General features: G+C 40.9%; 1 long non-coding RNA gene across 1 annotated transcript; it reads left to right on the top strand.

Annotated features, from left to right (window-relative positions):
• Positions 1 to 35905: 35905 nt before the first annotated feature.
• Positions 35906 to 116668, top strand: LOC114816559. The gene is made up of 3 exons (XR_003764355.2): positions 35906 to 35977; positions 72600 to 72829; positions 115962 to 116668. It is a non-coding gene; the product is annotated as an uncharacterized LOC114816559 (long non-coding RNA).
• Positions 116669 to 144179: the final 27511 nt, after the last annotated feature.

Here is a 144179-nt window from a genome sequence, read left to right as displayed (position 1 = left end):
TTCCATTTCACCATGGAGAAGCTTCCCTTCATCCTTGACTTGTGGCACATTTTCTCCAAAAGGCCTTCCTTGACTAAGTCCTCCTTTCCTCTTTTCCCACTCCCATCTGTGTAGCCCTTACTTGCTTCCTTTATTCACCCCAACACTCCCAGCCCCACAGCACCTATGTACATATTTGTAATTTATTATATTAATGTCTGTCTCTCCCTCTAGACTGTAAGCCTTTTGTGTGCAGGGAATATGTCTCTTTATTGTTTTATGGTACTCTCCCAAGCACTTAGTACAATGCTCTGCACACAGAAATTACTCAATAAATACAATTGAATGAATGAATGAATTACACAGTCACTACTCCTCCTCACCATCACTGAAACCTGACTACATGGTCTTCCCTACTGCTCTCTACAGAGGGGGGTCTCATCTTCTCCCACTCCCCTAAACTCACTGGGGGAGGAGGAGGTGTTGGCTTCCTCCTCATGATCCAATGTCACTTTCACACAATTCCATCTCCCCCATCTCTTTCTATCCCTTTCTCTGAAGCCCATATCATCTGCCTCTACCACCCACCCCAGATTTTAGTAATGGTCATCTATCCCAGGTCCCACCTCAGGTCTCATCTCCAACTTTTTTTAAGCACTTTGATCCCTCTCTCACATTCCTTCTCTCTTCCTCCATGCCTACACTGATCCTTATCTTGTCTTATGCTGTTGAGCTGTTACCAACCCATAGCAACTCCATGGACACATCTCTCCAGAATGCCCCATCTCCATCTGCAATCATTCTGGTAGTGTATTCATAAGGCTTTCTTGGTAAAAAATAAAAAAGTGTTTTACCATTGCCTTCTTCTGTGCAATAAAATTGAGTCTCCACACTCAGCTCTCTCCCATGCCTCTACTGCCCAGGTCAGATGAGTTTTGACTTGTAACAGATTGCCTTCCATTCACTAGTCACTGCCCAAACTAGGAATGAAATGGGTATGCCTCTGCTTGACTCTCCGTTCCTTAACCCAGACTAATAGAGTACTGAAAACTCTCCAGGTGTGATCCTTAGAGGGGACATTGATTACTGGGGACTTCAATATACACATAGATGTTCCTGATGATCCTTTTACTGCCCGCATTCTATCACTCCTCAACTCTTCTGATTTTCTGCTCTATCGCAGCTCACCCTTTTAACAACTTGGACACACACTCAATCTCATCATCTCTGGCCACTGTGTAATCTCTACCCTCACCAATTTTGAAATCCCTCAACTTGACCACATCCTTCTCATCTGCCTTCTCTCCCACACACCTCCTCTCCACAAATCTGTGCTGTTCTCCAACAGAGACCTCCACTCTTTTGACTCCATCTAATTTTCTCAGCTCATCATGCCTCATTTAGCCTCCATACTCAAACTACTTTCCCTTGATGATTAAACCGATCCTCTCAACACCACCCTCTCTAATAATAATAATAATAATAATGTTGGTATTTGCTAAGCGCTTACTATGTGCCGAGCACTGTTCTAAGCGCTGGGGTAGACATAGGGGAATCAGGTTGTCCCACGTGGGGCTCACAGTCTTAATCCCCATTTTACAGATGAGGGAACTGAGGCACAGAGAAGTTAAGTGACTTGCCCACAGTCACACAGCCAACAAGTGGCAGAGCTGGGATTCGAACTCATGAGCCCTGACTCCAAAGCCCGTGCTCTTTCCACTGAGCCACGCTGCTTCACGCTGCTCTACTGAGCTCAACTCACTAACTCCTCCATCCCTTTGTCAATCTTGAACCACTGAACCACTAACTCACAGCCCTGGATCACCTCTGCAGTCTGCCTCCTTCGCTCTTGTGCACAAGCCTTAAAGCATTGCTATAAGAAATCTAGATATCAGGCCAACTTCATCCACTTTAATTTTATCCTTGTGTGTTTTATCTCTACTCGCTCCTCTGCCTGGCAAAACTATTTCTCCATCCTTACTGATACCAATGTTTATTGTCCTCGCCAGTTCCTCCAAATGTTTAACTCCCTCCTCAAATCCCCTGTCCCACCACCTCCTCCTAATGATGCGACCACCTACTTTATTCAGAAATTAACACTATCAGGATTGATCTCCCTAAAATCTCCCCTGCCTCTCCCTAGTCCCTTCCTGCTCCTGCCCCTCCTTCAACTCTCCCGTCTTTCTCAGCAGTATCTCTAGAGGAGATCTCCTGCATTTTCTCAAAATCCACTCCCTCCACCTGCACATCCAACACCATTCCCTCACACCTTATCAAGAGACTTGCTCCCTCCCTTCTTCTCTCCCTAACAGCCATCTTCAACTCTTCGCTCACCAATGGCTTCTTCCCCACTGCTTTCAAACATGGTCATGTGTCACCTATTCTAAAAAAATCCTCTCTTGATCCCATGCCTCCCTCCAGTTATCTCCCCAACTCCCTCCTACTATTCCTCTCCAAACTCCTTGAGCGAATTGTCTTCATTTGCTGTCTCAAGTTCCTCGCCTCCTATTCTCTCTTTGACCCTTTCCAATCTGGCTTTCATACCCGTCACTCCACAGAAACCGTACTCTCAAAGATCATCACCGACCTTCTTCTTGACAAATCCGAGGGCCTCAACACCATCCTAATCCTCCTTGACATTTTAGGTGGTTTTGACACTGTCAACCATGTACATCTCCTGGAAATATCATCCAATCTCGGCTTCACCGACCCTGTCTTATTCTGGTTGTCCTTCTATCTCTCTGGCCACTCGTTCTCAGACTCTTTTGTGGGGTCATCCTCTGCTTCCCACCCCCTAACTTTGGGTGTCCCTCAAGGTTCAGTTATGGGTCCACTGCTGTTCTCCATCTACACCACTCCCTTGGAGAACTCATTTGCTCACTTGGCTGCAACTACCACATCTAGGAGGTTGATTCAATGATACAAAAACCCACATCTCCAGCCCTCATCTCTCTTTCTCTCTACTGTCACACATCTCCTCCTGCCTTCAAGGTATCTCCATTTGGATGTCCTCCCATCACCTCAAGCTTAATATATCTAAAACAGAACTTCTTACCTTGGCACCCAAACTCTGCCCTCCCCTGACTTTCCCATCACTGTATATGATCCCACCATCATTCCTCTCACAAACCTGTAAACTTGACGTTATTTGTGACTCCTCTTTCTAATTCAACCCACATATTCAGTCAATCACAATATCCTGTCAGTTCCACCTTCACAACATCCACCAAAATCCACCCTTTCCTCTCCATTCAAACTGCTACCACATTAATACTATCACTTATCCTATCCAACCTCAATTACTGTTTCAGCCTCTTTGCTAACCTCCCAGCGTTCTCTCTCCCCACTGAAGCCCACACTTCACTCTTTTGCCCAGATAATTTTTCTTCAAAGAAGTTCAGGACACATTTTGCCACTCCTCAAGAACCTCCAGTGGTTACCCATCCACCTCCACATTAAACAAAAATCCTCACCATTAGTTTAAAGCACCAAATCACTTTGCTCCCTCCTACCTCACCTCGCTTCTCTCGTACTACAACCCAGCACAAATGCTTCCTTCCTCTAATACTAACCTTCTCACTATATCTTGATCTTGTATATCTAGCCACGAACCCCTTGCCCACCTCCTTCTTCTGGCCTGGAATGTGCTCCCACCTCAAATCTGACAGACAATTACCCTCCCTCTATTCAGAGCCTTCTTGGAGGCATGTTTTCTCCAATTGGACTTCCTTGAATAAACCCACTTTTCCTCTTCTCCCACTCCTTTCTGCGTCACCCTGACTTGCTCCTTTTATTCATCCCCCCTCCAGGCCACAATACTTATGTACATATTAGTATTTATTTATATATTCATATTATCTGCTCCACTATAAACTGTAAGTTCATTGTGGGCACAGAATGTGTCTATTTATTGCTATGTTGTACTCTCCCAAGTGCTTAGTATGGTGCTCTCCACATAGTAAGTACTTATTAAATATAATTGAATGAATGAATGAAATACAACAGGATTAATAGGTATATTCCTTGCCCACAAGGAGCTTACCGTCTAGATGGGGAGACAGACACTAAAATAGATTATGGAATTGCAAATAAGAGGGGCTGAGGGAGGAGTGTCTATCAAATGCCTTAAGTATGTAGATCCAGGTGCATAGGTAATACAGCAGGGAGTGGGAATAGGGGACATGAGTGCTTAGTTGAGGAATGCCTCTTGGGCATACTGGCCTGTTGTAGATGAAGAGGAAGAGAGTTCCAAGCCAGAAGGAGGATGTGGGTGAGGGGTAGGCATGAAATAGATGAGATGAAAGTACAGTGAGTTGATTGGTTTAAGAGGAGATTGTGTGGTGTGCATTGTAGTAGGAAATTATCTAGGTAAGATAGAAGTGGGGAGCTGATTGAGTGCTTTAAGTCAATTTAAGGAGTTTCTGTTTGTTGTGGAGGTGGATGGGCAAACACTGGAGGTTCTTGAAGAGTAGGGAGATATAGACTGGATGATTTTGTAGAAAAATGATCATTGCAGCAGTGAAGTAAGGACTGGAATGGTAAGAGGAGATAGGAAGTTCGGCAAGGAGTACTCATAGCAAGATATGATAAATTTTGGATCAGTGTAGTAGCAGTTTGGATGGGGTCAGAAGTACAGGTGAAGGAGTTAGATTTTGAGAGGAGGCGAAATATCTCCTCTTTTGATACTTGTAGGAAAAGTATTGAATATACTTGAAGAGGGGCCAGAAAAGGGAGGGACTGGAGGGATTTTGGAGATATCATATCAAATGGTTTCCATTTCATCGATAAAGTATGTGGCCCTGTCATCTGGGACAAGTAATAATAATAATAATGTTGGTATTTGTTAAGCGCTTACTATGTGCAGAGCACTGTCCTAAGCACTGGGGTAGACACAGGGGAATCAGGTTGTCCCACGTGGGGCTCACAGTCTTCATCCCCATTTTACAGATGAGGTAACTGAGGCACAGAGAAGTGAAGTGACTTGCCCAAAGTCACACAGCAGACAAGTGGCAGAGCTGGGATTTGAACTCATGACCTATGACTCCAAAGCCCATGCTCTTTCCACTGAGCCATGCTGCTTCTTGTAGATAAGTACTACGGGATTGGGGAGGAGTGGGTTTGAGGAGGAAATAATAAGTCTGAAACATCTGGGATGATTAAGAATCATGAAAGTCAATAAAGATGGAGAAGTCATTTTTCTGGGTGGAGGAAAGAACAGATCTGAAGCAGGTAAAAATGAATTTGAGATCAATGTGCTTGGCATGGTATCTGGATTTCCACCAGCAGTACTCCACCTCTCATGCACAGGAGTGGCAGCAGCATATTGTTAAGGTCATCTGGGGTTGTGGGTTAGTAGTACAAGAGCAGTGGAGGGACAGGCGAGTGAGGGAGTTGAGTTTAGAGGGGAAGAAATTGGTTTTGAGAACAATGATTTGTGCATTAAGAGAAGGTAGTTTAAACATGGAAATCAATGGGACATGATAACTTTAGAAAATTGGAGGGGGTTCCAAGACCAAAGGCTTCTGTGGTAGAACAGGACAGGTTTGCAGGGAGTGGGTGGGAAAGATGTCAGGTGAGGAGGTCGTGCTTAGATAAAGGAATTTCAAATTGGCAAGAGTAGTGATTGTGCAGTGACTGGAGGTGATGTGCTCAAGCGTGTTTCCAGGTTCATGAGTGGGTGAAGTGGAGTGAAGCAGAAAATCAATAACGTTGAGACATGAGAGAAAATGGTCAGCAAAAGTGTTGTTGGAAACATCCACATGGATATTGAAGTTCCCAAGATTTCACCAACACAGTTCAAATGTGGATTCTGCAAAATGGGGATCCTATACCTGTTCTTCCTCTTAAACTGTGAGCCTCATGTGGGACCTGATTATCTTGAATCTATTACAGTGCTAAATATAGTGCTAGACCCGTAATAAGAACTTAGTCAATGCTACAATTATCATTATTATTAGTTGAATGCTTTTCTTTCCTAATGCAATGAATTTTGATACTTAGGAACAGCAAACCCTTTCTTAAACTGGTGTCAACTTCTGTCGATAAGCAGAATAATTTCTGCAATCACTGGAGCTGGGTAAACATTAATTATACTTTGTATTCACTAAAGATATGTTTTCTTTAGTATCAATAATTCCAACACGGGCAAGGAGATAAATAGATTAATTTGTACAGACTATGCTGAGCCACACATTTTTTTTTCTAATTTACATCTGAAAGTTTGAGAAAATAGCAAATATCCAAGATTTTGATCCAGACATTTTTCACTAGTAATAGACAACTATGGGCTCTGTTTTCAGTATCTCTCAAAGAGATTTCTGAATCCGATCTTCCCCCAATGTGGTGGATAGACTCTAGCAGCACTCTGATACAGATGGTCAAGATTTGAATATGCAGAAATGTGGCAGGCAGCAGAATTAGTAGGGATGATCCCTACCCACAAGGAACTTACAGTCTAGAGGGTGAGGCAGATATTAAAATAAATTATGGATACATACATAAGTCCTGTGGCAGTGAGGATAGGGTAAATAGTACACAAGTGCTGTGGAGGTAAGAATGGGAAAATAAAAAGTGCTTAAAGGATATAGCTCCAAGTGCATAGACAATACAGAAGGAAGAGGGAATAGGGGAGAAGAGTGCTGAATTGGGGAAAGCCTCTAGCTGAAGATGTGATTTTAATAAGGCTTCAAATGTGGGGAGAATGGTGTTCTTTTGTATATGAAGGGTGAGGAATTTCTAGGCCAGAGGGAGTACCTAGATAAGGGGTGGGTAGCAGGAGAGACAAGATCTAGATACAAGGAATAGGTTGGTTTTAGAGGACCAAACCATTTAGGCTGGGTTATTGTAGGAAACCAGTAAGTAAGATAAAAGAGGATTAGCTGATTTAGTGATGTAAGTAAGGAGTTTCTGCTTGATGAAGAGGTGGATGGGAAACAATTATTTTTGAGGAGACAGATAAAAACTAGATGTACTTTTAGAAAAATGATCTGGGCATCAGGATGAAGTAAGAACTGGAATGGAAAGACACAGGAGGGAGGGAGGTTATGGAGGAGGCAGATGCAGTAGTCAAGGCAGGATATGATAAATGCTTGAAGTAGTGTAGTAGCAGTTTGGATGGAGAGGAAAGGGTGGATTTTAGCTATGCTGGAAAGGTAGAATTGACAGGATTTTGTTACAGATTGAATATGTGTGTTGAATGAGAGAGATAATTTGTGGATAATGCCAAGGTTGTGGGCTTGTAATAATAATAATGTTGGTATTTGTTAAGTGCTTACTATGTGCCAAGCACTGTTCTAAGCGCTGGGGTAGACACAGGGGAATCAGGTTGTCCCACGTGGGGCTTACAGTCTTAATCCCCATTTTATAGATGAGGTAACTGAGGCACCGAGAAGTTAAGTGACTTGCCCAAAGTCACACAGCTGACAAGTGGCTGAGCCAGGATTCGAACCCATGACCTATGACTCCAAAGCCCGTGCTCTTTCCACTGAGCCACGCTGCTTGTGAGACAGGGAGGATAGTAATGTTGTCTACAGTGATGGGAAAGATACAATGAAAACCATTTTAGAATGGGAAGATGAGTTCTGTTCTGAACATGTAAGCAGGACATCCAGGTAGAGATGTCCTGAAGGCAGGAGGAAATGTCAATCTCAGAGAATCAAACAGTAGTATTTATTGAGCTCTTACTAGGTGCAGAGTACTGTACTAAGCACTTGGGAGAGTACAATACAGCAGAATTGATAGACACATTCCCTGCCCAAAATGAACTTATCATCTAGATGGGGATAGAGGTCAGGAGTGGTAAGGTAGATTTTGGAATCATTGTCCTAGAGGTGGTAGTAGAAATCATGGAAGTAGATGTGTTTGCCAAGGTGTAGACGAAGAATAGACCCAGAGCTGAAGACTTGTGGGTCTCCCACGGGAGGTGGTAGGTGGAAGAAAGAAACTGAAAGAGACTGAGAAGGAATGGCCAAAGACACAGGAGGAGAACAGTATCAGGAGGAGATAGAGAGGACAGAATCAGTGAAACCAAGCCCAGATAATGTTTCCAGGAGAACGGTGCAGGCCACAGTGACAAAGGTTGCTGAGAGGTGGAGGAAGATTAGAATGGAGTAGAGGCTGTTGGATTTTTTGAGAAGGTCACTGGTGATTTCATAGAGGATAATTTTCTTGGGATGGATTGGAAGAGGCCAAGAAGAGATTTGAAAGGTAGGAAGCAGAGGAGTGAGTGCAGACAACTGAGTCAAGGCATTTAGAAAGGAATGGTAGCATGGAGATAGTACGATAACTGGAGCAGGATGTGGGGTCATGAGTGTGTTTGTTTAGGATAGGGGATTTGTAAATGTGTAAATAACACCTACTTTTGTAGTGTGGGGTCTCACATCTAATCTGTGGGCTACACCAAGGAATATGGACTTATAAAATCCCTGTTATGTTTTATCAGTTTCTTCATCTGTAAAATGAGGATTCAATACCTCTTCTTTCTAATACTTAGAATGTGAGCCCCATGTTGGTCAAGGACTGTGTCTGATTTGATTTTCTTGCATTTACCCCAGCACTCACTACAGTGCTTAGCACATAGTAAGCACTTAACAAATGCCATTATCATTATTATTATTACCACTATTAATTTTGATGATACTACACCTGAAACTTTCACTCCAATGTATGCAAGCTTTGTTAATGCTTATAGAATCATAGTTGAGTGGTCTATAAGCCTATAAAGACTAGCAGATATAAGGAAAAGCACAGAATGAGAGAAGGAGGCCCATGTCATAATGAGGTAGGAAATGGAAGCTGAAGAGACATGCAGAACTTTGGAAAGTACCCAACATCCTCTAGATAGATAATTCAAAGACAAAGCAAAAGACGATATAAATTCTTGGTCAACCTCTGTTTGTTTTAAAAAAAAAACCCAAAACAGCAAAAAACAAGTACCAATATATTACCATTTGTTGAATTTTGAAATAGCATTTCATGTTTTTAACAAGGTCTTTCTTAAAGTATTTGAAATCAGGATCATCGAGTGATATATTCAGTTTTAAAGTCTAAAACTGTTTTTTCTCCTAGATCTTTGACAGTGAATGCAAGAGTTACAAAAAATAGCTGTTTTTTATACTGCAGCTAAAGCTACAGCTTTCATTTATCACCTGAATTCTGCCTGAAAATGGTAATCATTTCTCTAATAAAGCCATTTCACTGCTACTTCCTGAATTACTGCAACACCTTTAGATCATAGTAATGTAGTACTAGTATCTGATCTGCCACAAAACCATAAACTAGCCACAGAGTTTTCCCTACCACTGTGATGACATTTTGTTTTTATTCTGTTGTGGCAGAAATTGAAAAGTTCAAACGATCTAAACTGGATTCTGACTCTATTTCTGTTGAAAATTACTGATGATGGTTGCTCAAAAATAGTTATCTAAAGGCTATGATGAAAAATGATCAATATTAAGTGATTAAAACCACTTCTTGAGTAAGTGAAGGCTAGGTAAGTCAGCCATATTCATTTAGTGCTTATGTCCAGAGTACTGTACTAAACCCTAGAGAGAGTACAATATAATAGAGTTGGTAGATGTATTCCCTGTCCATAATAAGCTTACAGTTTACAGGCAATCTACATTTGTACAAATGAGTCGTGCATTTTGAGACATCCACCAAATGCTAACATTTCTACCAACTCTTGTATTGTGATCAGTTTATCGTATTTATTAAGCATTTACTGTGAAGAGCTCTATACTAAGAGCTTGGGAGAGAACAATGAAACAATATAACAGACACATTCCCTGCCTAGAATGAATTTACAGTCTAGAGGGGGAGACAGACATTAATAGAAATAAATGAATTACAAATATGTACGTAAGTGCTGTGGTGCTGGGCATGGAGAATGAATAAAGGGAGCAAGTCAGGGTGACGCAGAAGGGAGTTGAAGGAAAAGAGGGCTTAGGCAGGGTTGGCCTCTTTGAGGAGATATGCCTTCAATAAGGCTTTGAAGAGGGGGAGAATAATTGTCTGTTGGATATGAAGAGGGAGGGTGTTCCAAGCCAGAGGCAGGACTTGGGAGAGAGATCAATGGTGAAATAGATGATATAGAGGTACAGTGAGACAGTGAGAAGATTAGCCTTAGAGGAACAAAGTGTATGGACTGGGTTGAAGTAGCACAGTAGCATGGTGAAGTAGAAGGGGCAAGGGGATTGAGTGTGTTAAAGCCAATGGTAAGGAGTTTTTGGTTGATGTGGAGATGGATGGGCAACCATTGGAGGCTCTTGAGGGGTGCAGAAATATGGCCTGAATATTTTTCTAGAAAAATGATCCAGGAAGCAGAGCAATGTATGGATTGTAGTGGGGAGAGATAGGAGACTGGGAGGTCAGCAAGAAGGCTGACACAGTAATCAAGGTGGATAAGGATAAGTGTTTGGATTAACATGGTAGTAGTTTAGATGGAGAGGAAAGGGAAGATTTAGTGCCACTGTGAAGGTTGCCCTGAAAGGATTTAGTGATGAATTGATACGTGGGTTGAATGTGAGAGAGGAGTAAAGGATAACGGTAAGATTATGGACTTGTGAGAAAGGTATGATGGTGGTGATGTCTACAGTGATAGGAAAGTGGAGGGAAGAACAGGCTTTGTATCGTATTGTATTTTAATATCTTATGTGCTTAATACAGTGCTCTGCTTAAAGTAAGTGCTCAATAAATATCACTAATGGTTAAATAAGGCAAGTTTGGGAAAATAAATCATCAGGTGGTATACATTTACAAGATCACTTTGGAGATTCATTCTAAGACTGAAAAAGTGGCTATTATGTATTTCAAATTATATCAGGTGAGATTGAAAGCTGCTGAATGTCCTTATTTCAGGATTATGCTACTGAAAGTTACAGTATTAAACAAGAAGCTAAAAAATCTTCCTCAAATGATCTCTTTTACCTGGTTCGTAGAGTTTGATGTCAAGCCAACATCAAGCTAGAGAGCTACAAAGTAGTGGTGCTGCTTACTTTATGAATGTTAGACTGAGACCTACTATTGATTAACAATTCATCCCTGCACCATCTCATCTGCCCCATATATGCACTATTCTTAATATCAAATGACAGGACAGATCTCTAATAGTGGGATCCTGGAGTTCTGCCAAGACTCAGGGCATTGAAGTTCTGCTCATTGAAATCAGCTTTGCTGGACTGGTCAAGTGAAAAGAATGGATGACAATAGGACCCCAAAGCAATAATTGCTGGATGGGCTGAAGCAGTATATTCATAAAGGAGGACTTCAGAAATTCTACAACACAAAGGAACACTAATTGGAGGAATGAAACAGAGCTATGGGAAACTGTGAAGCAACAGCAGCACACTGGGCTGGCATGCAACCTCACAGAGGGAATAGTTTAATTTGACCAAATGTTTGTGTAGGGGACAGGGCTTGGAGCTGCATCTATCCATGATGGCTATAGCTGCTGCAACTTAATGACAAATTTTGGATCAGGTTGGAAAGCTTTACCGATCATTCACTGATTTCTGCAACAATACACCCTCAGGAGCTCATATTGCAAGAATATTATCTTTGAATAACAGTAAAAATATGTTGCGTAGAGGCACAGTAACCTTCATCATTGGGCATTTAAATTATTCTTACTGGGTGTGCACTATATTTGTTCATTCATTCAATTTCATTGTATTTAATCATTCATCAGTCATTGATTCAATCATATTTATTGAGAACTTACTGTGTGCAAAGCTCAAGGAGCGTGGCTTAGTGGAAAGAGCACAGGCTTGGGAATCAGGAAGTCGTGGGTTCTATTCTTGGATCTGACTCTTGTCAGCTGTGTGACTTTGGGCAAGTCACTTAACTTTTCTGGGGCTCAGTTACTCATTTGTAAAATGGAGACTAAGACTATGAGCCCCATATGGGACAACCTGATTTTTCTGTATCCACCTCAGCGCTTAGTACAGTGCTTTGCACATAGTAAGTGCTTAACAAATAACATAATAATAATAATTATTATTACTAGGTGTTTGGAAGAGTATTTATTGAGTCTTACTATGTGCAGAGCACTGTACTAAGCATTTGGGAGAGTACAATATAACAATAAGCAGACACGATCCCTGCCCATAATAAGCTTACAGTCTAGAGGAGGTGACAGACATTAATATAAATAAATTACAGATATGTAAATAAGTGCTGTGCGGTTGGAATGGGGGATGAATAAAGAGAGCAAGTCAGGGTGAAGCAGAAGCAAGTGGGAGAAGAAGAAAGGATGGCTTAGTCAGGGAGGTCTCTTGGAGGAGATGTGCCTTCAATAAGGTTTTAAAGAGAGTGAGAGTATGGATCAATCTTTCACTCAAAGGAAAATTCACTTCATGTTTGAAGTGATGATGCTCTCTGCTCTTCAGTTCATTTTGTTCCATTTAGAAATCATCATTCCAAGTACCTTTTCCTCCATCAATGAGTAGGGCTGCTATGTATGGAAGCCTTTGATTAGTGAATTGTCAACAACAACAATAACAACAGTGATGGTGTTTGATAAGCGCTTACTATGTGCCAAGCACTGTTCTAAGGGCTGGGGTAGATACAAAGTAATCAGGTGGGGATCACAGTCTTAATCCCCATTTTCCAGATGAGGTAACTCTGAGACACAGAGAAGTGAAGTGACTTACCCAAGGTCACACAGCAGACAAGTGGCAGAGTCGGGATTAGAACCCACAACCTCTGACTCCCAAGCCCGTGCTCTTACCACTAAGTCATGCTGCTTCTTGTCAGACACAGACTCCCAGGCACCCAGAAGGTGCTTGAATGGGAGAAGAGAGCTGGTACCTGTGCCTGGCAGGAAAACTGATTTAAACTGAAAAAGCTATCTTTCCTATCCACTTCTTCCTTTACATCAGGTTTTATACATCTTTTTATAGTGGGTGCTTATAGGCAGCTGGTCAGAGTGTTTAGCAATCCAGAGGGTGATTTTTTGGGCTCCTTAGATAGAAAGTGGACAATCGGTCAACAATATTGCTGAAACTGCATCTACAACTTTCAGAAATATCGTTACTTTTAAGTTATTGATTAATAAAGCTATTTTGGCCCATAGAAACTGTAAATTATGGCCATGCATAGTTAATGGTGTGCGTGAAGGTAAAGCATCAATCTTTCCTGAGTGCTTACTGTGTACAGATCACTGAACTAAGTTTTTGGGAGAGTACTATAGTTACATTATCCTTGCCTTCAAGGAGACTATAATCTAGAGGTGGGGAAACAGAATCTAAAATTAATTGCATAATAATATATAGTTCCTTTCTCTGGTCAATAGCTGGTGTGACACTGCCTTGGTGGCTCCCCTAGTGCCCAGATGATTGGGTAGGGGAAGGGGAAGAGAGCACTTCGCTCCCTGAATGCCTGGTAGTTCTCTCTCTTTCCATCCCTCCCTGGGATCACACATCTCCTCCTGCCTTAAGGACCCCTCTACTTGCATATTCCTCCAACACTTCAAACTTTATATGTCCAAAAAGGAACTCCTTATCTTCACACCCAAATCCTGTCCTCCCCTGGTTTTCCTATCACTGGAGACAACACCACTATCCTCCCTGTCTCCATGTCCAAAACCTTTGCATTATCCTTGACTCATCTCCCTCATTTAACCAATAGTATTTTTGAGCATTTACTATGTGCAGAGCACTGTATTAAATGTTGGGAGAATACCATATAGCTGGTAGACATGATCCCTTTCCACAAGGAGCTCACCTCATCTTCCACTTACATTCATTCATTCAATAATATTTATTGAGCATTTACTGTGCGCAGAGCACTGTACTAAGCACTTGGAACGTACAATTCAGCAATAAAGAGAGACAATCACTGCCCACAATGAGTTTACAGTCTAAAAGGGTAGAGACAGACATCAAAATAAGTAAACAATCTGTCACCAAACCTGTCAGTTCTACCTTTACAACTTGCAAAAATCCAACTTTTATTCTTCATTCAAATTGCTACTATACTGATCCAAACACTTGTCATATTCCACCTTGATAACTGTACCTGCCTCCTCACTGACCTCCCTGCCTCCTCTCTCTCCCAACTACAATCCTTCCATTGGCAACATGGATCATTTCCTCTCCACTTCTCAAAACCTCCATTGGTTGCTCATCCACTCCCGCATCTAACAGAAACCCCTTGCAATTGATTTCAAAGCATTCAGTCAGCTCCCCCATCACACCCTGGTCTTACCTTACCTTGCTGATTTCATGCATTCATTCATTCATTCATTCATTCATTCAGTAGTATTCATTGGGTGCTTACTTTGTGTAGAGCACTGTACTAAGTGCTTGGAAGGGTACAGTATAACATTAAATAGGCACATTCCTGACCACAATGAACTTACAGTCTAAAGGACTGTTGTTTCCTACTACACCACAACCCACCCTACACACTTCACTCCTCTAACACCAACCTACTCAGTTTACCTCCATCTCATCTATTTCACTGCAGACCTCTTGCCTACTTTTTCTCTCAGGCCTGGAATTATCTACTCTTTCATACAGAAAAAATGAGCATTTTTCCCACCTTCAAAGCCTTTATAAAATTATTTTTTCTCATATCAAGAGCCCTTCCCTGAATAAGCCCTCAGCTCCCCTATTCCATCTCTCCTTTTCGTCACATACATTTGGATCTGTACCTTTAAGCACTTGATATTCACCCCACCCTCAGCCTCACAGCCCTTATGTAATTACTTTTAATGTCGGTCTCCCCATCTTGACTGTAAGCTCTCTGTGGACAGGGAACGTGTATTAATTGCAATGAACTCTCCCAAATGCTGTGCACACAGTAAATGTTTTATCAGTACTATTGATTGATGGATTGACTATTGATTATTGAAGCTGAATTGGGTTGGCCAGGGCCAGGTTGACTCAAAGGCTCATGAATTCCAGGGCCTCAGGATGGTGGGGGACAGGAGTTGGGGGGAGGCAGTGGTGATTTGGACACCACGCAGGGCAGCCCACAGTTGTGTAAGAGGCTGCCATGCAGCTCCAATCAGTAGCTGTTCTCAAAAGTGATCAAATGGAACCTGATTTCTCCCAATTTCCCCTCCTGCAAAAGAACCTGCTTTGTCCCTGCAGCTCTGGTAGGCTCAACATGCAGGAGGTACATGGAAGCGGTAGCTCCCAGATTGGAGTAGGCACAGTCTCCTCTGCCACACTGCAGCCAAAGGCCGTGGCATGTGGGAGCTGTGGGTGGAATGCAATCAACCCAGATCAGGAGAACCTGCCCCAGCTTCAGTAAGCTTGGTAATGGAGAGAGTCCCCAGAACTGCAGGGTGAGACACAAAGGTGGAACATCTCCCTTAACCTGTCCTTTTATCTTCTTCCCCTGCTTCAAAAACCCTAGGTGTGAGGGAGATGACCCTATCAGCTGCAACTCCTGGGTTTTAGCCTACTAATTGTTTCCACTGCAGCTGTTAATGGGAACAAAACTCTAGGGAGTCCTGAGTATTCTAAGCTTCCAGGGGAGGGAGGAAGAGAAGGGAGAATGTGACCACGACCATGACTATGTATGGCCTAGTGGAAAGATCAGGGGCCTGAAAGTTAGGAGACCTGGGTTTACTGCTCTGGAACCTTAAGTCACTTAAGCTCTCTGTGCCATTTCTTCATAGATAAAATTGGGAATAAGATTTTTTTGCTTTATTTTGTTCCTTTTTTATGGCATTTGTTAAATGCTTACTATGTGCCAGGCACTGTACTAAGCATTGGAGTAGATACATGGTTGTCAGGCTGGACACAGTCCCTGTCCTTCATGGGGCTCACAGTCTTAATCCCCATTTTACCAATGAGGTAACTGAAACATACAAGTTAAGTGACTTGCCTAGGGTCACACAGCAAACAAGTGGCAGAGCTGGGATTAGAACCCAGGTCCTTCTAACTACTAGTCCCATGCTCTATCCACTAGGCCATGTTGCTTCTCTTCTTGTTCTCCCTCCCCTTAGTGTGTGATCTCCATGTGGGACAGGGACTTTGTCCAAACTGATTATCGTGTCTCTACCCCAGTGCTTGATCGAGTTCTTGGGAAATAGTAAGTGCTTAACAGTTATTATTATTATTATTGTTATTATTATCATCATCATTATATCCCCTATTAGGGTAGCATCTGGAGAGTTTCCAGTACTCTACCAGTCTCGACTACAGGAGGGAGAGTCAAGGAGAGGCATATCCATTCCATTCCCTATCCATTCCTCTAGACTGTAAACTCATTGAGGGCAGGGCTTATCTCTATTTCTGAATTGCACTTACCAAGTTCTTCGTACATACAATGCTTTGCATACAGTAAGCACTCAATAAATACAATTGTATGAATGAATTCCTATCTTGGGCAGTGGCTAATGAGTGGAAGGCAATCTGCTATAAGTCAAAACTCACCTATGCTGGGCAGCAGAGTCATGGGAGTCGAGGGCAAAGACTCAAGTTTACTGCATGAAAGGAGACAATGGTAAACTTCTGTATGAAGAAACTATGGATACACTACCAAAACGATTGCAGGTGGAGGTGGGGTGTTCTTGGAGAGATGTGTCCATGGTGTCGCTATAGGTTAGAGATGACTAGATGGCATAACACAAGAAAAATCATTACAAACAAGTGATCAGACCCTGTTGGGCTGGAAGAGTGGTAGAGGGAGCCAGCTGGGGATGGAAGATGTTGGGTAGGTTCTAATCAGTTAAGTAGGAGAGACAGCTCCAATATTATCTTCCTCAGTGTGGTGTGATAATAGCACTCATCACATTTTGGGTGGCAGGGGTGGGATCCTGCAAAGTCCAGTAGTTCAAGTCCACTCAGGGATTATCACTACTCTAGATGTGGCTCCCAAACACTCCTTCAGGTTGTCCCTGGCAACAGGCCAAAAGTTCAGGGAGATGAGAAGTTTTCACTTGGGAGGTGGAATTGGAGGAGAGTGAGTTTCATGCAGTCTGGTTTGAGGAGGCTTTGGGTTGGGGCAAGAGCTGAGCAAGGGTGGCAGCCCTTTCACCTAGTGGTCATGTGATGGGGTGTTCAGGGCTCCCTCAGCATCAATCCTTTGAGCCCCTGCATCCCCTCCTTTAACCTTTCCTTACTTTTTTGTTTTGTTTTTATGGTATTGTTTAGCGCTTACTATGTGTCAAGCACCATTCTAAGTGATGGGCAGATACAAGTTATTCAGTTCAGTCCCAATCCCTGAACCTCAAGGGGCTCACAATTTAAGTAGGAGGGAGAACAAGTATTTCATCCCCATTTTACACTTGAGGAAACTGAAGCACATAAAAGTTAAGTGACTTGCCCAAGATCACACAGCAGACACATTGTGGAACAGGATTAGATTTTTAGGTTCATTGTCTACAAGGTTCATGTTCTTTCTACTAGGCTATGCTGCTTCCGGTCCTTACTTGGGCAAAGAAGTATAAAAATATTGCTCAAATCTGTCTTGAATTGGCTCTGCATGCATGGATATGACCAAAACGTCTTCCTATTTGCATTTTCAGTGCACTACCATTCCAAAATATCTATGAAAAGTCCTTGTGGCATAATGTCCCATATTAGATTTAAGGAAAATACATATACACATTTTTGCTCTTAAAAAATTATGTGTGTGGCTTAGTGGAAAGAATGCGGGTTTGGGAAACAGAGGATGTGAGTTATAATCTGGAAGAGTGTTAGGGGTAGCCAGCTTGTCTGCTGTGTGACCTTGAGCAAATCACTTAACTTCTCTGTGCCTCGGTTACCTCATCTGTAAAATGGGGATTAAAAGTGTGAGCCCCTGTGGGACAACCTGATTACCCTGTATCTACTCCAGCACTTAGAACAGTGCTTGGTACATTGTAAGTGCTTAACAAATGCCATCATCATTATTATTATTATTAAGAAAATTGCTTAACTACAGAGTCCAGAACTGGGAAGAAACAAGAAGTGCTATCAGTGTGCATTTTTAAAGCATCTCTATAAATAGTTCTAACATCGTCATTTGTTCTTCTCGATGTATTTTAATCCTTTAATCTTACCTCTTTTATCTTCCTTCCAGCACATACTATTGCTCTCACTATAACCTTTTCTGTGTTCTTCATTGATTTGCATTTCATTTCTACTGCCTAATGTTCCTTTTTTTTTATTTTGTCTTCAACATTTGATTTTTTCCCCCTCTTTGATCTGTCTTGTTTTCCACTGTATATGTTTTCAGCAAGTTGTTCTAGTGGCCTTCAAACTGCTGTTTAATTTTCCATCTCCCTTCTTAATTATTTTGTGCTATACCATCTCCTGTATGAGCCCTTTAAATACAGCCCTGTATTAGGCCTTCAAATTAAAGTCGATTTTGAGTCTTGAAAAAATGGAAGGACCAAACTTATCAATGCTTTTTCTTGAAACTTGAAAATTTGAGGTTAAGGCCAAAGTGCAACCTTTATAGTATATTGTTGTTCTATATAAAGTGTTTCCTGAGCATCTTAATCAAATTCCTGAATCTTGTTAAAGGAAAGATATATAGCTTTGTTGCAGTAAATAGTTTTCTTCTTTCTGACTGTTAAACCCTGCTCTATATTTCAAAAACCTCAGTTGCCTCAAGCTTTAGGGTAGAAGAATCTATAATACTTTGAAAATCTTTGACAATTTTCTACATACAGTACACTTCAAACCGATATCCATAACTGCCACATTCATAAAATCTAAATCTATGGCTATTTGTCATAAAGAATGTCTTTTGAAAATGGCTTTTCTCCAGACTATTTCTGAACCAGATATAAAATGGAAATATTTGCAATGTTTTGGTCCTGAATGAACATAAATATCATTATCTATCAATTTGAAAATTATTATCCCATAAATTCATATATTCCTTCAATGAATGAATGTGAATTTCACAACTGTCAAAATAAGCTCATTGTAATTAAATGAGATGTCTTAAGCAAACGATGTTTTGTTTGATTGTCTAAATCTTTACATAATAGCTTCAATAAAACAAATTTAGAAGTTTATAATAATCGTAATAATCACAATAACACCTTCATTTTTGAAGAGCAAATTTATTCCCCAGATACCCTAACATTGCTTATCTCACTGAGGTTGGTAGAAAAGCAGGTAGTGTCTCCATTTTGGAGATGTGAAAATTGAGGTACAGAGATTTCATCAGTATATTCCAATACACCCTAATTTTCTATCATCAGGAGCATGTGTCAGAAGTCAGTATTTATTGAGCACTTACTGTGTTCAGAGTACTGTACTAAGCACCTGGGGTGCTACAATACAACAGTCGGTAGACGTATTCTGTAGAAAAATGACCAGGAATCTAGAGCCAGAAGGGCCTGAAGCTAATATGATAGGGGGAAACAACTAGGGAAGGGGAGAGGAGAAAGGAATAAAGGGGTGAAGGAGGAGAAAAAAAAGAGGATGGGGAAAAGAGAGTGGCAACAGGAGAGGAAGGGAGAAGGTAGTCACTATGTTTTACAGACCAGAATGAATCATCTCACTGGGATTACTATCTCTGGGGCAGTGTTGACAGAAGTAGTCAGTCTGGAGAGCCCTGTTATGTCTTAATCTATCTGCCCATTGCAAATGATGGAGTCAGTCAGTCAGTTGTTTTTACTGAGTAATTACTGTGCTTCTGCACTGTACTAAGCACTTGGGAGCATACAATATAACACACATTCTTTGCCCACAGTGAGCTTATAGTCTTGAGGAGGAGACAGGCATTAATATAAATAAATTACAGGTATGTACACAAGTACTGTGGGGCTAGAAGGAGGGATGAACCTAGGGAGCAAGTCAGGATGATGCAAAATAGAGTTGAAGAGAAGGAAAAGAGGGCTTAGTTAGGAAAGACCTCTTGGAGGAATTGTGCTTTCAATAAGGCTTTGAAGTGGGGGAGAGTAATTGTCTGTCTGATATGAGGAGGGAAGGCATTCCATTTAGATGCAGGACATGGGTGACAGGTCAGGGGTTAGAGAGATGAGATTGAGGTACTGTGAGATGGTTAATATTTATAATAATTATGGTACTTAAGAGCTTAAATGCGTGCCAAGCACTGTTCTAAGCACTGAGGTAGATACAACTTAATCAGGTTGGACACAGTCACTATCCTACAGTGTGCTCACATTCTTCATCCCCATTTTTTATAGATGCAGGAACTGAGGCACGAGAAGTTAAGTGACTGGCCCAAGGTCACAAAGCAGACAAGTGGTGGAGCTGGGTTTAGAACCGTTGAACTACTCTAAGTCCCAGGCCTGTGCTCGGTCCACTATACCATGCTGTTTAGCATTAGAGGAGCCGAGTGTGCATCCAGAGCTACTACAGTGGATCTCAAGCTTGGATCGTGCTGAAGCCCAGATGTTTGTTCGTTTACTGCTCAGTGAGAAAGGAACAAGATGAGACTGGGGGGAAGGCAGGATGGCTTATTAGATAGAGCACAGGCCTGGAGTCAGAAGGACCTGGGATCTGGCTCCACCACTTGTCTGCTCTATGACCCTAGGTAAGTCACTTAACTTCTCTGTGCCTCAGTTACCTCATCTGTAAAATGAGGATTAAGACTGTGAGATCCATACGGGACATGGACTGTGTCCACCTGATTAGCTTGTACCTACTTCAGTGCTTAGTACAGTGTGTGACACAGAGTAAGCACTTAATAAATAACTTTTATTTTTATAAAAAAGGACAGCTTTTACTAATTCCCACTGGCCTCAAGTGTTGCACTGAGCTAAATACAGCTTTTGCTTGCCCTAGTAACTCTAGAAATCAAACCTATGGCCTCCTCCCTAGAGTACTATCCTGTAAGGCAATGATTCCCTCTAGACTGTAACCACCTTATAGACAAGGAACATGTCTAACAAATCTGTTATACTTTATAGTGCTCTGCACACAGTAAGTGGTTAATAAACAAAATTGAGTGATTGATTGACTGATTCTCCCTTTACTCCTAATCAGGAGATACTTTTAAAGAAGATTCTGGGTCATTTGTTCTCTGTGTCCTCCCCACCTTTAATCTGGCTTGCTGGTCACTTTTCTGATGTTGGGCTGGGGCCAATTGCTTGTATGAGGAGATTGCACATGTATACCAGGACTATGCACATGCATGCACATTCACACACCAGGGTTGAGGGAGATATGGGATAGCCATGATCACTGGGCAAAATAAAATGCATTTAACATTAGTCATTGTTGATTAATGGTAATACAAAGAGCATTTTCATAGGCACTTGTAAAATTACAAAAACATGATCTAGACATTGTGCTGGTTCACAGAGAGTCATAAGGGAAAGACAACTTTAAACTGAGAGACCAGTATTTTTTTAAAAAGTCTAAGGATTATTCTACACAGCTTTGACTACTGCATCTGCCTCCTTTCTGACCATCCTGCCTCACTTTTCTCTCAACTCCAGTACCAACTTCACTCTGCTGCCAAGATCATTTTCCTAAAAGCATTCAGCCCACATCTCCTCACTCCTTAAGAACTTCCAGTGGTTGCTCATCCACCTCCGCATCAAACAGAAACTCCTTACCATCGGCTTTAAAGCACTCAAATGGCCTGCCCCCTACTAACTTGCCCCAAAGTCAAGTGACCCAACAGACAACTGGCAGAGCCAAAATTAGACCCCAGGTCCTTTTGACTCCCAGGCCTCTGTTATATACATTAATAAACAATAATGATGATGGCCTTCGTTAAGGTTTAGTATGTGCAAAGAACTGCTCACAGATCTACAACAGCCCAGCTTGTTTACTCTGCTCAGCTCTCAATTATCTTTCCACTAATCCTTTTCTATGTCCTCCCTCTGGCCTGGAACTCCCTCAGTTAATCAGTCAATCAGCTGTATTTTTTGAGTGCTTACTGTGTGCAGAGCACTGTATAATATAGGAGTTGACAGACGCATTCACTGCCCACAACGAGTTTACGGTATAGAAAACAAGCTCCCCATCCATATATGCCAGATCACCACTCTCTCTACCTTCAAAACCTTATTCAGGTCACATATCCTCCAAGAGACCTTCCCCAGTTAAGGCCTCTTTTCCTCTGCTCCCTCTCTCTTTTGCATCATCTATGCATTTGGATCTATTCACTTTGGGTACTTATTATTCACCCTACCCTCAGGCCCACAGCACTTATGTACACATCTGTAATTTTTGTGTTTATATCAATGTCTGTTTCCCTCTCTACACTATAGCCTTATTGTGGGCAAGGAATGTGTCTACCAATTTTTCTTTAAGGTATTTAAGTTCTTACTATGTGCCATGTACTGTACTAAGTGCTGGGGTAGATATAAGTTAATCAGGTTAGACACAGTCCCTACCCCACATAAGGCTAATGATCTTAATCCTCATTTTACAGATTAGATAACTGAGGCATAGAGAAGTACAGTGCCTTGCCCCAAAGTCAAGTCACCCAACAGACAACTGGCAGAGCCGAAATTAGACCCCAGGTCCTTTTGACTCCCAGGCTTCTGTTATATACACTAATAAATAATAATGATGATGGCATTCATTAAGGTTTACTATGTGCAAAGAACTGTTCTAAGTGCTGGGGAGGATACAAGGTGATCAGGTTGTCCCACATGGGGCTCACAGTCTTAATCCACATTTTCCAGATGAGCTAACTGAGGCACAGAGAAGTGAAGTGACCTGCCCAAAGTCACACAGCTGACAAGTGGTGGAGTCAGGATTTGAACCCGTGACCTTTGACTCTCCAGCCCATGCTTTTTTCACTGAGCCAGGCCATGCTGCTTCTTGTGGTACTATACTTTCCCAAGCATTTAATCCAGTGATCTGCACACAATAAGCATTCAGTAAATACCAGTGATTGATCACTATCGATGGATCCTATGATAGCAGTTGATACAGCTAGGCTGAACTCTGAAGTGCCAGTCCCATCCAGGAAAACTGAGAACATCCAATTTTTTATTTTTCATTTTAGCTATGAAAAAGTGTATTGTACAAAAAGACTAGAAATGGCTAAACAAATCTAAACATATACTTGGAAACAGAGTCATTGTAAAAATAAAGGATGCAAATATGGTATTTATTAGTCCTGCTGCTTTACACATTGTGCCCATTTGTATTCTAATTTGACTTTTACCTTTTCACAAAGTGCATTTGTACTGAAAGATAAGATTTCCAAGGCCTCATGCTGTTGAATCTCTTCTATACTCTACTCATGTCTTATCTGAGTAACAGCCTTTTATATGCTGTGGGCATTCCTTGAAAACTGAAGGTATCAATATTTATGTTTTGAACTTATTTTAATGTAACTACCTTTCAAATGAAGTGGCTGGAAAACACAAAAAAATCTGTAATATGGAAAGAAAGGCAATATTAATTCAATCATATTCTAAACATATTTGTAGTCCCTCCAAGACTGCAAGGTCTTTAAGGGCAGGGATTCCATCTACCAACTCTGTTCTACTGAAGTTACTTTCCCAAGCTCTAAGTTCAGTGTTACGCACAAAGCAAATGCTCCATATATACCTTTGATTGATTTAATCCTATTTTATAAAACTTCAGCTTGATGTGTAACTAAAATCATTACCCTATTTATTTTGTTAATGAAATGTACATCGCCTTGATTCTATTTAGTTGCCATTGTTTTTACGAGATGTTCTTCCCCTTGACTCTATTTATTGCCATTGTTCTTGTCTGTCTGTCTCCCCCGATTAGACTGTAAGCCCGTCAAATGGCAGGGACTATCTCTATCTGTTGCTGACTTGTTCATTCCAACCGCTTAGTACAGTGCTCTGCAAATAGTAAGCGCTCAATAAATACTATTGAATGAATGACCTAATAGCATTAGATGCTTCAAGTATCCATGTCACAGCTAATTTTCCATATTACTCAGCACCATCGTGGCAATGTGAATGATGCCATAGAACTTCCATAATGATTAATTAGAGTTAGTAGTTGGCACTGGTTAGCAGTTCCCTGTATCACTGCAGCTTTGGCATCTCACTACCAGTTGAGCATCTTTTACTAATGTGGGGTTGTCCATCCTGTTGCAGGATTCTGAAGGTCTCAGTGTTATTTTTAAAAGCCATGAGAAATTTATAATGCAGGTGATGCATTTCTTTGGTGCAAATATAATTTCCTCTGAATCACTTCCAACAAGCTAATCTTGCTTTACCCAGAGTACTGTTGTCCACAGCAGACAGTGCTTATTTGCTGTTCACTTTGATTCTTAAATCTGGAGTCCCTTTATCCAACATGGCTGTTGTGGCATTGTCTCAGCCTGCTTTGCATATTACTTTGTCTTCCGGGAACTTGAGGTGGTTTAGATAATGCTTTTCTGTACACTTGCTCATTAATAGATAGAGTTTAGAGGGTAAGAGAGAATGGTCAGTTAGAGCACTCAATCTTACATAGACCTGTGTTGATTTATACATCTTTAACCTCTGGGTAGGCGAAAATGATATAGTCTTTTAGATGCCATTCTTAGATAGTGATTACACTCATGACAGCATTCTATTATTAGGAATCAGGAAGAGAATGTTGGTGAATACGAGTTAATATTTGGTCCATTTGTAAAATCATTGCTATATGACTATAGGAATAATAACCTTGGTTTTGTTAAGCCCTGTACTAAGTGCTGGAGTAGATACACTACAATCAGAATAGACAAAATCCATATCCCACATGGGGCTCAGTCTAAGAGGTAGGGACAACATGTTTCTAATTCCTATTTTACAGTTTTTTGGGTTTTTTTATGGTATCATGAAGTGCTTATACTTTGGGTCAACCACTGTTCTAAACTCTGGGCTAGGTCAAAGTTAATCAGATTGGATGCAGTAACTATCCCACATGGAGCTTATAGTCTAAGTAGGAGGGGTAACAGGTAAAACCCCCATTTTGCAGTTGAAGAAACCAAGGCACAGAGAAGTTATTTGCCCAAGGTCAGCCAAGTGGTGGAACTGGGATTAGCCGGGTTTCCTGATTTCTAGTGCTCTTTTCACTAGGTCACATTAACAGATATACATGTAGGTAATGGAATCTTTCATGATGATCACAGTGTCAGATTTTGAAGATAACATGCTGAGGCTTTATACATATTAATAGAATTTGTTTTTTTCTTTTTCAGTGCTACTTGTTACTGTTGGGACAACCTGCATTAAGGATGACAGTAAAGCACTTCTGCTCTAGAGGCATGCATAGAATTGTTGGTTGGTTGCCGTGTTCTAGAACCTAGAATGGTTGTAAATCTAACACAAGTGGCATTGCTCTGAAGAGGGGAGTGCCCTCCAGAAGATGTTTTTACCAAGCACAAGTCTCCAAAAGCAGTCTTTCAGCAGGAAGCCTAGACCACGGCCATCAGTGCCATGATGTTTATTCAATACCTGGCCAGTTCATAAACAACAGGTATTCATTCAAGTCAATAGTATTTATTGAGTGCTTACTATGTGCAGAGCACTGTTCTAAGCGCTTGGAATGAACAAGTCGGCAACAGATAGAGACAGTCCCTGCTGTTTGACAGGCTTACAGTCTACTATCGTTCTTTGGGGAACCTTCATCAAGGTTACCCTCGTCAAGTTGTCATCAGAATCCATAATGAAATGGTTATTTTCTTTCTATCGATTACTTTTATTTTATTATCGCACCTCACTAGGTGTGGGCCTCTGACCTTATTTTGAATATGGTGAGGCAGGTAATTTTTAAGGAACATTTTCTAGTCCCTTCCCTGTTTAGGGTTAACAATACTTTCCAAATATTCATTCATTCATTCAATAGTATTTATTGAGCGCTTACTATGTGCAGACCACTGTACTAAGCGCTTGGGATGAACAAGTCGGCAACAGATAGAGACAGTCCCTGCCGTTTGACGGGCTTACAGTCTAATCGGGGGAGATGGACAGACAAGAACAATGGCAATAAATAGAGTCAAGGGGAAGAACATCTCGTAAAAACAATGGCAACTAAATAGAATCAAGGCGATGTACAATTCATTAACAAAATAAATAGGGTAATGAAAATATATACAGTTGAGCGGACGAGAACAGTGCTGTGGGGATGGGGAGGGAGAGGTGGAGGAGCAGAGGGAAAAGGGGAAAAGAGGGTTTAGCTGCGGAGAGGTAAAGGGGGGGTGGCAGAGGGAGTAGAGGGAGAAGAGGAGCTCAGTCTGGGAAGGCCTCTTGGAGGAGGTGAGTTTTAAGTAGGGTTTTGAAGAGGGAAAGAGAATCAGTTTGGCGGAGGTGAGGAGGGAGGGCGTTCCAGGACCGCGGGAGGACGTGACCCAGGGGTCGACGGCGGGATAGGCGAGACCGAGGGACGGTGAGGAGGTGGGCGGCAGAGGAGCGGAGCGTGCGGGGTGGGCGGTAGAAAGAGAGAAGGGAGGAGAGATAGGAAGGGTCAAGGTGATGGAGAGCCTTGAAGCCTAGAGTGAGGAGTTTTTGTTTGGAGCAGAGGTTGATAGGCAACCACTGGAGTTGTTTAAGAAGGGGAGTGACATGCCCAGATAGTTTCTGCAGGAAGATGAGCCGGGCAGCGGAGTGAAGAATAGACTGGAGCGGGGCGAGAGAGGAGGAAGGGAGGTCAGAGAGAAGGCTGACACAGTAGTCTAGCCGGGATATAGCGAGAGCCTGTAACAATAAGGTAGCCGTTTGGGTGGAGAGGAAAGGGAGGATCTTGGCGATATTGTAGAGGTGAAACCGGCAGGTCTTGGTAACGGATAGGATGTGTGGGGTGAACGAGAGAGACAAGTCAAGGATGACACCGAGATTGCGGGCCTGAGAGACGGGAAGGATGGTCGTGCCATCCACGGTGATAGAGAAGTCTGTGAGAGGACCGGGTTTGGGAGGGAAGATGAGGAGCTTAGTCTTGCTCATGTTGAGTTTTAGGTGGCGGGCCGACATCCAGGTGGAGACGTCCTGGAGGCAGGAGGAGATGAGAGCCTGAAGGGAGGGGGAGAGGACAGGGGCGGAGATGTAGATCTGCGTGTCACCTGCGTAGAGATGGTAGTCAAAGCCATGAGAGTGAATGAGTTCACCGAGGGAGTGAGCGTAAATGGAGAACAGAAGAGGGCCAAGAACTGACCCTTGAGGAACTCCAACAGTTAAAGGATGGGAGGGGGAGGAGGCTCCAGCGAAGGAGACCGAGAATGACCAGCCAGAGAGGTAAGAGGAGAACCAGGAGAGGACAGAGTCCGTGAAGCCAAGGTGTATGGAGGAGGAGGGGATGGTCGACAGTGTCAAAGGCAGCAGAGAGGTCAAGGAGGATCAGAATGGAGTAGGAGCCATTGGATTTGGCAAAAAGGAGGTCATGGGTGACCTTAGAGAGAGCAGTCTCGGTAGAGTGGAGGGGACGGAAGCCAGATTGGAGGGGGTCTAGGAGAGAATGGGAGTTAAGGAATTCTAAGCATCGATTGTAGACAACTCGTTCTAGGATTTTGGAAAGGAAGGGTAGTAGGGAGATAGGGCGATAACTGGAGGGGGACGTGGGGTCAAGAGCGGGTTTTTTTAGGATGGGGAAGACGTGGGCATGTTTGAAGGCAGAGGGGAAGGAGCCATTGGAGATTGAGTGGTTAAAAATAGAAGTTAAGGAAGGTAGGAGGGCAGGGGCGATGGTTTTAATAAGGTGAGAGGGAATGGGGTCCGAGGCTGCTCAGTTACCCAAGGTGGAACCAAATGCCACTACTCCCTAATCAGCAATTGGGGAATCAATATCCCATGTTTACTGCTTATAAAGGACTTCTAATTAGTGTTATGTAATGGTATCCCATCTTTATTTGGATATGTCCTTGATCTGTTTCACAATGAGAAACAGAGTGGCCTAATGAGTAGAACATGAGCCTGAGAGTTAGAAGGATTTGGATTCCAATCCCAGCTTCACCATTTTTCTGCTTGGTGACCTTAGACAAATCATTTAACTTCTCTGTGCCTCAGTTACCTCATCTGTAAAATGGGAATTAAGATTATGAGCCCTATGTGGGGCAGGGACTGTGTCCAACCTGATTAACTTGTATGTATCCCAGTGCTTAGTACAGTGGCTGGCATATGGCAAGCACTTACCAAATATGATTTTAAAAAAAAAGTAGTGGTGGTGGTTTGTCCTGAGTCAACACACCAACTCTTATGACTAGATATTAGGTATTTGAGGGGCTGATAGGATTCACGATGCAGAATTTGGCAGGGCAACAAGATATCTCTGAGCACTCTCTGCAGCAGCAAATGCTGCTCTGCTATTGTTCTGTTTTAAAGAAACAGTGCGGTCTAGAAGAACGAGTATTGGCCTGGAAGTCAGAGGACCTGAGCTCTAATCCCAGCTAATCCCACTTGTCTCTTGTGTGACTTTGAACAAGTCACTTAACTTCTCTATGTCTCTGTTTCCTTATCTGTATAATGAGGATTAAATGCCTATTCTTCCTCCCTTCTAGCCTGGAATCACCAAGAAGATGAAGTTTGTGCCTTATTTGGTTATACTCGATCTACTCTACTTAGCACAGTGCTTGGCACATATTAAGCACTTAACAAATACTATGATTGTTATTAGAAAACAAATGTTGATTATACATGACACTCATTTAGACCATTAAAATTTGGGGGACCTTTTCTGTTTGCCAGAGCAATGTAACTATATGGACTGTTGATGGTATGTGTATATCAGGGGACATAAACTGGGATAGGGGCATGGGAAAATAGTAGATTTTCAAATTAAGAAAAGATCATAGAGAATGGAGAGAGAAAATGGTGGCAAGACCAAATGTATACCAGAAAATCAAAGATTCTGTACACCTCTGTTCCTTTCTTTAAAATTAACTCCCTCTCCATCCATTCTCTGACCCATTTGGTATCAGAAGTTGACGGGAAGATACAGCACCTCCTAAACAAACAAGGCATTTATGTTTGGGAAACACTTTCAAGATCTCAAGTCAGCTTTTACCATGGTAAAAAACACAGAAATCACCTTACAGTTCAAAATACCAAATAAATGCCTCCTCAGAATCAAGCTTCAGATTCTTTGATAAAATTCACACTTCATTTTTATCTACTGTTTTCTGTGGGAGTTGTGAATCATGCTTTGTATTTATATAGCACTTTATTTTTCACACACACTTTCACATTAACTATCTCATTTTATCCTGACAGCATCCCTGTGAGGTAGGAAGAGGCAGGTATTATTGTTCCCATTTTACATCCCCTATAAACTGTGGCACAGGAGATTAAGTAATTTGTCCAAGAGCTAGGCACTGGAAGAGGTAGAACTAGAATCCAGGATCATTTACACCCAACCCCATGATTTTTCCAGTATATTTTTTTTGGTAAATCCTAACTGGAAACAATGAAGGTATCATTTTTCAATGCAAAATATGCTGATGATTTCATAAATGCCACAAGTTATTGTGCTTATCAGTGAAAAAATAAAAAACTAAAAAATTAAAAACTAGTGAAAAGATAGTGAAAAAATCTTCTGATTTTTGAAAGATATTTGAATTATTTTATGTCTCTTATTGAGTTTACCGTACATCTATGCAATTGGATATTAGTCTTTAATACTCTTCCAGTTATTCTGAAAAATAGATACAAATGGAAAGTGGTTATGTTTCAAACCCCTAAAATATTAACATTTCAGCAGGCTTCCAAGATTTCCAGAGTTTCTGCTGAGAATGCCTCATAATGGAAATTTACTTTCCATTATTATTTTACTAGATTATATTGTTAAAAGTAAAGTCAGTGCATTAGAGAAGATATATGCTGTAAACACACTGTAAGGAAAAATTCAACCATTAAGAGTCCTATTTGCTATGAGATTTAATTTTCTGCCAAATTCCCTTTTATTTGTATATTCAAACTCATCCTGCAAATGTATGTAGAAGCTAAAACAGTCTAGGGAAACTGAAATGTCACCCCTTCATTCTTCTATTATTTCTCATTACGTATTCTCCATAATGTCTACTTTGGCAGGGTGATGGACAAGATAGCCTAAGAATCTATTTTCCAATTCTAATATCTATTATTCTATCCCCCAAATCTCTCCCTATTTTAAAATTTCTCCAATATCCATGTAAAACAGGGAAGCTAAAAAGCATTTCAACTTTAATAATTTTTTTATTGCTTTTGTCCATTTAAACTAGAAATACAAAAACATTTCTGGGCATAGGCAAAGTTAACCTAAATAAGTTACCTTCTGGTTTGTGAAAGATGTTATTTCAAATACGGTCAATTCTTAATTTTTCAGGGTAATGGGTGTAATTCAATTGAATTACTCCAGAGAAAATTCACAGGCTATGACAAAGTAGCATTTTATTTTTGCTGTAATAGCATTTATCCGTAATTTTAATTAGACTATTTAAGATCTATATCTGCGAGTGTAAATATCAAAAAGTTTGTTAAGCCTCAGGTTTGTTTTCTTTTTATTTAAAAGTAAATTCATACTAAATCCCCTACAGCAGTACAGGTTGGGGTGATCCCCAGACTGGGGAACATAAGGTCATGCATCAGATATGTTTGGCCAGGGGAAGTGGCACCATTAGCAAGACCATTCCCAGGACAGTTGGTGGGGGGACTGGGCCAGTGGGAACTAGGTCAGCATCAGATTGCGTTATATGACTGGAAGGAGGAGTCAGTTTCATGTTGGATTTTACTTCAACCCCTTCACTTTGGGACTGGCAGAATTGACACGATGCCCAAACAACTTTTTAAACCTACCAAATGTCTCTTATACAAATCACACCCCATCACAGATTCAACTCAACAAATACAACAGTTATTACTATTTTGCACATGAGAAACAGTGTGACTCAGTGGAAAGAGCCCGGGCTCCAGGGTCAGCGGTCATGGGTTTAAATCCTGGCTCAGCCACTTGTCAGCTGTGTGACTTTGGGCAAGTCACTTAAATTCTCTGTGCCTCAGTTACCTTATCTGTAAAATGGGGATTAAGACTGTGACTGTGAGACCTGATCACCTTGTATCCTCCCCAGCACTTAGAACAGTGCTTTGCACATAGTAAGCGCTAAACAAATGCCATTATTGTCATTATATATATATATATATCCATACATCCATGAAAATTACAGGTATGGTACTTTCACAAACTTTTAGTCAGTCTTTTTGTTTTTCATCTGAAATTCCAGGTTTTAACCAAGACCATATTAACCAGGTCAGTGGTCCAGAGCAGACATATTTTGTGGGAAGGGGGGCCCTAAATAAGGTATGACATCATTATGTCACTTATGTCACACTACTTATGATGATATTGGAGCTGACTCTCTCCTTTAACTGCTTAGAACTCAAATAGAAACCTCCCCCATCCCCATTGTAGCTCCTCTGCACCACTTTCCCAGCCAGGCAGCTTCAGCTCAGTGCATTCTTCCCAACAACAATCAATCCTCCCCATCAGTCAGCTAAATGAATGAGGCTTTTAGCTATTGATAATGGGGCTATTAGCCTTTTGGTCATAAAGCATATTCATTCTCTGGTCTCAGCTAGGGTTTTTTTTTTCCTATTCCTATTCCTACTTTCTTCTGTGTAGAGTGGATGACAAATGTGTTTGCATAAAATCATTGATTCTGTGGTTATTATAGTAGAATCTAGAACCTGCTAAGGCATGAGTCTAACTTTGATCCCATTTCTAAAGTTACAAGTGGCTATTTTTCTAGAACTCAAACTCTTTTTAAGAGATTTCCCAGCACCACTGGACTTTATACAAAGTCTTGTCTAATGGGACTTGCCTCTTTTTGAATTTCAAAATGAAGAAGGTTATGATGTTTTGATATGCATTAAAGACTTCTGGATGTTTATCTGAACCAAATGATGGCTTCTGAGACCTGCCAATTATATCAGAAAACTTAACCCTTTTTGAGACTAAAATAATGCATTTTTTTCTTTTCTAAAAATAAGATATTTCTTTGTAAATAGATTTGTTGGGGGTCAAGGGATCAGTGAGATCCTGCATTTGCCATTTCATAGACAGAAAGGACTAAATATAATTCCCTCTAGAACATGATTACTTTTACTCCCTAATTGGGAATAATAATAATGATGGTATTTGTTAAGTGCTTATTCATTCATTCATTCAATAGTATTTATTGAGCGCTTACTATGTGCAGAGCACTGTACTAAGCGCTTGGGATGAACAAGTCGGCAACAGATAGAGACAGTCCCTGCCGTTTGACGGGCTTACAGTCTAATCGGGGGAGGCGGACAGACAAGAACAATGGCACTAAACAGCGTCAAGGGGAAGAACATCTCATAAAAACAATGGCAACTAAATAGAATCAAGGCGATGTACAATTCATTAACAAAATAAATAGGGTAACGAAAATATATACAGTTGAGTGGATGGGTACAGTGCTGTGGGGATGGGAAGGGAGAGGTGGAGGAGCAGAGGGAAAAGGGGAAAATGAGGCTTTAGCTGCGGAGAGGTAAAGGGGGGATGGCAGAGGGAGTAGAGGGGGAAGAGGAGCTCAGTCTGGGAAGGCCTCTTGGAGGAGGTGATTTTTAAGTAAGGTTTTGAAGAGGGAAAGAGAATCAGTTTGGCGGAGGTGAGGAGGGAGGGCGTTCCAGGACCGCGGGAGGACATGACCCAGGGGTCGACGGCGGGATAGGCGAGACCGAGGGACGGCGAGGAGGTGGGCGGCAGAGGAGCGGAGCGTGCGGGGTGGGCGGTAGAAAGAGAGAAGGGAGGAGAGGTAGGAAGGGGCAAGGTGATGGAGAGCCTTGAAGCCTAGAGTGAGGAGTTTTTGTTTGGAGCGGAGGTCGATAGGCAACCACTGGAGTTGTTTAAGAAGGGGAGTGACATGCCCAGATCGTTTCTGCAGGAAGATGAGCCGGGCAGCGGAGTGAAGAATAGACCGGAGCGGGGCGAGAGAGGAGGAAGGGAGGTCAGAGCGCCCTCCTTACTATGCTTACTATGTGCCAAGCACTGTGCTGGAGTAGATACAAGGTAATCAGGTTGTCCCTCGTGGGGATCACAGTGGGGCTCAGAGTGGCTTAGTGGAAAGATCCTGGGCTTGGTCATGGGTTCAAATCCCAGCTCAGACACATATCAGCTGTGTGACTCTGGGCAAGTCACTTAACTTCTCTGTGCCTCAGTTACCTCATCTGTAAAATGGGGATGAAGACTGTGAGCCCCACATGGGACAACCTGTTTACCATGTATTCTCTCCAGTGCTTAGAACAGTGCTTTGCACATAGTAAGCGCTTAACAAATGCCATCATTATTAATCCCCATTTTACAGATGAGGTAACTGAGGCACAGAGAAGTTAAGCGACTTGCCCAAAGTCACACAGCTGACAAGTGGTGGAGCAGGGATTAGAACCCATGACCTCTGACCGCCAAGCCCGGGCTCTTTCCACTATGTTCATATGTTATATTAAGGTTGCACCCAGTTTGCCAAATGGATCCTTCAGTACAAACAAAAGAGGAAAACTAGAGAATATACCAGAAGAAGTTATCAATAGGGTTGCTTATATCAATTCAGAAATTTAGAGAAAATAAGGTTACTTAGTTCTCTGTTGGAAAACCAGTCAAAACCATCAAATAAAATCATCTAAGGTAGAAGCATTATCATTTAAAAATGCTTTAAATGACTTAGGTTTTCCTCACTAACTCTTGACAAGTTTAACTATACTTTTGAAGTATTTAGTTTTTTCATTTTAATTTGTTGACTTAAAAAAAGCACTAGACTCTTAATCTCATTTTATTCATATAAAGAAAGATGTTGAAACAAACATTTCACTTTGATATAAAGATGAATGACTGTATGAATCAGTCAATAGCATTTGATGGGCTAATGTGTATAACACACTATACTATGTCTGGATGTTACTATTCTGAAGATGGGTTCAAAATGCTGCATGAAAACATATTGTGACATCACAGAATTTTCTCCAGGGCTATCTAAATTTACTCATGTCCTAGGGAACTAAGACACTGAAAGAGTTAGGGAAAGAAAACTACATAGGCAAGGAATTGGAGATGGGTTGGGGGAAAATAAAGGCATAAAGGAGAGAGGGGAGAAGCAATGGAAGTGCTAGGGCTGCGGATAGGGAAGAGGTGAGAAATTGGTGTGACAGGAAGGTAGAAAGGTCAGAAGGTGGTAAAAAAAAAAGCGGTGGAGGCAATAAGAGAAGCACAGACAGATAGATCCCTCTTAAATGACGGGTATGTGCAGAGAATATTGGGTCCAAACAGACCCACGCCCTGCTTAGACGATTTCTGCACTCACTTATATTTGTTTTTGTAGATATTTTCACTTGTTTACTCAGCTGTTTCATCCTGAAGAGTTTGTATTCCTTGGTTTTGTACAATTGATCATGCCCCAGGTTTCAATATCTGTGTATGTATGTATGTATGTACATGTGTATATAATCCCCATTTTACAGATGAGGTAACTGAGACAAAGATAAGTTAAGTGACTTGTCCAAGGTCACACAGCAGACATGTGGCAGAGCCAGGATTAGAATCCTCATCTTCTGACTCCCAGGCTCATACTCTTTCCATTAAGCCACACTTATTAGAGGTGAACCTTGCCCACAAATCACTTATAGTCTGTAGAGTGATTTGTGAAATCACAGTACAGTGTTATTTATAAAAACAGTCATAAAAATAAGTTTCATATTATAGTACTTCAGCTTTCTATATAATTCTTTTGGTAAATGAAGGTATTTTCCATTGCTTAAAGATTAGCTAGTGTAGTGATGTGATTGCAGATATTCAATTAAACGACTGCACTGACCAAGAAATAACTTGTCTATTTTTGTTTATATTTTGTTTGCTTAAGGCCTGTTGTTTTAAGCAAGGCAATTCTGGAAGGATATTTTATCCTTCCAGAGACCTTGGCTAGAAAAGTCAAGAAAAACAATTTTATCCACAGCACAGTCAGTTGCTGCAGACAGATACATTTTCCAACAAAAGAAACATTCATTTCCAAAAACTGCATATAAATATTTTATACGGTTACCTAATTTCCTTAAAGTTTAAATTGATTATAAAATGTTTAGGTGCTTTTTCTGCATCTGAAACCTGCAGAACTGCTTAGTCAAATCATGTCTAAACCTTTGTCCATCACCTAATCTAGATGCACAGTGCACCAGTGCCCCCTACAGCAAGAACTACCCACCTTCTATTTTTAGTCTTTCCCCTTGATGGTTATTTCATTAGCTCTCTAAGGGCAGAAACTGTTAGGAAATTATAGTTAGAGAAGGACAATCATAGTGCCTACTTTTGTTTAGGGTCTCTTTCTAAAAGGACCAAATCCATCATTTTGGATAGAGAAGGTCTAAACAGCATAAAAAAATTATTTTGTAGGAAATATTTTTATTTTCACTGATTTTTTTTATTTTGTTTTCATTGAGATTTAGGAAAACATATGGTTGGCCTTAGAGTCATAAAGAAGGTAAAATGGGCCCCACATTTGGCTCATGAAATTTATTTTAAAGAGGCATAAACATTTTAATCACAGTGGTGAAAAATAAAACCATTAATTCACAATGCATACAAAGACAGAAACTATAAATGTCATTTTTTCATGTTGCAAACTATTGAAAAAACATATTAGAATTATATCTTTCATTTTGTACATTTTAAGCTCATTAAGTGTATTAATTCATATGTCTATGAGGAAAATGCTAAATGCCTAGAATTGACTGCCATGCCCAAGATGTCCACAAAATAGTGACAAATAAATTGCTGATCTCTTGATTCTCAATGTGCTGGTGAACAAAAAAAAACCTCTCTCCAGTACACTTAAGAAAGCAAAGATTGATGCAATTGTCAGAGTTTATTTGGAGGGAAAAAATGAGTGAGCTGTCTCAATTCTTTGTTTCACCGTGGCTATAAATATCTGAGCTGGAATCCCATTTTCTCTGTTGAAAGTAGAGGATCCTCCCCACCATAACACCCATTTTCTGTCCCCTACTTTAGTTCCTGGAAAGACAAGAGTTAAAACTTTGTCGCTGTTTCTCAAAGCCTCTCAGCTGTGGGAGGTAAAGCTGAACAGTATTTCCCAGCTGTCCCTTTTAAGGCTAATTGCCCTTGGGTACACACCTCTCTCAAAGACAGAAATATCCATGCTGGGCAAAGGTTGGGAGAGGCTATTGAAATAGGTATGTAGGAATTCTTCCCTTTTTCTTCAAATAACTTCTAGGTGGGTTTTTTTTACAGATTGAGCTGCAGCTACTTCTTTTAAGAAGGTTGGTTCCTTTATTTGTTTGGGCCCCAGGCAGATGTAAGCTTTCATTTGTGTTTCAGTGCAATTTCTCTGTTTTGGGACTCAATCACATGTTCTTCAGACCTTCCTTCTTCAATACAACTGGCAGTCTTGGTAACAGGGACCATCCTAGGTAATTTAAGTGGGTTAATTTTCAGTATGCTTTATGCAAGTCATGATTGATGGAAAATATCAATTAATGGATATTGAGAGAAGCAGTGTGGCTTAGTGGAAAAAGCACAGGATTGGGAGTCAGAGGTTGTGGGTTCTAATCCTGGTTCCACCCCTTGATAGCTCTGTGACTTTGGCCAAGTCACTTACCTTCTCTGTGCCTCAGTTATCTTATCTGTAAAATGGGCATTAAGATTGTGAGCCCCACATGGGACAACCCAATTACCTTGTATTTACCCCAGCACTTAGAACAGTGCTTGGCACATAGTAAGTGCTTAACAAATACCAGCATTATCATTATTATTGCTATTGCTTTTATATGTACTTCTTCCTTGACTGTTCAATATAAAAACAGACTCATATTGAACAGAAAACTTAGATTTGAATTTAAGAATGAGAGAATATTAAAGTTTCTCAGCCTTGGGCAAGTAGAGCTTTCAAAAGTGTCAAAAACACAACATAAAGGTTGGTGGGCTAGTCTATAAAAAAATCAGATTCCCAAATGGGCAACACCTTCCCTAGGTAAGCAGATTTGGGTACATAAACAGTTTGGTGCAAATTTATTTTTTTACTTCATTGAGGGACTAAAACCTTTCAGAGAGTAACAAAATTCAGTTTTTTCCTTAGGAAAAATGGGATAGGGGACACACTGTATTGCTTTATAATTATTAAATGCTTAATATTGTGGTATAAAGTATAAAATTCCAGGTCTGTGGACAGTAATCAAATTACAAATGCAATAATAGAATAGTTCATACATTTTTGAATGTGGGAAAGTGAGGAGGTGCAACTAATTCTGTATTGAGTATCAATAAATATTTGATTTTGTGTGTGTATATGCAAAGTAGTTTGTATATTCATGTATTCTTTTGACTGACATGTTTTATTTGGAACAAGCCGTCTAAACTGTAAATTGTGTTGTAATTTTTTAAAAAATTCAGAAATCTGTGATTATAGACCACAAATATGCAGTGGTGTCTAGCTGATTTCATTTCTCTGCCTTAGTGCTAAATGCATTCCTTGTGCTGTCAGAAATATACAAGGTCTGTGTTTGTTATATTTTTATGGCATTTTAAATCAAATATTCCTTCATTGCATATTATACTCAGCACCAGCAGTTTAAGGAAATCCCTAAATACAACTATTATACTCTTCCAAGCACTTACTATAGTGCTTAGCACACAGTAAGTGTTGAATAAATATGATTAATAATTAATGAACTGAGCAATAATGTAGTACCCATTTAAAATTTAGTACTCTAAGTGGGGAAAACTAGGTGAATTTTTCTCTCTACCTGCCCATTCCTTTACAAGGCCATTATGAAGAGGTATAAATTATGAAATCCTCTGAGATACTAGTCAATTTTTAAGTGGAACTCAAGATGGAAAGGTTTTTTGAAATATAAAGGCATCATAAAGAGATGTGAGGATTGAGTAACCAGAAAAATCTACTTACATCTGTTCCCTCACTGGATTTTCCAGTTCATTGTTATTTAACCCTTACTATGCAATTAGAACCAGTCCAAGTTGAGACAGTTGTGGTGGGCCCCATTTCATCGACAAGGATGGACACCATAAAAGTCCTATTGGACCTTGGGTAACATCCAAAATCAAATATTCCAGGTGGATTTACTGATTTGGTACTCTATCTGGGGCAGAATTACCAGGTTCCAGACATTTGTTCTGGAATAATTTCCAGAACTTTATATGTTACCCCTGCTGTGGACATTGTGATCCAGGAGTATCTCCTTGCCTGTCTTCCCTGTCTTTTTGTCTTCCCCCACCACCCAACTCCTTGCCACAGGAGATGCTCTTTCCATATTTTGGTCTCAACCCAAAGGTTTTTCAAAGCTCTGGCCCCAGTGTATTATCCAGTTACTACAGAAAAGTCAGTTCCCTCTTCCCATCCTGGTCCCACTTTATCAGTCCTCCCTGAATTTTCTGTGTTGAACTGAGCTGTTTGGTAAAGATTTTTGGTTCTTTAACCTTACCAATTGCTACAGAAGCCACTGCTCCACTGCTTCTGGTGTGCTGGTGTGCAGTATGGCTTCTTTACCACAACTGGGCAAAGATGTCCAAAACTAAACTCCTTATCTTCCCACCAAAACCCTGGCTTCCCCTTGTTCTGGTCATCACTGAAGATAACACCATTACCTTCCCTACCTCACAACCCATAATTTTGGCCTTGTGCTCAACTCACATCTCTCATTTCACCTACATACTTAATCTGTCGTGAAATCTTGTCGGTTTTTCCTTCACAACATTGCTAAAATCCACCCTTTCCTCTCCATCCAAACTGTTACCATGTTGATCCAAGCACTTATCCTACCCCACCTTGACTACTGCATCTGACTCCTCGCTGACAAGCTGGCCTTCTATCTTTTCCTCACTCCAATCCATACTACACTTTGCTAAATGAATCATTTGTCAACAAAAACCTTCAGTTCATGTATCCCCATTCCTCAAGAACCTCCAAGGGCTGCCCATCCACAGTTGCATCAAAAAGGAACTCCTTACCATTGGCTTCATAGCACTCAATCATTTCCCCCCATCTAATCTCACCTCACTAAATCTCCTACTACAGCGCAGCCTCCACACTCTGTTCATCTAGCTCCAGTTTATTCACTGTGCCCAAACTCTTCTATCCCATCCCTGACTCTTTTCCTATGTCATCCCCCTATCCCGGAACTCCTTCCTATTCCATATACACCAGACCACTACTCTCCCCACCTTCAAAGAAATCAAAGATCTCATCTCCTCCAAAAGACCTCCAACTAAGCTCTGTTTTCTGGGCTCTTTCTCCTTTGTGCGTCATTATCTGAGGATGTTAAAGTTCTCCCGACCCCCCAACCCCACAGCACTTCTGTACACATATTTAAATCGTGTAGTATTATTTAATCATATGAATGTCTGTCTTGCCCTGTAGATTGTTGGCTTGTTATAGTTAGGGAATATGTCTGATAAGTCTGTTATATTGTACTTCCCCAAGCACTTAGTGCAGGGTGCTAAACAGAGTAAGGGTTCAGTAAAAATGATTGATTGCTAACTGGGACTACAAGGGCAGAGACAGTAAGAGATGAAAATAGATATCCCTTATAGGCTTCAAGCTCCTTGGGGGCAGAGATCATATCTACTACTGTATTTTATTCTCCCACTTAGTACAGTGCTCTACACACAGTAAGCACTTAATAAATATAATTGTGGGGAGGAGTAACAGTAGCACAATCCATCATGGTCTCCATCCCCACAGTCCTGCTCTAAGTGGGATTCCCAGAGAATGGAAAGCAGGGTCAAGGAGGGAGCAAGGTAACGGCAGCTGGCAATGACAGTTGTATTTACTTGATCTGGCCACACTTGCAGGTGACTTTCAAGAGGTCTTGTGGCTCTTGTGGTTCCCATCTCAGCTCTAGCAAGTCCCTAGGCTGCTCCACATGACCTACCCAAGTTGACTATGTTTGCCTTTGCTGCAGGGCAGTGATACAGTTCCACTTTGGAATGATTGGTCAGGAAAGTGTGCTTAATCCAGCCATACTTGTGAGTGCTTCTTGACTGGTGCATTTGGGAGGCAACATTTTGGGGTGTTTAGAGACCCTCCCTTAGTTCAAGCCCCAAAAGAATACACATTAATCTGGCCTTGCCTGGTGTTCACTGCTCACAGGTAGTGATCCCATGAAAATATTAGATCTTCCCAACTCCAATCCAGTCCTTGTGGATGGCCTGGGAAATGGTAATCAAACATTGCTCATCCACCCACCTATTTCTATTTCTTGATCCTGTATCAGATAGAAAAGAGGCAACGTGGTAGTGAATGTGATAAGTTATCCTCAGCAGGTTCTAGAAGACTAGGGAATCTAGAAGTCAAAGTATAGTGTGGTCTGGAACATATAGATGACAACCTGAATAAAAAACCCATGCAGGGTTAACTCTATTACAATTTGTTCTTGAACCCATTTCAGTACTATTTTCCCTGGGAACTTGGTGACTGAAAGAGCTAAAGAAAAGGTATTCAATCTTGAAGTCCAGATTAATTGCTTAACTGAGTGGCTTCCTTGAATTTGTGTTAATGATCATAGTTACCTACCTATGAGGCTGTGAGCATTTTTTGATATTAAGCTTGTTTCCTTGAACCATGCCCATGTTGATGTTAAGGCAACCCTACCTTCCAGATTAATGTTTCATATCAAACTGAAATATAACAGAGTAAACACCTTGAAGGCAGAGATCATGTAATAAAAAATAATGATTCATTCAATAGTATTTATTGAGTCCTTACTATGTGCAGAGCACTGTACTAAGCACTTGGAATGTACAAGTTGGCAACAAATAGAGACAGTCCCTGCCCTTTGACGGACTTATGGTCTAATCAGGGAAGACAGGCAGACAAGAACAATGGCAATAAATAGTCAGTAGGAAGAACATCTCATAAAAACAATGGCAAATAAATAGAATCAAGGTAATGTACATCTCATTAAACAAAATAAACAAAATAAATAGAGTGATGAAGATATATACAGTTGAGTGGATGAGTGCAGTGCTGAGGGGGTGGGACGGGAAAGGAGGGAGAAGAGGGTTTAGCTGCGGAGAGGTGAAGGGGTGGGGTAGAGGGAGCAGAGGGGAAAAAGGGGGGAGCTCAGTCTGGGAAGGCTTCTTGGAGGAGTTGAGCTTTAAGTAGGGATTTGAAGAGGAGAAGATAATTAGATTATCGGAGGTGAGGAGGGAGGGCATTCCAGGACCGCGGGAGGAAGTGGCCAGGGGTTGATGGTGGGATAGGCAAGACCGAGGGATGGTGAGGAGGTGGGCGGCAGAGGAGCGGAGCATGTTGGGTGGGCAGTAGAAAGAGAGAAGAGAGGAGAGGTAGGAAGGGGCAAGGTGATGGAGAGCCTTGAAGCCTAGAGTGAGGAGTTTTTGTTTTGAGCAAAAGTTGATAGGCAACCACTGGAGTTGTTTAAGAAGGGGAGTGACATGCCCAGATCGTTCCTGCAGAAAGATGAGCCAGGCAGCGGAGTGAAGAATAGACTGCAGTGGGGCGAGAGAGGAGGAAGGGAGATCAGAGAGAAGGCTGACACAGTAGTCTAGTCGGGATATAACGAGAGCCTATAGCAGTAAGGTAGCCATTTGGGTGAAGAGGAAAGGGCGGATCTTGGCGATATTGTAAAGGTGAGACCAGCAGGTCTTGGTAACGGATCGGATGTGTGGAGTGAAGGAGAGAGACGAGTCAAAGATGACATCGAGGTTGCGAGCCTGAGAGACGGGAAGGATGGTTATACCACCCACAGTGATAGGGAAGTCTGGGAGAGGACCGGGCTTGTGAGGGAAGATAAGGAGTTCAGTTTTGCTCATGTTGAGTTTTAGGTGACAGGCAGACATCCAGGTGGAGACGTCCTGGAGGCAGGAGGAGATGCGAGCCTGAAGGGAGGGGGAGAGGACAGGGGCAGAGATGTAGATCTGCTTGTCATCTGTGTAGAGATGGTAGTCAAAGCCGTGAGAGCGAATGAGTTCACCAAGGGAGTGAGTGTAAATGGAGAACAGAAGAGGGCCAAGAACTGACCCTTGAGGAACTCCAGCAGGTAAAGGATGGGAGGAGGAGGAGGTGCCTGCGAAAGAGACCGAGAATGACAGGCCAGAGAGATAAGAGGAGAACCAGGAGAGGACAGAGTCCATGAAGCCAAGGTAAGATAAGGTGAGGAGGAGGAGGGGATGGTCGATAGTATCAGAGGCAGCTGAGAGGTCAAGGAGGATTAGAATGGAGTAGGAGCCATTGGCTTTGGCAAGAAGGAGGTCATGGGTGACCTTAGAGAGAGCAGTCTCGGTAGAGTGGAGGGGACGGAAGCCAGATTGGAGGGGGTCCAGGAGAGAATGGGAGTTAAGGAATTCTAAGCAGCGAGTGTAGATGACTCGTTCTAGGATTTTGGAAAGGAAGGGTAGTAGGGAGATAGGGCGATAACTGGAGGGGGAAGTGGGTCGAGAGAGGGTTTTTTTAGGATGGGGGAGACATGGGCATGTTTGAAGGCAGAGGGGAAGGAGCCATTGGAGATTGAGTGGTTAAAGATAGAAGTTAAGGAAGGGAGGAGGGCAGGGACAATGGTTTTTATAAGGTGAGTGGGAATGGGGTCCAAGGTGCAGGTGGAGGGGGTGGTACTTGCGAGGAGGGAGGAGATCTCCTCTGAGGATACTGCAGAGAGGATGGGAAAGTAGGGGAGAGGATTGGGAGTGGGGGGGAGGGGTGACTTTGGGGAGCTCAGACTTAATTGTGTTGATTTTTGTGATGAAGTAGGTGGCCAGATCATTCGGGGTGAGAGATAGGGGAGGGGGAGGAACAGGAGGCCTAAGGAGAGATTTGAAAGTCCAGAACAATTGGCGGGGGTGACGGGCATGGGTGTCAATGAGGGAGGAGAAGACGTTTTGCCTGGCGGAGGAGAGGGCAGAGTTAAGGCAGGAAAGGATAAATTTTCAATGTATGAGGTCGGCTTGGTGCTTGGACTTTTGCCAGCAGCGCTCGGCAGCTCTAGCATAGGAGCATAGGAGACGGACAGAGGAGGTGATCCAGGGCTGTGGGTTAGTGGAGCGAGAGCGGCGGAGGGAAAGGGGGGCGAGAGAGTTGGGATGAGTAGAGAGGGTGGAGTTGATAGCGGAGACCTGATCATCAAGAGTGGGAAGTAAGGATGGGGGGGCAGGGTCGGGAGAGATGCTATTATCAGTGTCTGTCCTAAGAACAGTGTAGATACAAGATATTTAGGTTCTATGCTATAGTTAGGAGAGAGAGCAGATATTAAATCCCCATTTTGTAGATAAGGGAACTGAGGCCCAGAGAAGTTAAGTGACATCCAAGATCATACAGCAGGAAAGTAGCAGAGCTGGGACTAGACTCCTAAATCAGGATTCTTTCCACTAGGTCACTCTGCTTCTCTAAATAAATAGCACTGATGGATGCCACAATGGTTCTAATGGCATTATTCATGGTGGGAGCAGTGAAGGCTTTTAGAAAAATAGCTCTCTAATTCTGTGGTGTACTTAGCTCTCTTGCATATGACTGGAGCAAGAAGACATTTTGCCTCCCTGGAAAACACAGCCCTTTGTGATTTTCTTACACCAACCTTGGAGAAATGGTGTTGATATATCAGTGTCCTTGAGAGTCTTATCATGGGTGAACATGTGACCTTTCATATTAATAAAGACAAATCAATCAGTGGTATTTGAGTGCTTATTGTATGCAATCCATCATTCAAATTTATTGAGCACTTACTGTGTGCAGAACACTGTACTAAGTGCTTGAGAGTACGATGTAATGTGAGCTCATAGATTAACATAAATAATGGCTATGTACATAAGTACTGAGGAATTGAATAAAAAGTACAAATACTATGCAGAAGGGAGTGGGAGAAGAGGAAATGAGGGCTTAGGGAAGACTTCTTGGAGGAGATTTGCTTTTAGTAAGGCTTTGAAGGTGGGGAGAGAGCTAAGTGCTTGGGATACTGCAACAGAGTTGGTATACATGTCCCTGGCCCACAACAAGTTTGCATCTATAGGGAAATTGAAGTAATGATAAATCTGCTGTTTAGAAGCTCCTGCCCCCCATCAATAATATTCAGAGCATCTCAGATTAGTCTCAGAAATCATTAAGAATTGGCACCTCAGGTAATGATTTCAAAAGTTTAAAAAGAAATACCCGCTCTTGACCCCACTTCCCCCTCCAGTTATCGTCCTATCTCCCTACTACCCTTCCTTTCCAAAATCTTAGAACGAGTCGTCTACAATCGATGCCTAGAATTCCTTAACTCCCATTCTCTCCTAGACCCCCTCCAATCTGGCTTCCGTCCCCTCCACTCTACCGAGACTGCTCTCTCTAAGGTCACCCATGACCTCCTTCTTGCCAAATCCAATGGCTCCTACTCCATTCTGATCCTCCTTGACCTCTCTGCTGCCTTTGACACTGTCGACCATCCCCTCCTCCTCCGTACCTTATCTCACCTTGGCTTCACGGACTCTGTCCTCTCCTGGTTCTCCTCTTACCTCTCTGGCCGATCATTCTCGGTCTCCTACGCTGGAGCCTCCTCCCCCTCCCATCCTTTAACTGTTGGAGTTCCTCAAGGGTCAGTTCTTGGCCCTCTTCTGTTCTCCATTTACACTCACTCCCTTGGTGAACTCATTCGCTCTCACGGCTTTGACTACCATCTCTACGCAGATGACACGCAGATCTACATCTCCGCCCCTGTCCTCTCCCCCTCCCTTCAGGCTCGCATCTCCTCCTGCCTCCGGGACGTCTCCACCTGGATGTCTGCCCGCCACCTAAAACTCAACATGAGCAAGACTGAGCTCCTCATCTTCCCTCCCAAGCCCGGTCCGCTCCCAGACTTCTCCATCACCGTGGATGGCACGACCATCCTTCCCGTCCCGCAGGCCCGCAATCTCGGTGTCATCCTTGACTCGTCCCTCTCGTTCACCCCACACATCCTATCCGTTACCAAGACCTGCCGGTTTCACCTCTACAATATCGCCAAGATCCGCCCTTTCCTCTCCACCCAAACGGCTACCTTACTATTACGGGCTCTCGTTATATCCCGGCTAGACTACTGTGTCAGCCTTCTCTCTGACCTCCCTTCCTCCTCTCTCGCCCCGCTCCGGTCTATTCTTCACTCCGCTGCCCGGCTCATCTTCCTGCAGAAACGATCTGGGCATGTCACTCCCCTTCTTAAACAACTCCAGTGGTTGCCTATCGACCTCCGCTCCAAACAAAAACTCCTCACTCTAGGCTTCAAGGCTCTCCATCACCTTGCCCCTTCCTACCTCTCCTCCCTTCTCTCTTTCTACCGCCCACCCCGCACGCTCCGCTCCTCTGCCGCCCACCTCCTCGCCGTCCCTCGGTCTCGTCTATCCCGCCGTCGACCCCTGGGTCACGTCCTCCCGCGGTCCTGGAACGCCCTCCCTCCTCACCTCCGCCAAACTGATTCTCTTTCCCTCTTCAAAACCTTACTTAAAAATCACCTCCTCCAAGAGGCCTTCCCAGACTGAGCTCCTCTTCCCCCTCTACTCCCTCTGCCATCCCCCCTTTACCTCTCCGCAGCTAAAGCCTCATTTTCCCCTTTTCCCTCTGCTCCTCCACCTCTCCCTTCCCATCCCCACAGCACCGTACTCGTCCGCTCAACTGTATATATTTTCGTTACCCTATTTATTTTGTTAATGAATTGTACATCGCCTTGATCCTATTTAGTTGCCATTGTTTTTACGAGATGTTCTTCCCCTTGACGCTGTTTAGTGCCATTGTTCTTGTCTGTCCGTCTCCCCCGATTAGACTGTAAGCCCGTCAAACGGCAGGGACTGTCTCTATCTGTTGCCGACTTGTTCATCCCAAGCGCTTAGTACAGTGCTCTGCACATAGTAAGCGCTCAATAAATACTATTGAATGAATGAAATAGCTATTCCCAAAAGCGTTATGACTGAGATTCTTCTGTGATCCTTGCTCTGGGCCATGAAGAGCCTGAAATCTTGCGGTTCCTTTAGTGATTATCCTTGTCCTTTACATTTTTGTTTACCTTTCCTTATGCATCTCTTACCAACCACTTCTGCTCCTCACTCTTAGATTTTGAGCACCTTGGAGGTATCTATAGCTAATCTATGAATTTCTTTCCCAGTCTCTAATATATTGCATTGCACATAATAAGTACTTTATTTTACTACTATTAAAAGATTTGCTATCTTCATTTTAGAAGGGTCTTTTTGAATCATTTCAAATGACAATCCATTGAGAGCCTAAAAGAGAGTCAGACCTCAAAGCTCTGAGTTGCTACAATCTAAGCTCACTGTGGGCATGGAACTTTTCTTGAACTTCTTTGGTACTTCTCAGGAGCTTAGTATAGGGCATTACATTCACCGGGTGCTCATTAAATGTCATTACTCCTTCTTGTACCCTTAGAATCGTAAAACATTGGATTTGTGATGAATTGTTTGTCCTGGTTTCTATCAAACTGATAGTGCTTGGTTAATAATATAGGAATCCTATATCAAGCCGGTGTTCTAATAGCATTGGGTGTAGTATTCACTGACATAATTTAGGTTGTAGAAATTAGTTTTTTCCACAGATTGAGATACAGTATCTGATTTTCAAGGATAGTTCCAGTGATGAAATATATACTCCTTTATGGCAGGGATTATGTTTGATACTTTTATTATATCATTCCAGGAGGTACACAATGGATTTGTGGTTTGCTAATCTATGATTCCCAAGAAAGGCTTCTTGCGAAACTTTATGTAGATTCTTCAAATTAAAGCATTGGTTTACAAACCACCCCACCCTCTCCTTTGGTTTCTCCAGGCAGAATCTGATTGGTGAGCAAATAGGCCCTTTGATACCCTTATACACTGTACATGATTGTACCTGAATGTACATTGTACATTCTGATTTTGAATGCAGAAGAGTAGGTATAGAGAACATTCAGCACTTATTATAACTTGCTTCTCAGAATAAGATGCACTCCATTTCCCAGGTCTCCTGACTACCAGTCCCCTCCAGCTCTGTCTGTAACAAAAACAAAAAAATCTGGGAAAAAGTATATCATAATTTTCAGAAAGCAATGAGGATGAAATTTCTGGTGTCTGAGCTAAAACTTACTTGCTGAAGTTTGGCGTACAAGGAAAGGGACTGAGAGGGTTTCAATATCAGTCTTCTAGAATCATTCATCAGTGGTATCAATGATATTCATTGAGTGCTTACCGTTTGCAGAGTACTGTACTAAGAGCTTGGGAAAGTACAGTACAATAGAGTTGATACACATTTTATGGGCAGGGAATGTATTTACTCTGCACTGTATTCTCCTAAGAACTCAGTACAGTGCTCTGCATACAGTGAGCACTCAATAAATATAACTGATTTTGAAGTCTGATGATATACACAGTAAGTGGGAGGGAAAGCAGAAAATACTGCCCAAAGATTGGACCTGGCATCTTTTCTCCTGTTTGCCTGTGATACCTGTGAAAAACCTTCAGTTTTCTTCCTCGCTGAGAGGCAGGAGGAAGGGACCAGGGGGAGAAGAGCAGACTGGAACCTAGGCATACAGCTCCAGAAAAATTGAGGATAAAATGCCTAATCTCTGGGGAAGTGGTCCTGCAGCAGAGGGGAATCTCACCCTACTTCCTCACCCAGCCTGCCCTGTCTTCATTACACTGCCAAAATCAAGCCCTAGTAGACTTGAGAGGGAATAACTGCCTTGTAAAGTTACCTCTATCTATCTGGGCAATTTGCCAAACAGAAGATCTTTGTCCATACAGTCGGATTAGCTTCATGGTACGTAGAATAGATGAACTGAAGAGAATATGTTAATATTCTTTATTGTTACAATTATACAAATTGTGTCCTGCCTTTGCTTCTGCATAGACCCAATTTAAAAGAAAAAAAACAAACACTCTTCAAACCAACTCAAGTGCCTTGAATATGAAATCCTACAACCAATATTACCTAATGCCTTGGGTGAAACAAGATTGCATTATTTGGGATGCAGCCTTTATACATATATTGCTGAGGTTATGCTTCCTGCGGGTATCCTGTCAAACAGTGGTAGGAAAATGTGTGTGTTAAATGGTTATGACAAAAAAGAGCTGCTAAAAGTGCTACTGTAGCAATAATTTCATCACTGTGGAACAGCAAACCCTTTATCCCTGCTGCTAAATAAACATGGGCTCACTCCAAGGAGAAACTGGCAGGCAGCCACACCTGCTACTCTCCCAGGGGACCCATGCTTTTCCCAGCTTTCATCAGTAACCCCGAGTTAGTGGAGCCAAAGGAGGTCTGAATATCACTGGCAGCTTTTTTCTGGGGAAAGACGTTTTGCTTTGTTTTTGAAGATAACTGCAATGAATTAAGGTATGCTGCTTTTCAGCCAGGCATCTTCTACCTGAAATGTTTTAGTCCATTCCTTTCTTGCCCTGAATTAAGCCCTGGATATATATTGTAAAATCTTTCCTTCAGGCTGTGGGTAATGTTGTATGTTGTTGTTCGTCATGCATCATTCCATCGCAGGAGAGACTGGTAAACAGAATACTCCAGGAGTTATTTCTTATTCCACTAATGTTATAGGATCCTTCAGGATTAAAAGTGCTATGCAAATATTTTATTGGACTTCCTCCTAAACTGTCCAACTGCTTTTGACTGAAATTGGCATTTAGATCTTAAATCAACCACTGTTCAGAAACAATCTCAAGTACTGGAATAATGGAACTGTAAACTCACTGAACTGAGAACAGTTCCACTCTAAGGAATATAATTTTTGTAACACTTCTGCTGACTTGTAAAACATCTAGACAGTTTTCAGCACCCAAGTTCTCCATTGTTTTTCTTTGCATCGGTGGCCTTTCACAAACCCACTTTGGTCATGGCTGCTTATATGCTAGCCAGATGGATGCAAACACTGAGCAACAATGTTTTAATTAAAGCTCCCAATCATTGATGAATTAATTGTGTCTTTATTTGTGTACGTATGTCATGCTTTCAATGTTACATTTAAAAATGCAATTAGGAATTTAGCATTGAATAAAGAGTAGATAATACGGCTTAGTTTTCTACTCTTCCTTGGTTAATTATTTCCTGAGAGGAAATATTTCTTTCTGTTATGCCTATATTGGTTTATCCATTAAATACTATAAAAAGCATTGCTATGATATGGGGACCACAATTTTATACACTTGAAATTTGGAAGTAAGCCATATCACTTCGGCAAAATTCATTTTTCCTCAGACATTTTTTTTTTTTGTCTTTGGATTTTTGGACTTTGGAAATTGATTCTAATCTGAGTTGTAACGTGTGTGTCACTGCCTATCCTGAAAAAGCCATTCTCTTGTTTACAACCACAAGTCCTCACTGAAATCTAAATATGTCATTCCAAAGTGTATAGCCCTTCTCTCAGGGGCTAAAACACATTTTAGGTGAGGGAGATTTCTTGTGATTAGACTTGTACAGAACTTGAAATATCAGACGGCAAAAAATATAGAAGGGATGAAGTGGATTAGAATAGTTTAGATAGATGGATAAGAATTTTTAGAATAGTAATTAGAATTGTATTGCCAGGCCTGTAAACTCTTTGTGGACAGGGACTGTGTCTGTTGTATTGTTGTGTTGTACTCTTCCAAGCACTTAGTACAGTGTTATACACACAGTAAGCACTGAGTAAATGCAACTGATTGAGTATATTGTTGCCCCTGCTAATCTTTCCAGAGCTGTTTCTTGTTTGTGGGTCTCTGTGACTTTCCTAACAGAGATGATGAAAGAACACTTTTCAGGTTTGCAGAGCTGCTATCTTTAGATTTGACAGTTTGGAAAAGAGGTTTTGGAGACTAAGAGCATAGGAGTATGTGTGCTGACAGAATATGGCAACCTGAGGTCCTTTTAAATGAGAAGAAGCCTAAGCGAAAAGAGCATGGGCCTTAAAGACAGAGGACCTGGTTCTAATCCTGACTCCATCATCTGCTTGCCCTGTGATCTTGAGCAAGTCACAACTTCTCTGGGCCTCAGTTTACTCACCTGTAAAATGGAGATTAAATGCCTCCTGTTTAGATCATGAACTATGTGTGGGACTGTGTCCAACCTCATCATCTTGCATCTTCGCCAGGGGTTTAGTACAGAGTTTGACATGAAGTAAGTGCTTAGCAAATACCACAGTTGTTGTTGTTCTTTTTCTAAGTGGAAATAACCCACTAAAATTATCTTTCACTTCTCCCCTCAGTGCTTGAACATACTGAGGATTTTTGTCCAGGCTGGCTCAATCCAGCACTTCTGAGCACTTCCCATTGTCAATTTCCAAATCTGCTCTAGATGTCCTATATTTCTGGAGTCTTCTGGATTGTGAATGATAATGTGAGGCTGAGATGACCTCATTAGGCTGATAAGGACCAAAGCATATGCTCATAAGTGCTTAGTACAGTGCTCTGCACATAGTGCTCAATAAATACTACTGAATGATTAAGTATGCTCATTAACTAGGAGAGAGAACAGACATTGATCTTCATTTACAGATGAGGAAATTGAAGTACATATAAATTAAGAATTTGCCTAAAATCACCCAGCAGACAACTGGCAGAGCTGGGATTAGAACCCAGGTATTCAGATTCTCAGGCCTGTGCTCTTTTCACTAGGCCTTGTTGCTTCTCCACTGCAATAATGTAATACTTTACAGTACATGGATGGATTGGATCTTGCATCCTTTCTACACCCTCAGCCATGAACTAACCCTTACCTGATGTGTACCTTCAAAGATGATGTACTACACTGACCAAATAGACATTCTCAACAACAACCTCTCTCCTGAACTCAACTCACTTGCTCACTTATCCCTTGATTGCTTTTGTATCATGAACCCACAGCCCTGGATCACCGAAACGGTCCACTTCCTGTGCTCTTGTGTTTGAGCCACAGTACGCTGCTGATGGAAATCTAAATATCAGGCTGACTTTGTCTACTTCAAGTTTATCCTTGCTTGCTTTAAATCTGCCCTCTCCTCTGCCCAGAAAAACTATTTCTCTTCCCTTATTGACACCCACGGCCATTACCCTCATTAACTGTTCCAGGCATTTAACTCCCTCCTCAGGTCCCCTGTCCCCCCCGATTTCCCCATCCTTTACCCCCAGTGACCTGTCCATCTATTTTATTAAGAAAATCAACACCATCAGGTGTGAGCTCCCTAAAATTGCCTCTCCCTCCTCAGTCCTTCCCCGCCCCCTCTTCAACTTTCCCATCCTTTACAGCAGGATCCCCAGAGGAGATCTGCCTCCTCTCAAATGCCACTCCCCACATGTGCTTCCGACCCCCATTCCTTCTCACCTTATAAAAACTCTCATCCCCTCCCTACTTCCCTCCCTAACAGCCATCTTCAACTGTTCACTCTGCAATGGCTTCTTTCCCTCTGCCTTCAAACATGCCCATGTCTCCACAGCTTGACTCCACAGCTCCCTCGAGCTATCGCCCCATCTCCCTCCTATCCTTCCTCTCCAACCTCCTTGAACAAGTTGTCTACACCCGCTATCTCAAATTCCTCTCCTCCTCTCCTCCAATTCTCTCCTTGATCCCCTCCAATCTGGCTTCCATCCCCTTCACTCCACTGAAACCACCCCTTCAAAGGTCACCAGAGATCCCCTTCTTGCCAAATACAATGGCTTCTACTCCATCCTAATCCTCCTCAACCTCTCAGCTGCCTTTGACACTGTGGGCCACCTCCTTTTCCTGGAAACATTATCCAATCTTGGTTTCACTGACTCTGTCCTCTCCTGGTTTTCCTCTTTTCTCTTTTGCCATTAATTCTCAGTCTCCTTCTCGAGCTGCTCCTCTGCCTCCCATCCCCTAACTGTGGGGGTTCCTCAAGCTTCAATTTTTGGCCCCCTTCTATCTTCCATCTATGATCATTCCCTTGGAGCACTCATTTGCTCCCAGAGCTTCAACTACCATCTCTATTCAGATGATATCCAAATCTACATCTCCTCCTCTGATCTCTTTCCCTCTCTCTAGGCTCACGTCTCCTCCTGCCTTCAAGACATCGCTACCTGGATGTCCTCCCATCACCTCAAACTTATCATGTTCAAAACTGAGCTCCTTATCTTCCCACCCAAACCCTGTCCTGATCCAGACTTTTCTGTCACTGTTGATGGCACCACCATCCTTCCCGTCTCACAAGCCTGTAACCTTGGTGTTATCCTTGACTCCTTTCCCTCATTCAAGCCACATATCCAATTGGTCACCAAATCCTGTCGGTTCCTCACCAAATCCTGTCAGTTCCACTCTCACAACATCACTAAAATCTGCCCTTTCCTCTTCATCCAAAGGGCTGCCACGTTAATACAACCACTCATCCTATCCCGCCTAGATTACTGCATCAGCCTCCTTGTTGGCCTCCCAAACTCCTGCCTCTCTCCATTACAGTCCATATTTCACCCCACTGCCCGGATCATCTTTCCACAGAAACATTCAGGGCATGTCACTCCCTCCTCTGCAAAACTGCTTACCACTGGCTTTAAAGAACTCCATTATGTTGCTCCTTCCTCACCTCACTTCTCTCTTCTACAAACCAGCCTGCATACTTCTCTCTTCTGGTGCTAACTTTCTCACTGTACCTTTATCTCACCTGTCCCACAACCAACCCCTGGCCCATGTCCTTCCTCTGGTCTGGAACAACCCCCACCCCCTCCTTAAATCTGCCATACAATTACTCTCCTCGTTTTAAAAGCCTTATTGAAAGCACATCTCCTCTAAGAGGCCTCCCCAGACTAAGCCCCGCTTTCCTCATCTCCTACTCCCTTCTACATCACCCTGATGGCTCCCTTTGCTCTTCCCCCCTCTCCCAGCCCCACTGCAATTTTAATATTTGCAATTTTATTTATTTGTATTGATGCCTTGCAAATAACTTCAGAAAGCAGAGAGTGCATTCATTTGAATTGGCCATACCTTATCATGCCAATGTTATTTCTAATGACTCCTCTTGTTCTTCATTCTTATAGGAGAACACAACCACTTTCTAATGCTAAAATACCCTCAGTTTGTCCTACAAACAGCTGAACATGAACAACCAAAAAGTGTTATAAAAAGGGAAAATGAATGTATTTACTCTAGGTCACTAACTAGGTTTGACTAGATGTTTTACTATGCACCTGTTGTATATAGAATACAGACACTAGCCTATCAGGCCAGTGGCAAAATAGATTACTCATCTGACTATACATCAGAAAAGGTTGACTCCTGGCTATTGGGTTCTTTTCCTCTAGACTATGAGCTCACTGTGGCTGGGATTGTCACTTTATTTTTTTGTACTTTGCCAAGTGCTTAATACAGTGCTCTGCACACAGTAAGCACCTAATAAACATGATCGAATGAATGACTCAATCTACATTTTAGATGGCATTTTGGATCTTCTGCTAAGCTCCAGAGCATCCAAGTTTTATTACCTTTCAGGAGCCTGGATAGTAATAATCACAAAACATCAGTGTTCGCATTGTTCATTGTGATCTTTGCAGATTTGGTTCCCCTTGAAGTCAAATCTCACTGGTGTAGGCTAATATCTCCCAAATCCAGACCCTGGATCTTATCCTTTCTAAACAGGAAAATTAAATTATCACTCCACTCTGCTTTTTTATTTGTTTTAATTCAGTTAAAAAGGAGTAAGGTTTAATGGCTGAAATTTAACATTTAGTCTTTGCCTTTATTTGACCTATTCCTGCAACTTGTATTTGACTAACCTGACACTTGGCTATGGATACCAGGGGTTCAAATCAATAAATTCTGGGTGTGTAGGTTACTACTATCCCATGTCAGTTTGCCTAGATTAAACATTGCTATTTCCAACAATTCTTGAAATACTGGATTGAACTGGCCCCAGTGCATTATGACATGGTGGTTCACTTTCTTCCAACTCTCCTCTTCCAGAACACTTCCCTGACCCTCTTATTACTATCATTCTCTTCCTGGGTTAAATGCTCCTGCAATGGCCTGGATTTGGGCTTCTTTGTAATTGTATTCTCTCAAGTGCTTAGTGAAGTGTTCTGCATATTGATTGAAATGCAGATTCCACATCACATCTCTGGGTTTTCACCAGTTAGCTGACACAGCTCTAGGAATTTCAGCAGTTAGAAGTGAGACCTATTGTCTGTTAAGCTTTGCACCCACAAAATTCCCTTGCTAACACTTCACCATGAGTAGTATAATTTTAAAACCTGTATCTAAAACCCTATGAATAAACATCCTTTCTAAGGTTAGGGTAGAGATGTTGTGGAGGGACTTGTACTTTGAATCCTATTTCTTCTCTATTATTTGGCAGTCTGGTTGTCAAGCTGAGAGCAGCCAAGTCTATAAGGGCCCCTGGGACTGAGGTGGTTTTGCATGATGTTTTATTTAAGGGACTCTTCATATATCCATCACCTTGACCCCATCAAAGCTAGAGGAAAATGGCCTATGGGCTTGCAGGTGTTTACTACCAATTGCCTCCAAGACTGTTTTTTGAAGGAAATTCCTATGTGGTTTCTCGCCTGCTGTCAAGGTATACCTAAATGGAAAATAACTGCACACACCTGGAAAGGGCACACAAAGTGAAAAGGAAGAATGTTCCACTTGCAAAGAGAAATGGAAAAATAATAATAGAGGAAGAGTGAGTTTAAAATGTATCTCTAAATGTGTTTTTCCAATACCTTTGTTAACTTCAGAATCTAGTAGCTGCATCAAAAGTAAAAATGCATTCAGAAGATGCTTTTTAAATCTCCCAAACCCTTATACCAAAGCTATCCATTTAGACTACAGACCTGTTTTCCCAAAAGGAGGTCTCTTTTATACCAAATCAGCATCCTTACTTTAAAGTGGTTGTGTTGGAAATTAGAAAACCAGAATTTGAAATGGATTATCTGCCATCCCCATTTTATTTCTCCATTTCATAAATGTGATCTAGCTGATAATCAAGATTGTCATTCATTAATGGTGCTGCTTTGCATCCTCAACAATGATGTCCTAGAGTATGCAGAGCAAAACCAGACCTACCTTATCCCCCATTTTAACTGTTTCAATGAATTCAATTTTGTTTCTCTTGCCTCCATCCTCATATTGTAAGCTTCTCAAGAAGAGAACAGAGTTCTCTGGTTTTTGTGTATCTCCATGGCACTAAGTCAATCAATCAGTGGTATTTATTGAGTGCTTACTTTATTCAGGGTACTGTACCAACAAGGGCTTGGGAGAAAACAAGGCAACAGAGTCGGTAGGCAGATTGCCTGCCCATAATAAGCTTGCAATCTAGAGGAAAAAAACCCCAACAGCCAAGAGTCAACCTTTTCTGATCTGTAGTCAGACAAATAATCCATTGTGCCACTGGCCTGATAGGCTAGCCCTTACATTCTATACACAACAGGGGCATAGTAAAGGAATGTCTAGTCAAACCTAGTTAGTGCCTCAGAGTAAACGCATTCATTTTCCTTTTCTATAACCCTTTTTGGTTGTTCATGCTCACTTGTTTGTATTTAAGCATTAGAAAGTGGTTGTGCTCTCTTACAAGAATGGAGAACCAAAAGAATCAGTAGAAATAGCATTGGCATGATAGGGTGTGGACAATGGAAATGAATGCATTTGGAGGCTTTCTGAATTTATTTGCAAGGCTGGTTTAATACTTGATAATACTAATAACTATGGTACTCATTAAGCTAAGCTACAATTTTGGTACTAATGAGAAGCAGCATGGCTTAGTGGAAAGAGCATGGACTTGGGAGTCAGAGGTCATGTGTTCTAATCTCAGATCTGCCACTTGTTGTATGAACTTGGGCAAGTTACTTAACTTCTCTGTGCCTCAGTTACCTCATCTGTAAAATGGGGATGAAGACTGTGAGACCCATTGGAACAACCTGATCACCTTGTATCTACCCCAGTGCTTAGAACAGTGCTTGGCACATAGTAAGCACTAACAAATACCAACATTATTATTATTATTAAGCCCTTCGTATGTGTCAAGCACAAATTAATCAGGTTGAACACAGGCCCTGGCCTATAGATGAGGTTCACACTTTTAATCCCCATTTTACAGATAAGGTAACTGAGGCCTAAAGAAGTGAAATGTTTTGCCCAAGATCATACAGCAGACCTTTGGCAGAGCTAGGATAAGAACCCAGGTCCTTCTGACTCCCAGGACCATGCTGTATTCACTAAGCCAAGCTACTCCTTAATCTTCCATCTTCTGCCTCTACTGGAAGAAAAATTTATACTTCTAATTAACTGTTCATCCCAAATTAACTAAGGAAATAAACCAAATTGATAGTGAAAAATTAAAGTTGTAAGGAACTATTTTCCAGTCTTTTTCTTATCAGTAAGAAATTATTGAGTTCATGTTAAAGTGGGTTTTTTTCAGAAGTGAAATGGAATTTTGGATTTCTAAGCAAGGGGAAAAAACCAAACAGGAAAACTCTCCCTCTCTTGGAAAGTATTTTTCTCACATATATCTAGTTCTAAGAACAAGCACTATTGTGAAAGAAAGGACAAGAGCGAAAAACACATACAAGCTACTGCTCAGTTAGTGACACATTGTAATCAATGCATCTTCACTGAAAATAAATGGGACTTGGCATGTAGACAAAGGCTTTGGTCCAAACAGTTTAAAAAAAATGGTTTGACTGGAAGTCAGAAGCTACTCTTGTATACTGAGCCAATTACTCTTGAGTGCTATGCAAAAATTCCTATCTGAATCCAATTCTTTGTACCTGGCATTTCTCTGAAATATGATTTTAATATGGTTAAAGATTATGAAAATGTTCTAGGCTGTTGGCAGGACTATTAAACAAATCTTCCTTTGCTGCCATAAACTAGATCACTGTAAAGAATATTTTAAAGGCACATCTTTTCTTGTGTGAAATGTTCAGTATACAAAATATATTTCCCTGTCCTAAGGATACTGCAGTTAAAACAAATTACCCTGCTTCTTATAGACAGCCAAAAAGAGATGTTCATACTAGATGAGTAGCATTGCATTAGAAATATAACATTGCTTAGTAGGCATATTCTGGGAAGGAACCGTGCTATAGATTGGCTTGATCCACCGGCTGTTGGATAAACATCAGAAGTCCCATCCCATTGCAAAGATATCCCTTGAAAGGTAACAGCAAATGTCTCTTGAATAAAATCCTATTTTATTAAAAAAACAAAAAACCTTGTACGTTAGGTAAAAATTAATGATTCACAGACTTTACTGAAGTGTATAGTTATGTCAAAATATATTCCTAGGGAAGAAACAGAAATGTTGTCACAGAGGTGAAATGTTGTGAGCTCGAATTTCAAATCTCTAATGAATTACCATTCTAAGAACTGAGTTTAGCATACCTATCCCTGGTTTAATTTTCTGTGTGTATTCATTGCCAAAATTATGAAACACATCTAATCTAGTTCTTCTGAGAAACAGGAAGCATGGTGCTTTGCTGCTGTAGGCTGCTGAATTTTGAGAAGTTAATCTATGATTCCATCTAGACTTTGAAATTTTATTGACTTTTTGGTGCTATACTTCAGTGGAATTTGTTTTTATATCACCTTAGGTCTTATATTTTAAATTCAGATATTCAGTTATTAATTCCTGTTTCTTCTGATGCCAACCCACATTAGTCAACTATTTACCACCCTTTTCATCTCTGAATAAATTTACTGTTGCTTTCAGTCCTTGAGCTTAAGATCAGCCCCTCTGTATAACCTACAGTGTTTACCTTTATATTTTTCAATATTACTCTTTCTTTCATTCCTATGTAGCACAACTATATTTTTCACTAATAACTATGGCACATGCAAATACCTCCGAACTTTGGCAAATTTTACTTACTGTAAAACAAGGGCATTGGTTGCATCAATAAATCAAAGATATTTATTCAGTGCTTTCCGTGTGCAGAGCCCTTTATTAAGCTCCTGTATTAATAGAGTTGGTAGAGATGATCCTTGCCCTCAAGAAGCTTATAGTCTAATGGAGGAGTCAGATATTAAAATAGAAATGGAAATGGGAAAATATTTGGATATGTACCTCAGTGCTATGAGCTGGTGGTGAGATAAACACAGAAGGGAGGGTAAATATAGTGGAGAAATGGAAGATAGTCAAGGATGGTTTTTTGGAGGTGATATTATTTTAGTACAACTTTGAAGATGGGGAATGTGGTAGTCTGTCAGAGTTTCAAGCCAGAGATGATGCCTTGGGAAAGAGAAAACTCATGTGAAATTAAGTTTTTCTCTGATTTGAACATGACTTTACAAAAGTGTGCAAGTATAGCTGATAAAACCCAATATATAAACAGAAATCCTTTCCACAATTCCACAAGTTGAAAACTATGCTTGCATCCATTTTCTTTGTATTTCTACTCAGTATCTAGCACAGTGTCCTCCATACCATACACTCCTGTATTAAATAGTAAGCAGATTTCGTTAAATTGTAAGTAAGCAACATGTCTTTTAATTTTATGATTGCCTTCCAAGGGCTTAGTACAGTACTCTGAATTTTGTTGATCCTCAAAACCATTATTGTTGAAGTAAGCAATCCCATCACATGCATTTTCAAGATGATCCCACTTAGCTTTTTAGTACTAAGTTAAAAAAAAAATCCAGTCTCAGCAACATAGCAAAAAGGGGTTTTGTTCCAATATTAAATACAGATCAGCGTGGATTAGGATAGACAAAGCAGGCTCAATCTCATCACCAAAAATTGGAAGAGGTAGCTATTTATAGTCCATGGTGGGCATGGTGTTCCTTCACACCACTATCATCCAAGTATGACTCCAGTTTTCATAACTGAAGACAGGGTTGTGGCTGAAATTGACAGGGGAAGGATGTGGCTTTATTTAGGAAAACATGGTAGATTAATGCAAAATGGAGGCTGAAAACAAGATGGAGTAAGGTTGGTTAATAGTTGGTTTCTGCAGCACGTTACCTTTGGTTTCTGGTGCCCATTATATTTCTCCTATTCCAGATCATGAACTTTCCTAAGTCCTTGATCTGAAATTCTCACCCCATTTCTAATACTGGTATTCAAGGCTGATCAATCTCTGCTACTGTCTTGTAATTGTCCAATGCTATGCCACATCATTTGAGGTTTTGTTTCATTCATCCATTCAGTCGTATCTATTGAGAGCTTACTGTGTGCAAAGCAATGTACTAAGCGCTTGGGAGAGTACAATATAACAATGAACAGACATATTCTCTGCCCACAGCAACCTTACAGTCTTTGTGTTTATCAAGTGTTTCTTCTGTCCACCTCTTTCATTACCATATTTCAGCTCACCAGGGAACAGTGTGGAAAATCTGCTGAGATCCAGTCTCCTACATCCAGCCCAGCAAAGAGATGATGTGATGAGCATTTGGGGGATCATGGTGGACTAACTACATTTCAGACCTCAATGTTAATGATCTTTCCTATTCAGTTGATCCTTTGCCACTCCATCTTTCAACAGGGTTATGAAAACAAGATCACCCAAGGACTTCCAAGCTCGAAGTACAGGGGTCTACAGTCTCATTGATCATGCTAATCTTCAGTCTCAGAATCACTCACTTGATGCCGAATAATAATAATGTGGTAGTTGTTAATCATTTATTGTGTGCTGAACACTGCCTTAAGTGCTGGGAAAGGTGCAAGATGGAAAAGGTCCCAAGTGAGAAAGGATCCAACCTGTCACAGTCTAAGGGCTGGGGGATGACAGGTATTTAGTCCCCTATTTTACAGCTGAGGAACTGGTGCACAGAGCAGTTAAGTGACTTGCCCAGTGTCACACAGCAGGTAAGTTGCAGACCTGCAGTTAGAACCCACATGTCCTGAGTCCCAGGTCTGTGTTCTTTCCATTAGGCCGTGCTGTTTCCCAATGGTAGATAGAAAAAATAAATGCTAGATGGATCATTGACTGGTGTGCAGTCAAATAAATCTTGATGTTCAAAAGCCTGGCCACCAGAAATTCAGCAAACCAGGAAGCGACTCACTGTTGGTCACCTTAGACAAATTGAATATCATAATTTTCCAGGAAATGAAATCGACCTAACTGTGAAACATATGGATGCATTAAGTGGCAATGTGGAAGTTGACTGGAGTGAGCTTTAGTTGCAGCGGAGATGTCACAAAGTTTAGACTTACTGAATATAAATTTCAGGACTGATTTGATAATGATCCAACTGCTAAAAATATATCACCTATGCAATACTCAAAGAAGGGAAATAGGGAAAATATGAAGCCCAAGAAAAATCTGCTGGTACAAAACAACATTCAGGAATGAAAATCAACTGCCAGACTTGTAAATGAAGATTGCATAGCTGTCATTCAACAGATTTCCTCAACTTCCACTTCAGAATAAATTGTCCATTCTATGCAAAGGCCCCAAGGTCATCAGACATATGTCAAATAATGAACCACTTGTTCTTAATACCATCTCCACAGAAATCTTTGGAAACAGTATTCAGTCAGTGTTATTAATTCAGTGCTAATTGTGTACAAAGCACTTGGAAGATTGAAATACAATAGAATAGGAAAACATAGTTCTTGCCCACAAGGAGCATAGAGTGTGACATTTATACCAGAGATATTTCCAGATGCCAACACTGGCATCTGCATAGAAGTAGCCAGGCCGAGCTAAAATAGTCATCGGGGCAGGTATCTTTTTACTATAGCTGGCTAAGATTGTAGTGATGGGGCAATTTAGTAAAACTATTGAAAAAGTACAGCCAGAAAGCAAGGGCAATTTTTGAGTTTACAGCCACATTTTTTTGTAAATGCAAGAAGTAAAAATGGGAGGTATCACAAAACATGGCTTAGTGGAAAGAGCACAGGTTTGGAAGCCAGAGCTCATGGGTTCTAATCCTGGCCCTGCCACTTGTCAGCTGTGTAACTTTGGACAAGTCACTTAACTTCTCTATGCCTCAATTATCTCATCTGTAAAATTGGAGACTGTGAGCCCTACATGGGACACCCTTATTACCTTATATCTACCCCAGCACTTAGAACAGTGCTTGGCACATAATAAGTGCTTAACAAATACCATCATCATCAAATTATTATTATTCATCTGATGAAGGCATTCAAATTGGCTCCTTGGAATAGTTGTGGCAACTCCTATAAATCTGGCAGTCCAGATTTATAATATCATGCAGTCATTTCACAATGGTATCTTCGACAGTGTTGGCTTTGGGAAGCCCATCAGAAGCATTTACCATTGGCAGTAGGACTAAGATTGCATTCTTGTTCTGCAGTTATTCATCTTATAATATGTAACAATGTATTCAGAAGCAATGATGGGAGGCTTTCATGTTCAATATTGTGCCAATGGGGCCATCTTCAATTTGCAGCCACTTCAGATAACCCCCTTTATAAGTATTTTTACTAGTGAGTCATTGATTCTTTCTATTGTATTTATCAAGAGCTCACTGTGTGTGAAGCACGTACTAAGCACTTGGGAGAGTTGTACAATATATGGTAATGATGAGCATTAGGTCATCTCCTAGGTGTTTAATCTGTTGTGGATTTGTTTTTCATGGCTAGCAGCACACATCAGTCTTACCAACAAGAGTGAGAAAATAGTACTCACTAATTCCTGAAATTAGTTGTTGCTCCTTCCCAGTCCTCTGGCTGCATGTTTGTTACCTCAGCAATGTAATAATCCAAGCTTTTTTTTTTTTTTACTTTAATGAGGCAATTAGACAAACAGATACCATGCCACAAAAGCCTATGGTCAATTCACATGGCTATAGAATTAACGGAGAAGCACCAGAGAAGCAGCATGCCTTAGTGGAAAGAGCATGGGCTTGGATGTCATAGGATGTGGGTTCTAATCCCGGCCTCCACCACTTGTCTTCTGTGTGACCTTGGGCAAGTCACTTAATTTCTCTGTGCCTCAGTTGCCTCATCTGTGAAATGGGGATTAAGACTGAGCCCCACGTGGGACAACCTGATTACCTTATATCTACCCTAGTGCTTAGAATAGTGCTTGGCAAATAGTAAGGGCTTAACAAATACCATTATTATTATTATTATTATTGTTGGAAAGAGCAGAGGTAACAAAGACTGGGGCCCTGGGTTCTAATCCTGGCTCTGCTACTTGTCTGTTTTGTGACTTTGGGCAAGACGCTTAACATCTCTCTGCCTCAGTTTTCTCATCTGTAAAATGTTGATACCTGTCACCCCTCCTACTTTAGACTGTGAGACCCGTATGGGACAGAAACTGTTTCATTCCCCTCTCTGTATTTTCTCTCAGCACTTAGTACAGTGCTTTCCACATAATAAGTGCTTAATAAATACTATTCCTATACTACTGTCACTTGAATCTACCCCCAGTGCTTTGTACAGTGGTTTGTACATAATATATACTTAACAAATACAAAGAACATTAATAATTACAATAATTATTATGAACACTGGGTTAAACTATTGACTATGAAGCACTGGCATCAAATCCAGTATGTACATATATGTTTAAGAGGTATTTTGTTAAGGCTTAGTATAAGCCAGGCCCAATACTAAGTACCAGGGAAGATTAAAGGTAATCATGTTGGGCACAGTCCATGTCCCATATGGAGCTCACAGTATTAGTCCCCATTTTACAGATGAGATAACTGAGGCACAGAGAAATTGAGCTACTTGCTCAAGGTCACAAAGCATACAAATAAAGCCAGTATTAGAACTCAGGTCCTCTAACTCCCAGGTCCATACTCTTTCCACTAGGCCACACTACTTTGAAAATGTCTAATTTCACCTCCAGGGCTTGCATAGCATTATCAAGAAAAATTGTCCTATTAAAAATGTGTGAAACTGCAACATTTCCAGCATCAAACCTTTAGTTGTATGGACACTGGAGTTGGCATTTTCAAACCTTTAGTTGTGTGGTCATTGGAGTTGGCATGTGGTAAGTCTGTCAAATGGCATATTGTTAAAGTTCATGTTTTACAAACTGCTGGTGTTCATGATACTGACCACTTTAAGTGTAGTAAAGCTATGTTCAAGTCTACTTTTTCAGTATACTTAATGACCTAACTGGGAAACAATAAATACCAACATAAATTCTGGTAAATATTGTAGGAATGACAATATGATGAATTACTAGCAATGAACTTGAACTGCCAAGGTCAAGCAGCAGTGCAGAACAGTTAGGTCTTCATTTATGGAACCTGACCCATTTCTAACTCAGATCTTGCTGTCAGGACAAGTTGCAAAAGGAATAGAGAAGATCATGTATCTCAACAATAATCATGAAGTTCTTTGATGGGACTGGCATTTATACAGTTTAAACTTGGTAGACACTGTTTTACAGGGCTTGAATTTCAAATTTATAGTATCCCTTTCATTTTTTGCTAATTTTTAAAATCATTTGGGTACGTTCCAAGATCGTAGTCTAACACCATGGAGAGATTTCATTATGAAATAGATTTCATTATTTAGGCCTTGTCGCCATTCTACATTAGAAACAAATACTCAAACCCCTCTGGGTGCATGCAGCCCAGATTACTTAGTGGAAGGATCTTTGGACTCTCGTATTTTTTTTTTATTTAAACCAGCCATTAAAATGAAGTAACACCTTTTCTTTGAACCATTACCTCTGCGAAAATCAATGAAGACTGCATTTCATCATTCTATTTAGCCCTCATTATTCCTTCAAATTCTGTGAATGATTATCATTTTTAGAAAAGATGCAAATATCTCCAGAGTTTTGAGCCCCCTGAAGACCAAGGACTGTCTAATTTTCATCTGTGTATTTTCCTCAGGGTTCATTACAGTGCTCTGCAAAAACAAGTGCTAAATAATGTGTTTCAGTTCTTGGGCCAGTTATGAGAATTCTAAGTCTTCTTAAGATAGCCTAAAAGAGCAAATTTTGTACTAGTCAACAGCCATTCACCTTCCTGATCTTTGTCGTTACTGTCTTTTAGGAGACACAGTGGGATCTCCACATATAAACTATCAGCTGGTTGGGGCAGGAATGTGTCTATTGTTATATTCTCCCAAGCACTTAGTACAGTGCTTTGCACACAGTAGGTGCTCAATAAATATGACTGAAAGAATAAATCTATAATCATTATCAATGGTAATTATTGAGCACCTACTGTGTGCAGAGCACTGTACTAAGCGCTCGAGAGCTACATAAATTTTATTTCGCTCAGGCATGAGTGGTTGTGAATTGTCCCAGAAAAAAGTCAGTGGTGAGAAGGTGAGATCAAGGCACAATGAGAAGGTTAGCACTAGAGGAGTGGAGTGGACGATCTGGGATGTAGAAGGAGAGAAGGTAAAGTAAGAAGAGGTTACGGTGATGGCTTTAAAGTGAGGAGGTTTTACGGTTACAGCTTTAAAGTGAGGAGTTGTTTTTTTTGATGCGGAGGTTGATATGCAACCACTGGAGATTTTTGAAGAGGGGGGTAACATGCCCTGAACGTTTCTGTAGAAAGATAATCTAGGCAGCAGAGTGAAGTATAGGTGATGTGGGGAGAGGCAGGAGGTTGGTAGATCATAAAGGAAGCTGATGCAGTAATCCAGTCAGGATAGGATGAGTGTTTACTAATGTGGTAGCAGTTTGGATGGAGACAAAAGGGTGGATCTTGGCAATGTTATGAAGGTGAGACCAACAGGATTTGGAGATGTAATGGATATGTGGGGTGAATGAGAACCCTGTACAAAGCACTGGGGAGAGTACAATATAGCAGTTTTTAAACACGTTCCCTGCCCACAATGAGCTTACAGTCTAGATGGGGAGACAGTATATCTACATAGGTGTTGTGGGGCTGAGGGAGGGGGATGTAAAAGATGCAAATCCAAGTGCAAGGGTGATGAAGAAGGGAGTGGGAGAAGAGAAAATGAGAGCTTAATCATGGAAGCTGCTTGGAGAAGTTGTGCTTTTAATAAGGTTTTGAAGATGGGGAGAGTGGTCATCTGCCAGATATGGAAGAGGAAAGGTGGTCCAGACCAGAGTCAGGGTATTGGCAAAAGGTTGACAGCGAGATAGACAAGATTGAGATACATTCTTCTCATTCTTCCTTTATTTGACCTCTTCTGTTTGTTGTGTTTTCTTTCAACTCATACACATCAGATATCCATGACTTGTGTGAAGGTGGGAAGTTCCAGGGACCCATCTTTGTGTTTTTCATGGGTAAACAAACCCCAAGATCATAATGAGAATCATCATAATAATAGTAACCATAAGTAGTGGTATTAAGTTCTTACTATGTACCAAGAACTGTTTTAAGTGCTAGGGTAGATACCAAAAAGTCAGGTTAGACACAGTCCCTGTTCCACATGACACTCACAATCTGTCTAGGATGGGGAACAGGTACTTAATGCCTATTTTGCAGACAGGGACACTGAGGCACAGAAAAGTTGTGACTAGCCCAAAGTAACAGAGCAGGCAAGTAGCAGAGCTGGGATTAGAATCCAGGGCCTCAGACTCCCAGGCCCTTTCTCTTTCTACTAGGCCACGCTGCTTCCCTGCCTCTCTGTCAAAAGTGATAGATATTTGTACTTTACATGCCACCTTTTGACTACAGCTTCAGGGGGCTTTCAGCTCACTTCTGAAACACTGATTCCTGTCTCTCTATTCCTGACTCCATTGGAAAGTCAGGGGCACCATGAATGAAACAGGGCCCAGTGGCAATAACCCAGAATGCAAGGATCTAGTGCTGGGTGGGTAGTAGGATCAAGACACATGGTGTAAGTCCTCATGGAAGTCCAGATGGAGTAAGGTTACACATCATGGGAACAACACACCCCTTCCAATTTCCCCATACCAGTACTACATAGTTAAAGAAAAGAAAGTTGTATGAGTCTCTTGCAATTTTCCAGAAGGTTATACATTCCACTTAACGCATAATGGGTAGAGAGGGCAGGGACTTAACGTGTCATGAAATTTGGGTATTTAGATAAGCATTTCTTAACTTGGGTAACTGTGTGACTTTGAACAAGTCACTTAACTTCTCTGTGCCTCAGTTTCCTCATATGTAAAATGGGGATTTAGTCTGTGAGCCCCACATAGGACAATCTGATTCCCCTGTATCTACCCCAGTGCTTAGAACAGTGCTTGACACATAATAAATGCTTAACAAATATCATTATTATTAATAATAATATGAATTACACTCCTGCAGAGTGAAGTTGAGCTTCAGATGCTTGTAGACTTCTAGAAGTAGACTTATAGAGCATGTATGTTGGTAGGTTATTCAGTGGGAACTATTAAAAGGGCATTGAAATTTTAAATGTACTTTGAAATATTGTATAATTACCTCTGTAGATGTGCTTTCTTTTATGGTTCCCAGACCCATTTGTTGACCTTTCATCAAGCCTCTATCTCAGGGGTAAAAGAAACGACAAGTCACACACTTTGCTCTAGTATTCTCATGTTCAGACATAGAAGCCAATATTTATGTTCACACTTTCTCAAATTCAGACGACAAATATGACCTTAACTCAAACCCATCTGTTGGTTTTAATGCCTCAGATGAATCAGCTTTTATGCCACAGGCCTGAATCTAGAGGGAAGGTACAAGTAAACACCTCTCTTTTTTTGTACTGCATTAACTCTTGGTCTCTTAAGGTTTCTGCTTTAATGCAGGAATCAGGAAACCCTAAACTTTGTGGTAAACTCTCCCTTTTTAGTAGGTCCAAATATTTTAATTGGCTATTATTCTGAAGTCACAGCATCCATGTACCAGCTCTATCTCAGTTTTTACCTCATTCCAGAGCCCATACCTGAAGTTTTGGCACAGGATCAGGGATGTGACCCAGAGTTAAAATGGATTCAAGCCATTGCACCATCCCATTTTATCCCACCACCTAATTCATTCCCAGACAATCATGCCAGGAATGAGGCATGCCAATGCAGTAAGGTCATTACCTGAACACAAGGCTTCATCTGGAATTTATGTTTAAGCTTCCATTTCAGACCACAGTCAGATACACAACCTTGAATAATCAGGACTAATTCACCCTAGCTCACCAGGGTCTCCAAACAAGTGATAAGATGCTTACTGTGTGCCAAGAACTGTACTTGGCACTTTGGAAAATACAATTCAATAGAGTTGGTAGATATGATTCCCTGAACTTCATGCATTTCTAAATCCAGAAGTAATGGTAATGATAGGAAGACTATGGTGTCAGGACAGAACTTGCATTTCTTCACTTTTCACTTCAAAATTTAATTCATAAACAAATAGTTAAAAGCATTTCTACATAATAAGATTTTTTTTAATGGGGGGAAAGCAGGTGTGGTTGTAATTTGTAGTTTTTTTCATTAGAAATCCTCAAATTTCTTATTTCCATTATCTTTGACTCAATTTCTCTCATTGAGTCCACCTGTGTTATCTCTTGTTTCCAATAAAAGCTGCCAAATAATTTACTGGAGGGTTGAATACGTAAATTTTATATTTTACAACAAAAAGGTAAAAGGGGATTAAAATCAAGCACCTGACTATGAGAGTTGGCTGTTCACCTGATGTATTATTAACATGTTCTTAGGTGCATCTATTTCAGCTTTCTGCTTTAGGAAAAACCTTGTTATGGCTCAGTCTGGGTAGAGATATCTAATTTTGAGGTTGCTGTCCTCTGTGTTTACAGCTGCCATTAGGCAAACAAACCATATGTTTGAATATGTGTGGCTTGAAAGACCAGTTTGGGACCTGGAGTCTTTTCCCCATTGAGCATAATTGCTGTCTATCTTCTGGGTAGCAGCTGTGCCCACTCTCTGCAGAAGTTTACCTTGTTTACTGCTCTGCCTCCTGGACAGCATGATGTTTTGGCTCAAGCTGAGCCACCCCTCTTGAATTGTGAATCCCATTATAGTCTGCAGCTGCTGCCACTTTCCAGCAATCAGTGGCATTGCCCCATTGCTGCAGGTAGTTACAAGACACCCCAGTAGATTCTGAAGGGACATAACCCTTTATTCCAGTTTGTGAATGGTCCAGGACCTTTGCTTCTCTTCCTTTTGAATGGTCATTTACTCATTCATTACCCTGAAGCACAGGGTTAGAAAGAACCTAGAATAGGTTAACTCCACTGAAAGATTTTGTGAGGGAAGATATTGAAGCAGTTGGCAGAAGTCTGATGACATCACATGATCGAATGCACTATTTTTCCAGAGATATTAGCCAGAGTCCTTTGCTATTCAAGGCTTGGGTACTTCTGTTGTGGTAAGTGGCACTTTTTTCTCTGTTGTGCCACTGTCACCTTCACTTAGCCCAGTCATTATCACTGCTCTACCAGCCACACCAATTTCCTGAAGTAGATGTCCTTACTAAAAGGCTACTTCCGATAATGCTCAAATGGCTACATCTGATAACTCTTAAGTTGGCATTTCCCCTGAAGCAACTATTTGCCATAGTGCCTCCCCAGCAAACAACACTGGCTTTCCTCACAACATCTAAGATACTCCACACCATCCTGCCTTCCAACACCCTGCTGACAAGAAAGAGAACAGTACCCACAGCATGAGACTTCCTCAAAAACCCAGGAAGACTGTTGGCTGTTGGAGCAGTTGCTGGGGCTATGTAGGGTATGCTTGGACTCTGAGTCATGAGGACCCTGAAATTCTTATGTAGCCATAGTACCTGCTCATTTTTGTTTTTACTTTGTATATTTGTCTTAGTGCTTCATGCTGCTTTAGTGTTATGTTATTTAATCACTCCAGCCTCCTCCCACCCACTAATATTTTTAGATTGTGAGCTCCCAGAGGGACAGGGGCTGAGTCTAAATTCCTACCTGTGTATTTTTTTCTAGCATTTAATATGAGGCTCTGCACGTAATAAGTGCTTAATACTATTATTACTACTATGTCACCAATTTCTAGGAGGATTTGGAAGGTCTTGGGAGTAATGAAGGATCTAAATTAATCTTTCTGACCATAGCGTGACTTTTTAGGCAGCTGCTGACATGATACCACTAGGAATTTACCAAATTTACCTGTAGGGGAAAGAAGCCTCAGAGGAAGCAAAGAAACATTTTCTGTTGGGATTATTCCTTTACCAATAACCAAATGTACTTCTCCAAAGGAATATAGTATATACTGTGTGAGGAAAATATTTTATGCCTAAATACTGAAAATATGCTCTCTCCCTCTCCATTTCCTACCTCTAATATGGCTGCAGTAGCTAACTAGAAATAATAATAATGTTGATATTTGTTAAGCACTTACTATGTGCAGAGCACTTTTCTTAGCACTGGGGTAGATACAGGGTCATCAGGTTGTCCCATGCGAGGCTCACAGTCTTAATCCCCATTTTACAGATGAAGTAACTGAGGCACAGAGCAGTTAAATGACTTGCCCACAATTACACAGCTGACAAGTGGCAGAGTCAGGATTCGAACCCATGACCTCCGACTCCTAAGCCCGGGCTCTTTCCACTGAGCTACGATAGAGACAGGCATGGTGATGAAATTAGAACTGGACCATGGCCTCACCTGGTCAATAACACAGAATGTACCTGGTGTTGCCTATCCATTTACTGAAGTGAAAGAGACAGGAACAAAAACCTTTTCCCACGTGGAAAATGGCAACAATTTAAAGCTAAGTAGGAAGTCAGAAAATAAAGAAGGAATGTATAAATTGTAACAAAAGCAGTTTTAGATGGTAAATGTTCACAAATATGATCATTACTAAAATGAAATAAGCCATCCTTGTCTTAAAACAGTAATTGTGGTATCCCTATTGCTAAGCATATAAAGTGTAGCTCATAATGTATACTAAAGTAATTATAAGAGTACATTAAGCCCTTACTCTATCAAACACTGTGCTAAATGTTGGGGTAAATACAGCATATGTAGATCCAAGACAGTCACTCTCCACAAAGGGCATACAGTTTAAGAAGGAGGCAGAACTGGTATTTAAATCCTCATTTTTCAAATGAAGAAACTATGCACAGAGAAATTATGTGACTTGCCCAAGGTCACAACGCAGTCTAGTGGCAGAGTGGTGATTGAAATCCAGATCTCCTAACTTCCGATCTGGACATTAGGCCAAGTTGCTGCTATCTTAAATCAGTTAACCTTGGTTTTCCCTTCAACCTTATACTGTCAAGGTCTTGATGTTTTATTTTTCATTAGAGCTGTAACTCTGTCCTGAAAATGACACCAGGTTTTTACCATAACTAGAAAGTATAATTGTAAGCATCTTAAGAGCAGGAACCATGTCAATCGTCCCCCTCCCCTTTCCCTCTTCTTCTCCTACTCCCCATACCCCCTACCCTCTCCCCTCTTCCCCTACCCTCAGGACTGTGCATATTTGTATATATTTATTACCCTATTTATTTTGTTAATGATGTGTATATCTCTATGATTCTATTTATCTTGATGATCTTCTTTTGTTTTGTTTTTGATTTGTTTTGTTCTGTTTTGCTTTGCTATCTGTCTCTCCCATTTAAACTGTGAGCCCGTTATTGGGCAGGGATTGTCTCTGTTGCCGAATAGTACATTCCAAGCGCTTAGTAAAGTGCTCTACACATAGTAAGCCCTCAATAAATACTATTGAATGAATGAATGTCTACTGTGCTGTATTTTCCAGAGTGCTTAGTACAGTGCTCTTTGCACAATAAGCACTCAATAAAACGATTGATATTAGTTAGTCCCTTCACTCTAGATAGAGAAAGCTCACCTTTGAAATGCTGAGTGCCCTCATCTAGACTCTAAATTACCCCCTAGACTGTAAGCTCATTGTGAGCATGGAATGTATCTGTTTATTGGTGTATTGAATTCTCCCAAGGGCTTAGTACAGTGCTTTGCACACTGTAAGTGTTCAACAAATATGAATGAATGACCCAGAAATTTCTAATTCATGCTATTCAATTGATCTCTTTTAAAAATGAAAACAACATAAACAAGAATGATCAGCAGTTAATCCTCCTGAAACACAGCCTTCATCGTAGTGTCTGTTTTGGGGGGCATTTGGAGGACAAAGTTAAATAACAAGTACACAAATCTACACAAGTAGACTAACCTTGTGTATTTGACTTACTGAATTGACAGTGACATGTTAGAAGAATTATTGATAAAAGTCTTTGGGAACCTTTGATGTATATCTGTGACATAAAACACACCTTATGCAAAATATTAGTACCAATTAGCAAGCAGAGCATGGAAGTCAAGAATTAACTTAAAATGTTTAAATTTTTTAACTAGTGTTCAGCGTCTTAGATTTAATAGTATTTCTCAGTGCTTTTCAAATGTTGGATTTGAATCCTGAATTGTCCAATTTGACAATCTTCAAAAACAAAATTCTCTAGGGATCTGGCATCTTTTCATTTTATGTTGTGGAGCTCTGGTTCAAGTTGAATTAATGAGATTAATATTTAATCTTACAGTGTTCATCCATTAACATTAGAAACAGATAAATACGTCCAGCACCAGTCACGTGAATTCTGCCTAATGATGACAAAACTTGCACTTTCAGCTTGCTAATTAGTTCTGGTACTTTGCCTGAAGTCATGCATTCCTTTTTCATTTCTACATTTCATCAGATTCCAAAGCATCTGATAGAAGAGAGGGAGGAAAGGGAGTTTGGAAGAGAGGAAAGGTAGTGACTTTTAATCAACCTGATTTACTCGTGAATGGGATATGTTTGGCTGCAGTTCATGGAGATGATCACAGTTATTCAGTGAAAGAGTGAATCTTCAAAAATTTATAAAAAGGGAAAATAATGGAATGGCAAGTAATATTTACAGGTCATACAGATCAGCCTCACCAATTAGCATGGTAAAAGTTGCCTACATGTAGCAAACTAAAACAAACATTTTGAGCTAAGAATAAAAAAAATGGAAATCTAATTTGATATAAGCCTTCAAAAACCTTACTTAATAGTGATTCTGGTATTTGTTAAGCAATTACTATGTTTCGGACACTGTACTAAATGCTGGGGTGGATCCAAGCAAATTGGGTTGGACACAGCCCCTGTGCCACGTGGGGCTCACAGTCTCAATCCCCAATTTACAGATGAGGTAACTGAGGCACAGAGAATTTAAGTGATTTGCCCAAAGTCATACAGCAGACAAGTGACTGAGCTAGTATTAGAACCCATGACCTTCTAACCACAAGGCCCAGGCACTATCCACTACGCCATGCTGCTTTAACTTCTCTGTGCCCCAGTTACCTCATCTGTAAAATGGGGATTAAGACTGTGAGTCCCACGTGGGACAACCTGATTCCCCTGTGTCTACCCCAGTGCTTAGAACAGCGGTCTGCACATAGTAAGCGCTTAACAAATACCAACATTATTACTTGTAACACAGTTCTCTCCACGATATCCTTGCAGGATATATAGGAATAATTATTCTTGTTTTATGTGTATGGAGAATGAAGCTTTGGGATAGTGGTTTGTATAAATTTGCAAACCAAGTCCATTAAAAAGAGAAGATTTGTATTGTCTCCCTTATCCTCTGCTAAGCCCAGAGCCATGTGATGGCCTCTCTTTTCCAAAGACTCATAGATTCTTATATTCTCAAAGAAAAAATTTGTTAATTGGTTGTTAATTGGACTAAGAAAGAACTGAAAACTGCCTACAGACTAGTTGCTGGGGACAGAAGAGGGTGAAGGAGGAGCAAATCAACAAAGATACAAAACTTACATTTTGAAATTTGTGAAACCAAAAGGAATTCAAATAAGGGATTTTCTATTATGGCTCAAATTTTGCAAGTCAAAGTTGCAAATATATTCCTTCATTTCCTGTATTCTTACTATTCATTCAATGATTATAGTGGGTGTGTTTTGTGTTTACCAGTTTTAAAACATAACTTTAAATGTTTGCAAATTTCAGAGTTGCCATACTAATGTATGGAAATTTTGGTCTGCTTAAAATACTCACATTTGATTTATTGAAAGGTATAAAGTTTTCTATCATATTTAATGGAGGTCCTCATTATCTTATTGGATTTAGGTATTTCATTTGGTCCTCCCACAGGTTTCCTGATTCTGCCCTGATGCCAAGAGTCACCTTTTCTGACCCTTCTGGTGATACTGATGCGCTTAGGTCCATTGCGCAGTCTCCAAGACATACTGCAATTCCATCAGTATGCCAGGAAAGTTTGTGCCATAACGGAGGGACTTGTCATTTCATCATTCTATCTAATGGTGCTGCATCATTTCAGTGTGACTGCCCATTACATTTCACTGGACGAGCCTGTGAGAAAGGTAATCATTCTTTGTTATCTCTCTCTGTTCCTTCGGAAAGGAAAAACAGATTTTCAGTTTTATATTTCACACAAAGTTTTGAAAGGAATTATAACAATAATACATACATAATCAGATAACCTATAGTGAGAAAAATATGACTAAACGTTTAGGTCCTTTATCCTTGAGTCAGAAGGATATTGCTAACCAGAAGCTACAATTTCCCATCCTGCTTATCTTTTCTTTCTCCCTGAGACCATGAAGAAGAAATGGTTCAATTGATCAGTAACACTTACTGTTACTTGAACCTCATTTTAGCCCTTAGATGTTATGTTCTAAGTGCAGATTTCCTCACATTTAAATTATTTTCATACTTATAGAGGTGTTCATTGTTTCTAGAATACCTACTGGCTAATGCCCTTCAGCATGAATAGAAGGTATTTGTGCATTGAAAGGCTAGCATTTCCCCTATTGTACAGCTCTAATGGATTCATAATAGGTTTTCTTTTGTCTGGAAACAGTACTAGGCAACTAAAGCCAAAAACGTACATGCCAGATTGCCAATATATCAGAACATAATGGAACTAGCATGCATCAGCCTGTATTGCTAACTGAAAGTCTTTGTATCGTATGTGAGACCAATCAATGCTTCTGACTTGGAAGAAAAACAGACTCTACTCTGGGAGTTTGCTGAGAACACTTTTTTATTCTTTTATCCTTTTCCCCAAGATTGAAATAAATGAACTCATACTCGTGTTTTTCAGCATACCACTGTTAAAACTAGACTGAGGAAATCTGTGCAATGCTCTTATTACCCTGGAATTACTGTGCATAATTTTCTTGCATGTACCACTATTACTTGACACATCATACAGTCCATGATGCACACAGAGCTTGTTTCTCATGGGGCCTGAAGAAACTCTTCAGAACTATTTTGAAATCTTCCTTACCATAAAACACCTTTTGTAAAGCCATCACTGAACTCTGACAAAGAATTTTGTTTTTGAATCCCAAGGGATTGTTTCTCCTGCTCTAAATTTGAGCCAAGATATGCTCTAAACATTTGAGGCAAGGGGGAAATTTTGAGTAAAAATGGTCCCACAGAGTCTTTGAAGATCCTTTGCATTAAACAATAAGATTGAAAGAAAAGAAATTCTTTTTTTCAGTTTTGCTATGAATGCCTTGTCAGAAAATATGCTATTTAAGCATATTGACAATTTTATGAAAATTAGAGCCCAACATCCCACTTAAATCAGTGTTCTGCACACAGTAAGCACTTAATAAATATGATTGAATGAATGTGAAAGGTGGGATATGCTATCACTAGTTGATCTTTTTCAATAAATACTGAAATATTCCATGCGTTGACCACTTTCCTTAAGCTCTCATTCATTTTCTATGACTTCCTAAATCTGCCTTCACTGACACATCTCTCATGTTTCTCCTATTTCTCTGGCTGTTAATTCTCAATCTCTTTATCAGGCTCCTCCTTTGCCTCCCACCCCCTAATGGTGGGAATTCTTTGAGACTCAGTTCTAAGTTCCCTTCTATTCTCTATCTATACCCACTCCCTTGGAGAAATCATTTGCTCCCATTGCTTCAACTACTATCTCTATGCAGATGATTCCCAAATTTTCATCTCCTTCCCTGATTTCTCTCCTGTGCATTTTTGAATTTCTTCCTGTCTTCAGGACATCTCTACATGGATGCCCCACTGACACCTCAAATTTAACTTGTCTAAAACAGAATTTCTTACCTTCCCATGCAGACCCTGTTCTCCCCTTTACTTTTCTGTCACTGTAGACAGCACCACCACCTCTTTCTCAACAGAATCAGTGCTATGCTATGTTAATCATTCAGTGGTATTTGAGTGCTTACTGTGTGCAAAGGCCTGTTCTAAGCACTTGGATGAGTAGAATACAATGGAGTTGGTAGACATGTTCCTTAGGTAACAGGAGAATAGATTCTAGGGACTGTAACTATCTACTGCCTTAACACAGTTGATTGTTGCCTTGGTAGTCACTGTGATCTTTGCATTAGCAGGGTATTTTTCAGAATTCTTCCTAGGCTGGCTCACCTCATGGAATGTCAAAGTGGTTCTCCAGTCAGACTTTGCTGGTGCTTTCACATTGATAGCATAGCCCTAGCAAAGCATTCCTTTACTTACAGAGCTGCACTACAATCTAAGTCAATCAATCATATTTATTGATAACTGTGTGCAGAGCACTGTAATAAACACTTGGAAGAGTAAAATATAATGGAGCTGGTAGCCACTTTCCCTGTCCATAACACATTTACACTGTAAAGGTTTTCTGGTTCCCAAAGCATAAGGAATAATAATATCAAGGAGGATGAAAATGGAGAAAGCAAAATATTTTAATGCCTACTTAAATTAGAAGATTAACTGGAATACTAATGAAAACTCTTTAAAATATTTAAAGGCTATGTTTGTTAGAGGCTATGAAAGTATTGATTATAAATGGGAAGATGCTGGGAATAGTATATTTTGAAGAGTAGAAATATTCCAGAGGGACATAGGAAGTGTAAGAGAGCTAGTTCAAGCAACAGAAGAATAGAGCTTGAGAGAGAAGCTCATTCATAATAATTAAATTGTATGAATAAATAATTTGTTGCTTCATAAAAATAGTGAGCTTTGCTTCTCAGGGAAAGCTTGCACCACATCCAGTATGTGACTCTATCCAAGAGATAGAAGAATTCTACTCAGTGGTTGTCCATGGGATGCAGAGGGTATCAGTTTATCTGAATAACTTTTACCATATCTAATGGTGAAACCCTTAGTGATGTTACTGACTTGTAGACCTGAATCATGGTCTGTACCTGGAACTATTGTTCGACTGCTGCCACAGTCGATGTGAATTTAAACCAACCAACGAGAGCTGGCTGATAGCTTTCAAGGGAACTAAGGGGAAGGAAAGGATAAAATGAATTTCCCAGCAGTCATTGTGGCTTTCTGAGAAGAGCTTGCCTCCAATGCCAGGGGGGAATGTCTACACCTGCCTCTACAGTGGAGCTAAACTAAGGAACAGATGTACTTGTCTTATGCTGTCAAGTCATTTCCGACTCTTAATGACTCGATAGACACACCTCTCCCAGAATGCCCCACCTCCATCTGCAATCATGAATGTCAATTCTGCTCCTTACTCAGAGTATTTCAGCAAGAAGGTTCGGTACCAGACCCAGTTACCCTCAGCCCATGAGTCCAGTGTTTACTAGTTGAATATCTAGAGTGCATCTGACCTGGGCTGCTGATTTAATCATCCACCTTCATCACTCTCAGCAAAGTGGAGAAGATGAGACTGGTAGTCAGACTTGCTAGCTCATTGAACACACAGGCTCATCACATTGATGGTATATTGGTCTGCTTGTGCTTTTGATAGCAACATTCCTGGATTAGATATGGTAACACAATTATAACAGCTCCATTGTTCCAGTCTTTATTTAGGGTTTAGGTCAATCAGTCAATCAATTGTATTTATTGAGCACTTACTATGTGCTGAGCACTACGCTAAGTGCTTGGGAGAGTACAATATAATAATAAACTGACACATTCCCTCCCCACAGCGAGTTTACAATCTAGAGGGGGAATCACATTCCTTTTCTCTTTCTCCATGCCCACATTTATTCTTGGGGACTTCAATAGCCACATAAATGTTCCTGATGACCCTTCTGCTGACTTCTTTCTATCACTCTTCAACTCTGATGACCTCCTGCTGCTCCACCCCACTTCACCCACACACTAACTCGGACACACAATCTGTAACCACTGCACAATATCTAGCCTCGTCAACTCTGAAATCCCTCTGACCATCACCTCCTTTCTTGCCTCCTCTCCCACACACCTCTTCCCCATAAATCTTACTATTCCCCCACCATCACCACACACACACACACAGACCTCAGTTCTTTTGACCCCATCCAATTTTTTCAACTCATCATGCACCACTTAGCCTCCATATCCAAACTACCTTCCCTTGATGACCAAAATGACATTCCTAACACCACTTTCTCTATTGAGCTCAACTCACTTGCTCCCCCATCCTTTCGTCAATCTCGTACTGGTTTCTGTCCTCCCTCACTCCATAGAAACTGCCCTCTCAAAGGTCTCTAATGATCTCCTTACTGAATCCATTGGCTTCTACTCCATCCTAATCCTCCTTGACCACTCAGATGCCTTCAACACTAGGGAACAACCCCCTTCTCCTGGAAACATTAACCAACCTTGGTTTCACTGACACTGGTGGTTCTCCTGTTTGTCCTTATCTCTCTGGCCATTCATTTTCAATTTCCACAGGCTCCTCATCTGCCTCCCACCTCCTAACTGTGGGTATCCAACAAAGTTCAGTTCTGGCTCCCCATCTAGTCTCCATCTACATCCCTGGGGAACTTTACTCCCATGCCTTCAACTACCACTGCTATGCGCATGATACTCAAATCTACATCTCCAGCCCTGATCTCTCTCCCTCTCTTCAGTCTCTCATTTCCTCTTGCTTTTAAGACACCTCTACTTGGATGTCCTCCCTTCACCTCAAGCTTAACATGTCAAAAATAAAACTCCTTATCTTCCCCCCCCAAACCCTGACCTCTTCCTGATTTTCCCATTACTGTAGACAGCACCACTATCCTTCCTGTCTCACAAACCTGTAACCTTGGCATTATCCTTGATTTATCTCTCTCATTCAAACCATATTTTCAGTCCATCACTGAATCCTGTTGGTCCCACCTTCACAACATGGCTAAAATCCAACCTTTCCTCTCCATCCAAACTGCTACCATGTTAATACAATCACTCATCCTTTCCTGCCTGGATTACTGCATCAGCCTCCTTGCTGGCCTCCCAGCCCCCTGTATCTCCCCACTCCAGTCTATACTTCAATCTGCTGCATGGATCATTTTTCTACAAAAGCATTCAGGATATCTCTCCTCACTCCTCTAGAAACTCCAGTGGTTGCCCACCTAGCTCTACATCAAATGAAAACTCCTCACCATTATTTTAAAGCACTCAGTCACCTTGACCACTCCTACCTCACCTTGCTATTCTCCTACTATAACCCAGCACCTTTATTTCATCTCTCCCACCATTGATCCCTTACCAACGTCCTGCCTCTGGCCTAGAACGCCTTCCTTCCTCAAGTCTGACAATTATTCTCCTCCCTTTCAAAGCCTTATTGAAGGCACATCTCCTCCAGGAGACCTACTCTGACTAAGCCCCACTTTTCCTCTTCTGCCAATCCCTCCTGCATCACCCTGACTTGCTCCCTTTTTTCTTTTTCCCTCCCAGCCCCGCAGCACTTTTGTACATATCTGTAATTATATCAATGTCTGTTTCCCCTTATCTAGACTGTAAGCTTGTTGTGGGCAGGGAATGTATCTGCTTGTTGTTGTATTGTACTCTCCCAAGTGTTTAGTACAGTGCTCTGCACACAGTAAGCGCTCAGTAAGTACATTGAATGAACAGAGGGAAGACAGACAATATAAATAAATATTACAGATATGTAGACATACAATGTAAATAAATGTTAGAGATATGTTCATAAGTGCTATGGGGCTGGGAGGAGGAATGAATAAAGGAAGCAAGTCAGAATGACACAGAAAGGAGTGGTAGAAGAAGAAAGAAGCAAAGACATACCAGGAAAATCTTTTCTGGTTAAAACAATGTGAGGAGTGATCTGCTTATTTGGCAACTCTCCTGGAACCGAACCCCCTATGATGAGTCCAAAGTATTCAAGAGATTTCCTAGAGAGGAATGAGCATGAGTAGTATCAAGTAGGACAGTCACACTGTAATTCCATACTAATAAACTGAATCTGAAATATTTGGAATGTTATTCCTCAATAAGTTTGCATTCCAAAGGGAAAGGTAAATATAGAACATGCACAGCCACGTATACACATCTACTTGGAAACTTAAACAGCTCCTTCCTTTCCATTTATGCTTAGCATGCCTGCAAGGGGATGTGTGGGTTATATTTTAACAACTTAGACTTGAAATGCAGAATACGTTTCCAGAGAATATTTGTAGCAGCATAAATTAAATCTTTAGTACTGAAAAAGCAATGCTAGGTCATGTAATACGAAAAGGTGATATTAGGCCTCTAAGGTATTATAGTACAGCATAGCCCATAAAGATAATGGTTGAAAGTGTACACTGCTGCTTGCTTTTAATTCATCAATCCATCTTTACTGACTCATATAAAAAAAAAACACTGATTTATGGAATCAACTTTGATTTAATGTATGTTTCCTCTTATTTTTCTCAGGACAATCTACTTTGATTCATATTAGCCAAATGATGCTGTCTGTTTTAGCATAATGAACCTGTACTTCACTGGGGAAAACATAATGGCACCCAAGTCTAGCTTTGTTTTAGATGACTGCATTCAAGCAGATGGCTGTCTACTACTGTAAAGTTCATAGTGACAGATTTAGAATATCAGTGCTTTGTGCTAGAGAAAAGTTTATGTCTCTGACTATTAATTAAAGGATTAACATTTTTAAACAGTCCCTTACTTTTTTAGTGTTCTATAAAACAGTTTTATAAATAGTGCAATAAAAGACAATTTAAATGCCATACATTGAAAATAGGATAGCTTTAGTTTAATTTGATATCTCATCTAAGTGTATCTAGGCATAATTAAAGGTCAACTCTACTCACAGAATGGCAAAATTAGGACTAAAATGAGGAGTTTTATCAGATATTTTGTCAGGTAAAAGGACTTGTCTTGATGTTTTCCTAAGCTGTCACTATAATTGCTAGAGTTTTAAGGGCAAACTGAAAGTATTAATATCCCCCATGTAGTAGAATATGAAGTAACCAACTGGGCCTCTTTCTCTAGCTCAGTGAGATATGAAATGTTTCCAACTACAGCCTTAGCGTAATGGGGAACAAGTGGCATATTATCCAGGAAAGACTCTAATATATTGATCAGGTTCACTAATACTAATTCCATGAAAAAGTGTCATCTTTTTTTTTTTCTACGAAGAACATGGCTAATAGAGAATAATAGTGAAATGTTAAAATGTTGGCACTTCATAACTACTAGTACCTTGAGCATTTCTATCTCTGACTCTCTTGGAGACCCTGGGAGTGATGACTTGTTATTACCTTTCAAGTCAATCATTACGGTAGCAGGATCCATGGTATCCAATCCTACAGCATCTAATCCTCACTTTTACTCAATCAGCAGTGAAACACAGTAGGGCTCAATTGTTTGCCTATGGATCCCTCGGGAATGAAACCTATCCTAGGATCATAGAAGCCCAGTATATATGAAGGTTAAAAAATAGTATTGTCACAATTTCTACCTTTTAAAAATAAAATGGTAATTACCATTCATTCATTCAATAGTATTTATTGAGCGCTTACTATGTGCAGAGCACTGTACTAAGCGCTTGGGATGAACAAGTCGGCAACAGATAGAGACAGTCCCTGCCGTTTGACGGGCTTACAGTCTAATCGGGGGAGACGGACAGACAAGAACAATGGCACTAAACAGCGTCAAGGGGAAGAACATCTCGTAAAAACAATACCACTGTTTATTTTTTTCATGGACAACAATCCCGAGAAGAAAGGTGGTATAAAGAAACTGAAATAATAATAATAATAATTATGGTATTTGTTAAGTGCTTGCTATGTGCTAAGCACTGTCCTAAGAGCTGGGGTAGATATAAGGTAATCAGATTGGCCCTCGTAGGGCTCACAGTCTCAATTCCCATTTTATAGGTGAGGTAACTGAGCCACAGAGAAGTTAAGTGACTTGCCCAAGATCACACAGCAGACATATAGCAGAGAAGGGATTAGAACCCACGACCTCTGGCTCCCAAGCCCGTGCTCTTGCCACTAGGCCATGCTGCTTCCTAGAACTATATGATTCATTCCTGCAGATTTATTCATTTATTGATTTATATAAAGCTTAAATGAAGTCTCTGGTTTGTGGTCTAGACTTTGGAAAAGCAATAAGACTAGATAATATAATGACTTTTTGGCCCTACTGACCCATTCTATACTCCGTGGAAGATGACCATAGGGCCTTGCCATGTTAAAGGCATATTAGAAAGCAATCATAAATTATATATGTGGGCTGTTTGTATCCTACTTGTTTTCATGTCTATTGCTGCCTTAGCAGTTTTAAAGATGGCAGAGGGGAGCCCTTAAATATTTTTGTAGTGGTCACTTGAGTATAATAGAAGACATAATTTTGAAGGTAAATCTGAAATTCAATTTCCTCAAAGCATTAACATTCTGGGCTATACTTTCATTGATATTATCATGCTTGATGTAGACCTACTAAAGCAAAGTGAAGACTAATGTTAACACTACCTAAAATCTTATCACATCATCGCAGAAAGTACTGACGTGATGATAGACGATAACCAAGGACAAGGAGTTATTTGTGTCCTGTCCTGAAAATAGTCATTCAGGTTGAGAGTTTCATTTACTTGAAAATATTATAGATATCTAGCATGCTATGAGTATGCATATGTAAATGCAGCTTCCATTCTTCTGTGGAGAAGTACAGTCATATTCTATTACTCTATTATCCTTTGGCAATTCTTCCCTTCTGATGCAAGAAAATACTGGGTTACTGGCAATTGCTTGAACCGACTAAATCTATCTGATTTCTCTGTACTAGAGTAGATTGTTCTTTAGACTGAACCTTTATTCTTCATTCAATCACCTGCTGCTAAGAGTATATTATAATTTACCATACATTTTCTAGCTTCTAGACAAAACTATCATACCTTGCAGCCACGTTTTCATCTTTCATTTGTGAATCTCTTATCTCTCAAAAATCATGAGCCTCTTGAAACCCTGTGGTTACAGTTAATTCTCACACAAGCAGGTATTGTGACTCGTGCATCTCTCTGGGTAGAATGCAGGACCGTAGAGAAACAGCATGGCCTAATAGAAACAGCACGGGTCTTGGGAGTCAGAGGACCTAAGTTCTAATTCTGGATCTGCAACTAGTCTGATGTATGACCTTGGAAAAATCAGATGTATCACCTTGGAAAAATCACTTAACGTCTCTTTGGCTGTTTCCTCATCTGAAAATTGGGGATTCAATATCTATTCTCCCTCCTACTTGGACTGTGAACCCCATTTAAGGATCTAATTCTTTTGTGTCTACACCAGTACTTAGTACAGTGCTTGGCACATAGTAAGCATTTAAATACCACAATTTTTGTTATTCTACCTGAAAAGGTGCTTGCCCACAGAGTAACAGCCAAGGCATAAATATCATAGCTTGAATTTTCCTTTACATTGTTAATGTATTTAAGTGCTTACTTTGTGTCAGCCTTGGGGAAGGTACAAGTCTATCAGGTTGGACACAGTGTCTGTGGAGCTCACAGCCTAAGTAGGAGGGATAACAGGTATTGAATCCCCATTTTACAGATGAGGAAACTGAGGCACAGAAAATTTAAGCGACTTGCCCATGGACACATGGCAAGTAGTCCCAGGATTAGAACCCAAGTGACCTGACTTCAAGGCCCATGCTCATTCCAGTATTCGCCTTGCTTCTACATGAGGTTTATATGAGGTTCATTAAGATAATAACATCCAGTTACAGGATAACTGACTGTACTAGAGAGGAAGAACTGCCCTTTATTTAGGAAGATGATGCTACTTATAAGATCTTTATGTGTGTGTATTTCTGTGTGTCTGAAAAGACTAATTCATGAATGAACACACTGCCAAGTTGTTTACACTCAAGGATAGAGATAAGCTCTTTTTATTAATTTGTAAGTATTGAGCCTGTCCCTGTCTTTGAGCTAACCTCTTAGTGTTGTGAACTTCAAGTAGTCTTGATTCAAAGTCAGGAACCCTATTCACAATTGCAACCTCCCAGGCTGGGCCGTCTACTGCACTAATGATTCCTCAACATACCTCCGCTATTAACAGTAAGATTGTGCATCACTGTATCTTCATTTCAGTTATCTACCTAGCCAATTTCTGAAGCAAACCCTCTCCAGAGACCATAGGTAAGACCCTGAAAACTTCAACAATTGTCATTTTTCTGCTTATTATTTCCAATTTGTGGTTCTCTTCAAATAATAATATTAATCATGGTATTTAAGCACTTACTATGTGCCAAGCACTGTTCTAAGCACTGGAGTAGATACAAGATAATCAGGTTGTCCTACGTGGGGCTCACAGTCTTCATACCCATTTTACAAATGAGGTAACAGAGGCACAGAGAAGTTAAGAGGTTTGCCCAAAGTCACACAGCAGACAAGGGGCAGAGTTGGGATTAGAACCCATGTCCTCTGACTCCTAAGCCCATGCTCTTTTGGTAGGTCATGCTCCTTCTCTCCCCCCTTTGGACATTACCTTGTTTGGAAATCTGGTTCACTCATGGCCTCTTCAGTCTTTCAGAACTTGGTCCTGGATGGAGTTTTTAATCCCATATTTTCCTTGGATCTTTCTAAAATCAGGATGACTCATTTTGATCTTAGTTTTGAGTTATTTATCTGGTCATCCTACTTATAAATCTCATGAAGCAAGAATATTCAAAGATGTATAATTTCTATGTGACTGGTGAAATATTTATTGGGGTACAGGATTTCCCAAATGGTGATCAGAGCTATATATATCAGAGCTATATATCAGAGCTGGAGAAGCAGCGTGGCTCAGTGGAAAGAGCATGGGCTTTGGAGTCAGGGCTCATGAGTTCGAATCCCAGCTCTGCCATTTGTCAGCTGTGTGACTGTGGACAAGTCACTTAACTTCTCTGTGCCTCAGTTCCCTCATCTGTAAACTGGGGATTAAGACTGTGAGCCCCACGTGGGACAACCTGATTCCCCTTTGTCTACCCCAGCGCTTAGAACAGTGCTCGGCACATAGTAAGTGCTTAACAAATACCAACATTATTATTATTATTATATACAGATTCTGCATTTTACCCCTGGACCTGACCTGTAAAGCAGCAATCTGCCCTGACTCTCTCACCAAGCAAAAAAAAAAAAAAGGCTTCTCCCATCCATAATTTGGCTGCAGGCAACCTTGGTCAGCATACACTGTGGACACTGCATATTTCTACAGTAGGGGAGGAATGGTTGGCTACTTATATACCCCTGCTTCAGCCAGTTTCTTCTCCTAGGAAAGAGGGAGGAGAAAGGGAAAGTCTGTGGGTAGAGTCAGGGATCTTCAGGAGAGACAATGGAATTTTTATAGCTGTGGTTTACCAAAGACTCTGTCAACAGCATCTACTTCTACAGCCTGATCTGTATCCTGGCAGTGGGTTCCTGGGTAATTTGTGGATGTGCAGGCAGGTCAGCCTGACTGTCATCACTCTTGAACCAAGGTGGTGGTTGGTTCATTCATTCACTTGTATTTATTGAGCACTTACTATGTGCAGAGCACTGCACTAAGCTCTTGGAATGTACAATTTGGCAGCAGATAGAGACAATCCCTGCCCAATTACTGGCTCACAGTCAAAATGGGGAATACAGACAGCAAAGCAAAACAAAACAAGTAGACTGGCTTAGATATCATCAAGATAAATGGAATCATAGATATATAGACATCATTAACAAAATAGAGTAATAAACAATATATACAAACATGCACAGTGCTGTGGGGAGGGGAAGAGAGAGGGGAGGAGTCTGGGAAGGCCTCCTGGAGGAGGTGAGCTCTCAGTAGGGCTTTGAAGAGGGGAAAGGAGTTATTTTGGCAGATGTGAGATGGAGGACATTCCAGGACAGCAGTAGGACATGGGCCAGGGGTCGATGGGGGGACAGGCGCGAGCGAGGCACTGTAAGGAGGTGAGTGGCAGAGGAGCAGAATGTACAGGGTGGGCAGTAGAGAGAGAGAAGGGAGGTGAGGTAGGAGGGGGTTAGGTGATGGAGAGCTTTGAAACCAAGAGTGAAGACTTTTTGTTTCGTGTGAAGGTTGATAGGCAACCACTGGAGGTTTTTGAGGAGGGGAGTGACATGCCCAGAGAATTTCTGTAAGAAGATTTTCCGGGCAGCGGAATGAAGAATAGACTGGAGTGGGAAGAGACAGGAGGAAGGGAGATCATAGAGGAGGCTGACACAATAATCCAGTCAGGATACTATGAGAGCTTGCACTTGTCATCAGTTTTGGACATCTTGGACCAAAGTGTTAGCTGGCTCAATGAGGCAGAAGGGATGGATTTAGGAATTCCATGCAGCATGAATTGATAAAGTTGAGCAGTAGGTTAAATGTGAGGGATGAAAGACAACAAGAAGTCAAGGATGACACTGAGGTTGCAGGGTTCTGAAACAGAGGGGATGTTTGTGTTATTGAGAGAGAAGGAAAGTTATAAGGAGAATTTGGTTTAAGAGAAAAGAATGGAAGTTCTGTTTAGGACAGATTGAGTTTGAGCTATCAGAACATCCATGTGGTATGACTTGGAGACAGAAGGAAATAATTATAATAATGGGATTTAAGTGCATACTATGTGCCAGGCACTGTACTAAGCATTGTTATGGATCAAGCAATTTGTGTTGGACACAGTCCCTGTTGCACGTGGGGCTCACAGTTTCCATCCCCATTTTACAGATGAGGTAACTGAGGCCCAGGGAAGTGAAATGACTTGCCCAAGGTCACACAGAAGACAAGTGGCAGAGCCAGGATTAGAACTCATGACCTGACTCCCAGGCCTGTGCCTATCCACTATGCCATGCTGCTTCCCTCTGCAGGTGATATACGAGGTTGGTTCTGGAAAGGTAGATTTGGAAATCATCTGCGTATTAAAGTTCCCTAAACTGTAAAATCACTGTGAGCAGGGACTATGTCTACCCAATGTGTTATAATAAGAATAATAATTGTGATATTTGTTAAGTGCTTACTGTGTGCCAGTTATCCTACTAAGTGCCGGGGTGGATACAAGCAAGTCAGGATGGACACTATCCCTGTCCCAAGTGGGGGTCACAGTCTCAATCCCCATTTTAGAGATAAGGTAGATGAAGCAAAGTGAAGTGACTTGCCCTAGATCACACAGAAGACTAGCAGCGGAGCCAGTGTTAGAACCCATGAACTTCTGACTCTCAGGCCTGTGCTCTATCCACTACGCCATGCTGTTATAATGTACTCTCCCAAGTGCTTATTATAATCCTCTGCACACACGAGTGCTCAGTAAATTATGAAGGTCGTAGTTAAACTCCCTTGAACAAATACTCTCCCTGAGGGAGTGAACGTAGAGTCAGAAGAGTAAGGACCCAAAACAGAGCCATATAAGACCTTCCCTGTTAGGGGATGAGGTGTCAAAGAAAAAAGAAGCCACTCTATGTTCTCGTGACACCACAAAGTGAAGGACTGTACTGTGCTTCACAGGACGAACCTTGTAACAATTTTTTCCTTTCTCATCAATCTCACTGGCATCTGGCTCTAGATAGAATTTAAATGTTATGCTATATGTGAGTGCAATTGTAGAACATGCATGATGTTTCTTTGGCAGTTTCTATGAAGACCCAATTAATTTTCTTCCCTCATTCAAAATACCAGATGCAGTGCCAAAATTATGCTTTGGGGCAAGCTAGCAAAAGACATAGTAAATGTGAAGGAATATAACAAAAGGAAAATAGAATTTCAGAATCTAAGCACTCTTCCTTATACCACATTGAGAATCTTTGTTTTTATTTCTATTGTAGAGCTGCTTTATTTAGAGTAAAATTGATATAGAATTAACGTTTTGTCAGTGCTACAAAGTTATTATACATGGACAGCCAAGAAGATTACTTTGCAATTTATTGAAAAATCTCCAAGATTCAAGTGACAAATAAATGAGTCTGGACACTTTAGGCTTGTGAAGTCAACCATTCTCTTGTTCAGATGTTTGAACATATGTTTAAAAGCCCAGAGCATATTTGGGCAGAATTGTTCCCTACTGGCACTGTTCTCTTCATTTGTAGTCTAAAACTGACTCCACAAACATCAGATTAATTTATTTTTAAATGATTGAAATCTTAACTTTTACCTGCACTCTAATGTACTATAGAAATATTTTAAACCACATAGTATTACCTACTTTAAAAAAAAAGTGTTTTGAACCCCTAGGTATTAGAATGTTAAACCCCTGTTTCCAGTGCAAAGCTAGTAACAAGGGAGTTCACATTTTTCTGAATATGCAACTCCTTCAGTTCATTCTTCAGTGTTCAGGACCAGCACCAACATGATCCCAACTAGCTAGCGTGCATGCACTCCCTCTCTCTCTCCCCCTCCCGCATACATATATATACACACATTTCTATAGAGTTCTATAAATTTTTGTGCATATCAGTCATCTCATTTTGATTGTAAACTCGTAGAGGGAAGAAATCAGTTTAATTGTATTTATTGAGCATTTGCTGTGTGCAGAGCACTGTAATAATAAATAGTAATTATGGTATATGCTAAGTGTTTACTATGTGCTAAGCACTGATCTAAGCACTGGGGCAGATATAGGATAATCAGGTTATCCTATGTGGGGCTCACACTTTTAATCCCCATTTTACAGATGAGACTCCATTTTAGAGATGAGATATCTGAGGCACAGAGAAATTAAATGTCATGCTGTTTCTCTAAGCACTTGAGAGAGTGCAGGGGGACAGACATTAATATATATAAATAAATTACAAATATTACATAAGTCCTATGGGGCTTGGAGCGGGGAAGAACAAATGGAGCAAGTCAGAGCTATGCAGAAGGGAGTGAGAAAAGAGGAAAACGGAGCATACGGGAAGGTATCTTGGAGGATATGTGCCTTCAATAAGGCTTTGAAAGAGGAGTGAGTAAGTGCCTGTCAGATTTGAGGTGGGAGGGCATTCCAGGCCAGAAACAGAATGCAGGGAAGGGGTCGATGGTGTGATAGATGAGATTGAAGCACAGTAAGAAGGTTAGCACTAGAGGAGCACAGTATGCAGGCTGGGTTGTAGTAGGAGAGTAGCAAGATGAGATAGAAGGGGGCAAGGAGTGCTTTAAAGTCAACGATGAGGTTTTGCTTGATGCAGTGGTGGATGGAACACCACTGGAGTTTTTTGAGGAATGGGGAAATGTCATAAACATTTTTGTAGAAAAATCCATTCATTCAATTATTCAGTTCATTATTGAGCACTTATTGTGTGTAGAGCACTGTTCTAAGTGCTTGGAAAGTACAATTCGGCAATGAAGACAACAATCCCTGCCCACAGTGGGCTTGATCTGGTCAACAGAGTGAAGTATGGACTGGGGTGGGAAGAGACAAGAGGCTGGGAGGTCAGCAAGGAGGCTGATGCAGTAATCCAGATAGGATAGGATTAGTGGTTATGTTAACATGGTAGTCGTTTGGATGGAGAGGAAAGGGCAGGTTTTAGCAATGTTGTAAAAGTGGGACCAACGAGATCTAGTGATGAATTGAATATGTGGGTTGAATGAGAGAGGAGTTGAGGATAACTCCAAGGTTATGGGTTTGTGAGACAGACAGGATGGTGGTGCCTTCCACAGTGATGTAACACAGAGGTAGGAATCAGATTTACCAACTCCATTGTAGTTTCCCAAGTGCTAAGTTCAATTGCTCTGCACACAGAACTCAAAAGATACTGTTGATTGATAGATTACTTAGCATAGAACCATTTACATATGCATTTCAATCAATTGTATTATTATGTTTACATGAATTCATACTTTAGAAAGCAGTTTTCTTGATTTATAAAAGGATGCTTCAGAATCCAATCCTTGGAAGACTAACATATTCGCTTCTCCGGAGTGTACTTTATTCATTTTTTTTATCTGAGCTTTTTAGTTTTTGTTTTTACCAAATGTTGCAGTGCTACAGGCAAATAATTGAATGTAGACCTAGGTCAAGAGCTATAAGATTGTGGAGGAGAAAGGAAAAATGTACCCAGAACAGATCATCACCTCTCCAGAGCACAATCAGTATTATGGACATAATAACTCTGTGCTTGCAGTGAAAACCATATTTCTCTGTATCTAGGAAACTATTTTCCTCTCTTCCAAAAACTTTTTAAATTCATTTTTTCCTCCTAGATATGAGTACAAAAGTGCTAAGCCAATGGACTTAAAACATCTCCAGTGAAATAGTATTCTTTATGGGCTAGTCATTCATCCAAAATGAGTCAATCTAACTTTTTAAAAAGTTTTCTTAAAAATTAGAGCTACTGCACAGTTTCTGGCTATCACCAAGATATGCTGGTACCCCATTTCTTAGATTTTAGGATGTTGCTTGGTTTTCTAATTCATTTGGATAGCACCCCATGAGAGTGTAAGGTCCTTGCATTCAAAAAACATGTCACTATTTTATTTTCTTCTTCCCAAGCATCTAGTAGAGTGCACTGCATCAAAAAGAGGCTTGACCAATGTGGCTGATTTTAACTGAGTACACTAGATCAATCACTCCGACTCAGGCAATCCTGTAATGTTAGAATATCCTAAAAGACCTAAAAGATTAAAAATCAACTCAGTCAAAAAGAGAGGTCATGTAGGGAAAACTTGAATATCCACTTTGGCCTAACCTGAGCACTGGATCCACAGGGCCTGCCATGGCCTCTCTGAGGATCAGACCCAAAAGGGCTAGAGCATGAAGTTCTTGATCATCCCACTACTGCCTATCCTGTGTCAGCAGTAACTTTCCCTCTACTCCCCAGGCCTTTGAGAGACCTTTGCTGCTACTGAGCTTTTGTCACCCAGAGGGAGGTGGGAAGACACTGGTGCCATCTGACTAATGGTGGCAGGGTAGCTCTTGTCATTAACTACAGTGGTACGGAACACTTGCTAGGGACCAAGGAACAAATATTGTAATAAAAGGAATAGAGTGCAGGTAGAACTGATAAAATTAAAAGTAATAGTTTCAATATATTAATTTCACTAGAACATAAGCTCCTTGATTCTAATCTAATCTAATCTTGATTGATTTCACTAGAACATAAGCTTCTAATTCATTTGTACTTTCCCAATAGTTTAATGATCTGGGCACATTTTGGGCTCCATAAATACTGTTGATTTATTGATCAACATTAATTTGTAGGAATTCCAAGGAGTTGATGGGATGTCATAAAAAGGAAGAGGAGGGATTAGTTAGGAAATGCTCTTGGAGGTGGAGTTTTAGGAGGGCTTGCGAGGGATGTCATTTGATGGATCTAAGGGTAAGAAGTTGTTCCATGTATGGGGAAGATATGAGCGCCCCCATGGGGAGATCAGAGAGAGACAGTTGCCAAAGATTTACAGTTAGAATATATTGGGAGGAGCAAAAATTGAATGCACTTGGTGTGTCATGGGGGAGGAGAAGAGTTAGTTTAGAGGTGAAGAGTTGATGAGCTTTAAAATGTGTGTTGGTTTCATGCAAAGAGAAATGGGAAGTGATGGGTTCTAAATGCTAAGAAATGATTTAAGGAGCTATATATACATATATATATATATATAAAATAGGGCTGAAGGGAAAGGACCCTTCTCAGGATCATACCTGGAGAGTTTCCAGTAATTTACCAGTCTCAGCTATGGGAGGGAAAGTCAAGCAGAGGCATACCCATTCCATTCCTAGCTTGGGCAGTGGTTAATGAGTGGAAGACAATCTGCAAGAAGTCAAAACTCATCGGTGCTGCGCAGCAGCATGGGGGAGAATTGAGGGCAGAGAATCAACTTTACTCTGTGGAATAAGGCACTGATAAACCACTTCCAAATTTTTACCGAGAAAACTCTAAGGATACACTACCAGAACATGTGCAGATAGTAGGGAGTCTGGGAGAGATGTGTCGACCAAGTCACTATGGGTTGGAGATGAGTTGACAGTGTAAGACAAGACAACAAGAGGGGAAAGGACCTTAAGGCAGAGATACTGGAAAAGAGGATCCCCTTCTAGACTGTAAGTTCCTTGTGGGCAGAATCTTATCTACCAAATCTATGTTAATGTTCTCCTAAGTGTTTATCCAGTGCTCTGACTGGTATGATGATGGTACTTTTTAAGCACTTACCTTGTGTCAAGCACTGTTTTAAACATTGGTGTAGTTACAAGGTAACCAGGTTGGACACAGTCCATGTCCCACATGGGGCTCACAGTCTTAATCCCCATTTTACAGATGAGGTAACTAAGGCACAGAGAAGTTAAGTGACTTGCCCAAGGTCATACAACTGACAAATGGGCAAGTTGAGCCCATGTCCTTCTGACTCCCGGGCCTGTGTTCTATCCACTAGACCACACTACTCTGCACACAGTAAGAACTCAGTATATTTGATGGATTGTAGTTATCCAGATGAGATATGATAAAAGCCTGAACCAAATTGGTAGCTGCAAGTGTGGTGAAGAAGAGACAGGTCCATGAAATACTGTCAAAGCTGCAGAAGTTAGAGAGCTAAACTGAGAAAACTAGACATGGAAGGATAATGGATCTTTCATTTGTCTACATATTCTGTCTGCCTTTTAGTAATAATTGTAATAGTAACATTTTTGTTAGCACCTCCTATGTGCAAAGCAGTGGACTAAGCACTGGGAAAATTGAGGTATAGACAAGGTCCCTAGGCCCCAAGTAACTTACAAAATGAGAATGAGGAGAAAGTGGGGAAAGATTTTATAGACACATAAGGAGAGAGGAATAAAAATACAAAAGATAAAATCAGTGACAAACATAAAAGATGTAGCAGGATTTCATGCTCCTCAAAGGTCTAACAGCCCTAGAAGTAAGAGCTGCAGCCACAGGAATGGCCTTCTCAGAATTCTAGATGGTGAGCTAGTATGCTGCCAATAGTCAAGTCCTTCTCTATCTCTACTTCTTCTGTCCCTCTTTCCTATTTTCCCCTTTTTCTTATTTTTCTTTCAGCCTTGCTCTAGTCTCAACAAATCTAAATTATATGGGATCCCCATGGTCTACAGTGTCTAATTTAGTGGGCAACCAGAGGATGACTTCAATTGTGCCTTAATTTTCTGTTTTCTTTGAAATCTTTAGTACTATTTAATAGTAATAAAAACAGTAATTATAGTGCTTGTTAAATGCCTACTATGTGCCATGAACTGTTCTAAACATTGAGATATATTCAAGTCTATCAGGTTGGACATAGTCTGTCCCTCATGGGGCTCACACTCTTAGGGGTTGGGAGAATATAATTTACATGTGTGTATGCTTGGGTCCAGTCATAACACATTTTCACTATGTGTTTTGGTTAGAACTTCCTCTTTTTTCTTCTAAACCCACTAACATCCCTATGTCTGTCTCATCCTGTTCCATTCTCCTCTCCCATGAGCTCACAGTCCTGGTGTCATTTCCGAGTCCTTGCTGTTTTTGTCTTCACATCTGATAACTCCTGGTTCTTCATCCTCAAAAATTCCTGAGTCCAACCCTTCTTCTCTACCCAAATAGTAGACATGCACATAAATGTTATGGTCTGAGGGAGGCTGAATGTTGGCGGTTCAAATCCAACTGTATGGGTTGTAAGGAGATGGAGTTAGGAAAATGAGGGCTTAGTCAGGGAAGACCTCTTGGAGGAGATGTGATTTTAATAACATTTTGAAGGTGGGAAGAGTGATGATCTGTCAGACATGAAGGGGGAGGGACTTCCAGGCCAGAAGCATGATGTTTGTGAGGGATTGTTGGTGAGATAGATAAGGTAGAGGTATGGTGGGTTGGTTGGCATTAAAGGAGTGAAGAGAACATGCTGAGTTGTAGTAGGAGATCAGTGAGGTAAGAAAAGGTGTGTGGGGGTGGTGCGAGTGAGGTGCCTTAAAGTAAGGAGTTTGTGTTTGATGCAGAAGTGGAGAGCAACCACTGGTGGTTCTTGAGGAATAGGTAGTCATGGGACTGAGCATGTTTTTAGGAAAAATGACCCAGCTAGCAGAGTGAAATTGGACTGGCTCTCCCTCCCCATTCCAATCCTCTTCCTTTATAGATATCTTATAAAACTATACAGATTTAGAATCAGCAGCAAAGAATAAAAACACCTATCTACTGAAGGTATTTTATAGGCTTCCCCTCCCCTGTACAGTATTTAAATAGAACATTCTATACCCGTAACTACAAAAAAAATTGCCCATAGACCAAAAGAACTGCCTGCCACCAAAACATTCTATTGCGGCAGTCTGAATAAAATCTGTTGTGTAAATTCTTTCCATTGGTATGAATGTATGTGTAGCTCATAAAATAAAACCCAAGTGTTATTCATTCCATAAGCCATAAAGTTTAAGGTCTTTCTTCTCAGTTACTGAAGTTGAAAAACCCCCAAATACTACCTGAATTATGATGCAATTTTACAGTATATTAATTGAATAAAATGTTTAAAGAAAAATTGAGACAGCATTTAGTTTGTAGAAATGAAAAACTTTTCAAGATTGCAATATAAGTTCAGATACTTCCACCTAAGAATGATAAATAATGGGAATACTGAAAATGAGAATGAAAACAGTTTTCATTTTTAAAAACTTAGAACATCTTGAGAAACTGTTTTGAACAGTAATTTGGTTCAAAATCAAAACAGGTAAATCTTGGAAACTTATCAATTTTCCTAATGTTGGTGTTCCTTCAACAGATTCTGTACCTTTTTGATCACATCCCTAAATGGCAAATACTTATTTGTCCTGTGCTGAGCAATAGTTGAAACTGTCTCAGTATCCTCAAATCTTATGAGATCTATTTTTCAAGTCTAACCAGATAAATGTGAGTTGATAGTTTAGGTTCAACCAGTTTTATTTAGGGTCCTCATTGTATACCAATGTAAGTCAATGATGATAATCTTCAGCTCAAAGTTTGAGGTGTTTTTGATAAATAAGTTTGTAATCGTAGCACACAATTTTCCATATCCTCTCTATTCTCCTATACTCTCTATTCCCCTTTACTCCACAAAATTAGTAATGAGTAATTGTGAATCTTTTTTAGAATTCCTTAATGATTGCTTTCTGATTATTTTAGCTGGCTTTTTCTAAATGTGATTGATGCAGGAAAAATTGGGAAGTAGGCTATAGAGTAAGTGGTTTTGTCTCCCTCTTTAAAGAATAATCCATGGTGTATATTATATAACAATGAAAAGAAAGTTTACTGTGCAAAAAGCTTTAGATGTTCTGATCAAATCCAAATATATCAAGCCAATGAATAAAAAACCTCTGAATGATTAAGCAATTAAGAGGACACGGATAAAGGAAGATAATAGGAGCAGGATGTTTGGAGAAGCTGAACCAGAATGGAGGTTGTTTAGAAGCCACATTGTATGCTAATTTTGTTACTGGGATCCATTATATGAAAGAAGGGGAAGAATAAAAAGGCCTAAAGGGATTGTGAGACTGTCTGGCTTCAGCTGTCTACAGATGTCCTATCTGCCTCTTAGAGGTCCTGGCCAAATCAAGCCAGACTCTAAGGTAAATAATAATAATGTTGGTATTTAAGTGCTTACTATGTGCCAAGCACTGTTCTAAGGTGCTGAGATAGATACAAGGTTATTAGGTTGTCCCATTTGCACTCACAGTCTTGATCCCCATTTTACTGATAAGGTAACTGAGACACATAGACGTTAAGTGACTTGTCCTAAGTCACACACCTGATAAGTGGGAGAGCCAGGAACTACCTCTGGACTCCCAAGCCCATGCTCTTTCAAACTACAGACTGCTTCTCATGTCCTCTCTCCTTTGGTTGTGGTAACCCATAAGAAAAAAATATTTTGGTGAATTTTTATTCATATAAAATGAGGTAAGATAATTCCTGTAACTTTTCTTCTTCAAAGATTTCCTGAGATTTTAGAAATGATTAATCATGAAAGGGTATTTTGGATAGTGGATAGTAGTAGAAAAGGTTGAATGAAATGTGGAACTGTCTCCTCTAGACTGTGAGCTAACTGTGGGCAGGGAATGCATCTAGCAACTCTGTTATATTGCACTCTCCCAGGTGCTTGGTACAGTGTTTTCACATAGTAAGCACTCAATAAATACCAAGAATGGAATGATCAGATGATCAGACAATGGAAGTGTTGAACATGGTTGCCTGGGGGGGGGGGGCGGGGAGTGAATTGATAAGAATAGGTATTTGGAAGAAGTAAGATATTTCAGAGCAGAGTGGTTAGAAGTTTCCAAAAGAAATTGGCAGTACTGGTTTTGGCAGAACAGGTTCTGTTCCAAAATAGGGTAGAAAGAACTGCTAACACGGGGACTGCCTCAGGGGCAAGCCCTGCATGCAGCAGTAGGGCAGGGAAACAAACTTTGCATCTGGTAAAAAGTTCAGCTGGAGAAGATCATTTGTGTGGCAGAGTTAAGTGAAGAGAAAAAATATTATCAAAGTTGAGAGGTTAGGAAGTTTATCCAAAGCTGTAATTAGTGAGAAATGGAGATTCAGAAAATGATTTGAAGAAAAACATAGCAGATTTTAATGCTGGGCTGAATGTTCAGACCTAGGATTGCCAAATTATTCCCAAATTTCTTGTGAAGTGATTGATGACAGGGAATTTCAGTGTTATAGAAAGAGAGAGTGCACATGAGAGGTCAGATGACCTGAAATATCTTGGTGTGTTTATGAGAAACATGCTAATGGCCCCCTCCCCTCACGGTGATCCTAGATACCTTTTCTTATTTTTACAGTATTGCAAAAGCAAAGAAGAAGGACAAATTAAGAGGTGTTGGGAAAGGAGACAAGAAATAATTTTTCAAAGAAACACAAAGTTGAGCTGAATCATGAATTTCTGTAGGAAGAGCTGTTGCCATAGGAGGCTTCTGTCAAGAGAAGATGGACTTCTCATTCTCTATTTCTTCAGGTTGCTCAAATTGAATCAGTTTTTTTATTATGCATTCTTTGGTGAATTGGGCTTCCTCCTAATAGTCCTGTCTGTATGCTAACATCTCAAGTCTATGTTTTAGCTTTTAATAATGAAAAAATGTCAGGAAGATAATTAACACGTTAAGGGATATATTCTTATGTTATAAAATGCTATTAACATAACATTGTTTTAGAATGTTGAAGAATTTAACTTTAATTGTGCTAAGTAATTTCAAAAACAAGGCCTTGGTGTGAAAATCGAAACACATAGGCCATTTGCTTCCTAGATGAAAGATTACTGGCAAGTCTTTTATTCAGCTGTCTGAAGTTTTCCAATAGAAGGTATAAGTTTAACTGTCCGAAGGCCACAGGTTTCTACTCATAGGCAGTGTATAAACATGTCCAGATCATTAACTGTCCAACTGATCCTAACTGTTATTCTCTAGCAAGATAGTTGTTGTGAAAGCAGCTCTCCATTTTTTAATCCTTTCGATAGGTATGAGAAAGTGTTAATAGCATGCATAGCCTCTCTTTTTTGTAGTTTAGCAGTTTTGCGTCCCATTAAATGTCTTCCTAGATAAGTATTCCATTCTATTTTACCATTTTTGAGGATTGATAGAATTTTTTTCAATTTAATAGGGCTATTTAAGTCTCTTACATTCCAGGTCATTAATTTTAATAGTTTAGGCCATTGTTAAATGGCACTCTAAGGATGAAGGTACACACTGAGATTTTAAACCTGAACAAGGAAATATCTTTTCCCTGGAAAAGACAACCACTTCTCTACATTAGAAAACATTAGGTTCTAAGTCTCCATTATCTCTTTATTTAAAGCCCCATTAGCCCCAGTATATTGAATAATAGCTCAACATTCCAGCACCATATATGATCCATTTAAAGAAATAAAAAATGGCTAAAAACTTCCAACATGATCTTATATCCCTGCTACCATTACCTATTGACTAGCAGAACCACATGAATTAGTCTAGAGTTGAAAAGAAAGAATGCAAAATAGAAGATAAGAGAAAGCTCTTATTTTCAAAAGTAAGTTCTTTCTTACCTGGTCAAATTGTCAACTTTGATAGTTCTTTGGAAAGAAATTTTTTTCTTAATGCATATAGATTAAGTTTAGGGTCTAATAGGAAAGACATCATCATCATCAAAAATTATTGTGGAGTCCCACAATTCCAAGCATGAGTGAGATTTAACCATCAGGGGCATCTGCAAAAACTAAGACATCTATAGAAATAAACACTTTGGATAGAGAAGGATTGTATAGGAGAGACCCTAATCAATTTTCCAGCTAGAATGCGCGATTGCTCTGTGATTCTGAATTAAGTAGTAGTAGGAAGTAGCAGTAATAAAGTAGTAGTAAAGCCTGGGGGCAGATTGTAAAGATTGCCCAGAATGCCTGGGGCAGAGCTGTGACCTGGCCACCTACTTCAGTGCTTAGAACCAGTGCTTGCACATACCATCATATTTTTAAATTGAGAAAATTGACACTATCTCCCTAAACCTCCCCTGCCGCTCCCCAGTCCTCTTACTTCATGTCTCTTCTTCAACTCTCCCATCTTCCCAGAAGAGATCCATTTTTCCCTCAAAATCCCACCCTCTCCATCTGCCTCATCCGACCCCCATTCCTTCACACCTTATCAAAACATTTGCCCCTTCCCTTCCTCCCTAACAGTGGTCTTCAACAGTTTACTCTCCAATGGCTTCTTTCCCACTACTTTCAAACATGCCTTTGTCTCCCCATCCTAAAAAACCATTCCCTTGACCCCACGACTCCCTCCAGTTATCGCTCTATCTCCTACTACCACTCTTCTCCAAATTCCTGAGAGCAAATTGTCTACACCCACTATCTCAAGTTCCTCTCTTCTAATTCTCTCCTTGACCCCCTCCAATCTGGCTTTTGTCCCTTTGCTCCACAGAAACTGTCCTCTCAAAGGTCACAAATGATTCCTTTTTGCCAAATTCCTCCTTCCAAAATGCCTCTCCATCCTAATCCTCCTCGACCTCTCAGTTGCCTTCGACACTGTGAAGCATCCCTTTATCTTGGAAACATTATGCAACCTCAGCTTCATGACAGTTGTCCCTGCTTTCTTCCTATCTCTCTGGGCCACTCATTCTCAGTCTCTTCCTGGGTTCCTCCTTTGCTTCCCACCCCCCTAACTGTAGTTCTGTAAAATGGAATAAGTATGAACACCATGTGGGACAAGGACTGTGCCAACCTGATCACCTGTAACCATCAGACTCAGAGGAAAAGGGCATTGGTTCAGACCTCTCAGTTTCCGGGACAACCAAAGTCTATTCCCAACTGGAGCTTTCCCAACATTCTAAAATGTGTGGGCAAATTGCTGCTGCACCTAGAGTCCCTTGCAGGCCTACCATCACAGAGACACAGAGTCCTGGTATCCAGTGCCAGAATGGCAGAGTTCTTGGGGATTTGCTAACATCCATGGGATGAAAGTCACCTATCTCTCTGAACCTCTACTTCCTGTTGTTAAATGAGTTCTATATGATGTGCCATACACCTATGCCCTTAGGAGGAGAGGAGGATTAATTGGGATGACTTACAAAGTTGTTGAAGCTAGAGCAGCAGCATGTCTAGTGGAAAAGAACAGAGATCAGGATTCAGAGAGACCTCGGCTCTAATCCCAGCTTTTCACATGCTTGCTTTGTCTACCTTGAGCAAATCACTTACACATCATAGGGCTTGGGGTTTCCACATCAATAAAATGTGAGATTAAACCTGTTCTACTCACCTACTTGACTGTGAGTCCAGGTGGGACAAAGACTATGTCCAATCTGATTATTTTGTATCTATTCCAGTCTTAATACAGTACTTGTACATATTAAGCACTTGAATACCACTATTTCTAATTATCATTAATGAAAATTATTTTTAAATTATACACTTCTAATAAAGGTGCTTTTGAATAGCAAGAGAACCTAAGTGAAAATAGGAAAATGAAAACCTTCAAGTTTGTTTTAATTTAATCCAAGTAATTCTTATTCCATGGTTTCTAAATATGAAAAGTTATTTTCTCCCAATGCTGAGATGACTGGCATTCATTATTCAAGCATCATGCAAATGAAACATGCACCACTAGAAAATTAGAAACTTTCATATTAAAGTATGAACTTTTAATATGACAAACTTACCAAAGAAAATATATGTAAGCTCTCTTTTTCTTTGTTGTTATTGTTTTTTCCTCAATCTGTTACAAAAATAAATCAATAAAAATAATATGTCCTTGTTCTTTCAGAAGTGTCAAACCAGTTTTATGGCCCAATTCTATCATCACCACATAAGGAATTTAATGATTGGTCCAAAGGTGTTATGGTCATTTTGTAAGGAAACATTTTATTAGTCTCAGAAGCCCAAATGAAATTGAAAGAAGAATTGCATCAAAGAGCACTTAGGTCTCTGAGAAACCTGTTGCTGATCTGAAAACAAAAAATATATTAAATATTAAGTGAGCTTATGTTAAAAGATTAGCTGAGGTGAAGTCTCCTTGAAACCATCCTATGCATTGTCCTATCTTCTTCATTTTTCAGCAGAGAAAATGATTCACTGAACTAAATCAATGATATCATGGAATTGAAAAGATGCTATTTACTCATTTCAGTGATGATCTCACTTGCACAGTTATATAAGACCCTGATTTTGTTCACCCAAAATCCGCAAACTGCATATTTATATCAACTTTACTATTTGGGATGATTAAATTTGACTTAAAAAGAACCTGAAACTCAATCTGTAGTACTTAAAACTAAAATGATTGAAATTATGAAATCAGATTATTTCTTTGCTGAAACAAACAAAAAATTCCCAATTTCTACTTAAATCTCCTTGGTGCAAGACCAATGTGATTAGATTATTATGTAAAAAAAAGTTAAAAGTAAAGATCTGCCTTTTGTTTGTGTTATTTTCATTTCTTTGACTATGTTAAACATCTTTATAGAGTAAAAATTTAGGAAAGGTATTGGAGCAATTGGTGGATGGCGGTGAAAACTCCATGAAAATGCAAAAAATGTCAATTCAGGTTTGCATGAGTGTAAAAAGTGATATGAATCTAAAGGAGAGCCAAAGAATAAGAAAGAGGGAAAAAGCCATATTGGAAATTGATTCTGAATGTAGCCAATAAGACAATATCATTCAAAAGCAATGTCACCATTCTATACAAAAATGTAAAGGGATGGTGGATTTGGAATTTTCAGTGAAAAAAAGGAGTCACTGATTTATATGTTTTTCTCTGTGTTCAAACAAAAATGGAAAAAATTGCTGACCAATTTCAAGATATTGTAAATCAGAACTGCCAAGTATTTGATATTTTTTGTATGAGAGAGGGGGGATTTAGATAATGTTTAATTTTAGATTGAAAATTTTGATTCTTGCTATTGTTGTTGTGAGTGAGGGGAGAGAGTTGTATAGTAGAATCAACCAATCAACGGCATTGAATGCTACTGTGTGTAAGCACTGTACAAGCACTCAACTCCAGAAGCAAACTACTCCATGATTCAATGTTTTGGTATTTAAACACTTGCTACCTGCTAGGCACTGTTCTAAATCTTGGGGTAGATAAGGTAATCCAGCGGGTTGGACAAAGTCCATGTCCCATATGGGCTCACGGTCTTAAGCCTCATTTTACAGATGAGGTAATTGAGATGCAGAGGAGTTAAATACTTGCCCAAGGTCACACTGCAGATAAGTGGTGGAGGTCGGATTAGAACACAGGTCCTTCTAATGCCCAGGCCTGTCCTCTATCCACCAGACTATGCTGCTTCTAACCATTGTTATGGAGCCTGTTTCGCCAATCACTTTTCAGCCTGCCCCATATTTTTGTTACAAGTGCCCAATCTCTGCTTATTTTAATCAAATTATTCCTTCTGCTGCTACTGCCATTTCCTCAGCATCTTTACATTCATGTTTCAATTTATGTATATCTTTACATTTATGTTTACATTGTTTACATTTATGTATATCTTTATGTTTATACTGTTTACATATCTTTATATTTATTAATATATGTCTTTACATTTATGTTGCACTGCTTGAAGTTTCCTTCCACATCTTAAAATTTCTTCTGCTAACTTCATTCTTAGGGGCTTGGTGATATCTTAAGCTTCCTTCTGCAGAATTGACTTCAGATATTTGGTTACCCTGAGGCAGAGAATATATGCCTGTTGCTAGTGAATTCCTTTCACCTGTAGCATGTACATGGAACCTTCCATAGAATGTCATTACATTACACTTTGTACACACCCACAGCATTCCATTGGAGCATTGTGGCTTTGTGGTTAGAGCATAGGCCTGGGAGTCAGAGGACATGGGTTCTAACTCCAGCTTCGCCACTTGTCTGTTATGTAACCTTGGGCAAGTCACATAACCGCTACGTGACTCAGTTCCATCTGCCAAATGGGGATTCAAAACTCATTCTCTCTCCTACTTAGTCTGTGAGCCCCATGTAGGATGATGAGAAGCAGCGTGGCTCAGTGGAAAGAGCACGGGCTTTGGAGTCAGGGCTCATGAGTTCGAATCCCAGCTCTGCCACTTGTCGGCTGTGTGACTGTGGGCAAGTCACTTAACTTCTCTGTGCCTCAGTTCCCTCATCTGTAAAATGGGGATTAAGACTGTGAGCCCCACGTGGGACAACCTGATTCCCCTATGTCTACCCCAGTGCTTAGAACAGTGCTCGGCACATAGTAAGCGCTTAACAAATACCAACATTATTATTATTATTATCTTGTATCTACCCCAGCACTTAATATACTTCTTGGTTCTTAGTAAGCACTTAAATGCCATTATTATTATATGACATCCTTTCTCTAGACTATCAGCTCATTGTGGGCAGGAAATGTACTATATTGTACTCTCCCATGTGCTAGGTACAGTGCTCCACACACAGTAAGCGCTCCATAAATACAATTGACTGACTGAAATACAATTTCTGGACCTAGAGCACTTCTCTACAAAAAGGTATTCACCTTCCTAGCTTGTTCCTGTGTCATTTAGTTCCCTGCCAGGCTCCTGTCCAACAGTGCTGTTTCTTTTGAGGGAGCACTTACAAGTTTTTAACCTCAGCCGCACACACCGCCTGCCTGCCACTGCACCCACTCTGCTGTCTCCGCCATACCAGGTCCATCATGCCTCTGCCCATCTTGGCCACCTGCTTTATTAAGTCACAGTATAAGCCAGGTTAGGCCAACACAGAGATGAAAGGGGAAAAACCCAGATGTTTTAAGGGAAACCTGCTTTATGGAACATGAATCAACGGTATTTACTGAAGGCTTAATGTGTGCCAAGCACTGGTATTGAGCACCTGGGAGAGTAAATATAACAAAGTTGGCAGACGTTCCCAACTACAGTTAACTTAAAATCTAGGTGACTGTTTCTCATCCATCTGGTAATGAGAAAGAAATGGGCCAGGGAAAGGGCTAGAAAATGAGGAAGAAATACCAGGAACAGTCTTAAAATCTCTCCATTTAGGCAACTGGAAGGAAGCTTTTGGGAAGTTGGTGTTTGCCAGAAAGGCTAAAAGGTCCAGCATAGCAACAACCAGGAATGATTATAGGATGGTGGGCCCACAGAAGAGGAAGCACAACAGTAGATTTCGGACAATGGACCACTCCTGAGGTGTCAGGGTAGGGGAGTTATTCCTAGGGGGCAGGGGATATTTCTGTTTACAGTTGTACTGTACCTCTCAAGTGCTTAGTACAGTGGTTCTGCATATAGTAAGTAGAGAAGCAGTGGGGCTCAGTGGAAAGAGCCCGGGTTTAGGAGTCCGAGGTCATGGGTTCTAATCCCGGCTCTGCCACTTGTCAGCTGTGTGACTTTGGGTAAGTCACTTCACTTCTTGGTACCTCATTTACCTCATCTGTAAAATGGGGATTAATACCGTGAGCCTCACATGGGACAGCCTAATCACCCTGTATCTACCCCAGTGCTTAGAACAGTGCTTGGCACATAGTAAGCACTTAACAAATGCCAACATCATCATCATCATCATTATTAAAGGAATACAACTGAATAAATTTAGTTTGATTTCACTGTACAACCACTGTTGCTATTGATATTCTCATGTAATTAATGCTGCTTTTTTCTTTAATAGTAATAATGATGGCATTTGTTAAATGCTTACTATGTCCAAAGCACTGTACTATGTGCTGGGGTGAATCCAAGTAAATTAAGTTGCACACAGTCCCTGTCCCACATGGAGCTCCCAGTCTCAATCCCCATTTTACAGATGAGGTAACTGAGGCCCAGTGAAGTGACTTGCCCAAGGTCACATAGACAAGTGGCAGAGGCGGAATTAGAACCCATGACCTTCTGAATTTCAGTTCTGTGCTCTATCCATATGCAACACTGCTTCTTCCCAGATTATTCATGTGCGTTCTTGGTGATCCAGACTGAAGACTCCCTGGATGGTGACAGTAAACCAGGTCGGGCAATCTCAGAGGGTAAAATCTTGGATCTCTGACAAAATCCATATCTGGTTGTAAATAGCTGAGAGTTCTAGGAACCTAGAGATCACCCTGGGCATCAGACCTCAGAAAATGACAGGAAATGCCAGGCCATATATGCTATTGCTTGAGAATATAGTTGTTTTGATATGTTCCTAAAGTAAAGATGAACTTTCTATTTGAATTCTTTTTAAGAACATTCTGAGAGAAAATACAGTTTGCCATATTTGACAAAGTGAAGCTTTAACCGAGACCACTTAAATCTGTCCTCGGTTTGAACATAAAGAAGGGGATGTGATGTAGAATAAGGACTATCTGTGGGATCTACAGTTTTACATACAGTGAATTGTGACTTCGAGTTGAATTTTGTTTCTTCAAAAACAGGAGGGAGAAATGATCCTATTAAGTAGATAAGATATCGCCCAACTAGTACATTTCACCTGAATGAATAATAACCCAATTCAGCTTGTGGTGGCTTTGTGGGTTAGAATTTAAAAGATTTTTTTCAGTCAGTGAACACAATCTTTAGTGGTGCTGGTGAACAATCATTTCTAATAAATGTTAGTTACAGGCTTGTAATAAATGGCCCTTAATACGAATGCAGGCCTACTGGTTGTCCACTTTTTTAAGCAAATCATTTGAGGGAGGATTCTAAATCAGAACCCACTCCCAGTAGATAAAGATCTGCACCTATTTAATCCTTCAATTTGGGGAGACTGAGTACTGGACCAGAGGCAAAAGGCAAATTCTATACTCTGTTAGATGTTAAGTTCCACTTTGCTGGGACTAGCTAAAAGTTATCAAATGCTTGCAGGCTTGGCCTTCCAAGAGAAAAAAAAGTTTAAGGTTGCAGTAGTTTAAAGGTGCTTTGCTTAATGGTGCCTTTGGGATCAAAAAAGAACTTTAGAAGATGGAAGCTTTAATTTTTATGGAGGGATCACCCAGCTACCTGTGGAACCAGAGAACGAGAGTCCATCCATGGATACGTTCTAAGCCCACACTGTCTATTATAACCATTGCACTAAAAGATGGCCTCCAACCTTCCAAGACAGCTTCATTTTAAGTTGCTGGAGAACAAAGATATCTGTGAAGACCTCACAAACTACAGTATCTATATAAACAATGAATGGCATTTCTCTATGATACTATATAACAGGCAATTAATTGTCCAAACATTAGAATGTACAGTAAAAGTCACCTAGATAGGTTTGATGCCAGTGAATCAGAGATACGCAGTCTATTCGCAGCAAAACTATTACTGAACTAGAAACACATGACAACAAGAGGCTTTAGGAAAATACTATAGGTGTTTGAAAGCCTTGGATCAGAGGACCTAGTTCTAATCTCAGGTCGGTCACTTACCGTCCTGGGTTGTCCTTGGTCAAGTCACTTAACTTCTCTGTAGCTCAATTTCCCAGATGTAAACATGGACTAAGATACTCTCTCTCTCTCTGCTCTCCCTCCTACTCTGATCCCAGTCTGATTTTCTTGTTTCTATGTCAAAGCTTACTACAAGTACTTGACACGAAGTGATTAAGAAATACCACCAATAATTATGACTTCTAATTATTCATTACTTATTCTTTCCACTATTAAAGATAATGCCTTCAAAATATAGAAAACATTCCAAACATATAATGAATGTCTTTTTGTCCCAAATGTTGAGAAGTCACCACAGCAAATTGGAGCTATGAAAAATTGAAAGCACCTGGACATGATGGCATGCCCTCTGAAATGTGCAGGCATGGATGGGATACTCTGTTTTATATTTACACAAACTCTTCCTGAACACATGAAATACTGAGGGAAAGCTCCAGGATCTCAAAGATAGCTCCATCATCATTATCTTTCAAGAATAAAGGCATAAGGTTAGATTATAGCAGTGTTCCATTTGCCTGTGCACTTAGCTGCAATTCTGTTGCCAAATTGTACATTCCAAGCGATTAGTACAGTGCTCTGCACATAGTAAGCGCTCAATAAATATTATTGAATGAATGAACCCCTTAAGACTTTGAAATCCTAGCCCCATAGCACTCATGTATGCTACTTTTTCTTCTATCTATAATGTAGTTCAATGTCTGCAAGGATCAGGTCTATCAACTCTATTGTACTCTACTCTCCTATCTGCTTAGTATGGTGCTCCGCACATAGAACCCAATAAATACCATTGATTGATATGTACATTGGAAACATCTCATTATTCTACATCACAGCAAGCTCCTAGCAAGAGTACTCCAGAATGGTTTCTGAAGAATATTGTCAAACAAACACTGCTGGAATCAGTGTGGCTTCACATCACAGTGCAAAATCTTTGCAGCCTCTCAAGTAGAAGGGAGACTTCAGGAAGCAATGCTTAGCTCTTTATATGGTTGCCACAGGCCATATAAAAACTTCTGATGCTGTGAACGGATCCAGAATCTAGAAATTGCTTTAATTAGACTTACTTGAAAAGTCCTATAAGATTCTGAGACTATTTCCCAACTGACTGTATCAGTGCCAGAGATGCCCTGTCTAATCCATTCCCCATCAGGGAAGCCCCCTTTTCAAGCTGGAAAATACAATGAGACACTTAGATGCAAGGGTTAGAACAGTTTTGTGCTTCTCTAGTAAACTCTTCAAACTCAACAGACTTGGAGCATCATCAGAAGTCTTAGACATAGTTATTCAAGAATGGTACCATCGACATGCCTGTGCCCTATAGGTATATACACAAGAAGACATGCAAAGAATTGCCCATTCTTTGTCTGAGTCATCTAGGCCTTATAGGCTGAAAATAGCCTTAAAGGAAACTGTTCAGAGAACCAGAAATGCTTAATGTCATATAATTCTGTTAACTTGGCATTGCAGTGACCCGTGGAATGACATGTAAAAAAAAATGAATCAAGAGGTTCAGAATATCCTTTGGGAAATTGTAAAATTGAGAGTAGTAGCAGGGGGTCATTAAGTTTCAGTATGCATGCTGTTATCCCAACCTTCCTCATATTTGGGAGAACAGGATACCATATACAGGTGTCACATTCCACATCTTGAGCAATTCCACCAGCATCACAATTAATTATACTAAGGATCAATCAAAGCAGGATCACAAACAACTAAGGCCTTGCCCAAAGTCACTCTTTTTATCAATCAGTGGTATCTGAGTGCTTACAATGTCCAGAGCACTGTACTAAGCACTTGGGGGAGTACAATATAAACAGAGTTAGCAGACATAGTCCTGGCCCACAGCGAGCTAGCAGCCTAGAGGAAAGACAGAGTTATCAATAATTTTAAATATATAAAGATACATACATAAGTGCTGTGGGGTTGAGGGTGGGTCAAATATCAACATGCCCAAAGTCACAGATCCCAAGTGCATATATGACACTTAAGGGAGAGGGAGCTGGGAAAAGAGGGCTTAATTGAGGAAGGCTTCTTGGAGGACCTATGACTTTAATAATGCTTTGAAGATGGAGAGAGGTGTTTCTGGCATATATGGATGGGGAGGATGTGGGAAAGATATATGTGAGTGGGGCACAGTGAGTTAGCTGATGCTAGAGGAGTGAAGTGTGTGGGCTGGGCCTGTAGTAGGAGATCAGGAGATGAGGTGCAATTGGTGAGCTGACTGGGTTCTTTAAAACCAATGATAAGGAGTTTCTGCTGATGCAGAGATCACTAGGCAGTCATTGGAGGTTCTTGAGGAGTGAGGGGATATGGACTGAACATTTTGTTGATAAATGATCCATGCAGAGAGTGAAGTATGGACTGGAGTAGGGAGACACAAAGGCAGGGAGATCAGCAAGGAGTCAGATGCAGTAATCAAGGTGGGTTAAGATAATTGGCTTGGATAGCATGGTAACAGTTTGGATAGAGAGAAAAGGACAGATGTTAGCAATGTTTTGAAGGTAGAACCTATAGGATTTGGGTGACAGATTGAATATGTGGATGGAATAAGAGATGAGTTGAGTACAACACCAAGCTTTCAGTGAGGGAAGACAGGGAGAGGACAGGATTTGGGTGGGATTTGATTTTGAGAATTATTATGGTGGTATTGTTAAGTGCTTACTATGTGCAAAGCACTGTTCTAAGTGCTGGGGGATACAAGGTGATCAGGTTGTCCCACGTGGGGCTCACAGTTTTCATCCCCATTTTACAGATGAGGGAACTGGGGCACAGAGAAGTTAAGTGACTTGCCCAAAGTCACACAACTGACAAGCGGTAGAGTCGGGATTCGAACCCATGACCTCTGACTCCCAAGCCCCCGCTCTTTCCACTGAGCCACGCTAAGAGGGACATCCAAGTAGAGATATTCTGAAGGCAGAATGAATGACAAGCCTGCAGGGCTAGAGATATAGAGTTGGGAATCATCTGCATACAGATAGTAGTTGAAGCCATAGAAGTGTGAATGAGTTCTCCAAGGGGAGTAGATGTAGATGGATAATAAAAGGAGACCTAGAATCAAGGATCGAGGAATCCCCCACTGTCAGAGGGTGGGGGGCAGAGAAGCTAAAAAAAAGAAACTAAAAAGCCATCAGAGAGATAGGAGAAACCAAGAGAGAAAGTGTCAGTGAGCCAAGGTTGGATAAAGTTTCAAGGGGAAGGGGGTAACGTACAGTTTTGAGGCAGTTCTTGACACAAGCCCCCGGTTCATATCAACCAGGATCTTCCTGGACCGGAGGAGCCTCCATAGCACATAGTAGAAGTCAAACCACACCTCTGATGAGCAAGGTTAATGTGAAAGTTCTTTACTTAGCTTTACCAACACTACAGGGGAGTGACATATATACACATTTACTCCACTCCACCACGGGTCCAATGCAGTCTGTGGTCAAAGGAGCCCATTCTGCCAATGATTCTTCTTTCTGCTTCCAAAAGAAGCTTTTGCTTACTACTGCTGTCAAGTGCTGATGGCTGCTGTTCTCAGCATGCTTCCTTCTCTGCATAGTTCTGCTCTTCTACATGCTACCTCTAAATAGCCCCCCATGCATACCTCAAAGCAACCACATTTTAGCTGCCTTAGGCATCACACGCTGTGACTCTATGAGGTAGTCATTCATTAGTACAGGCCTGTTACTGGGTCGAATAGGGAGAGAAAACCCCGCCTCTCTCTATGATCTGTCCCTGCAGGCCCAAAATCACGTGCCTCCGAGTAAAGCCCATCAGTGCCTTTGCCAGTCTCTCCTTGTTACTGTTCATGGGATCACAAACAGTCATTAATAAGGCAGCTTAGTTGTGGGCTCACCACAGTTCTGAGGTCTAAAAGGATTAGGATAGATTAGAGGTCATCAGAATTTCACAAAGAAGAAGTTATTGGTTACCTTAGAGTGGGCTGTTTCCTTGGAGGAGAAGGATGAATCTAGATTGGAGGGGATTAAGGACAGAATTGTAGGAAAGGAAGTGGGGCAATAGGTGTAACAACACTCTCAAGAGGTTTGGATTGGAATGGTAGAAGAAGATGGGGTAATAACTGGAGGGAGATGTGGGGTCAGGAGAGGTTTTTTTTGTTTGTTTTTTTGTTTGCTTTTTTTTAAAGATAGATACGTAAGCAAGTTAGAAAGTAGTTGGGAAGAAGTTGGACTTTTAGCACTTAAATGGTGCTCATCTTAATTCAGCTGCACTGGGTGGGCCATGTGAGGTGCATGGATGGTAGTAAAATACCCAAATAGCGGGTCTATATTAAACTGATATGAGACAGTAAAAAGCAAAGGGGACAGAGGAGTGTTTTAAGATCAGTAAAACAAACCTCAGAAAATGCTGTGTCTGCTGAAACTAGGAGTTAGATAATCAGTGGTATGCACTAATTGTTTAGTGTGTACAGAGTACTGTACTAAGAATTTGGGCAAGTACCCTACAGCAGAGTTCAAAAATATGATCCCTGCCCACAAGAACTATACAGTCTGGAGTGGAAGGCAGACATTAAAATAAATTACAGATAAAGGAAATGCAAATATCAGGGATTGATCAAAGTCAGTTGCCGTAAATAGACCAGCATAGTACATTGCAATCAAGAAAGGAATCACTCTTTTCAAATACTCATAGGGATAAAACTGACTGAAGCAAAAGCAAAAATGCCTCCATGCACTGCAATCTGAAACTTGACAGCATAGCAAGAGACTACCTTTGTGTGCTCTGCCAGTGTTTGGTGATGGTGCAGTTTCTTACTTTTAGACCAATAGCTTACTTCTCTTTGTGTTTTTTCCACACAACAAATTTTGAAATTTTAGCTTCTAATTTTCACCATCGTGATCATCGGCTGTCAAACAGAGTCTCCGCATTACCTAGGCCAGTGTTCACACTGCAACGTATAGGTTCTCTGCTTGGTTTTGTCCACTTAGACATGAACACAGAACTCCTCTTAGGAATCTTTGTTCTCTAGAACTTGAGATTGAAGGTCTAGAAAATTTGGGAACCACTTAGGATTCCTAGGGAAACATGAAACATTGAATGAAGGTTTTTTAAAATTAAACTATAGAGTGTTCCTCATTTTTACTGTTTTAGAAGCATTAAGGGTTCCTTTCCATGTTTAACCATTGACATGTATTTTTCCAAAGAATGATTACTTAAAATATTACTGAATAGTCCCAAAGAGGTAAAATTTCAAAAAGAGTCTCCCTTTAAGGAATTACAGGTGAGCCTTAGTCCTAAAATTTCAGGACCGAGAACTCACTCAAATGAATTGATGAGTGTCCATATTTTTTCTCAGCATCACTCTCAGTGTTTCTTCCTGACATCATTTTTCCTGCTCGGCATGAAATGCAACTAATATGTAGGCAGGCATGTGTGTAGCAAATTGTGGGGAGTGAGGAGGGATAGGGTGTGTGTTTGTATGTGTGTGTATGGCTCATTTAGTCTTTGCCCATGTTCACGAGCTATAGCAGGACTGAGATGAGAATTCAGGTCTCCTAATTCCCAGTACAGTGCTCCATCCACTGGAAACAAAAAGCAGGGCTCAATTGAAATTACCAATTTTCAAAAGGTCAGTGGCGTTGTCAGCAAAAGAGAAAGGCAATGCCTCTTTTGACGAAAACCTACCATGTGCTGTACTTCACTCTTTTAGGAAGACAAGGAGGCTAGTGGGTGACCTTTGGAGAGACATGAGAGTAGTGAATCTTAAGTTATTTCATTAGCTAAAAGAGGGCTAGTTATTCAGAACTGTCTGGGTTGTGATATTTCAAGTCTTTTCCCTAATTTTTCATCTGAAAAACACATGTGCTTGCACACAGATGCTGCCAACCCATACTCAAAGGTTAAATGGTAGAAATAAAATGCTGTTTTGTTCTTATTTAAAGACAGGGTGAAATGAATTGCTAATGCAGTTTTCTAATAAAAATACATATCTGAATTTGAATCTTGCTGAAACAGACTTCTTTAATTTGATTTTTTTTTACACAGAGATATATATAAAGGAGGTTTATGAAAAAGAAAATAAAATGTAGCTAAGTGCCTGAGTCAGGAGAGATAACATGGTGTGTTATTAAGAAGCCCTTTGAAGACAAGCAATTTATTGTTGCAGCAGGATTCATAATCTAGAATTGTTCAAGTTTTGTTTTAGGATTCAATTTAGAAGATCAGTTGGAATTAGAATTGTAGCACTAGAGAAAAATGTTTAGGCTCTTTATAATCACTTTTTTAAAAGGAAAATAAAAAAATGAATAGAGCTTATAAATACTATAAGCTGTAGCAATGTAAAGCCCCCAAATGAAGTTTTGACAGTTCACTAGTAATGCTACTCAAGTCTTCCTCTAATTGAGAATGTTGGTTATTAAAATGGATTATTTGAGAAAGCCCTGACCTATTCAGCAGCTAATTTCCTAACCCATGGAGCAATCTGTCATTTAAAGCAAGCTGTGTACTGCAACCTTTGTAGTAGAAGTGATAAATAATTGCTGTTTTTCTAAACTCTGTGGCACTTTCCAGATTAAAAAGCACCTTTTGAAGTTGGGCTGAAAAGTGGCTATTTACTCTGTTGGTAGTAATTTGTGGATAATTAAGTCATCTAGAGGAATGCTATGAGCCTCTCCAGGTTCTGAGCAATGTAAACTGGATCACATTCTCCGGTCTAACTCATTTGCATTATTCCACCGGAATTATCAATGAATAAACTAGGTGAGGTATTAAATAAGCCCTCTGGGCTTTCTTTTTATATAGCCTGAAAGAAAACAATTCAGAAGTCTCTGGATACCATCAGAACATTAAAATAAGCAATAGATGTTAGTAGTAATCACCGGTAATTTGACATGGACTAATTAATGACTTAGTCTGGAATAAAACCTCTTGTCTGAATTTTCCTTTCCTCATTTGTGGAATGTTCTGATGTGTGATACTATTTATATAATTTACTCTTTGAAATCTTTGGAAAAAATTATTTTAAATGCTGATTTCAAAATGGGTTTAATCCTTTCATAACAGCTCAGAAGTTCATTAAAATCCTCTCAACCAACCCTAAATCTACCAAATTTGTCCGCAGTTCTCTTCATGTTATATAATCACTCCCTCTAAACCCAATTCCCCCCCCTAACTTTGCCAACTCAGTGGACAAAAACTCTTCAGAGTCAGCTTTAAGGTTCTCCACGTTGGATCTCTTCATCTGTGATTCCCCAACATGTGTCTTTGTTCCTCTCAAGCCAACCTTCTGTCTGTACCTAGCTCTGGATTCACCCACCTTCTGCTCCCTCCTAAAGATGTTCTCCCAGCCTGGAACTCCCTTCCTCCCCTGATCAAACAACCCATAGCTCTCCCCCTAGCTAAATACCTTCTAAAACTCCACCTTTTCTGAAAAGCTTTCCCTTATTGATTGCCCAGCATCCAGAGTTCTAATATCCATCCCTTCAATCTCCTCTTAACACGTAGACACTTATATGCACCCTCCTTAGCCCTCATGTGCTCCATTATTTACTTGGATCTCTCTAGTAAAAACTCTCACCCCTTCTCCTCCCCTCTTTAACTACCATCCTCAACTGCTAATTCTCCAATGACTTCTTCCCCTCTGCCTTCAAACATCCCATGTCTCCCCCATCTTAAAAAAAATCCCTCTCTTGACCCCAATGCCCCTTCTAGGTATCTCTCTATCTCCTTCCTTCCCTTCCTTTCCAAACTCCGGGAGCGAGTCATCTACATTCGCTGCCTCGAATTCCTCAACTCTAACTTGCTCCTGGGTCCCCTCCAGTCTGGCTTCTGTCCGCTCCACTCCCCAAAACAGGCCTCTCAAAGGTCACCCATGACCTCCTTCCTGCCAAATCCAATGGCTCCTACTCTATCCTAATCTTCCTCAACTTCTCAGCTGTCTCTGACACTGTCGACCATCCCCTCCTCCTCAACACTTTATCTAACTTTGGCTTCATGGACTCAGTCCTCTCCTGTTCTCCTCTTATCTCTCTGGCCATACATTCTCGATCCCCTTCATGGGCTCCTCCTCCACCTCCTATCCCCTAACTGTAGTGGTTCCTCAAGGGTCAGTTCTTGGTCCCCTTCTGTTCTCCATCTATACTCACTCCCTTGGTGAATGCATTCACTCCCATGGCTTTTAACTATCATCTCTACACAAATGACACCCAAATCTACATCTCCTCCCCTGTTCTCTCTCTCTTCCCTCCAACCTTGTATCTCCTCGTGGATATCCTCCTGCCACCTAAAACTCAACATGTGTAAGACTGAAAACCTTATCTTCCCTCCCAAAATCCTGTCCTGTCCCCGACTTTCCCATCATTGTGGATGGCACAACCATCCATCCCGTCTCACAAGCCCGCAACCTTGGTGTTTATCCTTGACTCTGCTTTCTCATTCACCACACACATACAATCCATCACCAAAACCTGCTACTCTCACCTTCACAACATCGCCAAGATCTGCCCTTTCCTTTCCACCCAAACTGCTAACTTGCTTGGTACAATCTCTCATAATATCCCAAACTGACTACTGTATCAGCCTCCTTTCTGATCTCCCATCCTTCTGTCTCTCCCTCCTTCAGTTTATACTTCATTCTGCTGCTCAGATTATCTTTCAGCAGAAAAGCCTGGGCATTTCACTCCCCTCTTCAAAAATCTCCAGTGGTTGCCTATCAACCTTAGCATAAAGCAAAAACTCCTACTATTGGCTTCAAAGCTCTCCATCACCTTGCCCCTTCCTACCTCACCTCCATTTTCTCCATCTACAGCCCACCCCGCACACTCCACTCCTCTGCGGCTAACCTCCTCACTGTGCCTCGTTCTCCCCGTCCCACTGTCAAACCCTGGCCTCCCCTACCACTGACCAGAATGCCCTTCCTCCTCACATCCACCAAACTAACTCTCTTCTCCTCAAAGCCCTATTGAGAGCTCACCTCTTCCAGGAGGCCTTCCCAGACTGAGCTCCTCCTTTCCCTCTGCTCCTCTGCCCCTCACCATTGCCCTCTGCTCTACCCTCTTCCTTTTCCCACACCACTTGTATATATTTGTACATATTGTTCTATTTTATTAATGATGTGCATTTATCTATGTTCTATTTATTTTGATGGTAGTGATGCCTGTCTATTGTTTTGTTTGTTGTCTGTCTCCCTCTTCTAGACTGTGAGCCCCGTTGTTGGGTAGGGATTGTCACAATCTATTGCCAATTTGTACTTTCCAAGTGCTTAGTACAGTGCTCTGCACACAGTAAGCATTCAGTAAATATGATTGATTGAATGAATTAATAGTAAACATTTCTTTCTGTTAATTTTCCATGTGACAGTTTAAGTAGTAACAGTTTTAAGTGGTAACAGTAGTTAAGGAGAAGCAGCGTGGCTGGAGAAGCAGCATGGCTCAGTGGAAAGAGCATGGGGCTTTGGAGTCAGGGCTCATGAGTTCAAATCCCAGCTCTGCCACTTGTCGGCTGTGGTGACTGTGGCAAGTCACTTAACTTCTCTGTGCCTCAGTTCCCTCATCTGTAAAATGGGGACTAAGACTGTGAGCCCCACATGACACAGCCTGATTCCCCTATGTCTACCCCAGTGCTTAGAACAGTGCTCGGCACATAGTAAGCGCTTAACAAATACCAACATTATTATTAGTAGTAGTAGTAGTACATATTAAGCTGCTTTTACTGTGTGCAGAGCCCAGTAAGCACTGGGAAAGAATATGCGGGTAGGATTTGGCCATTTGATTGCATTTATTGCTTAGTACAGAGCATTGTACTAAGCAAGATAACAGATACATTCCCTGCCCACAGTGAGCTTACAGTCTAGAGGAATTAGGTAAGGTCCCTGTCCCTTGGGGCTCACAGTCTAGAGAGCTCTTTGTGGGTAAGGAATGTGTCACTTCTTTATTCTGGACCTTTCAGGCATCTAGTATAGTGCTCTGCAGCAAAGACTAGCATGTCCTAATGGAAAGAGCACAGGCCTGAGAGTCAGAAGAGCTGGGTTCTGATGAATCAATCTTACTTCCTGAGTACATTCTGTGTATAGATCATTGTACTGAGCACTTGAGAGAGCACAGTAGAACAGAGTTGGTAGAAACGTTCCTTACCCACAATGAGCTACAGTCTGGAGAGGGAGGCAGACAATCTCAATAAATAAATTATGAATACTTATGTGCTATGTGTCTGAGGGAGGGGTAAATAAAGGGTGCAAATCCTAGAGCTAGGGCAATGTGGAAAGGAGCGGAAGAAGAGGAAAATGAGGACTTAGTAGGGGAAGGTCTCTTGGAGAAGATGTATTTTAAATAAGTCTTTGAAGGTGGGGAAAATAAGCATCTGCTGAATATAAAGAAGGATAGAGTTCAGAGGGGGGATGTTCCAGGCCAGAGTCAGGATGTGCATGAGAGGTTGGCAGAGAGATAGATGAGATTGAGCTACAGTGAGTAGGTTGGCATTAGGGGAGTGAAGTGTGTGGGCAGGGTTATCGTAGGAAATCAAGGAGGTCAGATAAGAGAAGGCAAGGTTATTTTGTACTTTAAAGTCTGTGGTAAGGAGTTTCTGTTTGATGTGGAAGTGGAGGGCAACTATGGTAGGTTTTGAGGAATGAAGAGGCATGGACTGACTGGCTTTTGTAGAAAATTAATCCAGGCAGCAGAGTGAAATATGGACTTGAGTGAGGAGAAAGAGGAGTTAGGAAGGGCAGCAAGGGGACCAATGTAGTAATCAAAGTGTAATAGGATAAGTGCTTGGATTAACATGTTAACAGTTTGGATGGAGAGGAAAGGGTGGATTTTAGTGATGATATGAAGGTTGAATTGATAGGATTTGGTAACAGATTGAAAGAGTCTGCCACTTGCCTGCTGGGTCACCTTGGGCAAGCTTCTCTCCTTTTGTACTTGTTTCCTTAACTATAAATGGAGATTAAATATCTGTTTTCCCTCCTTCTTAGACTGCAATCCCCATGTGGGACAGGCACCACAGCAATTAATACAGTATTTAGCACACAGTAAGCACTCAACAAATACCAATATTATTATTATTATGTATTATTAATAAGTAGAATTTAATAAAGACTAATATTATTGCCATGCATAATAAAGGAACACTGCTAATTTATGGTCATAATTCAAAATCATGGAAGCATCTGTTAGAACTTATTGGAAGAGTATATTTTTTCTTGTGGAGTTATCATCAATCAAAACTTAGATGTAAAGTTCTAAAACCTGGGAAAGCTGGAAAATAAATCCAACAGTGCTAATCCTCTTCAGGTACTATTTCCACCAGACCAGACTCCAAGGATACATATATACTATGTACACCAAGGAAGTGTTCTTTTAGTTTTGAAATGGCATTGCTTTTGAAGTTTATTTAATATTTCTGTACTTCTATATTTCATATTCTTTTTATAAAATTAGGATGCTTTAGAACAGTAACCACAAAACTGACTTCAAGTGTAAGATGTTTATCATTATTTATATAATATAAAGCAAAAATAAAAGGATAACACTGAGAGCAAGAATGAAATAACTTAGAGGCCATATTTATTTTTTGTAATTGACTATCCAGGTGCTAGTGATTTAAAATTATTGGGAATGTACGAGCAAAATACAACAGTGTCAGGAACTTAGCAGTATTAATTATAATACTTTATATCATTGGTTCTTCCACAGAGTTTGAAGCCCTCTGTAAATATCAACTTGATAATGTTTCAGAGTTCCTTCTGCGGCAGGTGAGTGGGAAGAATTAGTCCATCTTTCAGGGAGAACCTGAATTGTAAGACTGAAGTCAATTGCTGCAAATCATGATGAGTCTCCGGTGAATCTCAACAAGTGCTATTTGGTGACAGTGATGAAGCCAAGGTTTAGTATTCTATTCACCACATCACACTTACCTTTGTGAAGGAAAACAGGTACTTCCAGCTATGGCCTGCTGGTATTAAGAATGCATGGAATGATTTATTCTCCCAAGACTGGCTTTTTGTCTGTAGCATAAACCTCCTGCTCCTTTTTGGATTTCCTGTAACCCCCTTGGTATAGAAAAGTCTCCTTTCAGCCTAAAGCTTTCTGCCATTATTCCAAGACCTTTTTGACAAACAGAAACTACTTCCTAGTCTTATAAGCTAACAAATATCAAACTGTAGAAATAGTACCTGGGTAAAGAATAATGCAAATGTGAGGAAGGAAATATAGCAAGCAGAAAAGGAATCAATTATTAAAGTAGAATTGTAAGTGAAAAATGACAAGGTCTCAGATTCTAAACAACTACATGCATATGTAGAGAGAGCTATAGATAGGCCCTTTGTGATTAAAGAGGATACTACTGATGGGGAGAGCCTATGTAAGCATGCAGATGTTCAAATTGTATACAAATAAAGGCATTTCTGGCTTGGATGACATGATTGCCTATTCATTCCCTGATTTTAACAGCACTACTCTCCCCATCTCCAAAGTCGATAGCCTTGTTCTTATCCTGGACTCCTTTCTCCTTTTCAATTCTCATATCGCCTGTCACCAAATACTGTCACTTTTCTCTACAACATGGCCACTGTGCTGGTCAAGATACCTCGACTTCTCCATCAGCATCCTCACTGATTTCCCAGCCTCTATACTACACTATGCTGCCTGGATCACTCTTCTGAAGCATCATTCACCACACATCTTCCACTCCTCAAAACCTTCATAAGTTACTTTCTATATCAGGCAGAAATTCTTGACCATTGGTGCAAGGTATTCCATCAGTCCTCTCCCTTTTATTTATCCCTTATTTGTTCTCAGTACACCTCAGCTCATATTCTTGCTCTTCTCAAGCTAACCTACTCATTGTACCTTTGTACCTCATCTCTTCTTCCTGTTTAAAATTGCCAGTCAACTGCTCTCCCCAAATCAAACCCCTCCTGAAAGAGCATCTCTTCCAGGAGACCTTCCCCAATAACTTATCTCCTCCGCAGCATTCCTTTTGCCAGTTTCTACCAATCCAGATTGCTTTGCCAGTTATGCACTTTAACACCTGTAGCACTTCCATAAGTAGTGTGTACTTAAACACTACATATTGGTTTATTTTCTTTTATTTTTTTCTCTAAATAATTTTGCATCAGTCTCCAACACTAGACTATATTCTCCCGAATTCTAGTTCAGTTGTACTCTCCAAAACCTTTAGTAGAAAATTCTGCACACAACTGCTTGATCTGTACTACTGATTGATTTTTAAAAATATAAAAGTGTGTAAAATAGGTATGTATGTTTCAATATGAACAGAATGTGGGTGTCTTTGAGGATGTCTAATGAAATCCTGAAGAAATGGTAACTTAAGTAGCTCAGTAAAGTACAACTTTTTGGTACACACACACCCAACACTCCATCTATATCAAACACAAAAATTGATACCCTGTCTCCCCAGTGCAGTTGCTAAATTGTTCATATGTGGATAGCAACATAGAGACCTTGTTACAAAAAATACAAAACTAAAGCCAGGAAAAGGACATAAATTGAAATTCATTCAATAATATTTATTGAGCGCTTACTATGTGCAGAGCACTGTACTAAGTGCTTGGAATGTACAAATCGGTAACAGATAGAGACAGTCCTGCCCGTTGATGGACTTACAGTCTAATCGGGGGAGACGGATAGACAAGAACAATAGCAATAAATAGAATCAAAGAGAGATAAATAGAATCAAGGAAATAGATTTGATATGCTCCTGAAATGATCAAATTTACTTTTAGCAGCAACATACAAATAAGGTCCATTAATGCCTGCAAGATGACACTAGAATCACAGAATTCTTTTGTACTACACTTAATGAGCGAGTATTAATAATAATAGTTTCAAACCTCAACTAAAAAGAATACTTTTTTGTGGGTTATCATTAATTGCATCTTCTCTGACTGCTTTGTTAGCATCAGGTGTACCCTGTATGTAAAAATGTTTTTGCCCTGGAATAGATTAAAATTGACAAATTTATCCCCAAAGGATGACAAGATGCAGAGCCTAGATGTGTGTGGTCTCCTATCTGCATCCCTCTCATGTTTCGACTGTACTTTCCAGATAATTTTGCTACAGACTATAAAATATCCTATTTTATTGAAGTCTTGAAAGTGTAAATGTGATTTATGAGCTAGACATATTAAAAGCACTACTACTTCAGGGGACAGAGAGATTTCTTCCTTTAGTGAAAAACCTGTGTAAATCATTTGAAATTTAAACCTAGATTTGAGAGGAGAGCCTCTGGAAAACAGGCTATTCAATTCAATAGTATTTATTGAGCGCTTACTATGTGCAGAGCACTGTACTAAGCGCTTGGAATGAACAAGTCGGCAAACAGATAGAGACAGTCCCTGCCGTTTGACTGGCTTACAGTCTAATCGGGGAGACAGACAGACAAGAACAATGGCAATAAAATAGAGTCAAGGGGAAGAACATCTCGTAAAAAACAATGGCAACTAAATAGAATCAAGGCGATGTGCAATTCATTAAAATAAATAGGGTAAAGAAAATATATACAGTTGAGCAGACGAGTACAGTGCTGAGGGGACGGGAAGGAGAGGGAGGAGCAGAGGGAAATGGGGGAAAAGAGGAAGCTGCGAGAAGTGAAGGGGGGTGTAGAGGAGTAAGGATAAGGGAGCTCAGTCTGGGAGGCCTCTTGGAGAGGTGAGTTTTAAGAGGGTTTGAAGAAAGAATCAGTTTCGGAGTGAGGAGGGCGTTCCAGGACCCGTGGCCCCAGGGGTCGACGCGGATAGCGACCGAGGGACGTGGAGGTGGCGCAGAGGACGAGCAGCGGTGTTAGAAAGAAGAAGGGAGGAGAGTAGAATGGCAAGTGATTAGACCTTGAAGACCCAGAGTGAGGAGTTTTGTTTGGAGAAGAGGTTGATAGGCAACACTGAGGTGTTAAGAAGGCGATTGACATGCCCAACGTTTCTGCAGAAGATGAGCCGGACAGCGAGTGAAGAATAGACTGGAGCGGGCGAGAGAGGAAGGAGATCAGAAGAAGGCTGACACAGTAGTCTTGCCAGGATATAACGAGAGCCCATAGCAGTAAGTAGCCTGGTGGAGAGGAAAGGGCGGATCTTGGCGATATTGTAAAGGTGAAACTGGCAGGTCTTGTAACAGATAGGATGTGTGGGTTGAACGAGAATGAGTCAAGATGACACCGAGATTTGGTCTGAAAATGGAAGGATGGTCGTCCATCATCTGATAGGAAGTCTGGGAGAGGACCGGTTTGGAGGAAGATGAGGAGCTCAGTCTTGCTCATGTTGATTAGTGCGGGCCGACATCCAGGGTGGAGACATCCTGAGGCAGGAGAGATGCGAGCCTGAAGGAGGGGAGAGGACAGGACGGAGATGTAAATCTGCGTGTCATCTGCATAGAGATGGTAGTCAAAGCCGTGAGAGCGAATGAGTTCACCAAGGGAGTGAGTGTAAATGGAGAACAGAAGAGGGCCAAGAACTGACCCTTGAGGAACTCCAACAGTTAAAGGATGGGAGGGGAGAGGCACCAGCGAAGGAGACCGAGAAGGACCGGCCAGAGAGATATGAGGAGAACCAGGAGAGGACAGAGTCCGTGAAGCCAAGGTGAGATAAGGTATGGAGGAGGAGGGGATGGTCGACAGTGTCAAAGGCAGCAGAGGCTATAATAGCAGCAGGCTATTATAACCAAGAGTTCTGGTCCTCTTCATGAAGGAGTTCAGGGAGTTGGTGATTGATGCAGCAGGAGGCAGGGTGAGAGCAGTGCAGCTGCTAGCTGACATGATTGCCAGTCAGACTTATTCCTATTCTAAGCAGAGGGAAAAGGGTAGTAGAGGAACATGAGAGGTATGAGGAAAATTCTCCTTAGGTAAGTCTCATCAGTTTAACCCAAATCCCAAATGACCATACTTGAGCTTCTCTCCAAAAGACTCTAATCTCAAAAGGTTTCCAGCTGTAAATTCCAGCTCTTTCTGCTTCAGGACCAGTATTTTTGTTTGGGGGCTAAAATAGGCTAAGAAAAATGAATTCTGTCCCATGTATGGGAAAACACTGAGCTATCTGTGGTTGGCCCTTGATTTTCATTCCTTGTCAGGTTCTTGCCTAGAATAGTCTATTGAAGGACTTTATAGTAGATACTGGGAAAGTCAGTTCTGATCTAGTGAGTGATGGGAAACCACTGGACATGTTATTTGAACTCCTTGAGTGAATTATCTACATCAGCTGTTCCAAATTTTCTCCTCCAATTCTCTCCTTGACTTCCTCCAATCTGGCTTCTGCTCCTTCACTACAAAAAAAACCACCCTCTAAAATGATCTCCTTCTTGCCAGATCCAACAGCCTCTACTCCATCCTAATCCTTCTCAACCTTTCAGTTGCCTTTGACACTGTCAACCACCTTCTTCGCTTGGAAACATTATCCAAGCTTGGCTTCCCTGACACTGTTCTCTCTTGCTTCTCTCCTATCTCTCTGGCCACTCATTCTCAGTCTCTTTCACGTATTCTTCTTCTGCCACCACATCCTAACTGTGGGGGTCCCTCGAGGCTCACTTCTGAGACCCTGTCTGTTGTTCATCTTAACCCACTCCCCTGGAGAACTCATTGGCTCCCATGACTTCAACTACTCTTCTATGTGATGAATCTCAAATCTACATCTCCAGCCCTAATCTCTCTCTCTCAGCAGTCTAGCATTTCCTCCTGCCTTCAAATCATTCATTACTACTTAAAATTTCTGCCAACACTTCAAATTTAACATGTTGAAAACAGAACTCCTTATCTTCTCACACAAACCCTGTCCTCCCCATGATTTTCCCATCACTGTAGACATCTCCACCATCCTTCCTATCTCACAATCCATAACTTTGGTGTTACCATACATTTGCACTTTCAATCATATTTGAGTGCTTACTGTGTGCAAAGCACTATACTAAGTGCTTGAGGGTGAGTACAATACAACAAATAGATACATTCTAAGCACTTGAAAGGTACAATTCAGCAATCAAGAGAGAAAGTCCCTGCCCATAACGGGCTTACAGTCTAGAGTCTTCACTTCAATCTTCACTCCGCTACCCAGATCATTTTTCCACAGAAACATTCAGTCCATGTTTCCCCAGTCCTCAAGAACCTCTAGTGGTTGCCTACCCATCTCCATATGAAACAAAAACTCATTACCATTTGCTTTGAAGCACTAAGCCACCTTGACTGCACCTACCTCACCTTGCTATTCTCCTACAACCCATCCCACACACTTTCCAAATCACTGGAAAGTAAAATTACAGCAATAAAGAGAGACAATCCCTGCCCACAACAGGTTTACAGTCTGGGGGCGGGGGGGGGGGGGGAGACAGACATCAATACAAGTAAACAAGCATCAAATAAATATATAGTTATAGATATATACATATTTACATAAATGCTGTGGGACAGGGAAAGGTAGAAGAGCAAAGGGTGCGAGTCAAAATAACATGGTAGGGAGGGGGAGCTGAGGAAAACGGGGCTTAGTCTGGGAAGGCCTTTTGTTCTTACTCTGTGCAAAGCACTGTACTGGATGCTATGGAAAGTATAGTATTTAGTAGCCAAGTACAATATTTAGTAGTGTCTGTCATCTCCATTGTATTTCACTCTTCCAAGTGTTTAGTACAGTGCTCTGTACACAGAAAGTGTTGAGTAAATATGATTGATTGATTAATCTGATCTCTGCATATAAGGCACTTACAATCTAGCAGAGGAGACAGACAGTAAAATAGATTACAAATAGAAAGGAGGAACAAAGTATGATTGCTACATTGGGGGGAGGGAGGGCGGGGAGGAGGGGAGCAATTGAGTGCCCCAGTTTTTAGGAAGTGCTGAAATTGCAGTAACAGGGAAAATAGGGTTGGGAGGTGAGGTAATAAATGAAAGACACCGTCTGAGTACTTGTAGAAGCAGCATGGCAGAGTGGATAGATCACGAGCCTGGGAGCAAGAAGGTCATGCATTCTAATCCCGGACCTACCACTTGTCTGCTGTGTGACCTTGGGCAAGTCACTGCACTACTCTGTGCCTCACTTACCTCATCTGTAAACCGAGGATTCAAACTTGGACTCCCATGTGGGACGTGGACTGAATCCATCCTGAGTATCCTGTGTCTAACCCAGTGTTCAGTACAGTGTCTGGCAGATAGTATGGGCTTAACAAATACTATTATTACTATTATTATTATACTCTTCCAGGGCCCTGTTCAACAGGCTCCAGTTGCAGTATATGCAGGACAACTCAACTCAATCAACCAGTCACTGCTATTTACTCTAGGAATGCCTAGAATTCCAACTCCCATTCTCTCCTAGACCCCCTCCAATCTGGCTTCCGTCCCCTCCACTCTACCGAGACTGCTCTCTCTAAGGTCACCCATGACCTCCTTCTTGCCAAATCCAACTACTCCATTCTGATCCTCCTTGACCTCTCTGCTGCCTTTGACACCGTCGGCCATCCCCTCCTCCTCCATACCTTATCTCACCTTGGCTTCACAGACTCTGTCCTCTCCTGGTTCTCCTCTTACCTCTCTGGCCGGTCATTCTCGGTCTCCTTCGCTGGAGCCTCCCCCCCTCCCATCCTTTAACTGTTGGAGTTCCTCAAGGGTCAGTTCTTGGCCCTCTTCTGTTCTCCATTTACACTCACTCCCTCGGTGAACTCATCCGCTCTCACGGCTTTGACTACCATCTCTACGCAGATGACACGCAGATCTACATCTCCGCCCCTGTCCTCTCCCCTCCCTTCAGGCTCGCATCTCCTCCTGCCTCCGGGACGTCTCCACCTGGATGTCGGCCCGCCACCTAAAACTCAACATGAGCAAGACTGAGCTCCTCATCTTCCCTCCCAAGCCCGGTCCGCTCCCAGACTTCTCCATCACCGTGGATGGCACGACCATCCTTCCCGTCCCGCAGGCCCGCAATCTCGGTGTCATCCTTGACTCGTCCCTCTCGTTCACCCACACATCCTATCCGTTACCAAGACCTGCCGTTTCACTCCTACAATATCGCCAAGATCCGCCCTTTCCTCTCCACCCAAACGGCTACCTTACTATTACGGGCTCTCGTTATATCCCGGCTAGACTACTGTGTCAGCCTTCTCTCTGACCTCCCTTCCTCCTCTCTCGCCCCGCTCCGGTCTATTCTTCACTCCGCTGCCCGGCTCATCTTCCTGCAGAAACGATCTGGGCATGTCACTCCCCTTCTTAAACAACTCCAGTGGTTGCCTATCGACCTCCGCTCCAAACAAAAACTCCTCACTCTAGGCTTCAAGGCTCTCCATCACCTTGCCCCTTCCTACCTCTCCTCCCTTCTCTCTTTCTACCGCCACCCCGCACGCTCCGCTCCTCTGCCGCCCACCTCCTCGCCTCCCTCTGTCTCGCCTATCCCGCCGTCGACCCCTGGGTCACGTCCTCCCGCGGTCCTGGAACGCCCTCCCTCCTCACCTCCGCCAAACTGATTCTCTTTCCCTCTTCAAAACCGTACTTAAAAATCACCTCCTCCAAGAGGCCTTCCCAGACTGAGCTCCTCTTCCCCTCTACTCCCTCTGCCATCCCCCTTTACCTCTCCGCAGCTAAAGCCTCATTTTCCCCTTTTCCCTCTGCTCCTCCACCTCTCCCTTCCCATCCCCACAGCACTGTACCCGTCCGCTCAACTGTATATATTTTCGTTACCCTATTTATTTTGTTAATGAATTGTACATCGCCTTGATTCTATTTAGTTGCCATTGTTTTTATGAGATGTTCTTCCCCTTGACGCTGTTTAGTGCCATTGTTCTTGTCCGTCCGTCTCCCCCGATTAGACTGTAAGCCCGTCAAACGGCAGGGACTGTCTCTATCTGTTGCCGACTTGTTCATCCCAAGCGCTTAGTACAGTGCTCTGCACATAGTAAGCGCTCAATAAATACTATTGAATGAATGAATGAATGAATACTCAGTGATTTGTGCTGTACTAAGCGCCAGAAGTAAGACATATATTCTTTGCCCACAAGGATCTTATCATACCATGTGAAGAAAACAATTAAAAAGTAGATAGTGGGAGCAGAAGGAATAACAAGACTATATCAGGAAGTAGTACAAATATATCAGGATGAAATACCTGAATAAACAATTGAATGTACTAAGGATAATACAAAACTCACATCTCACAAAACATCCTATTGCTACTAACTTAAATTCTCAGTATCTTAAAATGTCATCATTTTCATATTTAGAGATGTTGTAGTCTGTGTGTTTCCATGGTATACCTAGAGTCATTCAAAAGAATATTTGAAAAAACTAAGGTTAGAGCTTCCAATTTATACATTTTTTTCCCTACATTCACTAAGCAATACAGCTTATGATTCTACATAATTCCCCTAAGTCCCCTTTCCTTCTTGCAAGGGAGTCTGTCAAATTGGTACACGGAACCTATGACTGATCAAAGGATTTGTCTCCCTAGCAACAAGAAAGAACAAGTAAAATCAGTCACAATGCATCATATTTCTTTTTATTTAATCATTGCCAATAGGAAATTTATTCAATAAATGTCCATTTTACTTTTGATAATTTATGTATTCATGGATATGTCCTTCTTGGGTCAAATCAACTCTTTCAGGTGCCAGCTGTTATTTGATATCACAAATGACTTGAATCTCTTTCCCCTTTCAAAGCAAAGATAAAATATGCTTAACCCACTCCCTTGCTTTGCTTAGTGTCCCAAGAGAAGTAGTAAATCCTGAATCTAGACTTGTATTTATTTTAATTTCCAAAGAAAGATCACAGCTATCTTATTTATGGCACACTTATTTCTTGAAAACTATATCTTCAATTGAATTATTGGCAATTGGAACCAATTTCTTCATAGGAAACATGTTACAACTGTAATACTCGTTCCTACTCCAACGGTTGATACTCCTCCTATTTTTACAAAAATTATCCAGAACTGTGAACACTTTCCCAGCCCTTAGTAAGGTGCTCTGCTACTCTGAAAAATAGATGAGTAATATGTAGGTGTATTTAAAATTCAAAGCAACACACAAGTAGTGTTCTCAGTCTCCTCTTGATATATCCCAAATCACGCAAACTCCATCCTCTATACTATTCATTCATTCATTCATTTTTTCAACAGTATTTATTGAGAGCTTACTATGTGCAGAGCACTGCACTAAGTGTTTGGAATGTACAATTCAGCAACAGATAGAGACAATCCCTGCCCAATGACGGGCTCACAGTCTAAACAGGGGAAACAGACAGCAGAGCAAAACAGAGCAAAACAAAAACAAGACAACATCATCAAGATAAATAGAATCAAGGAGATGTACACATAATAACAAAATAAATAAAGTAACAAATAATATATACAAATGAGCACAGTGCTGAGGGGAGGGAAAGGGGGAAGAGCAGAGGGTCGGGGGGAGGAAGGAGAGGAAGAGCAGAGAGAAAGGGGGCTGAGTTTGGGAAGGCCTCCTAGAAGAGGTGAGCTCTCAGTAGGGCTTTGAAGAGGGGAAGAGAGTTAGTTTGGCAGATGTGAGGAGGGAGGGCATTCCAGGACATTGGTAGGATGTGGGTCAAAGGTTGACGGTGGGATAGGTGAGAACGGGGGACAGTGAGGAGGTGGGCGGCAGAGGAGCAGAGCGTGCGGGGTGGGCAGTAGAAAGAGAGAAGAGAGGTGAGGTAGGAGGGGGCAAGTTGATGGAGAGCTTTGAAGCCAAAAGTGAGGAGTTTTTGTTTCATGCGAAGGTTGATAGGCAACCACTGGAGGATTTTGAGGAGGGGAGTGACATGCCCAGAGCTCTTCTGTAGGATGATGATCTGGGCAGAGGAATGAAGAATAGAATGGATTGGGGGGAGACAGGAGGAAGGGAGATCCAAGAGGAGGCTGACATAATAATCCAGTTGGGATATTATGAGAGCTTGAACCAGCATGATAGCAGTTTGGATGGAGAGGGAAGGGCAGATCTTGACGATATTGTGAAAGTGAGACAGGCAGGTGTTGGTGATGGATTGGATGTGTGGGGTGAATGAGAGAGCTGAGTTAAGGACAACACCAAGTTTGCGGCCGGTGAGACTGGAAGGATGGTAGTGCCATCCACAGTGACAGGGAAGTCAGAGAGAGGACGGGGTCTGGGAGGGAAAATAAGGAGCTCAGTTTTAGACATGTTGAGTTTTAGGTGGCGGGCAGACATCCAGGTGGACCTGTCCTGGAGGCAAGAGGAGATACAAGCCTGGAGAGAGGAGGAGAGAACAGGGGAGGAGATGTAGATTTGGGTATCAAATCACCATAGACAAGCCAATTCCCTAACCCCTTCCCATTCCCCACCATATTCCCTTGGCAGTGAACTGTGCAGTATATGTATGAACGGTTTCATGGTTCCTTCCTTCATCTTTAATTTAAACTAAGCAGTAGCCAATGTCAAAGCCCCAAGCCCCCATCTGACTAATTACCATTCACTGGCTTGAAGTCCTACTTCCCCGTCCTGGCAGGACCACAGGACAGAGGCAGAGACAGATTGGGACAGGATGCAGGGGCAGCGGTCCACTCCCATGTCTCCATTGCCCCCACTAATCAATCAGATGTATTTATTGAGCACTTACTGTGTGCAGGACACTGTAGTTGGCACTTCAGAAAGTAAAATATAACAGAGTTGGTAGACATGTCCCTTGCCTACAAGGAGCTTACTGACTAGGAGAGGAGACAGACATTAAAATAAATTATGCATATGCACATAACCGCTATGAGAGGGGTGAATGAAGTGTACAAATCCAAGCGTGATCTAATTCTGTCCCAGCTCTGTCATTTGTCTGATCTGTGACCTTGAGCAAGTCACTACTCTGTGCATTAGTTACCTCATCTGTAAAAATTGGAGATTGACTGTGAGCCCAATGTGGGACAGAGACTATGTCCAACCTGATTATTGTGTACCTACTGCAGTGCTTTAATATAGTGCTTGCCAAGTAGCAAGAATTTAATTATTTATTTATTCATCTAATAATTTATTTATTTATATTGATGTCTATCTCCCCCTCTAGACCGTGAGCTCGTTGTGGGCAGGAATGTGTCTGTGGTTAAATTGTATTCTCCCAAGTGCTTAGTACAGTGCTTTGCACAGAGTAAGTGCTCAATAAATACAAATGAATGAATGAATGAATGAATGCGGTTTCATGAATGAACAAAAAGCTCAATGAATGCTGTTGATTGATAGCTTTTCAAGAACTGCAACAACTGACTCCCAGTTTTCTGTTAATAATGATAATAATAATGATGGCATTTGTTAAGTACTTACAATGTGCCAAGCACTGTGGTAGATACAAGGTAATCATGTTGTCCCACGTGGGGCTCACAGTCTTAATCCCCATTTTACAGATGAGGTAACCGAGGCACGATAAAGTTAAGTGACTTGCCCAAGATCACACAGCAGACAAGTGGTGGAGCCAGGATTAGATCCCATGACCTCTGACTCCCAAGACCGGGCTCTTTCCGTTGAGCCACACTGCTTCACTGTTAAGATGCAGGACTGTACTGCTGTAGGCAGTAAAGAACTAGGCCATGGAGGGCTGGTGTCAGACCCAATGTCCTAAAAAAAGCAAAAACAAGAAACAAGCTGTTAATATTTGGAAGTCATAAATTTGTTTTGCAAACTTGAAAAATTGTAAATCAAGGATTGCCTGTATCCTGTGATGTTCACAGGCTTATTGATGGTTAACAAATGTGAATGAATGAATGAAATATCTGCTTTCGTGCAGTTTCTGTTGGCCTGAATTGCCTTGTTAAAATTATCAGAGTGGATTCTCCAAGAAACACAGGCAACCTAAATTTCCTATTTTAAGTATCCTCACAGGTACACCACAAGCATCCCATGTAGAAATAAGTAGTCTCTTCACAGTCTTTGAGTGAAAGCATTTTTGAGATTTCTTATGCATAATTATTACCATTTTGGGTTTCACTTGTTATGAGTATTCAGATGTGTACTGGACTTATTTTCATGTTTGATGCTAAGTTGTAATATTTTTGAATCCAGTTCTTTGCAAATGAAATTTGGGTTAACTGTAGCTTAATCTGAAGAAAAAGTAGTAGTGCTGTAGTCTTTCATATTGCATCTACCATTTCTTTAGAATACAAATAAGTACTTGCTACTTTTGGGAATGGTCATGGATTATTCATAACTATATATATTTAGTTTCTAAAGAAATCTATGAGCAATGCTAACTAGTTATGCACTAAAGGGAAATGTGTGATTGGGAAGACTTTCACCTTTTGGTATTTAGTCTATACACTATACCAACTTTTTAGGATCCTCTGTTGTATAAATACTATGTGAGGTGCATCGGGCTTTTGAGGAGAAGCATCCCCTAGACATTTTTAATAAGCTCAATTAAGACCAAAAACCAGAAACATTTAATTAATGAAGAATATACCCATGATGAAATAAATGTAAGCGAGTTGGGATTCCCACAAGTTTACCAGGTTCAACAGCGTGCTCCTAATTCCAGTGGTCGAAAAGAGAAATATTAGTGTGCAGTAAATGCTCTGCATAAAGTTGAAATAATGTGTTGCTCAGGTCTAGAAGATCCCAAACAATGATTGGGTCCAAAGATAGTAATTAGGAAATATGCTCAGCAATCCTGTTTTCAGGGCTTTCGTTTATTAAATTTTAAAATCAATTTGAGGTTCATTGGAAAGTCAATCTAATTTTCCTTAGAGGAGTGAAACACCGAGTTCATGAGAATTTATAGTCTAGTTTATGCATTGTATGTAATTGAATGTAATGCCCCAATTTTTCAGGAAGACAATAGCACAATAAGGTATAGTTCAGTAATCTAACTATGCAAATGCTCCTACCATGGTGATTAAGTCCCTAACTATCACTGACAAAAGTAGAATAAAAGAAAAGAACTCTCCCCAGATTCTTCTCTTCCGGGATAGTTCTTTGTTAAATGGTGACAATTGAAGAAAGTCTTGGATTATACTTTTTCAGATCACTTCTCAAGATGTAGGTAAACTAATGTGTTCAATCAATTGAAAAAATCTTGAATAAGAAGTAGGCTATGGCATAAACTAATGTTAAAATAACTCCTATCTCCTTTGAAATAATGCCCTGAGGTGGAGGAGAATATAGTGATTTCAATTGTTCCACAGCTTTTTCCTTATCCCACTCACCAAAATGACTTGAGCCAGTCTCAAAGTAAGCATACATCCTGATAGTGTAGAGGGGGAAAAAAAAATCACCTCTGTGTAGCATCTCTTGCCATCTCTAGACTGTAGCTCACTATGGGCAGAGAGAAAATCTATTACTTCTGTTCTACTGTCCCTAACATTCAGTACAAGGCTCTGCACACAGTAAGCACTTAATAAATGCATTAATTGATTTTTTTTCTTGAATTTTCAAAGAAGTTCAAGAAACAGTCTAAGCATTTAAATACAATTAAAAATAAAATAGTGAGTTGTGTTTCATAGTTATATGTTAGTCTTAAAATACTTATGTTCTGTGTCCTATATCCAGTGTGCTTTGTATTTTATTCCAACCTAGAGAACTTTTGTGCCTTATGTGGTTCTTGTGTGGGAACTATAGCTTAATCAACGGAGAATTGAAAAGGATTTTGAAAGAATCTAATGAAAGATCTTATGAATAAATCTTAGTTTTATCATAGAGACTCCAAAGATGAACCCATAATTGCAAAAACTATAGTGCTTACAACATTTTTTCTTAGCAATTACTATTTTAGAATACAGTAATAACTAGAAATGACATTGGATTGCAATACAAACAAAATAATATATTTGACCCAAGCACTGAAAGCTAGGTTAAAAATTTCAGAACCAGAGACATTTCTTGTCTTGACCAAGAAGCACCCTAAGTTTACTCAAAATTGAGGGTTCAAAATATGAAATTATAGAAGCAGCACAAAAAATTTGATACCTAAGACCACTAAGAATCCAATCCCCAAACCAAAAACATGACAGAATGACATCTTTTTAAGTAGTCCATTAAATTTCTCCTTTATTATATTCAAATATAACATTACCTAACTCATTCAACTACCAAAGCATAAATAGGACCATAAAGATTAAAGTTCACAGTATGTTTAACCTTACTCTTAATCCTGGCAAAGATACTAATGGTAACTCTATTTTTTTATACTACTGCCTTCATGAATTCTAGTCTCATGTTTTTACTCTGGAGAAACAATTATAAAATAATCTCTCTCTTTATCCCAAGTGTTAAACCTGTATTTGTATTTTAATGAGTTCTCATCTTGTCGTTTCTGCTTCCTTTATTTAGATCTCCTTCATGCATCCCTAGGGCTTGTTTAGAAGTGAGAACAATCAAGATAAGCTTCGCATTTTGTTCATTTATCATATCTATAGTGTGTCTTTTTCTAGAAGAGCTCAAAGTGAGTGTCTTTACATAGAACTTTTAAACTTTATAATAAAGTTGGTTCATTTACTAAATGAGCAGTGAGAGAATAAAGGAAATGAGAAAATGAACAGGGAGAGAATCACAGAAGAGGAAAAATACAAAGGAGGAAGAGTGAAATGAGAAAGAAAGCTGTCCCACACTAAAAAAGATGCCACTGATAGTAAAATGAATCTATCGGTATTTATGTGCCTAAAAAGGCCAAGTAGGGACCCTCAGTCCTGATCATACTGTGCCCACACAAAGACTATCACTGTACTGCCATGTTTGTTGTTAACAACACTTAGCACAGTTTTCACTTTTGTCTCATTGCTTCACGATTCTTCCAAAGCTTCTGTTCAAAAGAAGTTGTTCCTTTCTTGATTGCAGTGTACTTTACTGATCTAACTGCGTCCAGCGATGATTCCTATTTTCACTCAAGATGCAGCATTATCTGAGGCTCTGTTTTACTGCTTTCTTACATTTGGGCTCCCATTTTCAGCTAACCACTATTTGGATAGCATACTTTCATCTATTTTCCTTACATACCCTATTTAGCACAGCTGTATTGATGTGGAGACACTTCAAATAAAAACACATGAACAGAATAGTCTGTGTGTGTGTGTGCTGTGCTTTCCATGGTCATGGGGTTCATGATATGGTTGCATATGGTTCCCTTGGTGATTAAACTGATGCCCTCAACACCACCCTCTCTACTGAACTCAACTCACTTGTTTCCCTATCTCTTTGCCAATCTTGTACCATTTCGACAGTTTTCTTCCTTTGCTCCTCTGCACAAGTTACAGAATGAAGAAATCAAAATTCCATTCTTGACTCCATTCATCATTCAAGACTCCATTCATCAGAATGGAAGAAATCAAGAAGAAAACAGTGACTCCCTTTGAAGCTCCCTTCTCCCCTTCAAATGAATTCATTCCACAAGGGACATTTTCGTGAAATCAAGGTGTCAGGCCAATCTCATCTCTCAAAATCATCCTTACCTTCTTTAACTCTGCTCTTCTGTCTTCCCGGCAACATTATTTCTCCATCCTTATTAACTCCCATGCCCATTGCCCTCATCAGTTGTTTCAGATGTTTAACTCCTGCCTCAAACCCCCAGTATCCCTGCCTCCCCCATTTCTTCTAGACTGTGAGCCAATTGTTGGGTAGGGACTATCTCTATTTGTTGCTGAATTGTACTTTTCAAGTGCTTAGTACAGTGCTCTGCACACTGTAAGCACTCAATAAATACGTTTGAATGAATGAATGAATGAATGAATGAATGAATGAATGAATGAATGAAAATCTCTTGCACCTAATGACTTGGCCATTTACTTTATTGAGGAAATTGAAACCATCAGGCATGAATCTCTCTAAAATCTTCCCTGGTCCTTCCCTACCTCCTGAGTCTTCTTCAACTTTCCCATCTTTCCCAACAGAATCTCAAAAATAAGTCTCCTACCACCTCTCAAAATCTACCCCCTCCACATGAACCTACCCTCCATCCCTTCACACCTTATCAAAGTTCTTACTCTCTCCCTTCTTCCCTCTCTCACTTCCATCTTCAAAGGTTCACTCTCTATTGGCTTTTTCTCCACTTCTTTCAGGCATGCTATTGTCTCCTTTATCCTAAATGACACTCTCTTGACCTTACAACTCCCTCCAGGTATCACCCTATCTCCCTCCTACCATTTCTTTCCAAACTCCTTGAGTTGTCTAGACATGCTGTCTCCAATTATCTTCTTGACCTCCTCCAATCTGGCTTCTGTCCCTTTCACTCACGAAACTACCTTCTCAAAGTTCACCAATGATCTACTTGCAAAATCCAGTGGTTTCTACCCTATCCTAGAGAAACAGCATAGTTTAGTGGAAAGAGCATGGACTTGGGAGTGAGAGGCCATAGGTTCCATCCTGGCTCCATCACTTTTCAGCTGTGTGACTTTGGGCAAGTCACTTAACTGCTCTGTGCCTCACTTTTCTCATCTGTAAAATGGGGATGAAGACTGTGAGCCCCACGTGGGACAACCTGATTATCCTGTATCTATCCCAGCAGTTAGAAGAGTGCTTGGCACATAGTAAGTGCTTAAATACTATTATTATTATCATTATTATCCTCATCCTTCTCGACCTCTCAGCTGCCTTCAACACTGTGGATCACTTCTTTGTCCTGGAAATGTCATTCACCTAGGTTTCATTGAGACCATGCTTTCCTGATTCTACTCCTATCTCTCTGGCTGCTCACTCTGACTCTCTGACATATTCCTCTGCCTTCCCTGCACCCAACTGTGGGAGTACCTCAAGGCTCCATTCTGAATCCTTGTCTATTCTCCATCTAAACTGTTTTCTTGGAGAACCTCACTGTCTCCCTTGGCTTCAACTACCATCTCCATGCAGATAATTCCCTAATCTACACCTCCAGATCTAATTTCTCTCCTTTTCTGTACTCTTGCATTTCCTCCCACTTTCAGGACATCTCTAATTGATTGTCCTACCACACTTCAAATTCACCATATCCAAAACAAAGCATAAAGGTACAAGGGTAAAGTTACCAGGGTAAAGAGCACAGGCCTAGGAGTCAGAAGGTCTGGGCTCCAATCCCAGATCCACGACCTGTATGCTGTGTCACCCTGGCAAGTCAATTCACTTCTGTGTAAAATGGAGATTGACTGCGAGCCCCATGAGGGACAGGAACCGTATCCACCTGACCATGTATCCACCCCAGCACATAGGACAGGGCCAGATACCTAGTAAGCGCTTAACAAATACCATTAAAAAGATAAAAGGAAGAATGAAAGCAAGACACCTAAGCAGGTTTTGTATGGTGAACTGGCATACAATCCAGAAAGACAGAATAAATAATACACAGAGTGAAGCACAGTCTCTCATATATCACAGTGTAGCCACAGAATGTTGGGGCACTTCTGTAGCTAGTGGATGAGCTTGGCAAGAAGCCATCTTGAAAAGGTTGGCTGTCATTGACCAAAAATCTCACAGAGACCAGGTGGTCAGGTGGCAAGCTTAAAAACAAAAGCAGGCCCTGCCCAGCACAAAAACATCAATGCAGACAGACTCTACCAAACAGTGCATCTTAGCCACTCACTGCTCTTTTCAGTCATAATGTACACTCGGATAAAATAATATACTTGTAGGATCATCTTCAAAACCAAATGGCATTTGTTAGGTATTTACTACATGAGAAAAACGGTGCTAGGTGCTGAGGAAGATACACTATAATCAGATAGGAAACGATCTCAACTCACATCTCCTCCAAGAGGCCTTCGCTGACTAAGCCTTCATTTCCTCTTCTTCCACTCCTTTCTGCATCACCATTGCAGTTGGATTTGCACCATTTAGTCATCCCTCCCTCAGCCCCCCTCCAATTATTTATTTATTATAAATTAATGTATAATTATTTATTTCTATTAATATCTGTCTCCCCATCTAGACTGTAAACACTTTGTGAATTGAACAAGAAACATATTTACCAACTGTGTTGTACTGTACTCTCCCAAGTACTTAGTGCAGTGCTCTGCACACAGTAAGCACTCAACTGGTATTTTAGTTCTTACTGTGTGCAGAGCACTCTATTAAGCACTTGGGAGAGTACACTACAACAGAGTTGGTAGGTACATTCCCTGCCCACAACAGATGAAGCAGCATGGCTCAGTGGAAAGAGCATGGGCTTTGGAGTCAGAGGTCATGAGTTTGAATCCCGGCTCTGCCACTTGTCAGCTGTGTGACTGTGGGCAAGTCACTTCACTTCTCTGGGCCTCAGTTCCCTCATCTGGAAAATGGGGATTAAGACTGTGAGCCCCACGTGGGACAACCTGATTCCCCTGTGTCTACCCCAGCGCTTAGAACAGTGCTCGGCACATAGTAAGCGCTTAACAAATACCGACATTAACAGATGACCTGACTCTTCTCACCCAATTCCTTGGCTCACAATTTCAGTATGTGCTGTGCCATTCCGATCCCATATTCCACTTAGTGAGAACAGAAGCTCGGCCATAGAGACAACTTCCATCTTTATTAGGTTCAGTAAATGCCAGTAGGTTGGCTTGAGAGAAGTAAAGAGAGTAAGCAGGGGAGTAATGGGTGAAAAGAGCAGATATGTAAGATGTTGTGAATTGATTCAGAGATTTGATTGTGATAAAGTCAAGTGTAAGAAGGTTTTGCTTTATTTAGAGGGATAAGGGGACTTAGTGAAGGCTTTTGAGGAGTAATTTGAGCCAAATGCCGCTCCAAGAAGATGATCTTTGCAGCAATCTGTAGCGGCAGGGGAAAAGGCTAGAGGCAGGGAGACCACAAGGAAGCTGATGCACAATCTAGCCACAATATGATGAGAGCTGGGATCATGTTAATAGCACTTTGATTCGAAGGGAAAGACCAAACCAGGATAACATTGTGTAGGAAAAACCAACAGGATTTGGCAGTAGATTAAATATGAGATTTTAAAAAAGCAAAGAGACCAGGATGACACCAAGGTTGTGGGTTTCTGTGACAAGGAGGAACTTGGTATCAACAAAATAGGTGGGAAAGTTTGTAGGAGGAGACACCAAGGTTGTGGGTTTCTGTGACAAGGAGGAACTTGGTATCAACAAAATAGGTGGGAAAGTTTTTAGGAGGAGTGAGTTTAGGAGAGAAGATGAGTAGTTTCTTTTTAGTCACACTGAATTTGAAAGCCCCTCTCAGGGTCACACCTAAAGAGTTAGTACTCTATGAGTCTCGACTACAGGAGGGAGAGTCAGGCAGAAGCATACCCATTCCATTCCTAGCTTGGGCAGTGGCTAACGAGTGGAAGGCAATCTGCTACAAGTCAAAACTCACCTGTGCTGGGCAGCAGCAACATGGGAGAAAATCAAGTTCTAAGACTCAAGTTTACTGCACACAAGGAGGCAGTGGTAAACCATTTCCATATTTTTATTAAGAAAACTCTATGGATATGCTACCAAAATGATTGCAGATGGAAGTGGGGAGTTCTGGGAGAGATGTGTCCATGACATCACTATGAGTTGAAGACAACTCGACAGCATAAAACAAGAGTTTGAAAACCTGAGGAATAAACAGGTGAAGATATCCAAGAGCCAAGTGTAGAAGAGGGATTACAGATCAGATGAGGTGTCAGGGTTGGAGAGATTGATTTAGAGTCATCTACATAGAGATGGTAGCTGTAGCCATGAGAGAATGAACTTCCTGAGGGAATAAGCCTAAAGAAAGAAAAGTAAGGAATTTAGAAGAGTCTTTTGGAATTTACACCCTGAAGAGGTTAGGCTTGAGACAGAAGAAGAGCCAGAAAACAAAACTGAAAAGATCTGGACTTCTATGATCTGGACATAGAATTAAGAGAATGGGGTAGTATTGTGCCAGACAAACTGATTCCTGATGGGGTTTTGAGGAGGAGGAAGTGATTCACAGTGTTGAAAGCACCTGAGAAGTTCAGAAGGATTGGGACAGAGTATAGCCATTGGACTTTGCTACAAGAGGTTAATTGTGACCTAGTCTTGGGAAAATTAAGAAACCAAGAGGTAAATAACAAACAACAATAGACACTGCAGTAGCAGACACATCAATATCCCAGAACTATATTTACATGCTCGCAGATTTTAATAGTGTCAAGTGATAGGTTGTTTCAGGCACCTCCGTACAAGGTTAAAAATCTCAACTTTGGTAAAAAAAAAAAAATATCAATTACAAAGGACAGCAATTTTATTTTAAAGTTATTTGCCTAAACTTCAGTTGATTTGGTAGTTAGTACTTTCTGCAACAGTACCTCAGTAACATTATTAAGGCAAAATAAAAAGGACATTGATAAAAAAAGAAATAGGGAAGTAAAGCCTTCACTAAGGTAGGAAGATGAAAGATGAAATCAACTGGTTTTGCCCAAGCTGTGAAAAGATCATCCTTGTTTCAGTGTAAATGTTTCCTTTTTTTATGGTACTTGTTAAATGCTTACTAGAGAAGCAGTGTGGCTTAATGGAAAGAGGGTGGACTTGAGAATCAGAGGACCTGGGTTCTAACACCTCCTTTGCTATTTGTCTGCTGTGTGACCTTTTGCAAGTCACTTCTCTGTGCCTCAGTTACTCATCTGTAAAATGGGGATTAAAAGTATGAGCCCCATGTAGAACAACCTGATTACCCTGTATCTACCCCAGCGCTTGGAACACTGCTTGGCACATTGTAAGTGCTTAACAAATAACATTATTATCATTATTCTGAGCCAGACACTATACTTAGTGCTGGGGTAGATATAAAATAATCAGGTTGGGCACAGTGATGGGATAAGTTTAAGAGTACTTCAGAAAGGCAGCTTAGATTTGGTTAATAACCCTATTTCAACCATATTGAAATTCATCATTGTATTTCACTGAGGTAAGTTTTTCAGTGAGGGCACTAACAAGATGTAAAAAAAATATTCTTGCATTTGATTTACATATTTGCATTGGGGTTTTTTCTATCACTATTGCAGTTCCCTGCTTTGTAGATGTGTGCCAATTTTATAGATACATTGCATATGTAGATAGATGACTTGTATATTCATCTCCTCTTCTGTGACCAAACCTCATTCATTTTAATTTAACTCCTCCATATTTTGAGACATTCTTTTGCTATTCCAAATAAGATTCAGGAGAAATAGAAAGAAAAAAACTGATCATTCTCTATAACTACAGTGATTGCAATGTGCTTTCTGAAGGAAAAATTGTTCTTAGAATATAATCTACCTCCCACAACCTGTCTTTGGTAATTTATGTGGGGATTGAAGCTCGAAACCTCATTCAAATGTAATATGAATGTAAAAGAGCTGCTGAGACAGGATGCTCTTATCAGAGTGAATGGGAAACAATTGCTGAGTCAACAGTGGGGTAAGTGCAGTGTTGAGAGAATTTTTAAACTTTTCCATTTCTAAAACATGTTCATAAGATAAATGCAGAAACTGGTGTAAAGTGGTGAACACGGGGGCGGGGTGGCAGGGGGTGGTTCACCTTTGCTAGTTGTGCTGCAGAATGACCCTCTGGTGCCCTGATGTCAAGCCTGTCTAATGAAAGCCTAATTGACAGATTGCCTAGTAGGCTATTCCTGCCTGGTCCCTAGCTGATCTGAGAGGAACAGCCAATTTCTGTTTCAGAAGACATACAGAGAACTGAGTGGGATAAGTTGAAATCACCAATTCCCTTCAAATAAACAATTATCATATGGCAGTGTGATGTAATGGAAAGAACATGGGGCTGGGAGTCAAGAGAACCAGGTTCCAGTCCCTACTCCACATTTGCTTATTTATGTGATTTTTGTTGTGATTTTTAACCTCTCTGGCCTTCAGTGTCCACATTTGTAAATGAGAATGAATTACTTGTTCTCCTTCTCATTTAGCCTGTGAACCTGTTTGAAACAGGGACTTTATCCAGTGTGATTATTCTACATTAGCACTTGCTACATAATAAGTGCTTAAGAAATAGTTATCATTATTATCAGTATTATTGTTATTATTATTAGTATCGTGATTATTGTTATAAGCCTGTCTCTGAGGATTCTCCTCCCATGTTGGCCTCCACTTCAGAACTGACTCTTGAACGGTGCTCATTTTATGAGCCTGTCAATGGAGACACATTCCCTGATGCCTAGCAACCACCTTTGTGAGTTTGGCTCTGAAAATTTCCCTTCCACTTCTGCCTCCAACTCAGTGCTGCCCTTGGTCAGGCATTCAGTCTGTGATCCTGTCAATGAGGACCCATTTCCCTCCTTTCTCAGTCACCAAACCTTTTAGTTCTGTCTCTCCCCGGTAGGTTTTTCTCCCTACGCTCACCTTCCCCTTAGGATGACTGATCTCTTAGTAAGGTGCTCAACTGAGAAACCCTTCTCCAGGAGGGGCCTACTTCCATTCATTCATTCATTCATTCATTCATGCAAATATATTTATTTAGACCTTACTGTGTGCAGAGCACTGTACTAAGTGCTGGGGAGAGTACAATACAACAATAAACAGAAACATTCCCTGCCCATGAAGAGCTTAAAGTCTAGATGGAGGGAGACAGACATCAATACAAATAAAATTACAGATAAATACAGAAGTGTTTTGGGGCCCACTCCTTGTTGGTTTTATCAGGCACTCGATGAAAAATCAAACCACAGTGAAACCAAACCACCACTGTATATAGCAGAAAGCTTTATTCAATTCTTAGTAGTCTAACTGAAGGGGGAATGCATACCAAACACACGCACACAAATACATTAGCTACCCGTCCATCTGTTTTCACCAAATTCATGCAAATGGTCCCATGTTGTGGTGGCTGTTTGTTGCTCCAGGCCCATTACTGGGTAAAGCAGGAAGGGAAAGGCTACCTCTCCCTCCATGTTCACCCACGGACTTGTTTTGAGCTTGTCTGGTCTGCACATTCCTTTTGCCCAATAGCAAGACAGCTCAGTTCCTCCTCAAGATCCTCCTTCTATGTTGTTCATGGGGTCAAAGAACACTCACTTGTAAAATGATTTCTTGTGTTACAAAATGGCTTCACTCTTACTCACTACAATTATTATGTGGCCTAATAGGCGTATCAGGAACACATGAGAATGCAATTCTATAATTGGCTGCATGCCTGAAACAAAGTATTTGTGAAATATCAGTGATAAACAATTAGTGATAGCAACTAGTTTTAGAAAATTGAACAAAGCTGGAAAGAATGAAGGTCATTATTTAAGTAACTGGATTTCCAAGAATTAAAATAGGCATACGTAACTAATTAAGAAAATGCTTAATGAATAATATATGAAATAATTTTAAAGTTTTCATAGAAATGTTATATTCATTAACAGCCATGTTGGAGAATTCAAAAGTCAGGATTTTCATTATTTAGGGTATCAATATATTAAGCTTGAAAGTAACATTAGTCATTACTGAGTGGATATGTTCTCCATGTACCTAAGCATTCATTATTATACTAGACTTCCAATGCAAAGGTTTTAAACTTCATCTTTGAACCCTTCCTATCTCTGAAGCACACAACCATGGGATTATATTTGATTCCACCCTCTCTTTCACCTCCCATATTCAGTCAGTTGCTAAACACTGTGAATTTTGCTTCCATAACATTTCAAAGATCTCCCCTTCCTTTCCAGCCAAAGAACACCAGGCACTTCTTGGCTCTGTTTATGCCCTTGTTTAGCTACTGCTTCAGCCTCCACACATGTCTTCCTGACTCAACCTCTTCCCTCTCTAGCTCAGACTACACTCTGTTACTCAAATTATTTCATAAAATGTCATCCTGCATATATATCCCCAATCCTCAAAAATCTTCAATAATTACCCCTATGCTTTTTCACATCAAGCAGAGATTCCTGAAAATTGAAGACATCAAAAAGCTCCCTATGGGCTCTTTAATCCTCTTTCTTCTCTACTACATGTTAGCTCACATTCTTTGTTTCTTTCAAACATAAATACGTACTGTGCCACTTCCACAACTCCTTCATATCCAACCTCTTGCTCACTCTCTTCCCATCTCCAAAGCTCTTTCTGAGAACAAATATCTTCTAAGAAAAATTCGCCTGGTTAATTTTTTTTCCTTCAGTAAATTTATCCTTTGCCTTGGTTTTAGCCACACAGCTATCACCCCCAAATTATGTAATAACCAAACACATAATTGCAGCCTTCTGCCAAACTTTTTGTATTATTTCCCATTACTTAAGCACTCACTTGTCCTCTTTCTATCTGTATATTATTTGAGTGTCTGTATCCTCTACTAGATGATTTGCTCTTCAAGAGCAGATATCATGCCTACCAACTCTTCTGGATTCTCCCAACCACTTAGTACAATGTTTTGTTCCTCAAAGGCTCTTAGGAAATAATTCCTGGTTAATCATGATCCTCTGCAATCATTAGGAGCTCAGTAGTGCTGTTGATTGACTCTTACCAGAATATGTCAGTTATCTTGATATATTGTACTCACCCAAACACTGCATAGTGCTCTGCACACACGGCTCAGTGGAAAGAACCTGGGCTTCGGAGTCAGAGGTCATGGGTTCGACTCACAGCTCTGCCACTTGTCATCTGTGTGACTGTTGGCAAGTCACTTAACTTCTCTGTGCCTCAGTTACCTCATCTGTAAAATGGGGATTAACTGTGAGCCTCACGTGGGACAACCTGATTACCCTGTATCTACCCCAGCGCTTAGAACAGTGCTCTGCACATAGTAAGTGCTTAAATACCAACATTATTATTATTATTATTATTAAACACAGTAAAAACTCAGTAAACACAGTAAACATTCAAACTCGCCCCAGTAAAAATCAGGGAATCACGAAGTAGTGGTCAAACCACACAGTTGGTTGTATACTAAATTCTAGAATAATAAAGGCTCACACAAGACATTCTGTGACACTCTAGGTGCCCTTAGGAGGCTAGCAAATCTCTGCCTCTAAAAGTGTTACTAATAATGCAAACTCTAAGTAGCCTTTACAACAGAGGACACTGTGAGTAAATAAGAACAGAATTGGTTAGGTTGCAGTGGCTGTGAGACCTAAGATCTACATCTCCAGCCCTAATCTGTCTCCTTCTCTGCAGTCTCGCATTTCCTCCTGCCTTCAAGACATCTCTATTTGGACTTCCTCCCATCACCTTAAGCTTAATATGTCAGGGTCATGAATCTCTGCAGGGTATTGATGGTGCATTACTTGTTGTAAACATTCATTCATTCAGTTGTATTTATTGAGGGCTTACTGTGTACAGAATAGTGTACTAAGCATTTGAGAGAGTCCAGTATAACAATAAACAGACATATTCCTTGCCCACAATGACCTTACAGTCTAGAGAAGGGGGCGAGGCAGATAATAATAAAAATAAATTATATGTTCATAAGTGTTTTGGGTCTGAGAATGGGGAAGAACAAAGGAGCAGGTCACGGTGATGCAGAAGGGAGTGGGAGAAGAGGAAAGGGGGGCTTACTCATGTAAGGCATCTTGGAAGAGATGTGCCTTCAGTAAGGCTTGGAAAGAGGGAAGAGTAATTGCCTGCCAGATTTGAGGAAGGAGGGTGTTCCAGGCCAGAGGCAACATGTGGGCAAGAGGTCAGTGGAGACAGATGAGGTTAAGGCATAATGAGAAAGTTAGCATTAGAGGAGCCAAGTGTGTGGGCTGGGTGGTAGTAGGAGAGTAGCAAGGAGAGGTAGAAGGGGGCAAGATGACTGAGTGCTTTAGAGCCAATGGTGAGAAGTTTTTGTTTGTTGTGGAGGTGGATGGGCAAACACTGGAGTTTTTTGAGAAGTGCAGAATCATATCCTGAACGTTTTTGTAAAGAAATTATCCAGGCAGCAGAGTGAAATATGGACTGAAGTTTGGGAGGGACAGGGGACTGGGAGGTCAGCAAGGAATCTGATGCAGTAATACAGGTGGAATAAGATAAGTGTTTGTATTAAAGTGGTTGCAGTTTAGATGGAGAGGAAAGAGTGGATTTTAGCAATGTTGTGAAGGTGGGACCAACAGGATTTGGTGCTGGATTGAATAGTGGGCTGAACAAGAGAGAGGAGTCAAGGATACTGCCAAGGTTACCGCTTGTGAGGCAGGAAGGATGGTCATGCTGTCTACAGTGATAGGAAAGTCTGGGAGGGAAAAGGCTTTGTGTGGGACAATAAGGAGCTTTGTTTTGGATGTGTTAGGTTTGAGGTGGAAGGAGGACATCCAAGTAGAAGGCAGGAGAAAATGCGAGAATGCAGAGAAGGAGAGAGATCAGGGCTGGAGATGTAGATCTTAGGTCTAAGAGTCATAGTAACCTAAACAATGCTGTTCTTACTTACTCATAGGGTCCTCTGTTCTAAAGGCTATTTAGAGTTTGCATCATTAGTGACACCTTACTGGCTTCCATCCCCTCCACTCCACAGAAACCACTCACTCAAAGAGCACAAATGATCTCCTCCTTGCCAAATCCACTGACCTCTACTCCATCCTAATCTTCCTCAATCTCTCAGTTGCCTTTGATACTGTCGACCACCCCCTTCTCCTAGAAACATTAACCAACATCGGCTTTACTGACACTGTCTTCTCCTGGTTCTCTTCCTATCTCTCTGGCCACACATTCTCAGTCTCTTTCATGGACTCCTCCTCGTTTCCCACCCCCAAACTGTGGGAGTCCCTCAAGGTTCAGTTCTGTGTCCCCTTCTATTCTCCATCTACATCCACTCCCTTGGAGAAATAATTTGCTCCAGTGGCTTTAATTACTATCTCTATGCAGATGATACCCAAATCTACACCTCCCACCCTTATATCTCTCCCTCTCTGCAGTCTCACTTTTCCTCCTGTACTCGACTTGGATATCCTCCCGTCACCTCATACGTAGCATATCTAAAACAGAACTATTTATCTTCCCACCCAAACCCTGTCCTCTCTCAACTTTCCCATCACTGTAGATGACACGACCATCCTTCCTGCCTCACAACCCCGCACTCTTGGTGTTATTGTTGACTCTTCACTCTCATTCAACCCACATATTCAATCACTAAATCAAATTGGTTCGAACTTCACTACATCGCTAAAATCCTCCCTTTTTTTGTCATCCAATCTGCTACCACATTAATCCAATCACTTATCCTATCGCACTTGCATTACTGCATCAGCCTACTTGCTAATCTCCCAGCCACCCGTCTCTCCCAAACTCCACTCCCAACTTCACTCTGCTGCCCAGATCGTTTTTCTACCGAAACATTCAGGCCATGTTTCCCCACTCCTCGAGAACCTCTAGTGGTTATGCATCCACTTCGACATCAAACAGGAACTCCTCACCATTGCCTTCAAGCACTCAGTCACCTTGCTCCCTCCTACCTCACCTTGCTACTCTCCTACTACAATCCAGCCCATGCACTTCACTCCCCTAATGCTAACCTTCTCACTTGATCTTGTCTATCTTGATGCTGACCTCTTTTCCTCATCCTGCCTTTGGCCTGGAGTGCCCTCCCTTTCCATATCTGACAGACAATTACTTGCCCTCCTTCAAAGCTTTGCTGAGGCTACATCTCTTCTAAGAGGCTTTCCTTAACTAAGCCTTTTTCCTTTTCTTCAACTCCATTCTGCATCAACCTGACTTGCTGATTTTATTCATACTCCTTCCCAGCCTCACAGCATTTATGCACTAATCTGCAATTTTTATTTATTTATATTATTGTCTGTCTCTCCCCCCCCCCCAGACTGTAAACTCACTGCGGGCAGAGAATGTGTCTGTTATATTGATATATTGTACTCTCCCAAGTATTTAGTGCAGTGCTCTGCACACAATAAACACTCAATAACTACAATTGACTGGCTGACTGATTCAGCAACAAATGAATGTGTGAGTTGAAAGGGAGAGAGAAGTCAATGATAATCCTAAAGTTGTGTGCTTAATCAGTAAATGAATCAATAATGAAATTGACCATTTACTGTGTGTAGAGCATTGGACTAAGTGCTTGGAAGAGTAAAAGAGAGTTTTTACAAGAGGACAGAAGGATGGTAGAGTTGTCAAGTACTGGAAAATTTAGGTGAAGGAACAGAATTGGAGGGAATATTAATAATGTCACATGCTTACTATGTGTACTGTAC

This window comes from Ornithorhynchus anatinus, chromosome 1, assembly GCF_004115215.2.
Source record: "Ornithorhynchus anatinus isolate Pmale09 chromosome 1, mOrnAna1.pri.v4, whole genome shotgun sequence".
NCBI classification, from domain to species: Eukaryota; Metazoa; Chordata; class Mammalia; order Monotremata; family Ornithorhynchidae; genus Ornithorhynchus; species Ornithorhynchus anatinus.
The sequence above is the reverse complement of the archived record's forward strand: the minus strand, read 5'-3'. Positions and strand labels throughout refer to the sequence as shown.